Source organism: Pagrus major, chromosome 4 (assembly GCF_040436345.1).
Source record: "Pagrus major chromosome 4, Pma_NU_1.0".
Classification (NCBI taxonomy): domain Eukaryota; kingdom Metazoa; phylum Chordata; class Actinopteri; order Spariformes; family Sparidae; genus Pagrus; species Pagrus major.
In genome coordinates, this window is record NC_133218.1 from 4,358,422 (window position 1) to 4,502,600 (window position 144,179).

The 144,179-nt window shown below is 39.3% G+C and overlaps 2 protein-coding genes across 4 annotated transcripts in view; both read right to left on the reverse strand.

Moving 5' to 3' along the window:
• Nucleotides 1-5,063: 5,063 nt before the first annotated feature.
• Nucleotides 5,064-93,732, reverse strand: znf609b (zinc finger protein 609b). Of its 3 annotated transcripts, XM_073464545.1 has the most exons (10): nucleotides 93,346-93,732; nucleotides 82,990-83,073; nucleotides 65,163-66,050; nucleotides 33,076-33,301; nucleotides 15,781-15,868; nucleotides 11,204-13,502; nucleotides 10,718-11,084; nucleotides 8,751-9,131; nucleotides 8,441-8,519; nucleotides 6,380-6,443 (listed from the first exon to the last, which is right to left on the reverse strand). In XM_073464545.1, exons 3-9 carry the CDS (start codon nucleotides 65,919-65,921, stop codon nucleotides 8,446-8,448), a joined length of 4,194 nt encoding a protein of 1,397 aa, XP_073320646.1. In that variant the 5' UTR covers nucleotides 65,922-66,050; nucleotides 82,990-83,073; nucleotides 93,346-93,732; the 3' UTR covers nucleotides 6,380-6,443; nucleotides 8,441-8,445. The 3 variants fall into 3 exon arrangements, with proteins under 3 accessions (XP_073320648.1, XP_073320646.1, XP_073320647.1); XM_073464547.1 differs by lacking the exon at nucleotides 8,441-8,519 and having other exon boundaries at nucleotides 5,064-6,443; XM_073464546.1 differs by lacking the exon at nucleotides 82,990-83,073.
• Nucleotides 93,733-106,671: 12,939 nt separating this feature from the next.
• Nucleotides 106,672-144,179, reverse strand: part of trip4 (thyroid hormone receptor interactor 4) — a 90,819-nt gene continuing 53,311 nt past the window's right edge. The window contains exon 13 of the mRNA XM_073464447.1: nucleotides 106,672-107,021. Coding sequence (XP_073320548.1) covers nucleotides 106,957-107,021 — 65 coding nt within the window. The 3' untranslated portion in view covers nucleotides 106,672-106,956. The remainder of the gene's footprint in view (nucleotides 107,022-144,179) is intronic.

The following is a 144,179-nucleotide window of genomic DNA, read 5'->3' on the forward strand; positions in this document are numbered from 1 at the left end:
GCACGGCTTGTTTATATGGAAATATATCAAATAACTATTTCTAAAACTACATAGTTCACTATTAATGATTAATCATCAATCAGTTAATAGCAGAATAGTCAGAATTTAATTGTTTAAAAATGTATTAACCGATCATCACAGATGGGCACAAATTACAGATACTTGCTTATCAAATATCAATAAATTTATAGTTTAAAAAATACAATAAGACAGTCTATATACACTTTTACCTTTTAGCCATTTAATAGCTTCAATATGGATAGGATTATGTTCATGTTTATGGAATGGCGACAGACGGGAGCTCTGCAGTTAAAAATGAAGTCATTCATTTGTGTTTGTGTAGTAACTTGGTGTTAACTTTGTCTGTAGTTTTCACTTTTGATCATGTCAGTGGAAAAACGTCCAACAAATTTCATATATTACTAAAGATTCATCGATAATTGATTTTTAAGGCTGCAGACTATCAGTTAAAGAAATTGCTAAAAATTGCATCTCTACAGTAGTTGCACTTAATGATCATTTTATTTTTCAATCTATTACAGTCACTGTTTAGTTTATCAATTAGTAAAAGAAGGTAAACCACAACTTTCTGAGCCTGAGGTGACCTTGAAATAGCTTGATTTGTTTGATCAACAGTCCAAAACTCAAAGATATTCAATGTTAAATTAAATAGAGCTGAAAAAAGCAGCAAAGCCTGACATTTAAGAAACTGCTGCCTGCAAATGTCTGGCACTTATGTAAGAATATTGACTTAAAAAACCCTCAGACATGACTGAAATATTTTTGGTTTGAATAATAATTTGTCTGGTGGGGTTTTTGCAGACATGCAGACAAAAAATAAATAAATCATAAACTACTTCAAAATTAGATGTACTCCTTCACCCTGATTTTAAAAAATCCCAAATCTATGAATAAGGACTGGTACACACATTAATCTCAGCATTAAAGGTTCCCTATGGAGTTTTTGATCTTGAGTAGTGCTGTGGAGCCGTTTGTGTAAGATAATGGATTTATACTGGTGGCAGGAGGGCATGATATGCTGCAATGCAGCAGCAAAGGTGGGATAGAAGACTGCAAGAAGGTAAGCACGGATGTAAACAGTGCTGAATTTAAAATGATTCAGAAAGAATTGCACTTAACATGTTTGTTTGACTTCAAAGATACAAGGAATGTAATTATAACCTTTGTTTTGAAGGAAAACTCCACAGGGCCGCACAGCTTCAGCAGATGAGCATGTACAGTCTGTGTTCTAATATGTATTTCTAGCATCATCCATTCAACTTCTCTAGGAAAGGAATACTAATTAAAAAGCAATGTTGGACACAGACTAGAAACAATAAATCAGTTAAATGTTCACGACCCACTCGGGCCTCATCTGTTCAAACTTAGAAATGTTCCACGATGACTTAAGGTCTTTACACAATGACAGATTTTTTTATGTTTTCACACAGAAAGTGAATATTATGCGGTGAAAAAGCGACATAATTGTATTTTGGAATAAGGTCTCATTACCAGTTATCTTGTGGGAAACAGATGCGACGTCACAACTCATGAGAATGGCAGACCTATTGTTTGTTTGTCATCATCCTGTTTTATATGACAGAATTAGAAAGACAATGTGACAGCGGTGACTTGAGATGAGTAACCTTAATTGCTCCCTGCACAGACAGACTATATGTGGGATTTATGATGGGGAACTGGAGCTGTTAAATACATCTGTGCTGTCCTCAAATCCACCAGACTACTTTGATACAGTCATTTTACTTTGCAAAACATAGCAGTTGCTAGTTGACCGCTGCTACGATCAAGTAATTTGTTTGCGAGTGTGGTGTTTTAATGTTTCCGGACCAGACTGAAGCCCTGGAGCAGGCAGCTGAGATGAAACTAAATGCAACCTCTCTCTGCCAGTCAGCGACCTGGTCGGAGCTCTGGTGAGTATTTTGCATAATTCTTACATTTATTCATCAAATCCCTGGTGTGAAAAGACCTTTAGACTTTCTTTTCTTGACTGTCTAGGTTGACATATATTTCTTTGCAGATGACAACTGCACAGCATACTGGAATATTTAAAGTTCCCATTTGTAAAGTGATTTGCATGTTGTTTTTTTATTATAAAACAGGCCTAGGTGCTATAAATATATATAGTGTGAAAGTTTTAAAACCCACAGCCTGCATTTAAAAACTGTGCCTTCAAATGAGCAATCAGAACATCACTGCCCTCACACAGAGCCGATGTGGAAACACTGTGGGTGGTGCCTGCTCAGGCCTGTGACAGTTGACCAATCAGAGCAGACTGGGCTTTTCAGGAGGGAGTCCTTAAAGAGACAGGAGCTAAAACAGAGCGTTCTGGCAGAGGGTGAATAGAGGTGCTGCAGCTAAAGATGGTATGAGAAAATTTGTTTTAAATTATATTATTAAGCTAACAAACATTTTCTTGTAGACGCCCTAAACAAAAAATGCAGTTGATAAAAGGCATAATATGGGAGCTTCAGTGGTATCTGAAAAAAGGATCATTATGAGTTTATTATCTGTACAGAGCAGAAGCCATTGAGCAGTTCCCAGGACAGATTGTCTCATAAAAAGATTTATTTTTTCCAGCCCAAATTTACAAAGGCAAGTTACAGAGTATTGTATAAAAAAGAACCATGGTAATGTACACTTTACACAAACTCCTGAAGGGCGGGAGAAAGGAGAGGGCGAAGAGTTCTGAATTTTCTCACACAGAAAGAAAATGAAGACATTGTAAACATCCTTGCAAGCACCAGAACTGGTACTTCTTTTAGGGGAGGTGAGGGGAGGGGAGGTTTGTGTGACAGTAGGTGGGTCAGGAAAAGACAAACGAGCAAGTGTCTCCGTGTTTTCAACTAGGCACCAATTGAGACAACTGCTGGCCAATAAATATACTCTTCACCATGAAACAAATACAGTCCTGCAAAATACAAGAGCCAAGCACTTTCCAATATGTTGATAGCAAACATTACTTTTCTGGCTTTTTATACACTTTAGTATATATGATTTTCACTGGGCTTTGCTTACTACTGAGATAACATTACTACTCTCAAGAGAGAGAAGAACAAATGCACTTGTCACAACCATTGTCTGATAAAACTATATGTACTGTATGCAGTCTGCTGGTACTAAAACCCACTGACTTTAATGACAACATCACAGCTGCCTAGATTACCCTTACAGATTAAGTACAAGTCAAACACCACCACATTCAGCTTATTCATGTCAGCCATTCTTCTTTAAAATGCGCAAAAAGTCAAAAGATAAACCATTCTGTGAGCGGGACGAGAAACTGGCAACTTATTTACTGGGAATGTCCGAGAACCTCAAAATGAAGAGCTGCAGTTTCGTAATCGTGAGTCTCAACAAAACATCCGACTTCAGAGGGTGTCAGACGTGAGATTAACTGGTGGCTTATGGACTCGAACACATACAGAGTTCAATGGGAGAAGAACTACAACAATGGGAACATTAAAAGTGATTGTAGAACCAAAATCAAGAAAGTTAATGACATCATGGTCAATATTCTATGAACATAAAGACGGTATGGCATAAAACCTTTAATAACTCCCTCTCCTGAGCCAGTTTGTCCTTTCTGAATGAACCACTGCAGCTCAGAGCAGAAAATGTGCTTTTTCACACCCAGAAACAGAAGAAATCTGAAATCAATGCAAACAGCATCTGGATAGAATTTCACTTACAACCCCTGAGGTATGGGAGGACTGTAATTTAAAGCCAAGAGGGTCCCTCTGCTACAACGTTTTGTGTCGATTTTAAGTTAACCAGACTTGTTTGAATTTGCAGTTTGACATCTAGAGAAAAGCCTCGAGCAAAGTGCTTCTTTTTAGGCCAACTTTACTCATGTGTGCATGAACAGGGTCCAGTTTCACTCCATGTTAGCTCATTGTCTGCATCTGATTGGCTCATCTATAACTGTAACAGCTGAAAGATGTTTCGGGTCGTTTCAGTAGTTGAGCTCACAGCACCGGCAGCAACTGAACAAAGCAAACTGGTGTCTGAGGTATCAGACTTACTGGTCCAGTTTGATCCAAAGCTTGCAGCTGGTAAGAAGACCATGCCAACAACTGTGCAGGTGAAAGTGTTTTATGGTGAAGCCACAGGAGCAAGCGCAGCACCAAGAGATGTTCTCACCTAAAAATCAGACTGATTCACTTTTTTGTTTTCGGTTAGTCTGACTGATTAGTCAGCTTGAGTTACTGTTGAATCGCTGACAAAGATCTGGGATGTGGACAGTGATCCAGAGGTCTGGAACCAATCTTACAGTTCATCCAAAAACGGAGATTCAGTCATTATCTACTCACCCTCATGCTGATGGAAAAGTAAGTATATAAGGTTTCTTAGTCCGCAAAAACATTTCTAGAGCTTCACAGCAAAACAGCATTGCAACATTCTCCTACACAACTGGAGTAGATGGAGACTTGTTTTTAAACGTTACATAAACAGCTGAAAGTAAACATAAAATGGCTCCATACAGCTTGTCCGGTGTTATCCAAGTCTCCGAAAGCCCTGAGATCCCAAATTGATTTAAAAAGATGTTGTTTACACTCATGATGCATGTTTGAGCTCTTGCTCCCGCTTCAGATGGGGTTCATTCTAATGCTTTTAGCTTAGCAGCTACAGAGTAAATTGCAGCTTTATAAAGGATGTAAATAAAATCTTTCAAATAAATTTGGGATGTCAGGGCTTTCGGAAACCTGGTTTACACTGGATGAGCTGCTGTGAAGCTCAAGAAATTTTTTTTTGGGACAACGAAAACTCCACCCAACTTTAGATAGGTAGATAATGACTGAATTTTCATTTTTATCCTTTAAGGGGAGACAGTAAAGGTGAAAACTGACTTAGGACTTTGGCCCATTTTGCTTCCATAACATATCTTCTTTCAGACAAGCAGAAAAAAACCTCCAAAATACACATTTAACTGTTTATTTCAGGTTAGATTTCTGTTTTTCAAAATTTCATTAGATAATGCAATGTTTGCATATTTAAACATAAAATTTTAGAAAACTTGTAATACAAAAAATAATCTTCTAACTTGGGAAATTTCAGTATGTTATAATGTCTGACCCTATTCACCTGTAGTGTCTCCCCTTGCACACTGCATGTCAGGATGAATGGAAATGTGAACCATGTTTGTGATGTGTTGTCAAAGTCATGGTCAAGTGAATAAAATAAAAACAATCAGCAAGACAACCAAGGCTGGGGCAGAGAAGAAGCACAGTGAGATGTTGAGGGACTCTGCAGCATTAACGATCTGAGCACACGATGTTCCAACGCTGTGAAGGCTGAAAGCTATTTAACAGTTTTCGAACAGTTGCGTGCTGGGATAAATATAAACATTTATGCACATAAAAGTTGGCTAAAAAGTCTATATTACAGCAGAAAAATACATGAGTTGAGTGAGATTTCACATTGTTTACAGAATCAAACTTGACAAGCTGAATGAAGCACAATCTTACAGTAAAACACCAAAAACCCTCACAAGTGGTGATGACAATGCCCTGTGAACTCATCGCTTGCTAATGTGGCTTCACCGTTTTAAAATGAGTGTTTCATTGTGAGAAAAACAGGACTAATACCAGCGTCAGACACATTCAAGGATGAACACAATGATATTGAGATTTACTGAGAAAAGAAAACATGAATAGTGTTTATTCTCCATTGAGGTGTGTGCGGTCCCTTCGCAAAACATGACGACATCATCCCTGAAACAAGAACTGAGAGAGGAGGGGGATGGGAATCAACAATGACGATGGAAAATGAAAAAAACAAACAAAAAAAACTTCAGTCTCAGGCTCTTAAGTCTCTGAAGAAAGCAGCTGTTGCCATATTCCCTCTCCCCACGAAATATAGCCAAACATTTTCTCAAGTTAAGGATATACTGTTGTTTCACGGCATACGATAAGCCAAAGACGTAAATCATCTCAATGTGATTTTTTTTCAGTCTTTAATTTAGTTTGACTCCCCCTTTCCCATCAGCCACCCAACATCCCCCTGCCAATTTCTTTCTGCGTGTGACAAAAAAACAATGCAGTCAAAAAGAAACACAACGAGAAAAAAGCTGTTCTGGCAGTCCAATAGTCTCTTTTTGCATTGTATTTGTTGACAGTGCAAAGACTAGATAATCAGCGGGTTGGTGTTTCCTCTGCGTGATGAGGCAGAGTGATGGCTTTGAACCTGGGTTATTATCAGTCCTGTTACAGTCCAAGGTCTGGAAATTTTGGGGTCAATTACGAGGGGAGGAGGAAGAAAAAAAACAAGAAGACAATCTGCCTCGCCTCGGGGCAGAAGAACTAAAAATATAGATAGAAACACCATTCAACTGATGTCTAAAAGGTAACACCCGGGAGATTCGCTTCTCATGTGAGCCAGTCACATGAATCTTTGCAGGGTTGAGGTGTGACGGTCAGGTTTCCCTGTGAGAGATACAAAGAAAGACTCTATTATTACCAGATCAGAACAAGGTTCATGTTTAACAAATGCTTTAGACACTTTTGTATCTCTTCTTTGTGTAGAATATGAGTACAATTCTGAGGTATTTGTATGCAGTGGTGGATGATGTATTCAGAGCCTTTACTTCAGTTAAAGTAAATATACTCAAACTACAAGTAAAAGTTTTATCACCAAACTATAAGTAACAAAAGTAAAAGTACTAATTGTGCAGTAAAATGTTCCCTGTCAGTGTTTTACAACTACATCTGATGGGTTTGGATTAATATTAGTGTTGTATTTTACTGCTGTGGATGTTTTTAAGGATGAGCTCATTTAATTACTTTATATACTGCTGGGTAGTTTAATCTACAGCAATGCATCATACAGAACGATATACACATGAAGGAATAATTAATCCTTCAGTTTATCTGAACAAAAAAACAACAACAAATAAAACAAAAACAAATTCACCAAATTTGAAGATACATGGTTTTCACTGAACAGGAATAATAATAATAATAACAACAACTACTATATTTTTATTGCACCTATAATGCTAAAAATGCACAAGAAAAAAACAATACTTCTGTACTTTTACTTAAACACTTAAGTCGAGGACTTTTACTTGTAATGTAGTGTATTTTATGGTATTCATAATTAAATAATTTGAATACTCCTTCCACCACAGGAGGTATGTTATTAAATGTGGTCTGTTGGACCTGCAGCTTACAACTTAAACCTACCTAAACTAATACAGTCTAATACAGGGCTGTCCAAAGTGGGACCATAAGTTTCAATTTGGCCCACCAGATGTTTTTAGTGAGAAAAACTAAAAAATCTAAATCAGAAAAAAAATTATATATATAATACAAATTGGTTTATGCCCTTCATTTTTTGTGAGGTAAAATTGCTCATTAAAAATGTAACAATACAACACAATACACCATGATACAATAGGTGTTTACTTTTGGCCTGTGGTTTGCCATCAAATTTTAGTTTTGGCCCTCCAAAGGAAGAAGTTAGGGCCCCTCTGGTCTAATACAACAGTCCTGTAATAAATCCTCCCTTCATGAAGGTTGTAACGTTCAGCTTGTGTTGAAGCAGCTTTACAGAAAACTCAATGGTCATTTTGAAGGATGTAGTTTGTGGTGCTGTTGAACTGGAATGCATTAAACACATGGGTGTTTCTATTATTTAACCTGCCCTCACTGATATAAATGGGATGAACAAAATAATATACACAACTATCAGTGTAGTGCAATTCAACAGCACCACAAACTACATCCTCCAAAATCCAAGACCTCTCTAAGACAGTTTCATACAACAACTGATTAAAAGCCTCATGAAGGTGGGATTTATTGCTGTTTTTTTTATTAGACTACATTAGTTTTTGCTTTGTGTGCCTAATAAAATGGCTACAGCTCATAACAAATCACTCAGCTGTAATTTAAAGAGCTGCCACTAGATGTCAGTGCAGGCCACTCTGGCTTGCTGTCTTGGCGGGCTCATTCCACATCTCTATTATCAACACTGTGATCCACTTGTCCTCAGAGGACCTACTTAGGATGGATGAGCTGAGGGGCTAAAAGCTGCACTGCATATTGTACGAGACTGCAGCAGAGCGGTGAGGGCTTTGTTTGGCTAAGATTTGTTTTCTTTCCAGGTTACTGCCTCGGAGTCTTCAACATAAGTGTTGTAAGGAAAGAGTACAGCAGGGTGTTCTTGTCACTTCAAATCAAATAAACCAGGGACAAAGAAACATTCAGTTTTATTTTTACAAGACAATCTACGTGTGTGCCTGTACTCATAACCTGTGTATTTTTAACTGGAGCCATGTGTATTGTTGATATGAAACACAATGTCTTCCACCTGCATACGTCAGGTTTGTAAACACTGCTCAGTCTATCAAGGTGTCTCATTAGGCTTGTATTTTGTTTCACTGTCAGTTGTTTGCGTGTCTCTCCAGCTAAGGGCGTCTTACCGTTCTCACCTCCGAGGTGGTGGGTAGAGGGAGGGGGTTGCTGCTTGTTGGCTGGCAACAATAGCAGATGAGGAGAGACCTATGGCGAGTTGGAAAATATCCGGCTATCAGTGATTTTTCCTATTTAGGTTCTGAACTAAGATCGCTGATCTGCCATAATTTAACACTCTGCATCTACTTACAGAAAATATTCTGGGTTGTGGGCTGTTTTTAAATTTAAGTAACTGGCATTAATCTACTTTGCATGTATATTACCTTATTAAATATGTAAGAATGAATAACATTAAGTGAGACTGGAGGACCAACTGACCTGTGGCGTAGGACAGGTCGTACTGTCCTGAGAGCAGGGGGTATCCCAGGTGGTGGTGAGATGGCATGATGCGCTGGGAGGGCGAGGATCGTGGTCGGTCCACGTCTCGTTCTCTTTCCCTCTCGCGCTCCCTTTCCCGATCTCTGTCTCCACCAGCTCCTCTATCCTGCTCGCGCTCCCTGTCGTGGGGTGGTTTGTCACCGACTGTCGGGGATTTACTCTTGTATTGGCTGGCGTGCTGATGCAGGATATCCAGGGCTTTGGAGTCCGTTGCAGTTTTGGTGACAGTCGGGCTAGCGCGAGATTTGTCACTGCCTTCCTCACCTCCGGCTACTTTACCGCCGTATGGAGAAAACGGGTAGCCTGCAGGCAGATACGAACCTAGAAGTGATAAAGAAAATTGATTGTTTAAATTTAGGCTTTGAATACAAATGTGACAACTGGTGATTGATTACTTTTATTAACGCTCACATCAATCAAGCTGAATAGTCAACACAATTGATTTTAGGTCACCAACTTCTGGACAAAATGTCACATCGTCTATTTAATAGGGCTATATCCAGATATGGCAACTTTAGAGGTGCAAAAAGCAATTCTGGAGAAAGATAGTTGACGGCCTTGGAATGAGACTCAACAATAGAACACTGACACTTTGGATTGGAAAGGTGGGTCAACCACCATTCAAATATCTTACAATATCTTCAGCACTTTTAATTATCTAGTACCAGTATATATTTTTTTCCTACTTGGGATCATTTTGATCTTCAGAAGTTGCAAACACACACAACTGTCTAACTTGCAAAATACATTTATTTGGAATGGTATTAGATCTTCATCAGGCTCTTCCCTCTCCTACGCACCTATCTCATGAACTAGATTATGGAGTATTTTTCTTTTTCGATTTTTAAAATGAAAACACTGTAAATATTGCAATGTAGCTGACCATATTGGGCCCAACTGCAAAATATGGCATTTTGATTAAATTTAAAATTGAAAGCTGTTAAAGACAAGCATTTTTCTCTACTGTGGCCACATTAATGTTGTATGTATGCTTTCAACAGTACGTATAGTTGCCCTGTCTGGTGGTGAATCATCAGCCATGTCAGTGGGATAAAAACTATAACATTTATTTTACATGAATATTACAATCCTCCATGAATTTGTTGGTAAACACAACCACTCCCAGTAGTAACGCCTTCAATACTTCAGCAAAAATCTTGGATGGGAAGGATGTCTGCAATTTCTCCTCCTTCGTGCTGTTCTCCTCATTTAATAACCCTATTTAGAACGACTGTTGGATAGGTCAAGTCAATGATGGATTGATTTTGTTTGACATGTTCCTAACTTACTTCCAGATTACTCCCATGCCGTGTTTTGCCCCCAATAAGCTCAACCATGTCATCATTTCATGCTGCTTTACCATTTTCATATATATCTGCAATTCCAAGCGAAATAACACAAAATTGCTGTAAAGTTACATGCAAGTTTTTATGCAGAAAATGTCAATTCTGAATAAAAAAACAACGGTGAGATCCTGCTGAGACTTCTATCAACTGAATCACTGTGATCACGCGAACAACAGTCACTTTTGATAGAAAACTGGCAGTTTATTTGGAGATATCTACATTTTTGCAAACTTGCTCATTTCTGTTGTCATGTTGAGCTGTAACTGTAATGTTTAAAGATATATAGTAAAACACGATGGTCAGACCTATCTGACTTTTTTAGCTGTGCTTATTTCAGATTCTGTGCTGCCTTGCTTGAGTCTGTCTGTGTCTTAAGTCTGTGACCCAACAGGTAAATCAGATCTGCAACCTAAACGTTATATTAAAGCAACAACATGCGTTTCAGATGAATGACATGTATACACTTAACAAATATTGTGATTCATTCTTGATGACAATCTTAAGTGCCACAAACAAAATCCTTAGAGCCATTGTGTTTTCAAAAAAGCAATGCATGCTTACCTGGGTAATTCTGCATCATGACTGAAGGCATGCCCCTGTATCCAGGGTGGTTGGGGTCATAGCCTTGTCCATAGGGGTAACCATGCATGTAGGGCATGTAGCCTTGGTGCTGTGCTAGTGGTGATGAGAACTGCATGTGAGGATTAGATCGAGAGTCTTTGCTCATGGCCCGGTGGTCCTCAGAAGTGATTCTGGGATCACTACCCTCCTTGACGTCCTCCTTGGGCCCACTTTGACTGTCCTTGGGCCTAGGCCTCTCTTCCTTTAATTTACGATCACGTTCCCTCTCCCTGTCCCTTTCATCTTTCCATCGAGGTTGTTGTTGCTGGTGTTCATCTTCTGCTTGGGGCTTCTGGCTCTCAGGGTACTGTTGTAGGCGAGAAAGAAGGTCCAAGTCAGCACAAATCAGCATCTACGTATTGAAATTATTCTAAAACATACTCACAAGCATATATTCTGACATTGTTAGACTATATTGATGGTTACCTGTCTGTACCACATGGCCTGCTCCATCCCTGCCTGACCTCGGGACTCCAGTGCTTGCTTGGATTCTTCCTTTCCATGGTGGCCCCCCTCAGTCAGCTTCATCTTCAGCCCCTCAGCTTGCTGGGACTTTGGATCCTCCACCTTTATGCTTCCCAGGGATTTTGAGGAGGGCTCAGAGGGCGAGTCCCTGGATTTGCCTGGGGGCTGCGGCGTCTTTCCAAGGTCTGACTGACTTGGGGCTTTGGAGAGGCTTGGTGGCATTGGGCTCTTTTGTTTCCACTCCTCCTTCATGGAGGCCTCTCTTTCTTTTATGGCTACGTCTGACTTCTTCTCAGCAGCACGATGCTGTTCAGCCATCTGTCGCTGCCGCTCCTCATACTGTTGCCGGTAGGCTTGGTTGGTGTTCATCAAGTGGTTATGGTAGGCTTGATCGGGATGGTATGCGTATGGTGGGACATAAGCATACTGGTTGTAATAAAGAGGTTGCATGTACATGTTGGATCGCTGTTGGATGACAGAGGGTTGCTGTTGTTGCTGCTGGCCAGGAGCACCACTGTCAGGTTTGCGGTCTTCATGAATCTCAACCTTGTTTTTATCCTCACCTTGGTCCTGGTCATCATCCTTTTTGACCTTTACCTGACCTTCAGCCCCTGGCGTGCCTGGAGTGGGCCCACTAGGACTGGGGTTGACGTAATTGGGTGAGTAATAACTCTCATAGCCATGATAGTATGGGGACTCTTTACTGGGTGTCTGGTTTGGAAAGAGTGCTTTTTTGACACTTTCCCTGATGGCTTGGTCCTCTGTCCTGACTTTGCCTTCTAGTTTCCCTTCACCATCCTCACCAGCATCTGAAATGTCTGAATATGCTGGGCTATTGGTTTTAACTGAAGAGTTGTCAGCACCATTCTGGTTCGCCACGTGAAGTGGCGTGAGAGGCTGTGGCATTCCAGTGCCATCTATCCGACTGGCTACACCAATAGATGGGCTAGGGGCATTGTCAGAAAAGCTGTAAATTTTGTCAGCCTCAGCCTTGATACTGGCCAAGCGACTCTGATGAGGATCTGAGGAACCATTGAGAAGTCCTTCCCCCTTATTTCCTTGATCAGGGGGTTCAGGGTATGGAAGCTTCCCTTCCTCCAGTTTACCTCCCTTTCCCGGAGGCTTGGGGCTGTCAGCATCCTTCCCGCCATCTTTTTTCTTCTTGTCTTTCTTCTTCTTGTCCTTGGAGCTACTTGAGGCAGGATCTCCAATTGCAGGTGGCTTAGGTTGTGTACCTTTCATTTGGGGACTCTTGGGGATTCCTTGTATCATTGGGGTAAGCCCTGGGGAAGAATTCGGGTTTCCAGGAGGAAAAGAGTACATCTGCTGGGATGCTGTAGAGGCAGGACCAATCGGCCGGGGTGACTTCATGTTTTTCTGGGCCATTTTATCAGCCTTTGAGCTACCCTTTTTGGACTTGTCTGCTCCTCTCTTATCATCAATACCATCGTTACTGGCCTCATCAGTGAGGCAAAGCCCATCTTCACACCCATCCATCGGTGTACCTCCCGTTTCTGGTTCTGCCTCAGCAACTTTCTTTTTACTCTGCTTTGAGCCAAACTTGCCAGGCGATGGGGAAGGACTCTGAGCATCAAAGTTCCTGCCTTTTGGAGTAACTGAACGTGCTGGAGACAAGCATCCTTTCTGAGAGATAGAGGCTCCATTACAGTTCCCTGGTTCGGGGTGGAGAGTTGAGTCCTCTCCATACTCACTGTCTCCATCTAATTCCAACTTAATGTCATCATCATTGTGGGCGCGGGCTTGGTGGTACTTGAGACCATTGATGTGCTTGTACTTCTTGTTGCAGTTAGGATGTGGGCAGTCAATGAGAACTGGAGAGGGGCAGGTGCGATCGAGGGGAGGTGGAAGTGGCTCTGTCTTAATGGAAGGGATAGGGAGACCCGTTCCCACCCCTCCACTGTTGGAGTTTGTCCGCATACGTTTGTTGCCTTTGGTGTCCTCTGAGCTGGAATTGGGTTCCATGTCTGAGGCTGGTTTGGTCTTGCGTTTTCCAGCTGAGGAGGGACTGGCCTTGATGTCTTCTGTGTTGCTGTTGGGTGGGGTGCGGCGCTCTGATGGAGTCTGGCTGCCCCTCCGGCCCTTGCTGTTAGAGGCAGCGCGCGTTTTGTTGTTGGCGGTGCCCTTGCTGTCCGATGAGTTGCTGTTCTCGTTGATCGGGGTGTTGCTATTTGGTCTCATTCGCTTACCTCGACCACGGCCATTCCTCATCTCCAGATCACTTGTAGGGGATTCACAAAACCTGCAGTAGTGGCAAAAATCATGTATAAGAATTAGTGATGTCCCGGTATCAATGGTTGATGTCAATACAAGTCAGTGTTTTAGTTTAGATTCTGAAATGTTAGAATATTTTCTCAATTTTTGGACTTTTTAAAAATGTTTTGTATTGTATTGTATTTTACAATATCCAATAACTATGATTATTGGCTTTTTCCACAATGATCAACTGTCCTTCACAAAAAATGATAACACATATCTACTAATTTATAGGTATTAAACCCCATTACTATTACACATGTAAATCCTTCAAAACACATAATAATATTATGTTAAATTTACTTTTATCTGGAAGGTTCAGATTTGTTTCAATACTACTGTTCAAACCCCAGTTACCCTTATTATCCGCTAGGTAACCACAGAGAACCAAAACATTTAATTGTCAAAGTATATGTAAGAAAATGGTCAGTTCTTTGGCAATTGCAATGTTCTCTAAATGCCTATACGGTTTTAAAGACATCATCATTTACCTCTATTCCAGATAAACGTACAAAATTCTGGGCTACTCCTGTGTTTGGTCATACACTTTCTAAAGTTTATGTGTTTATACTTTCTGTGGGAATCTCATATTCACTACACAGTTACTCACTTTATTGGTATTCCAAATAACATACCACAATTACACCAATCTCAAAGAAAATTCAGAAAAAAATTCAGAAAAGTCATAACAGTAACACCAATGATGACAACTCTAGGGGATTTAAATTCTTTTGAGCCCTGAAACCATTATAAACAAAGACAGTGATATCCAAATATGTACACTATTGTTCTGTCCCTGTCCTCTCATAACATAACAACAACATAACATTGTGCACTTCTAACAAAGCCACATGACATTCCAAATGAAGGACATGTAAAGATCATTTGAAAAGACAGCAGTGAACATTCTGGCTGCTTTGTAATCAAAACATACAGTCATTCAAATACTTAAAATAGCAGTTTGGCCTTATCTCTCCATAACAGTAATGTAATTATCTTTCAGCGCAGCAGTGAAGGTTAGCAATCTGTGACAAAGAGAGACACTGGGCTGGTATGACTCACAGCTTCCTCTGCAAGTCTCTCCAAACAATTTCAGCCCCAGCAGGGGATGTGAATACATCCGTAGTCTGACAGCGGTGGAGGAATTTAGACTCATTACAGGCGCAAGTTTATATTCAGTCCGTTGAAAGCTTTTTGAATTATTCATGGTGTGTCTCTAATGTAGTCGTGCTGCAAACTGTAAGACTATCTCGTTGCAAATACAGCCCAGCAAACCTCACTTAGTGTGCAAACCTCACTTACTGAACATTATTGTTATCTAGGACTGTGATACATTAGTGTGATACAGCCTCTCCTTGTTTTCCATTAGCTCTGCTTTAATCTTGATTTTTTTCCTATTGCACTAAACCATGCATTTCAAATATAGATTTATATTTACATTTAGATACGGTGCAGGTGTTCTAAATCAAAGCAAGTGCTTGGAGATGTATTTTACAAAACCTGTGTATTTTGCATAACAAAAGCAAGTATATAGAAACTACAAACACCTGAAGCTACCGCCCACATAACACTGATCTAAGAAATTGCAGCCTTTGTGATGTTATACAGTGTTGAGGAAAAGCTATTAGTACAATAATTGGATTCTGCAATCTGGCTTGTTAGAGGAGCTTTCTATTTCCACAACTACCTCCTGGGACATCAGCCGTTTGCCAATGAATCCTTTTCCCCTGACTGGAGACAGACACTAACATGGACTTGGAAGATCCAGCTACACTCAGATTGGTGCATAGGTCCACATATCCTTGAGCTGATGCTACCACAGCAGATTCATATCACACAGAATATGAAAAGGTTTAGAGACCAAGTGGAGCCTGGATACAGATATTGCATCAATGATTCATGGCAATCTTGATTTTTTTCCTTTTCTTCTTTACCTTGAACTAAACTACCATGTGTGACAGTAAAGTGCAGATACTTTCAATACCACCAAACAAGACACATTCCATTAACAGAGCAATTGTAGCTTAAATGATACATAATGTTGCCTTTATAATGCAACTTTTTTTTCTTCCTGAAAATAACAGCTTCAAAATCATTTTGAAGGTACAGTGTCTTGTAACAGGCTGAATGGTGTCTCTGCCACAGCCACTCAACACTGTGTGGCGGGCCAAATCACACAAAATGCCAATTTCTACATAATGTTGCTTTAAATACCATTATGATGGTTTCTCCAGGTGAAATGAGAACAGGGCAGTGGTCCTTACCTGGGGGGAGCCCAGTCATGCCGTGTACAGTCCAACAGGGTGCCCACATATGTCTTGTTTCTCCAAGTAACATTGACCACCAGCATGCCTAGAAGAAAAGAAATCAAAAAGGTCATTTATTTTGTGTTAACTATGATAATAATGCAAATTACAACAAATTAGAGCCCAACTGATATCGACCGATCACCAATTTATTTTTATTTATCTTTATTGTTACCCGATATGTACGTTTTTTTTTTTAGATCATATGGTAGAAAATTATTAAATTGTAAGTTTCAGTGCACTGATGACAACACATTTTACTATTTAACTATAAAATATCCTTCCTCCATTAGATATTTTCATTGCAAAATTACATTGCAAAAAATTTGCGTAAATCTGCTGATGTATCAAAATTGGAGTAAATACACAGCCGAAATATCGAGCATCATCCAATTCTACAAAAAGTAATAAAATAAGATGAAATACAAACTAGGGCTGAGCGATATGACCTTAAAATAATATCACAATATTTTTAGGCCATTTCATGACACACGATATGCAACTCAATACTTTGAAATCTGCTCAAAAACAGAAAAACCTTATTTATTGCTAGGATGGGGCAACAAAACTGAACATAACAATATTTTCACCAAATAGGCCCTAATTGCAAAAATATTGTAGCTGTGACTGTTGGTACTTTCACAAAATATTCACACGATGAGATTTTTGATAAATAATAATCAGTAACGTGGATATAATGACTAATTAAGTAAAGACAGGTATTAGAAAAGTGGAACAGTCTGGTAAGTTCAGAAAATTACATTTTTTTACTAATACAGCCTTTAAAACTATTGACAGTATTGACGATATCCAAAATCTAAGATGATATATGGTCCTAAGACAAACACAACAGAGAATATCTGACTGTGATTTTCAGATATAGCTGCCTGCACAATGTGAGCAAAACGTCCATCTTTGCTGCTCCATCAATGCATTGATCTTTGCTAAAGGGTGTCACGTGCAAGACAATTATATATGTCAAAGATCCTTTTTTAATCTTCTTCACTCAGTAAAGCCCAAGGGTCAACACTGACTGATATCTTCTAAATGACTTGGAACAGACTCAGCTGCACTCAGTATTGTAGAACCTGTAAAAGATACTAGCAGAAGGTCTCACTGAGAATGATCACACTGAGGTTACTGGGGAATACTCACTGAACACCCCTTCCATTTAAATAAGCCATCTCACAGTACAGGCAATTTCCCTGAAGGAGAACTATTTGTAGGCAAACACTTTTTTTGGCATCCTCTATCTCACTTTGCAGCCCAGAAATTTACTACCTTAGGGAGGATATGGATCTACGGCTACAGCTTTAAAAAAACAAGTAACAAGCTTGTGGATTAAACCAATTCAACGTGAACGGTTCAGTTTGACAGACTGCAACTGAGTATGCAAGAGAAGCTCCTTGACTTCACTGGTATTGCTGCAATCTGTCACACTTAGAAGCTTCTGTGTTGCCATTTGGCAAGTGTGAATTTGGTAGCACTCGGTGTGAGCTACACAATCTGACCTGTGCTGGCTGTGATACCTGACCTCACATTTGAAATCTAAAATTAGTTCCAGAAGATCACACCCCTCTCTGTGTATGTTCACCCTAAGAAACCAAATACTGTTCATCTGACAGCAGCTTGCATGTCATCAAATAGCCCACTTACACCCACTAACATTGGGGTTTTGTCTTCAGTGGGAAAGAGTACAATCAGCATTCATTCCCGGGTCAAATGACTCTGTTGTAGTCAATGGTATTTTTCGGCTCCACCTCCATGACATCTGGGTGGACATGCTAATTTTTTGACCCTTTTCCACCACAATACTGTGACGTGTGTTGAAGCTGAAATTTTTGGCGCGTAAAAAAGTTTTACGTTAGTCACTGTTCAAGCAGTGCATGAACATCATTCAGTCAGGGCTGAGTGTGAAAGACAGACTGAAGTAAAAGATTTACAAAAGTAAACACCAGAATATTGTCACTGGCCTCCATATTGCTTTCTACTGATCCCTGTTTTCCTGCGTGTTTGTGACATTGATTCTGACACACCAGGAAGAAAAAAGAAAAAAAAAGAAAGGCAAACTTGTCTACTGGCATTGTCAAAGAAGTTAATTGCCTATTTTTTAGGCAGGTATGCCCGCGTTTAAAATAGATGAACCTATTACTTGTCAACTATTATATTAATTGCTAACTATTTTGATGAACAGTTGAAGGTGCGATATGTAGCAATTGACCACTTGTCAAATTCAAAACAAATAGGGGGCAGCGTATCGCTAAACCAACTGCTAACTGTAGCTGCCATTAGCTAGTTAGCTCAGTTAGCCGTGCAGCTAGCAGTCTGGACTAGTAGTTCAGAGAACTGAGGGAGTGCTGGTGTTGGGGCTAGCTGGTTAGCACGCTAACTTAAGCAGTTATCTCTGCAATACAGTACATGGACTTCATAATGTCATAACTGTTTTTCACATTCAGTTGATAATTTAAGTAATTTTTTTTACATTTCGAACTAAAATACTTAAATCCTTATGTATTGCACCTTTAATCAGTTTGAGTAATCTTTTAAGAAGAAAAGTCACAAATCTGATTCCAGCTTCTGAAATGTGAATATTTTTTTGTTTCTTTACTCCTTCATGACGGTAAACTGAATGTGTCCATTTTTGTCTCAGCGTTTGTCTGGTGTAATAATGGTAAAAATGTTATAATTAAGAATGCAGATTTGTACAAAATAGCTTGCCCTAAACCCTGCACCATTTTGCCCATTTAACTGCAGTAAACAATTTTAGTTAATGTAAAAAACAGGTCTGAGTAGCTGCTATAGAAGGTCATTTGAAATGAGGCAGATGAATTATAATTTGCAGCTTTTGCCTGTAAATTCAAAAGTAAATCATCAACCAAACAGCTTCAGAGGATTAAGAGCAACCACCGTGCACAAAAAACATTCTGAATTTATTGCCCCCACCATCCCCCCTCGCTCCCCGGTGGTGACCTCAGCTTGCTACTTCAGCACTGCAGAGAAACTGGAGGCTGCAGTGAGCTAACTTATCTAATGGCACAGGAATGCTGGCTGGCAGCTTCCGTCCCTCTGAGCATTTTATTAGCTTAGGAAACCTCTCTTGCTCACCCCATTTTCCCTCTCTCCTTCACCCTCACCCTCATTTCCTCTTTTCAATGGTATAACCATCCCCAACAATCTTTCTCCCTCCCACACACACAAGTCACAGTTCAGAACTCATTTTTCTCTCGCTGCCTCTGGCTTAAGCGGCGGGTGTATAAGGCATTTATATATGTTTACAGGAGCCTGCTGACACTTGCCCACAAGTCTCTTCCTTCACCCTTTGGCCTGAAAACACGAGTGCTTGGTCAAGGCTGGATCCGACTGCAAATGTCGTTTGTGTGTGCTCAGGGTAGTGGAGAGGTTCTTGAGTTCAGATTTCTGTCACATTAAAAGAACACAGACCTTTTCTAAAACGCCTTCAACAGTCCGCCCCCCTAAGCTCTCCAAACACTCCAACACAAAATGGCTCTGGCAGCTGGTTGTGGCAGGATGTAAATCAAGGCAGGGCAAATGAATGAGTAGCCTTTCATGATGTGCAGGATATAGTCTTCCCTGCTTTCTCCAGCGAGGGGTCTAGAAATTATACTATGAGTTGTTAGAAGTCTTTAATCATTTTTAATTTGCGCTCGGTCTTTATGTTTGGCTGTCTCCTCGCTTCAGTAGCTGTGACAATAGATGGGCATGGATGGAGTATTACTGCTACTGTTGCCAGAAATAATCAACAATTTCTTAAAGAAATTTACTTATTTGCCAAGAGTTATATGATAATTTTAAACCATGCTCACATTTGTTTTAGTTTTGTTTCTAGTCTTTATGCTAAGCTAAGATAAGCAGTTGCTGGGAGTAGCTTCATAATTAACAGAGACACAAGAGTGGTTTTGATCTTTTCATTTAAGAAAACAATTAACATATTCCCCAAAATGTGTAACACTTCCTGTAAGGATCCTAATTTTCATACTCATTAGTAACATGTAGTTAATGCATTTCACAATGTGTAGATTACCAAATAAAGCACACATTAAAAGGAGCTGTATGTAAGAATTTGTAGTTTAAAATTAAAGCAAACAAACACAAACACTGTGTAGTTTGTGGGAAAGACATTTTGAACAGAAGAGAAAGATCTTCATTTACTGATTTTTTAATTTTTTTTTTTATGTCTAAACAAACTCTCTTTGGTTTCAGGACTGAATAAACAAATTGACCTTAACGGACAACACAGTTTCATACTGTTTTACTTTGTTTATATGTGACAGACCCTGCCACCTTCCTGGCTTCAAACAGGGTTCTGGGGACCTTATTTTCCTCCAAGAACAGCTTGTTTATTCAGTCATGGAAAATGGAAAATAAATATTTCTGAGTTTGTTTTATTACCTCATTAATATTGTTAATATTACAATTGTTTTTATATTACAATACAGTTTGAATTTAATCTCCACAACTACCTACATAGTGCCCCTTTTACTAAAATTACTAACAGTTTGAAGATATAACAGTTTTGACCTCATGTCATATATGCCTACATATTGTGTTGCAAAAATATCTACTAAAGATAGCATGCTAAGCAGCTAGTCACTGTCTGTACCGCTATATACCACTTTAGAAGCAAAACAATAGTTAGCCTAACGTTGGCGCTTTCACTGCTTGAGACAGCTCTTGGCCAGTCAAGTTACATATAGCACCTTTAAGAATACTGAATTACTTTTAATGTACATTGCATTTTATTCAAAGAGTTTTATACAATAAGCCAAACGCCAAAGTGAAACTGCAATATGCTGGAAAAACAGACATCTAATTTAGCATTTCAACCCAAGTCGATACTGATGTAGCTTTGGGTCGTCTTCACAATAAAACTGTTAACTTAGCACATCAAGATTTTGGGATTTCCTGTAATTCTTCGCACGGATTTACTCAGCCTCAGTCAGGCTGAACAAGGAGTATCTCAAAAACCATCTTCAAGCTCCTGCAAAGGTTTCCTTGAAATACGACTCAAGTTTGACCTTTGGCTCAGTTATCAAGGACTTCCACAATCTTGTCCTGAAGAAATTCCACGGTGTATTTGACTCCGTGATACGGATCACTGTCCTGTTGCCACACCGATCTGGATTTCCCTCAGCTACAACTCTCAGGTTTCTGCTGGTGAGAGGCTGCCCATCGAGTACAGTTGAATACACACTTTGCTTCAAAAATTCATGAATCTTATTCATGAATATTGAGCATTTACACTCTGAGTACATCACTAATTGATTGGCCAAAAATACTTGATGTGCTACCAGGGGCTGAAGGTGAGCATAACTCAATCATTAAGCATCCTATAGATACTGCAAATGCTCTACAGCATGGAGAAGGCAGCTTAAGGAAAAATGTGTATAACTCCTGCTCCTGCTCATGGACACACATCATCCACTATCACTAATAAATATGCTGCAGAAAACCCTGTAAAAAAAAATTACATTACAGGCCAATATCTCAATTTTCACTACATCAATTTCTTTGCTTCAAGCTCAGAATCTTGGCATGCCTTTTCATAGACTCTCTACTCGCTGTTTTGTGTTTTTTCCAAAGAGTGCCATCCTTCTGGCCTCCCTCCCCTATTGAAGCCAAGGAACTCTGTAATCCTGATTGGTCCTTGGCTTGTGGGTCACCTCAGATCTCTCTGCCGCTGCAATACTTTCTGTGAATGCTAATAAAGTAGTTCCCTGAACGTTATGTGGGACATCTCAAGGACATTCAAAGAAATCTGGATGCAGCTCAACTCAAAAGGGAATGAGGCTAAAAAAACAAGACACGGTTACTAACTCGAAATGTTGCAGTTCATGTTTAATTAATTTGTTTTAAAGAAGGCGAGTAGAATTTATACTGTAAAAGGCTTTCAGGGTGTCAATGCTGGACAGAAACTAAAAAAAGGACAGAACAAGTTTATCAGATCATATTTCTCATGGTGAAAAGTAGAGCTGTAACTTTGTAAAGATTATTTGATTAGTTGGTTAATAAGAAAATCCATCTCCTAACTGTGAACAAGTGTTTTCTGTTTATGAATCACAAACGCAGGAACAGTTGCTCTCCTAGCAAACTCGTCAATCTCTTATGTCTCTAATCTGATCCCTAGCACACAGCCGATAGGTATGTTGTTTGTTTACACGAGGTAACAGAATGCATATTTAACAGATTCAGTGTGGATATGTAGCGTCCAACGACACGTCGTATGCAGACTTGTATGCAGAGTCGCATAGTTTATCTCTTAAAAAAAAGTCTGAGGTAAACACAGACTGGATTATTCATCATTAATTCGTACAGATTAATCTTTCTAGGCAAGGTGAGGTGAAGTATTACCAATAATTACAACCTTACTGCATACAAAAGTAGATTTATTTTCTTTGCAAAAATATACCTTATTCAGATGACAGTTTCTCTTCATTAAGCCACTTATTAGTTGGTGTTCATACCGACTTGATTGATATGCTGATGAGACTGGTGGTTAAAAATGACAGGATGAGTTCCGCGGAGGAGGCCAGGAACCGCTTTAAATAATTATTAATGACAGTTCTAGTTTACTGAAGACTGATTTTCAGATGTTTCCATGCAGAATTTACTCTTTTGACATAATTTACAAGACACTGTTTTGACTGGACTACTTATAAAAAAAAATCTCTTGACGAGGGGATATGAATTCATAAAATTTCCTGGCATTATCATAAAAATATGCTCTAAGGTATGCAAAAAGATTAAGATGAGGTTTCCATGCTGAAAGCTGAAAGCTATTTGAATTTATCTGTTCATCCTTGGAATAATTTTCAAGCTGTTGGGACAAGGACGTCAACGCCAAGTCTGTCTAAACACGGAAAGCCCTTGACAAAACAACCCGAACAAATTTCCCTGTGGCAGAAAACAAATTACACAAGAAACTGAGATGACTTTCCATGCATGATGATTTGTTTACACACGGGGAGTTACATGTCAGGGTTAGTGCGAGCCATGATCTCTGTCTTTACGGACTAGATTTGTTTCTGGGGAAGAAACAGACTGATCTGGAGCAAACCCACTTCCCAGCCCCTCCCCCTGTGTCAGCCTTATTAGGGTCACTCATGACAGCTGAGTGAAGCCCACATTACTGAGAGGAATTGGCCTGCAATTTCCTCTCAATGCTGTCGAACAACAAATGGCCGCACCAAACTTCACCATGCACTTATAGAGGATTACGTGAAAAAGAGGGTAATGTAAGGGGACAAATTAAGTGGGGAGTAAGTTGTCTGGTGGATGGGTGACTGCCCCCTCCGGCCCTAAAACTCCCCTCCTCCCTCCTTAACACATTTCATTAGGTTGCAGTGGGGCCCAAAAAAAAAAATCAGGTCCTGTGCTGCTGGTGAGGGCCGTGGGTTCACTAGCTGACCTATGCTCTGCTTCAACTCAACAAGAATTCAGTGGGGTTAATGGCATTTTCACTGACTGACCTTGTCAAAAAGCCTTTGTTATCTTTGAAAATGGAAGATCACTTCTGTGTAGCGATTGGGCGTGACATTATGAAACTGTTCTCACAAGTATCAAATTAAAGGTTTGGATTTGTCTTTAAAGAGCTTTCTGATTAAGAAGAAAAAATACTACTATGTGAACGATTATCAGCTCTTGCGATCATCACCTTCTGTACACAGTCAGGTACTAAAGTAATTGTTGACAGATTTTACAGCCGTCTTTGCTAGAGAACAACTCCTTTCTCATCTCCATTCTCTCTGCACTAAAAAGCACCACTGATCAAGGTTGCATGTAGACAAGAAAGTGAGAACAATGAGAAAAATAGTGTCAGTATTCATTACGGGGAGAAGATAAAAGATAGCCGGGTGCTGCCATGAGCAATAACTGTAACGTTGATAAATGAGGCGTTTGAGCATTCAAGTGTCTGAGCATGTTTCCAACAGTCCATTTTAAGAGTGTTTCTGCACTCGCGGTGCATAAAATGAAGCCGAGCTTGTCCGATTATGTCAGTGTCAGAATACAAAGTCCTAAGACTGACCTTTTCTTAAATCCTGGGCAGGCAGGGATTTAGGACAAATGCTATGAGTCAGTTACAGCACTGGAGAAGCTGGTTATATAGTCATATGTAGTACTTTGAATTGTTATGTTAATCTGAAAAAAATGCTGAACGTTACATAGTAGAGCTGACATGACTGGTCCATTAACAGATTAGTTGATTGACATAAGAGTGACAGCATCTATTTTGATTTAATAATAGTTTGAGTCATTTTTAATCTAAAAAAGTCCAACAATCTGCGTTTTATATGCAGCCTCTCAAATTATACAATAGGATTTGTGGTTTTGTCTCTGAATCTCTTTGCATTTTTTAGACTGTTGGTTGGACAAAACAAACAATCGGGTATTCTGCCATCAGCACATTCTGTTCAGTTTCAGTTTAACTGATGTCGTTATGTCCACCATTTTATCAGACCAGTGAGCAGCAAATGCTGACAGGATTCCTTTGTTTTCCCCTCATATGCTCTTGTTGGAGCATTATCTGTAAGTACCCTCTACTACTATAGTTAATATGCATTTGTTTGTTTAGTATATCAAGGATCAGTGTACTGCTAATCAAGCTGGCTAGTATACTAGCAGTCTATTGCTAATATGCTGCTATTTCAACATTCAAAGTAGCTGTCAATTACCATTACGCATTTTTCTCTTACTGTTGTGAACTCTATATTTATGCTTATTAGAACAATTACTGTGTTTTTCTCCCTATGGAGTTTTAATCAACATTATGTAACTATTATCACATTAAAATACCTCCTCAGTGCCTCAGTCTTTCCCACTCTGCGCCCCGAACGCCTGTTCTAACACTATGTAACGACACTAGTGTTGTAACTGCAGATTTGAAATGGTTTCAATACTTATTTTCCGAAGTATTGATGCACAGCTATCAGCTGCAACTCCTCACTCTCTCTTCTCTCTGACAGCAAATTGACACACACATTATTTTTGAAAGCCTGATCTATAGAGTAAAAACTAATTTTTCTACAAAAGTGAGAAATGCAATGTTTACTCCGCTGTTCTCTGCTACTAGCCAAGAATAATTGTATCTTGTTGTCATGTTGTAGACATAGTATCAAATATTAATATTTTTCGAGGTATTGTATCCAAGTTAGAAATTGTAGTATCCTGACAACCCCCCCAAAAAAGCCTTTTTTTGGTAGTAAAAAAAATACTGTTAGCTGCAGCCCTGCTACACTGTACAGAACTTTTACAACAACAAAAAAAGCCAGAAAATAAAACTGACGAACATACTATATAAAATTCCACATCTAAATCATAATGTAAAGGTTTTCCAGTGACCAGCAAATGATACAAGGGTGTAGTTGATGATTTTATTTTGAATTTTACAGCTTTCAAATGAGCTGTGTCTGAAAAGTTCAAGCTACATTCCGGTTCATAAGAGGTAAAAGTGCAAAGTCACTCTCACTGACAAGAATAACAGCCTGTGAGAAGGTCAATTCTCTCATACCACTGAGAGGCAAAGGAAGGGAGCATTAGTATGCCGTCCACATCGTCGCAGCATTATCAGCCGCATGCAGCAGCTTCTCCCCAAAAAAAAATCATTACATGTTTACTCCTACAGCGGGAGTAGATCACAAAACATGCGGAACAAATGTAACAGCCAAAAAATAAATATCTGCCATCTCTACCAACTTTGCATGCAATTATTACTGTAAATAATTTGTAGTGAGACGAGGACCAGTTTCCTTAAATGTCATGTTAGTAAATCTGAAATCCCTCTGTTAAAACAACCCCTCTGGTGTTTTTCCTTAAAGGAGATGGTGCTCAGATTAAGAGACAGGTCTGCCAAAGGCGCATTACTCAAGCTCTCGCTGACGGGTATATAGCAAATGTGATATCTTATGACAACCACTGGCAAAGCCTCCAATTCCTCCAGGCGTATGATTTACGTTGCAAGACCATTTAAGTGCTTGAAGAAATGCAGTTGTCGGCCAATATGAATAGGAACCAAGTCCCTCTTAAGAGATTTGGGTTCACTAAGGCGCCATCTTGGTAACACCACCCGGGGACTAAATTAGTGACTAACAAGACAAGCCACCTCCCTCAAAGCACGGTGAGTCATCTATATCTTAATTTCCTTTCAGGGTCTTCTTTCCACCACATATTTAGGATGAGGGGTGAATTCTTTGCATGGGAGGGTTAATTTTCTGGAAATTGGTCACTTCCACTCTTGCACAGTGAGCAGGAATGAGGGTAAAGATTGGCTGGGTAGATTGGAAAGTAAACATAGCGAAGGAACTGAAAAATGGAGACCTACAGAGAGCAAGCTGGAGAAAGAAGGATGCGTATTAGGGCTGGATGATATGGCCTTCAAATAATATCCTAATCCAACATTTAGAAATTTCCTCAAAAGCACTTTATAAATGCTATGACTGAAGAACAACACCCAATATCACAATATTTGTATTTACTTGTTCTTCATATTGACAATATCATAGGGATTGACTATCCACAAATATTTTATTATATAATAAATCAAGACAATGAGATTTTTGATAAAATTGCAATCGTGACATCCCTAGATGATTGGTAAGGGGGCTTGGGGACAGCTCACTGACGTTTTGCATATGCTGACTGGATATCTAGTAGGCTACATATCTGGCTGAGTTGAAGACGGCTCTCTGACCCCTGACTTATCATGCATCTATGTGTCTAGAGCAGGCACAATAATAGAACACATACACACAAGCTGTTCAGTATTTGTAACAATACGAGCCGGCAGTTTCACGTTTTCAGTGCAAAAAACAATCCCTGCTGCCCTTCATCCTAATCCATCCTCACACATCTTTTTTTCTCCCTTGTTTTTTTTCGCAGCAAACCAGCGCACAAACAACCTGGATGCTTGGACTGTGTCATGTCTCGTGTGTGTGATCTTGTAGTGTGTGACCTTCCTGTCGCTGATCAGTCATGTAGTGTGAGAAGCATAACAACTGCACTACTCCCGATTACAAGACATAAAGTTGTGCTGTTGTAGTGTGAAGAACACAGTGATCTGGTGAGGTGTAAGTTGGTAAAGACAAGTATTAGAACAAGTAGAACAGTCTGGTAAGTTCAGAAAATTACACCACTTTACTGTAATGCAGCTTTTAAAACCAGGAAAAGACAACATGATATAACCATATCCAAAATCTACGCTGATACATAGTCTATTGACATATTGCCCAGCCCTAATGCGTATCACTTGTTCTTTTCCTTTTGATACATCCTCTCCTGTTAACAGAAGACAGCCTTTCATGATTGATTTCTCACTCCATCATTTTGCTCATTGGCCTGGCAGAAGGCTACAAGCCTCCTGAGAATGCTCACTCTTATTTCAAGGACAGTTTCTATAGCGAGCTCACCTACAGCAGCCACGGCTTGCCTTTGTGAAAACATTTCATTGAGGCCACTGACAGGTGGTCTTCAAAAGAGCAAGGAAGCATAGCTGACAAGTGAGCTACAGAGCCAAGTGCTTCTTTCATACAATATTCCCCTTCTCAACTCTCTGACAGGGCTGGAGGAAGAGAGCAAAAAAGACATCCTTTAAATGTTTATACAGGACTAAATGTTTCACACTGACCTCTCTATTCAGAAGCTTTCAAGTCTTGTGCTAAGGCCAATGCTACAACGATGTAATGCGTGTTGCATAAATAATCCACGAGACAAACATTTTATCACAAACCGCCTGTATTATTTATCTATTAGGGAGCTTAAGAAGCTGTGGGACCTGTTTTGGGAATAGCCTGCTGTGTACTGGAGGGTCGGTGTGTGTGTGTGTGTGAGGGGGGTGCACTGGCATGGAGCTGCAGTGTTTGGCCAAAGGGGCCCCCTCTGTGTTCCCTCTACCCTGGAGCAGGAGCCAAGGCGTTCTGGGCTGCAATTCAAGAGCAATAAACTTCTCCAGCATTTTAGAGATGACATTTGGAGGTATCAGCATGCTAAGCCTGGGAGGGGTTGGCCCTTCGCTCTACCGACACGACCCTGGGAGCTGCCACTGCCTCGTCTGCGCCGAGGGGATTTGTGTCAGTGCCGGGCCTTAAAATACCACAGCTCTGCCCCCAACCCCCACCCTCCTTCCTCCTGTCTACGCTTCACTCGCCCCCAGACTGACTCAATGACACGGACTCACTTTCCCTTGCCTCCTATTATCCATCAAATTGTGTATTTTACTTAAATTCTATGGGCTATTTTGTTCATCCAGGTTGCCATTATCCAGATTTGGCTGCTACATCAGTGCTCAAATTACACAGGATGAAAAATTCATTCGGCCTCATCAGACCAGATTCTTGTCAGCTCTGACCAAAGGTGCAGCTCCTGTGATCGAGTTTTGCTCGGTGTCGCTTGCTTCCTCCTCATCTGTTTCTTTCTCTGGCACTTGGTGAGTCGTGTGAGGCGCAGACAATTACTGAGAGCCTGTTGTTCATTTACTCCCACAAGGCCAAAAGGCGGAGGTGATGAAGCAGCTGTTGGTTGGCATGCTAAATGAAACGCGCACTCACACGGTGCATGCCTAAACAGCTCTGTATGAGACTTGTCACGCAGAGAACTGTTCAACTTCACTGCTAATCAGGATGCCTCTGCTCTGTCTTTGGGGCCTCGGTTTGTTGCTCCTTTGCCTGGATTTGCTTGATTTCCTCATTTGGTTCTCATTTGCTCAGTTGCCCCACCATGAGAGAAGTCTGCTTTCATAGGTCTCTTAGGGAAAACCAGCAGAATGGCAGCACAGTTTGAAGAAAGCAGCATCTGGGTATCTTTCATTTTAAAACGAGCTGGTGGGTTGTTAGCCACTCGTACCATTAAAATGATGTAAAAGGAATCCACATCTTTGTGTTGTTTAACGTAGTGTGCAAACTGTAATACAATGGGGCTATTGAGAAATGCCTCCTTAGAAGCTCAGTAGAGATCCAATCTTATATTTAAAGATATGATATGTAACATTTCTTGCATGAAAATTACTGTAGAGTAGAGATGCATGATATGGATTTTTTTTTTCAGCTGATAAGGATGAACGATTAATTACCTGCTTTATAACCTGTAGTTTATGCACACCTGAGGGTAAGAAAAGCTCAGATGTAGTGAGCAAAGATGGATGATTTAATATTCCATTGCTCTAATAAGATTTGTTGTGTTAAAACAAGTATACCTTTTTCCTGTTCTCTCTTGAAGAACGTGAATTGCAAATTATCATTGTTTTCTTCCTCAGACTCTAAAAGAAAGCCAACATGTACAACAATGTTTGACTCTGGAGTCTACGCTGCGTGGCTCTACCTCGAAGCAGTAGTTTGACGTTATGAGCGTGGCATGCACATGTTCCTCTTCTTTGTATTTATTGGTGGATCTCAAACCAGATTTAAAGGTGCATACCACCACCTACTGTTTTGGAGTGTATACATCCTGCACTTGCTAAGTCAATAAAAACAATCTGGCATCATATTATCAGGTCCATTTATCGGTTATAATTTAGCTAATAATATAAATGTTTTAATACTAGAACTAATAATGTATCAAGCAGATATATATCTTGCAACCCAGGGGCTGGGTATTGTTAAAAAAAAAAAAAAAAAAAAAAAAAAAAAAAATCGATACTGATATCAATACCGATTCCTTGACTTCGATAATGGTTCCTGAATGAGACCTCTCTCGGCGTAACGGCCAATCACCATCACTTTTAGATCTTGGCACAACAAGTAGACTGCTTCCTTTATTGGCTTATTGAAGCTGATGACATTAACCTTCCTTAGGTATTTAAATTTGACTGTTTATTCAACAAAACTTTTAAATATTACCTTGTCTGTGAATATTTCTGTCATCTCAGATAGATTTTCATTGGCAATGGTGTTTTTTTTTTCAACAATGAAGACAACAACTCCCATCATCCCACGCTACTTCACAAAGTCGTCAAACTACATCTTCTGCTTTCATTGTTGTATTGAGAGAACCCTAGCAGCAGAAATTACAGACTGGGTAATTTAAGTCCACGACTAATCTGATGGTCAGTTACAACAACTAAAACTGGTTAGGACTCAGGAGTAGCACAGGTTTTGTCAGCAATGAACAAACAGCGGTCTCAGACAACTGAGGGCCACTTCACAGTTGCAGTTATCAAATACATCTCTCCAGCCTTTATCACGCGATTTTCAACCCCCACTGTCTACCTGATAGAGGTTTTGTCTGAGATAAAAAGAGGCTTCAAAGAGAGCGAGATGTGCTGGTTTCTGGAAACCCTACTGGCCTCGCAGCTCCGATGGCCATAACAACCTGTGTGCTACACCTGCAGAGTTCCCTCTCCCGCCTCCTCTCTCCTCTATACCACTTTTAAAACCACTCCAAAGCTCCCACCAGCCCCCTCCCCACTGAGCCACAGAGTTGAATCAGGAAAAAGACACAGCCCCATCAGGCCAAACCACCACCTTTGGAGCCAAAATAGCAGCTTTGAGAGAGTGAGTGCAGGCGAAGGACAGACTTGGACGGGGAAAGGGAAGGGGGCAGGGCGAGGGGGAGGGTCAATCACTCTGTGGGAGGCAGAGAATGAGGGAGCACAAACATCGTACTGGTGTTGGCTCAGAGCCATGTTTGTGTCACTAACAGAAGTAGCCTTGTCTGTCCTCCCCACCCCCCACCCCCTGCCTTGCACTCGCTCTCTCCCAGTTTGCTTGGAAACAGAGTCAAGGGGTGACTGGCTGAATGCTTGGTAACAGAGAGGAGTTTCAATAGAAAGGAGAACAGGGGTGAATCAGACACAGCTCAGGGCTGGAGCAAAAATCAAAAAAAAGGGAGAGGGGGGAGAAAAGCCACTCAATAGCAGGGACTGTGCTTTGGGAATGTTGATGAGGCAGGGACCTTTTTCTGTTCGCTTCCTCCAAGTCAACCAACAGGCAGCACTGTGGATGTGTGGGCGATTTGTACTCAGCATGCCCGCAGAGCAACTGAGCGCGAGCTGCTTTGAAGATTAGGTGTTTGCGTTATTTCACATGCACGACAGAAAAAGAGGGCAGTTTTTCAGACCAAGCAGAACCTGATAGTGCGAGTGATACATCTCAAAATTAAATAAGCTGAATGCGGTCTCGATCAAAGGGAGGAAAACTGAGAGAGTCTAAGATTTCACTCGGACTGTACTGCAGGAGAGGAGCCAACTCTATTCCCAAATGGCACGCTTGCAAAAAAGTGCTTTGTGTTATGAGGCATGTTGTTGTGGAGAGCAGATATCTCTGTGCAACAAACTCCCGCCTGCATACTCCCGGGCAAAAAAAACTAATCAAGGCCACCTAAGAACTGCCTGCCAACTGCTATTCTTGTTGGCAATATTATGCAGGATGTGTGCTGTTAAAGCACACATTAGTACCAACTCCGGTTCCTGCGGCAGTCGGGGCAGATCCAATTACATTTTAGCAGGCAAAGTATGTATGGTAATGACTGCAAGATGATCATTTTTTAAAAGACAGAAGCTTCACTAAAGTTTTGACAAACTCATACCACTTTGATGTGTTAATACACAGACTATGTAAGTAAAAAGCACTAAACAGCTTATTTTCTTTCATGTCAAAAATTCAGGAACTCATTGTTCCACAAGAAAGAGATTCATAAAACAGTAATGATGGAGAAAATAAGATTCAAGCTAGAGTTGTGAGTCTCATCCTCTCTCATTCTGAATTGATTCAGATTCCAAACTCGATTCTTAAATGTATTATGCTGCGATGGAGGAGAAGAACTTGATCCAACCAGCCCGTCTTCAACGAAGGAAATCGTCTAGGCTCATTTTGCATTTCTCACAGAGGAGAAGAAGGTTCACATGACTCGAACAATGTGTTAGACAAAGATTAAGTATTTTAAGAATAATTCAAACTGAGGGCTACATTTTTAAGGCTTCATCCAGAAGCTAACATTAATGCAGCAGAGCACCAGACTAGCCAACACACACTGCACCACCTCTACATAACTGCTACCCACCTCTGATCAGGTGGAGAAAATAATACAGCCCATAGTCGGTTTAATTTAAAAACATCTGCCTCCCTTATTTTGTTTGAAAAAGAAAATAAATCTGTTTCTGCAGTGACAGCTGTAAGAACCTAGAACCAGTTCACTTTAGTCATCAGTTCAAAAGGTATTGTATTGTACATGTCTTGTATTTGTATGAAGTGTCAAAACATTTTGAAATTAAAAAGTGGTGTGATTTCACCATCCACACACACTTGTCTCTCCTTTATTTTGTCAGATATGGATCATCAAGACTCGATAGCTTCATGTTTCATGTTTCATATGTAATTCAGTGGAACTAAAAACACAAGTGAATGGTTTTATACAGAATGCACTGGAGTCAGATCCTGAAGTTCTACTCTGAGAGTTATCATATTGTGATTACTTTGAGAGATATAAAGATGCCATTATGATTCAAAGGGAATTAGAAAGATAATTAATAAGATAATTAAATTAAAGATAACTGAGTGGTGATTCTAGAGTCTATTGGGGCCCAATGCAAAAATTCAGGGGGCCCCTCCAACCAGCGTTTACCATTATATTATAAACAATCTGACACCAACATAAAATGTACGAAATCCAAACTTTTTTTAAATGACCAATGTTTACATTAGTAGTATTTCTGAATATAAATAGTATTAAAAACCAGAACAATTAAAACTTAAATTTATAGCTAAACAACTTCAAAATTGTTGGATTATTTATTATAAGGTCATAGTTCATCAACAAAAGAGCATTGATTGTGAGGCAAGAGGGTTTATAGCTAGCTAACACTATTGGTGGTCATCGAAGGCCACTTTTCCCAAATTTCTTGGGGGCCCCTAAACATATGCCTGGTTTGCTTCTTCTGATAGTGCACCTCTGTTTTTGCAACAGCCCAATCTATATGTTGGTCTTTCACAGATATATCAATATCAGCCTACGTGTTGTCCGATACGTGCAGATTTGGGGGTCTGTACCAAACACGCTTCCCAAAAGCAGGAGAACACGATTGCGCTACAGCACTTCATTATAATGCTGTTTTGTCACACATTTCACTTTCAGCAAAAATGTTCAGCTTCTGAGACTTTGAGACCAAATTGTGATTTTGATAATATTCGATTAATTGTGCAGCCTTAATCTAAATTGAATCATGAAACCAAGAACCAGAACTAAATCAAATCATGAGATTGCTAAAGACTCCCACTCCTCCTCATCAACACATTAAACTTCTCCACTTACCGTCTTCAGTTTCCTGCCACACGATGCCTTCCAGATTGACACTGGTACCAGGCTCACAGGGCCCCAAGCACTCAGGTTCAGTAGCCAGGGCCACATCGGATGTGTTCACAGCCACTGAGCGTGTGCGCACCATTATCTGCTCACATGGCGAGGAAATCTCACTGTTGCCTACTGTGGCCAGGAGGTGGAGGGGAGGAGGTGCTGGCGTTGAGACAGGAGATTCCATCTGTGAAGAAAGAAGAAAAAAGTGGGGGTTGAGAGAGAGAAACACATGAGACACTTCAGAAGCACTGTATAAACACATACAGAGCAGATGTTAAGATACAGCCAACGGATGCCACAGAGAGGGGAAGTTCACAAAGTGCTGAGACCGTGAAAGTCATCTCGGCACAGCACTTAGTGTTGAAATATAGTACTTTGTCTTTCCTCAACCTTAGAGGTGATTAGCAGGCAGAGAAGGCAGGGAGGGACATGTGAACTGCCTCTGTGGAAGGACAGAATTAGTTATGCAGGATTGGTCAAACAATCCCTCCCCCAGCTTTCCTCCCTCGCACACAGCCGAGCAAGATCCGTGACACCAAATCATCTCACAGGCTGATCACTCATTAATTCCCTCAATTAAAAAGCTAGTTGTGGAAGGGGAGCGGGCTGCTGAGGGTCAGTAATTGATTCCACCTGTTCTGACACACTGTGACAGCAATGAAGAGACAGTTGGCCTACATGGAAAATGAAAAGAACAGGGAAGGAGGGAGCTGACGAGGGCAACTGAGGAGAAGAAGAGAGAACTGGAGGTAGAAATGTGTGTAGGCGGAAAAAGAGACAGAGAGAGGAAGACTGATGGTGATTTAAAGGCCACAGTGACACCAGGCTTAGTCCTCTTCATTCAAAGCAGTCGACATTAAAGCTCTCCAAATCATTAGCAATGAACTGCAGGAGGAATGCTCTGCTGCAGCCAACAACACACATTTATTAATTGGGCATAAACCACTCAGTGCTCGCAAATATGCTGCCAATGCTGGATCCAATTAGACCGAGAAGACAAAATACCAACTGACACATTGGATTATAAGCCTGTACACCCTTTAAATAATTGTTTTAATCTACTTACTGTTCCAAACTGAGTATGATGAGGAGAACTAAAAGTACTTATCACTGCATAAATTGAAGATGCTGCTTCATTTTGATCCATCTAGAGATGGAAGCATTGGCTGGCACTTTGGTCCACACTGAAATATCTTCAAATTCATGATCCTCAGAGGATGAATCCTAATGTCTTCACTGATCCCCTGAGTTTTCCTCTAGCGCCACCAGTACCTCAAATTTTTTAATAATCTTGAGAAATATCTCAGCCTCTACTTGGATAAGCTAGCACAAATTCACATCCATGGTTCCCTGACAATGATTCATACTTTCGATTTGTCCAGTACTTTGACCAAATACTTGGGCTGGGTATCCTTAAAAATGTTAGATACCGATACAGACACCTTGACTTTGATACCGATTCCTGAACAATACTTTTTACAATACCAATTTCATGAGATCCCTTTTAACACAAGTGTGTTAGTGTTTGTCCTGTATGCCTCGAGACAGCCAATCACCAGCACTGTTAGACCTTGGCACAACAATCATGCCACATGCTTATTGACTCACTGACACTGATGAGATTAACTCCTTAGGTATTGCAATTTGGTATCGAATGACAAGACATTTTTCAATACTCGATAGCATCGAGGCAATTCGGTCGGTGCCATTAAAGTATCAAAGTTTGATACCCAGCCCTACCAAATATGTGCAAAGGTTTAACAATAATAATAATGACATTCCCATCAGCCTCAGCTATACTTCATATAGAGCTGTATTTAGTGCTAATAAGAAAATGTGACCATGCTATCATGCTGAACTAAGGTGGTGAACGTGAAGAAAAATTAGCATTTTAATTCTTCATACTTTTGTGTACCGTGTCCACTTACAATCTACTTTTAGAAAATGCAATTCCATGCTATTCCAATTACATTTCGCTCAAGGTGAATTAATTTAATTGCTGTGATTGATCATCATTTATAAAACAAATTATTTGGGAGCATTATGCAATGAATTATACTGTGAGACATTTCAGATCCATCTCAGAATAAGAAATCTGAATTTGTGATGAACTCAGTGCTTTGAAAACCAAACATAAGTCCCTGATGAAATTTAATATTAGCTCAGGACTTGTCGTCGCAGAAGCTTCATATTTCATGGTTTACCGAAATGAGCGTGGAGAGCACATTTCTCCCGGTGCTCAGAGGAAGAACAAATTAATGTGTGCAGAGAGCGACGGAGAGTCAGGCCTAACGACATCGTAATCACTGCGTGTCAGTTTCTGATGCATGATAGGGCCAAGCTGCAGGCCGGCTGAGTGAATGAGACAGGACAGGTAATCACCCGAGCTGTCACCACACACTGTTCCTGGGCCGTATGGAGACACAGAGCCGCAGACACGACCACACATCAAACTCTCCTTCAGAGTGACAGTGAACGGTGAAAGGTGCAAACAGGTTCATGCAGAGCCTCCTCTAAATTGACTCAACTCCTCAAACTCAAACTGTGTCGACATTTCGGGAATTGGCATTTTTGCCATTTTGTGACCAAGGTGAGGTGACATATCGATAGCCTGGAAATAACCTCTTTTTTAAAGAAATAGATTGTAGTAGGCTCATGTCAATACAAATTGATAGTATGCAATTTCCCTTTTTCTTTTGGCTAGCTGTCAGTGGGCGATGCTTATTAATAAACACAGAAACCCAGGTGCAACTGTTCATGTCTAGGTCTATAAAATGTCCAGAAATCAATCAACCGATGATTTAACATTCCATTACTACAAGATTTGTTATTGTAAAACTCGTAGAATTATTCTCTCCTCTCTGAACCCTTGTGGAACATTTATCGTAACAGGTTTCCGATGATTTATCAGCCCAATAAATATCACGTATCCCTAATTTTCTGTCAATCAACAATTTGATTCAACCCAGACACTTTTATAGACCTAAAGGACAGTGATTCTCAAACAAAATTAGGGGTCACGATTCTCCAAATCCATGATTCGATTCAACTTTAGATTTTAAGGTCATGATTCAGTTTAATAGATTTTTTCAGCACTGATGGCTATGCTGTTGTTAGACTCACATCTGGATTTGTAAAGACCAAAAGAACATTGGTTTTATGCCCTGACAACTAACATTTACATTTTCAAAGTCTTCTAAAAGCTTGTTTCAACCAAATTTAGATTTAGAATCAAATTTCATCTAAAGATGATGTATAAGCAGACAGGAGAATTATTTTGCTTTGAATGTCACAAATAAAAGTGACAAGCCAGTCTAAGGCGACTACGCAATAAAAGAAACATTCACTATGTAATGGTACAAAATAATTACAACAGAATCACAAAGGAAATGGCACCAGTGCACAATGTGCATGAACAGTGGCGCTCTATTTCCAAGTTCTGTCAATGGATGAGTGAACAAAAGGACTTTCACAGTGGGGCTGCAGAATGTAAACCCACACAGTGAAATGCCTGACGTCTTGTCCAGGGTTCTGAAAAAACCACAGGCGACTGAACTGCACAACTTGTCAGATTACCCGAGGCTCTGCCCGATGCTCAGCCGATGCCAAATTCCATGATGTCTTCCCTCTTTGCAAGACTTTACAAACGGATTTGAAAAATCTCCCCCGAAACCACAATGCCTGAGTGTCACGCAAACCTTCTCTTAACTGACACCCCATGCCAACTCCCTGGAAAGCCACACCGGCAAGAATAATATTTAACTGACTGACAAAAATCCAATGAATCTTGGACTGCAGTTGAGCGTACCTCACAGTGCTGACAGAGGGGAGAACTGTGCACAAACACTCGCCCGTGGCAGACAGACGCATGCTGCACTTTTTACTGGACACATTAACTTCAGCTTTAACTTGTTTATTAGAGTTGGGATTAAGAAATTGAGCACTGAGCTTGGGCGAGGATTACGAAAGGATTACACTGCAGTGTCATACTGAGACACCTGTCTTGGCTGTACTCAAGTGAGCGGTGTGGAGCTTGAATATAGCTGACCGAATAATACCTCCAATCTGTCATTGTACATAATATTTGAGTTTAAGGCTGCGACTAATGATTATTTTCATTTATTTATTCTAACCCTAACCCTCCGCAGATTATTGTCAAGATATTTGATTAAACGCCATGTCTATTAACTGTCTTAATGTTTTAAAAATGCTCATCGCAGTTTCCCACAGCCCAATGTAACGTCTTCATATTGCTTCTTTTGTAAAAATATCAATAAAATGACTTTTATTTAATCTTAATAATGAGTGTAATATGTACGAATATATTTGGTAAGAATCTGTGCATTTGGTTTCACTCATACAGGTTATAGATGAGTATATCATTGTAACTTTACTGGAATACAGTTTCCTTTTGTTGTATCCTGATTACGTAATCCTGTTACATTTATTGTGTTACTTCCCAAGCATGTATATTATCTTATGCCTACTTCCTTATTATTATTTTCTTTTTAGTGTGTTTAAGTGTGTTGTAAAATAGAAAAATGTTAAAAAGAAAATACATAATAAGAAAATTGGCATTACATTTTCTTTTGACTAAAAAAATCGATTTGACTAATTGTCGTAGCTGTAGTTATGTCAGCAATACAAATGCATTAATTTGACTCTGACAACCACTGACATGGGTGACTAGCTTTTACAAACATGGAGTAGTGACAAACAATGACAACAAAGAAAACCTAGGTTGTTGTTATCATGTGTCATTAGACGATAAAAAAAAACCCATAGTGAAGTTTCACACTGGTCATGTTAAACCAGATATTGTGACAGATATTATTGTGTCTAAAATGGTTATTGGTAGAAAGACAACATTCATTTCTATCAATGCCTCAAACTAAACTCACTTTCACACACACAACCCTCATGTTGGACACAGGATAATGGATGGCTGCATGTTCCACTCGTGGTTTCATAAGAGACTGCTGTTACAGGTCACAGAGAATCATGTCTGCTGCAGCAGTTCAATACACATCGCTGCTAAACCATAGAATTGCTTTTCCCTCCGGTGCTTTTTCTGCATTACTAGGTACCAGCAATAAGCGCCACAAGCACTTTCTCACATGCTGATTTATTGTGCACACTCATGCTTTCTTTCTCTTTTTGCTCTTTATGTAAGACCAGTTTGGTAGTCGGTTACAATGCTGTTTAAATGCCAGCATCATCAGGAGAGGCACTCATGCCTGATAGGATCCAGCTCATACCAAAGTCGAGACCTGCATTTAACCCTCTTTGGAAGGTAACACACACTAGGGTCATTTAGATTGACCGCAGATCTTGGTCTGTGATTTTAACACAATACTCTCTTTATCTTAAAAAGGTGCTTTATGGGTCAATTTGTTTCCTTTTTTTAATGAAGACTGTGTACTTTACAGAAGTGCAGCTGCAGTATTCAATATCAGAGAAAGATTAATCCAACAAGACTGTGTGAAATGTAAATACTACAACAATAACAACATACTCAATATGTAACTTTAAGATGATGCTTTGTGGGCAATGTCTCAAGTGGTTAACTCAACCTGACTTTTAGCATACTTATGTTGTGTTAAGAGGTGAGAAGGTATGAAGATTCATCACTTTGAGTCCCTCTGTTTAGCATTTACAAGCGGTATATAAACATTTATGAAGACTGTTTTACTATATAGTCATTCATTAGCTGTTTATACACCAGCCACCACTTACAGGTGCCCACAGGAGTAGTTAAATTTAATGGCAGATACATTAATAAACACTTATATCTGCTTACATCTACATTATAGTATGTCATAAACCATATGTTAAATGTTTTTGCTGCATATTCATGCTACATAAATGGACTTGGTTAAGTGTGGCACATTCATTTGACTTTTTCATGATTAATATGAGTTATTAGGCTATTATAAATGTTCTCAAACAGAAACAAAGTCTAGAAATTAAAAGTTGTTTTATTTCATTTTGCTTTGGATTTTTAATTGTTTTATATTAAGATGTAATTTCTTCTTGTGTGGATCCAAAGACAAATAGCTTCTACCTCAGCTGTGGCTAATGGGGCTCCAAATAAATAAATACCATGCCTTATACACATTATTCGAATCTACTGTATTATTGTTATTACAAAGATATAGGACATATTATTTTGTGAAATGAATTGTGTTCAGCGTAGAAAAACCCTTCCGTTTTCATTCCTTTAAGGTCAAGTAACTGATAATAAAAACTAGAATGGCACTCAGTAGAGTGCATACCTTGGCCAAGGCACAACAGTCCCCTTTAATTCAATCAAGCATAATCCAATATCAATCAGACATGTTTAAATCTGATAGATCCATATTTTTATTTGGATCTGCCTCAACTGTGCTCATAGATACTAGCCACTTGAATACGACCAATTATTTTTCATCAAGATCCATACAATATTCCCTGAGAAGTTAACAAAAATGTCAAAAAACATTTCTATCATAGTTCCTGGATCTGCACCAAAAATGAATGGGGTCTATTCTGGACCAGGACCATCCTCCATTTAGGTTTTTGGTGGAAATGACTTCAGTAGTTTTTGTGTAATCCTGCTGACAAACAAACCGACATACATAAAAACCAGACATGCGAGAAAACGTAACGTCCTTGGCGGGAATGATAATATTACCGTGGATCTGTGATACTTTCTGAGATGTTTATCGTACTGTGAAAATCTCATACTGTTGCAACCATAATCAAGATCCACTGAGAAATGTTTTTCAGTCGAATTAAATCTAAACTTGATCTGAACTGGCCTGTCTTGATTGTGGAACCATCAGGTTTTCCAGCCTGATAAAGCCCGGGAGATTCACCACCATTTTCAACATCAAAAGAAAAACAACATCTGTCTTGAAAAGGGAAAAAGTAATTCTTCTTGACACAAGGGGCCATTATGAAGTGAAAAGGAATCCTCGCTGAAGTGCTATTAGTTGGCTGAGTTCAGTGTTTCGCTTCAATTATGTAATTCTCTCTGACACCGGGGGCAAACCTTGTGAACATCTTTGGTGAGTTAGTGAGGTCGAAGGCCACTGGAGATTACACTTCTTGCTGGCTCTGGTCGGTGCCTCTTTCAGCACCACTGACACTCAGTTACGAAAGATTAGAAGAAGGAGCCCGAGCCTCTTTTATCTGGCTGTCATACAAACAATGTGGGCACTTGTAATCTGTACTACATTGTCGAATCCACATAATGAATTTAAATTCTAACCAATCCAGACAATTGCAAAGCAGAGTCTGATTATCAGCATGCAATCACATCATTGGGTAGCTTTTATAGTGAGCTACATCACTGAGGGCACTGAAGTAACATGGTTATTAGCATTAAGCTACAATTGAAAACAAATGCACAAGCCTCATCTTATTTGATTATTAAAATGTTCATTTCAGCCTGAGGACAGAAAAGAGAGGCATTAAAATAACTGGATTCTCTTTCAAGTTGTGAAAGCCACCTGATTGTTTTCAAACACTGCACATGGGACTAATTCCTGCACTAAAACCACATTGTCATTCTCTTTGAAGCTCAGAGTAAATCACAGAAACTGAGAGAGAGAACACAAACAGGAACACCTGACGTCTATTGTAGACCACCAGCTGGCAAAAGGCACTCCAGTTTCCAGGCAACTCTTTTCAGTTTTAGCAGCTAATTGTGCTTTCAGGAAAGCATAACCACACATAAATAATACAGAGAGGAAACTAAGCTGTGATGAAGTCAGTCACCCACGACCTACAATCTCTTTGGAGCCATAATGAGTTAGCAAGGATCTCACTTGAAACAGTTATTGTCTAACAAAGAAGCCATTTGCCATATGACTCTTTAACATTACAGGCCTGTGCTACGCATATAAATGACTCATTTTTCATATATCAGACCGGGGGAGTTAGGATAATGTTTGACGTTTCTGTAAATGTTTGTGTTATGTATTTTACCTAAGAAACTCAACATTTACAGGACATTTCATGCATTTCATTTTAAATGTCTCCAGGAAATACAGATTAGTGTCAGCCCACATTTTTACACTTAACATTACAGCTCATTTTATGATGCAACACAACCTCCAAGTTCAGAAACAGAAGAGCGCAAGACGAAGCTATAAACATGAAAAATGTCTGTAAAAGCTTCACACGCAGTGCAGAGTAAACTTTAATCTCCCAGCGTTTAACAACAGCTGTGAATCACAGCTTAACTGTTACAAAGATGAGTAATGCTTTTACATTTGCTGTAAATTTCAGCAGTAATCAAATTTAACATCTTCTCAGTGTGACACACTCAGAGCTACTATTTTACCAAGGCCTTCCATTATATACTGGAGGAAAAAGTACACACAGCTTTGTCAAAGAGAAACCTCTTCAGAGAGCAGGAAAAGCTTTACCTGTGGTGACATATGCACTTGCTGATGAAAGGACAACATACATTAGTCAAAAGACTGCTCCTACAGCTACCGGCAGCATGATGGGAAGTAAAAGTGATATAAAAAGACAGAAGGCACCGGGGACCGCAGGGGAGAGGGCTGAGCCAAGATAAGTGGAGCTTACCAATTTGCTCACTTATGAAGCAGTGGCCTAATTTGCCCCGTAAAGCAAAGTCGCACAGAGGAAAAACTCCTCTGCTTTTACTGCTTCTACTATCAAACTGCAAAAATCAAACCAGACCATTATTTGGTAAAACTGAAGCTTTGTTTACAACCTTTATGACTGTTTGAATGCTTGTATTCCTGGTGCCGTTGGCAAAGTTGATGCGTCCCCCACATTTCAGCAATTAACTTTGAGAGTAAAATATGAAAACTATTCAAATAAAACCCAACAATATTTACTTTTAATGCTTTTTCAGTGATTTATAAACATTCTTGAGTATTCAAGAGCAAATTAACACCCTGTTTTAGCTTCAAATATTCAGACAGGACTCATATTAGCTGCACTGTGAAGCTGTACTTAAGCAGTGGACGGAGCTAAATGCTAATGTCCGTTTATGTTGTGCTGGAGAGAGAAAGATGTCTACCATTCTTTATAACCATCTCTCACTAGATAAAAAAACTACTAGCACCAACTAACATTTGTTATTAAGACTTTTTTAAAACAAGTTTGATTTTGTGTTTTCCGGCAAATTTGTGAAGTCTAACGTGACTTGGCAGTAAAAAACAACAGAAAGGCAAACTAGTCTCCTAGGAACAGAGTCAATTGTCTGTTTTAGCGAGTTTACCCACATTTTAAAAACCTTATAAGTATTTATTAGTGCTACTTTTGGTGTAAATGGGACTAGTTGAGTATGTTAGCATGCTAACATTTGCAAACTAGCACTAAACATTATAGAGCTGAGATTCTATCATATTAGTGTTATAAAAACATATATATTTAAAGTTTATGTCAAATCTTATGTCTTCCAGGACATCACATTTTGTGAAATATAATAAATCATTCCTTTAGGGGGTTAGTAACTAGTATCTATCAATAATTGTGTACTGCTGTATAGCAGGAAACTGATATTTTCCATGTCCCTGTTTCACAGCAATCCATTCTGTAGATGTCAACAGATTTTGTTCAAAATCACAAATGTAAACCTCATGGTAGCGATAAAAAAAAATATTAGGGTGCATCCTCTGGGGACCATAAATAATAGTTTATAACCAACTACCTGACAGACCAACATTACCATCCTTAGAGCCCCAGACATATCTTTTCTATAGAAGAAGACAAATAACAGCTAATGGACTTAGTGTCTAGGTAGCCTTCAGTGTTGCCTCTTGATGTTATTCTGTGCAGTCACAAGCTCAACTTATTTAGCATTTTGCTTGTCTTATGTAGCAGGTGATGGGCTAAATATAGGAAAGTTACCTCCACATTATATCATGTAGGCTTAACTCAACCATTCCTCACCTCATTATTACCTCAAGCTATGCTCTATCACAATAAGACTAACAAACAGATGGGAAGACACAACTAAATGATCCCTTGAGGGAGGCAGCACTGTCTCTATGCTACATGGCAATTGTCAAAACAAATGAGAATTGGAAAGATTACCTACTTTCCTCTTTTCGAAAAGTTCACATTTTTTGTACCTGCTCAGCTCAGAGATCTGGCAGGGAGGCTGGATGTCTGGTTGGTTGGCTGGCTCACACACAGCAGGTGGTTCAGTACACTTTTCTCTTGTCTTGGTTCAGCTTGACCTTGTCAACCTAATTCCTTCCTTTCCTCTCTCGGGCTCAGCCAGCTCCCTTGAGTCTACGCCTGCTATTGTTTGTTAGATGACAGGGTGGGGGTTGGGTGAGGAGTGCACTGGGGTGGGCTGTAGGGTATCATAAGGACTAAATGCTCTCCATGTAGAAGCAGGGCAACCTGAACATCTCTTTGTGTTTACTGCTGATAAAACATGTTGAAGGTCTAAAAGAGGAACTGCCTGCACGGACTGTATCTGTACTCCATTAACAGGAACAACACTATTGTTTCTGTCTCATTGATTTATAACATCTGTGGTTTCACAGTTAGTAGTTAGTGAAATACACACATGTATAATAATGCAATTTATTGTTGTGCAACATTGAATAATAAAGTTGGGCTGAAACTATCGATAATTATTAGTATCCACTGATCTGACGGCAACTGATCAATTCATCCTTTTGTCAGAAAATAGTTTAAAATACACAATGCAATTTCCTAAGGCAGAGGAAGACGTCTTCAAATTAGGGCTGCATCTCAATTATTTTATCATTGAGTACTCTACCAATTATTCTGGTGATTAATTGAGTAATCAGTTAAGAAATACTGCACGCTCTGCAATTTTTTTTCTGTGGGTTATAATTTTCTTCAGCAAAGTGTTAAGTTACTCGAGGACTCATTTCAGCCCTACTTCAAATGTCTTATTTTGTGCGACCAATGTTACCACTAATTAATTACAGGGATGCAACATAACATTATTTTCACTTTCAATTACTTCCTTGATTAATAGATTAGTTGTCAGGTCCATAAAACAACAGGAAATGGTGGAAAACGGTGAAAAACACACTTTCCTTAAGCTCAAGGTGAGGTAATAAAATGTCCTGTTTTATCCACAACCAGAAGATTGTGCCTGTGTTAACTGTTTTGTTGTATTGTTATTTTTGGTTTTTGGTGACATTGTTGTATGTTATTTTATACCTCTACTAATATAACTAGCGCAATTATTGTGTAAACGCTGATACATCGAAAATCCAATTTAAAAAAAGCTATTACAAAAGACTCGAAAAGATTAATTGACAATCAAAATAGTTGGTGATAGTTGACATCTAATTGAGTCGATTCTGTGGTTTCATTGCGGCTTGTGTCTGGATGCTCTCAGCAACATGACATTGCAGCTCGAGTTAGCTGCAGAGCAACATTGAACACTATTAATTCATTCTGACACTGTAAATATGTCAAATGCTTCCATTGTCATCAGCTGGAACTCTGCTAGGTTCTGTTAGGGATTCTGTCCCTTTCTCCCATTTCTCATCCTCCCACTCTGACCACAGGTCAGTCGACAACAACAGTATCTATTACAACAATAAGCCACATTCCTGCCAAGGTCACCCACTTGAGTCCAACAGGGATAGAGGCTGTGCTGGAAGCAGAAATCCAGATAAACTTAGATGAGCCTATGAGGATTTCTCTCTCGTCTCCCTTCTCGATAGTCATAAATCTTATCTCACTGCAAAGGGAAACCTGACAGCAAACTGAGAGGCTGTCATCAACAGCTCAGCCACCTGGATTCCCACCCAAATACCAATGATTCACTTGTTGTCGTCTAACAAGTCTGAGGCTTTGACCAAGACTTTGAGATCGGGCTGGGGAGAAATCTAGCTCCCTGTGCAGTGTACTTAATGTTTACAGTTCACCATGATGTTGACAGCCGCAACCAAAACTTTCCCCTGAGCAGTCGAGCAAAAATAAACGCTCCTAGACACACTATCCAGAAACTTTATCAGCTAAGCAACAAAAGACATTTTTACTAGTCACACATATTATACAAGGAAAACAAGTTGTTATTCAGGCTGTGAGATTTCCCCAGAGTCCCTAACCTCAAACTATTTATAGATGTTCTGTTAGTCTGTTTCCCTTGTGTTGACGCTCTTCTGTGGGTGGTGCCTTCTCCAAACATTAGAAAGACAATCCTACGCTAAACATCAAGGAACACAAAACATTATAATAATAATAAAAATAAAAAACAGAACAGAATTACGCCAAATTACTTTCTATTGTTTTGTGTTACTGGGACTGCCCCAAACAAGCACAAACAATGAGTATTCTGCTTAGCACAACACAGACTTATTACTTTCACTGCTGGTGCCAGATTTTGGGAGCTTCAGTAAAATTACAGTATTGGATGATGTATTAACTTGAATTTGGCACTCAGGCAAAATATAAATCATTAAGCCCTAATAAAATGCTAAACATACCTACATTACAGTCAGTAGATAAGCAGGACTCCCTTGATTGGCTTCCAGAATCTATTCTCGGTTTGTCAACTTGTAAGAAATGCAGTCGAGGTTTCAGCTGCTCAGATGATAAAGGTGCCGAGGTTAAGGCCATGGCTGTGTTTGTACATGTGGAGGAGTGCACTGAGCTCTGCTCTGCAGATAGCGCTCGAGCTGCACTCACTGCAGCGTCCGTCATGCTGCTACTTTAACTAGGGCTTGCTACTCTGATTGACCTCTACTGCTGGCTGTCTCACAGAGCTCCTATTGAACCATGTCTATCTTAATGGACGGTGATGTGCACTATTACTGAGTGCCAGGAGTTCCTGCACTACAGCTTCAAAGCCCTATAGACTTTTACACCTTAAAACACCTTGGGGCAATGAACGCTAGAGCGTGTACCACATGGCATTTCAACACTTACTGGTGAGAAGGAAAAATAGCTGTAAAGGCAAGTCAGGGTAACTTACACCACAGTTTATTTTCTGATCCACACGGCACGTCTCTGACTTGTTTCGATAATTATAGTCCGGAGCTGACTTGAGAATAATCCAGGGAGTTACGTGAGAAGTCTTTTCTGGAGTGAAAAACATGCCAAAACAGGCTGACCTGGAAATAAATCCACTTTAGCATGTATCAAATCAATCTAAAAGCTGTTTGGAACGACTCAGTGGATGCACTTTGGCATAACAAAAGGAGATTGAGCCCTCAAATGTTCCTAAGACACTTGCCTAATCAAAGGACATGAGGCAGGACGTGTCAGCACAACACAGTAAGCCATCACACTGCCGCCGCTGGTAGAGACTCTGAACAAATTACATCTCTGTGCCCTTCACATCATTAAAAGCACTAATAAGTGAGGCTGCGGTGATGTCGAGGGAGCAGGAGTAAAGTGAAACCCACTATAACTATAACGCACCAAATCTCCCCTCTATCTGCCAGCTGCTTAGCAGAGGTCTGCTGCTCTCAGCCATTGGAGTTTGATGACCTTGTTAGTTTGAGTGCCTAATCTGCTAATGCCCTGATAAAAATAAACAGTCAGTGCAGTCATTGTAGTCCCCCTCCTCCTCCCTGTCTGCAGCTGCTCTCCATAAACACAGATGATACCTCCATCTTTATTTATCCTGGGAATCTTAAGAGCCAGGGGGTCAGAGTTATGTATTGTTAGTGAAAGATAAATGCCTTTTAACATAGCGTTACTTCTGACATTTTAAATGTCTACATGTAGATATAACTTTAAAGATGTTATTAAGATTGACTTAACATTTGATAAAAAACACAAAACTGAGCATGCTCCTTATTTTCAATATTAGCTAGCCACCAGCAGGCAAAGATTATTTTTCACACTATATTTGACTTTTATTTTAAGGTTACTCAAGTACATTCATTCCCAACACTCTGCCTCTTTGGAGGTTATTAATTCATACCCAATACTAGATTTTAGATGAGCTTGAGATAAATAATTTAACGAAGTATTTTTTTTAGAAATTCTTAAAAAAACCAAAACGTAGCAGACAAGCCAAAGATGTTATATCCAAGCTTACTTTTGACTTCCACTTGGAACTAGAGTTGTACCAATACTATTTTTTCCTTTCCAATGCAAATTCTGATATCTGAAATCTGATACTAGTGCATTAAAAAACATGTATGTATTCTAGGAGCGTCTCTATTTTCCAAAATCACAATTCGATTTGACTTTTGATTCAAAGGTCACAATTTGAATACAAAATCAATATAGTATCTCTGGCAATGTTATCAGTTCAGTTTAGTACAGTTCTTTCTCCATAAAAAAAAAAAACCTTCTCAAAGAAATCAATAACGTATCTCTGAAACATCGCTGACACTTTCAGAGACACCTTCGTACCAGACAATTGTGTTGTGTTATTTTATGGATGTGCTTTAAGTTTACCGAATATTGAGATATTTGCTCGAATGTTACAGCATCTTCAGGCTTTTATTTTGAAATAAATTTGCACGTGGCACCATCATGGCAGCAGCGACAACTGACTTCGATATTTGACAAAGTGGGGAACCAGTGACAGACTAGCTAGTCTGATAATATCATCTATCACTATATTTGGGAGGGACAATTATTGTAATATAAATATTTGATACTGTCCAAGCCTAATGGATACTGGCTAATTGTGCAGTAAAAAATTTGTTAAGCTACATACAGGTGTACAGGTCACTGCTGGGAAATACGTTGCTAAATAAGTTTGTGTGATATCAGATCGGTGCATTGATTCAGGTACCCGCCGACATAGATAGGACATGGTAGTATCAGAGGCATGTCAGAAACAACCCTACTAGGAACAATCAACCCTGGGGCTAACAACAGCAAATCTAATACAATGTACAGTCTGTGAATATGGTCTGCAAAAATCAAGTAGCTACATTGACGTAATAGGTTTGACATTCATCTTAACTCGATCAAGACAAAAGCCCAGATCATAATAGAGGAGAAGTATAGTCTGAAGGTCGTGCAGCACAGAAACAAAGAATTCTTGCATTATATTCTTTAAGTATATTAAATGTCCCATTATTCAGCAATAACCACATTGCTGGGACCTTTAGAGTAATAACCCCAGCTATATTATTAACAATAAAAAAACTCCATAATAAGTGTGACATATGACTTAAGTGAATGGATTTAACAGCAAATGTCTCACTCTTCAAGGGATACATAAACCTAATGGATATGATTAAATATAATTTAGTTTTCCAGATGGACAGAGAGGCCCCACTTACGAAACATAATTGAATGTGCGAGCTCAGCTCATCGCCAAGGACTAAACAACTCCCAAGCCTCCACTACAGAGAGGAGCTCATTTCCATATTAACTTCACCTTTATTGATCCGCTCACACATCCTCTCCTCTTGCTGCTGCACAAACACCCCAAAGACCTTTTGGGTATTTTGAAATAGTATGGTGGAGGGGAAGAAATGAACTCAGGACTATTTAACGATCATCAGAAAAACAGTGCATACTTGGGTAATTGTACATTCTTTGGGCGGGGGATGAAAAGCCATCTCAGCAAAACAACAACTACATGGACCACTAATTCAGGAAGCTTGCCCTGCATATCGAGCTGAGGGGAAATAATATTCATTCTTAACATGCCAGGCCAACAACCCCTCAGCCCATCGGTGCACCAGTGAGGACAAAAACAGTAACTCAGCTAAAGGCGAGCCCATCTATTTGATTTATTTACATTTCAAAATGATTTCACAGTTGCAACAAGGAGAACCGAAGGTGCAGATACACTCCGTTTCTGCCGCACAGTTCTTCTTATGCTACACTTTGTGTCTGCAGACGTGTTCAAACATGTTAGTCAGTGTGTACATGTGCTTGAATACTTTTTGGGCTGGGCACAAACACAGGCAGGGGGTATAATGTATGTTACATGGACCTTCACAACCACACAGATGCGGTAAGTTTAAATTGGCATTAAAAGAGGAGATATTATTACATACTCAGGTATTGTATTTCTGTCAAAGGTAGCTGGGCACCTATGAGTGGAGCTCGACCAATATATCGGTCGAGATACAGGTATATTAGTATCATCTTATATGCTCTCTGATATATCTTTTTTAAAGAGCTTAATGCAGAAAAAGATACTTTTAGTAAATTATAATTAAATAAATTCCCAGTTAAGTTTATTTTTTTGTGCACTGATGTCATTTTCGGACAATCAATTACATAATTTAACTAAACATTTTAGTGTTAATTTTGCAATATTACACGAGAGAATGTGGTTTACCATCATTATTGGCACAGTTATGCGATCAAGACCGAGGTACGAGTAATAAAAATGCTTCAAAAACATCCCATTAGATTTTTTTCACAAATCGCATCCTGTGTATAACTTGTAAACATTATTACATTTTCCTGAGCAGCTTGCTGGGAATTTAAATTGTTGGTTTTTGCTCCAGCTATGGCTGCTACAATGTTGCCATGGAAACAGTGGAGTAATATTTTTAGTGATGAGCTCGGCGTGCTGTCTCCCTGATGTTCCAAATGTCTAGCTGGCCTAACTACATGACCGCATTTGAGGAATCACTGCAAAGAAAGGTAAATATCTACATCAAGCAATGGTCAGGCTAAGGCTACATGGATACCAGCAATGTACACTCTTTCTCAATCCTTATATTTATGTTTATCTAGAGTTTGTAATGAGCACTGTAAAACACTGTAGATACACAGTGATCACTTATTGGATGTCAACAATACACAAAAGGTTAATGATAACGTGAAGCAGGATTTTACAACTCTGGAAACTTTTCACGCAACAATCGCTTTGTCCTGCAACTCAACGATTGACATTTAAACAGTAAAACATTACAAAGTAATCAACAAGGAATGGGTACATATCCCATATTTAATGGGCTAACACAATGTGTTGCCAATGAAATCACATTGTGTTTTGACAAAAGCTGTCCCAGGTTCCATTTTTTTTGCCAGGCAACCATGCATTTGTTTTGCCAGAGCCCTCTCTTGTACTGCATCGACCAACTGGTCCCTGTAATGAGTAAGGGCTGAAAGTGTCGTGGATAGTTCAGGACACTTTCAATGTCAACATTGCATGTTCTCCCCGTGTTTGCATGTGTTTCTTATTCTTGTTCTGGTTGTCTCACAGTCCAAAAGACATTCATTTTGAGTGTATTGGAGAAAACAAAAATGCCTTTTAGTGTGAATATGAGTGTTAATACCCGGAAGAATAATCATTTCTAAGGTGTCGACCAACAGGGATTCTGATAAAGAGTAAATCCACCTGCATTCATTTTTCTTTGCACGATTATAGTCACCTAATTATTTCCAGCAGTACTACACACATCACACCTTTACCCGCAACTGCAATAAATAAAAACCACCTGACAAGATTGCTGACCAAATGGGTCTGGAAAAACAGCAAATAGGATGCACACTGTTCTGACAGAGGACTTGTTCTCTGCCTACAACAGATAATGCAACGCTTCGGTATTCAAGGACACTGATGCAGTCTCCATCCATTGAGCGTATCAGCATTCATGAGAGGACCGCTGTGGCAGGGGTGACTTTGATGCATGTGGTACTCTTGTTTAAGGAAAAGAAACAGCATGAGAAAATCAAACCCTCGCACACTGGAGACTATAAAAGTCATTGGCAAACAACCAATTTTTGAGGAGAGGTATACGTAGAGGACAACCTACATTTATCACTCATGACATTAAAGGCTTTTCATCTAGTAAATCACGCAAATACAGATAATCTATAGGACTTAGGGATCAAAAGTCTGGAATGCAGTATTGAGAAGACTGGATTTGCTGGACAAAGAGGACGAATAAAAGGGTAAAAGTGCAGAAAATGTATCAGGAACAAGATGTCAACTCCAATTTTTTCATCATTTAAACCTTAAATATCTCAGAAAATGGTACAAGAACAAGCTAGGCTCCGTCTATTATGACTCTTGTTTGGCATTAAATATTTCCCAAACATGCAGTTTGAAGTTCATGTTTGGTGGAGTCAGAGTCAGTAGAGCTGGTTTATATAGTCGTTCTGATGATTATAACTTCATAATAACTCTTTATGTATTGTTATTTTAATGTGCTCACCGCCCCTTCATGGGCCAAGTCTGGCCCTGGTCAAAGAGCCTCTGCCAGATGCATTAATTTAAAATGTCGTGTAAACAGTGACTGACTCCTTGATGCCAAAGTTAAATAGTTCCATGTCATCAAGTTTGAAAGGACTTGGCAGCAAAGCTAAACTTCAGTTAAGGTAGCAGAATGGTTCAATCAAACAGTGTTTGTCCACTTCATGCATATATAGTTTATTTATCCATTTATTTCTCTTGAAGAGCATTAGATTGGGGGGAGGATTTAAGGGATTCAATGGTGATGAAGCATTAAGTTGTTGGACAGAGGCCCAGGTCAGTGAGCCACTCGATGCTTTACCTCATTCTCAAAACACTCTCTTTCCCCAAACATGTTTACCATGAAGGGCTTTAGTGAAATACTCTCTTGAGAGTCATGCTTTACCGAATAAATAAATCTAAGGCAAATACTGCTTTGAATAAAGCACTTTGCCTGTATTCCCCCCCCCCCCCCCCCCCCTCAAATTAATGAAGTATTGGTAATCTCCTGCTGACATTCTCATTTAAGATAATTAAGAATATTTTTTTAATTGACTGGAACATAATTACTGCCTATAATTGTCAACCTTAATGATATCCTTAGTGGACGTCAATAAAGCTAGTCACTTTTAGTATTACAATGAAATTTCTTTATTAAAAATTTAAGTAACACTTCCATTATTCATAAATATTTAATTTACAGTTATTTAAAATTCAGTGAAGTTATTTCACTGTTAACAATCAAATGCTCTATAAACCATTTATCAAGCAATTCTTTATTGTAAAGTGGAAACTGATGTTCATGATAGTTTGTAAATGTTGCTAAATACTGTGTAGTTCATCTATTATTTGGATACCATAGAGAGGCGAAGTCAAGTCCTTTCCGGTGGACCACAATGTTTGAGGAAAATGGTAGTGAATGGAGAGAGACAAATTATTTTTTGATCCTGTTTGAGTTGTACCATGAATTAAACATGATTTTGATGAATTTAAAATATAATTTTTCAACTAGAGAAAGTTGCAGTCTCTCATTAAAGTCATGAAACATAACACTGAAAATATTTATCTGGAAAAACTACACACCCAATAGTTGCGTTTAGTGACGTCGTCTCGTTGAATGCTCACCAAAACCCACAACCGAAGCCTTGTAAAGTTGTGCTGTATATTAGCAGCTTACAAAACTGACTAACTCTCCTTTCACATAACTGCAGTTGTCAATATGGCCAGATTTATTGTGATTTTCACATTTGTTAGTAGTTTCTTATTTTTGTGCAGCAATGGCGGCCATGTTGGTGACGCATATTGAGTGGGATGATGAAGTTAACAGAGCAGTTTCACACAAAACAAAATGGTATTATACTTTCTTTACAAACACTTTGAATTTCCTGACTTGCAAATAATCTTTTAAATTGACATCATATGTTCATTGCACGATTCATATGAGATAAAAAATATTTGTCTCTACACTTTTTCTCTGGGGGGGGGGCGCCTTGTTAACCATCCAATCACATGTAGGCACATGCTCTGTGTCCTGCTCCTGCTTGTCATGGATCAGCAAATCTTTGGGAATTTTTTTAAATGACAACTAGCAAACATTTACATTAATAACCTCTCAAAAATACCATTAATAAACCATTCAACCATCAGAGGCATAGTGTTGGATACCAGCCCTGCAAAATGCAAACCAGTTCCAAATTCAGCCCTATATTGTGCAAGCATCCATCGACTCATGAATGTTTGACATTGGTCCCAAAGGACGGACGTGTTCTCCCTTTAATTTCTATCAGCGGTATAATCCCCTTTTGAAACCCTTTTTAGGGTGAATTAGAAAGGCCCTGCATTCAAAGAGATGAGTGGAGAGAAGGGGGCGGGAATAATCACAAGGGCCTAGCTGTCTGTGTGGATTAGAATGGGAAAGAAAATCCTTTCATCTCAGATCTGTACTTCCAAGCTTGGAAGCATGCATGCACAGACACAAACGCACCAAACCTCAAATGCACACTTCTCACAAAACACAGCTACATTTGTTTAATTTATTTTAATATACAAGAGGAAGTTATTTATATTTAAACAGATGATATTCAATTATGCTCAAAATGGGCACGGTAGTCACTGGATTAGAGAAAAGCTCGTATAAAAGCTTTGCTCTCGAGGCTGACCTCTCAGTTTGGCTCTTAGGCAAGACGGAGCGCATGATCTAACTCGCTTCTCCAATTTCTCATGCTGAAATGTGGACTGCTGCTCTATTTCTGGCAGACAGCCTTTTGACATACAGCAAAATGTAACAAGAGGGATGAGCCGAGAGAACCTCCTCAGCCAGCAAACAACCGACAAACAGCCCCAAACAACACTATCTGACAGATAAGGAAATGGATTAGCCATTATGTGTGTTTGCTCAGTTGTCTACCTCTGTGAGGGTTTAACTGAGAGCAAAATGACAAGAAGGCTAGCTGTGCATGACAGGAGTTGACACTAAAAAGACTGACTGTAAGAACATAAATATCTCATATACCTAGAGGATAAACCTTTCAACATGGTTTTATTACACCACAGTAGGAGGAAACTTCTGCTTATTTAAATTGAAATTAAACAGTGAGGGGGTTTTAAAACTATAGAAAACCCTTTTATTATTCATACGTTTTCCATTCACTAATATATCCTCTTAAAGTCCTCTCCTCTCTTTATTCAGAAACACAGGCAACACTTCACTTTCACTTGAGTTCCTCCTGTCCAATATCCCAGAGGAGGAACTCGACTAAAACTACATTCCTAGTATCCAAAACTGAAACCAAACAAGCCACAGACAATTGTGTTGTTGTCCCAAAAGACTATACAACCGGTTGAGTGGTATTTTTTTAGGCCAATTATAGATAATCACACCGTGGGACCTGGTGCGCAGACCTGAGTTAAGAATCTGACTAGGCCTTGCAGCAAGCTTCAGCATGCTGTATTGTTAAGAACGCCTCCCAAATCTCTCGTAGTATCCATAAAAAAAAAACACTATTGCTAGATGACATGTATTACAGCAGCTGGCTGTTAGCTAAAGACAATCTCATTCTTTAGTTCCCATCCTGCCCAACAGAAGTGAGCATATGTCCTTTTGTTATTTAGCTTAAACTACTGTAGAGTTGATATTTTAATTTAGAGTGGCAGCTTCTGCTTGAATCCTGATTAGTCAATAGAAAGGTAATTAATCTGCAACAATTCTGATGATCAGAATTTTTAAATGACCTGTAAAATAAATAGCCTCAGAATCTTCCCATTTGCATGGTTAAAACACAAGATAGTTCTTTTTTGGCATAAACTCCTCATCCACCATGCAGCTAGCTATAAGTCTTGCTGCATTCTTTACGTCTCCTAAGGAAGAACCACGTGAGGTAATTTGTCCAATCAGCAAAGCCATCTAGTTGGCTACATGACTCTGTTGGTTTGTTTACGTAGTGTGGATCTGCTAGTGAGTGAGGTTAACTGAAGTTTGGAAACGGAAGTAAAAAAGGACACTAAATACCGTGATCTCTTCAGTTTGCCTAAAAGGTAGATTGTGGACGCCTTCAAGATCAATCATAATCTAAAATCATCAGATCATTGCCAACATTTAAAAGGTAGGGAAGGCGATTCTGTAGTAAGACAGTTGATTGTTGAGTCTCAGATCTTCAAATACTGACGCATTGGGTTAGAATTTTTGACTGAATGCCAACCCACAGCGTCAGTATTCGATGACCTGGGAATGAGACTCAACAATCAACTATCTTTCTCCAGAATTGCCTTTCCTACCTTTAAGTCAGTTTTCAACATTTGATTGTTCCAGGTTCGCAAATATGAGAATTTGCTGCTTTTGTTGGTCTTACATATTCAATTCAAAATAATTGCCAGATCAATCAGTAGCTGCAGTCATGATGTTATTAAAACTACAGCCCAAAAAGAAAGATGAAAGATGATGCGGGACAACCAAAGAACATAAAGAGGTGAACAAAGTATTTTCAGATTAGAGAAATGCTCTTTGATAACAGAAAATGTAACCACGAAATAAGAAACATTAGTGATTTTCTGATCATGTTCCATTTAACAACAAACTGGCTGCAAACAATCCCCTTAGAAAAGTATTGGGGGGGGGCAGGGCAAGACACGTAATCCTCTCTATAATCACTGCTTGCTCAAACACTGCCTTGCTGTTAACTTCCTCTTTGTTAAACTAAAAACCTCTCACAAGCAGTTAAGCTCTCAGACTACAAATGTTTCCTCATCAAGCGTTTCATGGTCAAACTTGTTTCGATATATATTAATTATTTGAACGTGTGCACCAGAAGACAAATTCAAAAAGAATTAGCAAAGAAGAGGAGCAAATTCTTTTCACGTGGCACAAACAATAGAAATCATGCAAAAACAAACTGAGAAATCCCCACATATAGTCTGCAAACTCTTTTACAACCATAGCAAGTCAGTACAAACTTTGAGCCACCTCTTCCCTCGCTGGTAGAAAATTCCAGTTGGGGAGGGGGGGGGGGGCACGTCTGCTCCTCCCCACTGTGTGGGTTTTGTTCTGCTAATCAGACCACATGCCTCAAGGATTCAGGAATCCAAGAGCTCTCAGCCAGCTCCTCTCATTCCACATACAGCCGCAGCAGCCTGTGACAAACTATTCAGTGTGCTGGGGGGTTAAAGACTCTATCCATTCATAACACTGTTCGACGCTCTCTCCCCTCCTCTCCTAATCTCAGGCGGTTCTTTACCCCCCTCCTCCTCTTACCCCTCATTTGCCCTCTCTCACCACAGCAGTCTTTTTTATCTATCTGCATACTGCACACGGGTCTGAATAGGCTCAGGGTTTATTATTAGACCATGGTCCAACCACACACCCACTTCAGTTTTAAATAGAAGAAACACAACTAAGCCTACATCGTTTTAGTGCAATGAAAGTCTTGATATTTGGCTTTCTCGTTCCCTCGTCTGTTTTTTTCCTTCTTATTCTGGTTTGTTTCCTCTGTACTCTCTGCTACTCACGCATTGAGAGGCGAAATGAGGCACACTGGAAATTTGCAGGCTGACAATGGAAGACAGCTGCTCTTGCTGCATAAGTCTTTCATGAGCTGAATTAGTCGTACAAGCCTTTGCTCCCTTCCCCCCACACATGCCTCCCTCATAGCAAGCTGATCCAGACACAGCAACACACCTCGCGTAAAGCTTAGGAGGGAGAGAGAGACAAAGCATGACAGGGGCTTTGTTTGACAGATCTGTGACTGCTTTTTGGAAAAGTGGCCCAACATATTTTGTGTCTCTGTAGAAAATCATCACATCGACTCTTAATTTATGAGGTTGTTTTTGCTTAAAACAGAAGGTAAAATTAAGTTTATAAAATGATACTGATGTTAAAATAAACTATTACCAAGTTTAAGGGGCTGAATGCTTTTAAAGACTGCAAATGTGACCCACGAAGTTCACATTTTTTCATTCATTGGAAAGAAATGCAGTCAAAACCATTTATGTACCAGGAGCCTCTGATCTTCACAAACTAAATTACAACAATAATGTCTAAACTGATAAAACAGAATCATCAAGAGTCACTTTTCAGAGATCAAAATCTATCAAAACGCAACACACATCAATACAATTACACTGATTAAAGAAATCCAACATATTTTATGATACAAAATACAAAAGAGCAAGTTTTCAAATTATGACTATGAAACCTAATGAAAGAAAAATACTTGAAAGTCTTAGGGTGCTATTACTCATAGAATCACCAAGCTTTTGTGATAAAGAAGCAACGATATGGCATCGATTATATGCACCTTGATCAGCTTTGGGGAAATTGTCGAATATGATTTAAAACATTGTTCTGTTGATTAAGACTGCCGATTATCAAAAACACTTGTGATAAGAAATATTTTTTGGAGGATCCATGACAGGGTCCCATTGTTTGGCAATTACCAGATTTTTTTACCGACAAAATATGTTCAAGTCCAACATATTTAAATGTAAGTAGGTGATGGGCTATAGTCCGATATGTTATATATTTTCAATATTTTTAAAACTACCTCAAAAGCACTTCATAAACTTTAGGTCTGAGCAACAAAATCAAATATCACTATTTTTTTAACCAATACTTCCATTAATAAAATTGTGACAGTATTGTAGGGATGACTATTGGTGTTTCCACAAAACATTAACACAATGAGATTTTTGATTAATAGTAATGTGGATAAAAGACTAAGACTAAGTGGGTAAATGCAAGTATCAGAACAAGTAGAACAGTCTGGTAAGTTCAGAAAATGACATCATTTTACTGTAATGCAGCCTTTAAAACCAGGAAAAGACGGCACTTATGATATATGACGTTATGATATCCAAAATCTAAGATGATATATATATATATATATATATATATATATATATATAACGATAACGAGCCCTAACAGAAACCCTTATCCACAAACTCACTACATGAATGTAATACATACCCTCAGGTCTGTATGACAGCAACAGTAAGTGATAACACAACTGACAGGGAAACTGCCTGTTGGTGAGAATTCAAGGAGAATAAACGGAAAATCATCAAAAGGTCTGATGAAAAACTTCCAATAAGGCTCTCAGCACTGAATTTGATCCTTTCACTACTCAGACCAGTTGCACTCACTCCAACCACAACTCTCCAGTCTCCACTGCACTTGCGGTAAAAGCAAGCTTACTTTATACTTAATATCAAAAGTGACAACAAATCCCCAAAGCCTTCTGGAAGCGGTGAGATGGAACACAAATCAAGCTAAACATTCACTAAGGTCAAGGTGAGTACAGGCAGCGTTTATTACTGGAAAGACCTGGTTACTGTATTAAATATTTCCAAACAAAAAGCCTGCGGTGCCTCTCGACAAGGATTTCCTGAACAACAAGACCATAAACTTTGTGGGCCACAGCATTCTTCTTCTAATTCAATATCTGATGTGTGGTCTGCAGTGTGGGCTGAGTAATCTGGTTTAATGGTGGCTTATGCTGTAACAATTCTCTGATATGGATTTCCAGAGTTAAGGTTGATGACTCGTCTATACAGCTATGTGAGTCGAACAAAAATTTACAACAAAGACGAGGTGATGGATATAAGCTACTGAAATTACTACAAGGAGGATAAAAGTTTAAATTATGTGCATATTTTTGCCTGATAAAAACACTCAAGTTGATCGGGGTCAATTTTACATTACCAGGATAAATGTGAGTATCATCACATGAGTTACCTGAAGAATTTGTCTAGCTTTAAAAATGGTCCTATAATGATTATATATCATACTGAATGCTTTTTAATTGCAACAAGGGGAAGCCTGCATCTTCCTGCCAATCCAAAATCCTAAACCCATCACCAAGGCTGAAGGCTCGGCTTGTCCACTGAATCCCCCACAAAAAAATGGATCAACAATAAAAAACAGCCCAGTTGCCAGGATACACTGTAAGCAGTTAACATTTCTGCAAACCACAGATAGGTCCAGGGTTGACATTTGTACCAAACGTGGCATATGACGCTCAATTTGTATGCTTATTAGCCACCAAACAAAGCTGCCAAAACACCTATCACAGTGGGATATTTTCCGCAGGATGTCAGACCATCTCCATCCATGACATCTGTATTTTAAGCCCAAACCATGATGCTTTCCTAACCCTAACCAAATGGTTTTAGTGTGTAAACCTAACCAGTGCATAAGCACAGCAAGAGAGAAATAGGAAAGTCCAACCTAAACAAATGTAAAGTTCCTACATAAAGGAAAGTTTGGTTTTAACATATCTCCGGTTTTGCAGAAACGTATTCAGCTAACAATTATTCTGGTGATTGGATTGAGGAAAAACTAAAAAAAGGATGTTCCACTGTGATGTGAGGATGTGCCATTTTAAGAGTTTTAAGCATATTTATATGATTACTGGCATAATATCTTTGTTATTTTTGCCAGGATAATTGTGACATTAAATCTTTCTTTCGTTCCATGCCTGAATGGAAAGATGGTATACTAGGATCTTGAAAAGTAAGCAATGTTCCAACTGTTTCAATTTCATTATTGTCACTGGCTGGTCTACCTCCAAACAAAAGGAAATAAGACTTTGATTTAGCAGTGTTTTGGGTTTGTACCAAATGACAAGTGAGCCAACGAATCTTGGAAGCTGTGTGTAAGTGAGATGGAAGCATTTAAATCTTATTCCCATCTCAGAATCGATCTCCTTTTAACTGCCATGAGGTTGTGTTCATCAGATAAGCCCCCATCCATCTACATAATCATTAATATGCATGTTTGAGAACATACAAGAGATGTGGTGTATGGCAATTATGTTGTTATGTTGGAGGATATTTTATAATGATTGAGTTTCTAACACTGAATATCTCTGAAAGGTTTGAAGGTTAAACTATTGGATGCCAAGCAACCCTAAGAAAGTGTTTTTTCACCCTACAATCCAAAAGCACTTAATCGCTGTATGCAACCGCCATTAAGATGTGACATTTGAAAATACCAGCTATGTGCTGTTTTTTATTTGTTCCCCATCTTGTGATTACACAAGCCATTTTGATTTCTGTTGATTCTACTCACTGTTTTGATTTGCAATGGCATGTCAGTGAGGGATAAGACAGTGTAAACCTTGAAAATCTGTGGTATGCACGGTATGTGTCTTGGTCTGCTGCAAAAAGGAGTAACCCTGGGACATGGACATTCACATGAAAAAATAAACAAAGACCCAACCAATGTTAATATTGCAACAATCACATTTGTATATCCATTCCAACAGCTGCTCAGTGATTAAAAAGAACTCAATGGTCTATTATTACCTCACTTGATTTTGTTTTATTTTGAAGCTTTATGCAGTCTCGTGTTTTGTTTTGCCTACAAGCTCAAACCAGTTGACATTATTTGGAAGGCAGCAGCTAATGGCAGCTGTGGAAAACAATTAGTGTCAAATGTTTTCTCCTGTAGTAGTGAGGGACTCCCTGAGGGCGAACGCTTCAAACAGGCAGAGGCAACAACGCAGAATTCACAACAGAACTGAAATAAGGCTGGGAGATAATTGATCAACTTTGTGTGGAATTAAATACTGAGAATATGAAAATGTTATATGTGTGTTTAAAACTGTTTTCCAAATTTGATTCCATGAAGGCTGTGATTAAAAACTCAGTTATTCAGTGAATATCGCATTGAACATAATTTGAATTGCAAGGGCCTGGTTATACTTGACGAGGACTAGTTTGGAAAATTTGTCATCTGACTGAGACGAAGAAATTTAAAGTGTTGCGTTGGGTTGTTCACAAAAAAAAAAAATATATATATACTTCTTCAAACCCTGGCTCCCCTCTCACCTCTGCACAGTTGACCATTAAAACCTTGAAGTGGGTGTAAATGTCCGTTTGTCAGTTTTGGAAAACAAGCAATTATGATGGAGTATAGTTAGGGCTGGGTTTCATTTTAAAAAAACGTTTAATACTGGTACCGATACCTCTGTACCAATGTATAAATTAGTATTCGAAGGAAGGAAATGCGCCGCAACAGCTGCACCAAAAAAAGAGGCAAAAAGACTAAACAAAGCCTGCACATATGTATAAAATATGAATGTTGGCAATTATATTGATATCCAAAGTTTTTTAGTCCCTTACATCTGTATCGGCATCAGCTCCAAAAATCCGGTATCTGTTGGACTCAGCACTCGCTCCCTCCAACCCCATCTCTAATTAAACTCATAATTACAATAACAACAAGGTAATGTTGGTTAGTAACGATGGCAATTTTGATAGCTTGTGTTGCCCTCCCAACCCCCTGATGATGAAGTTATGGGCAATTCGCACTGAAGCTTCGAAGCCCCTAAAATGGTATTCGGGACAGCCCTAGTGTAAATATATGGCAGCTCTAAATACATGTTTGTCTAAAGTCTTATGGAGATCTCACATATCTGAACAATGATACGAGCCTCCAGTACACTTTTAAAAAAAAAGGATTAGAGTGAGTTCCTGCTGTCTAATCATTTCTGTTAACAAAGCAACAACTCTGCTTATCTCAACAGAATTAGCTTTACCGAGGGCTTCGACAGGTAAGCTAACAGGCTCTCTTTGATGTAATTTACTCCCCTTCTTAAAATAACTTGCAGTCTGTCTTCTGTTCCAGCGCCTTTAAAATGGCACTACTTAAAAGGAACGAGCTGTAACACAATAGCAGCCGTCTGTCAGGCACAGGCAGAGAGAAAGAACTCCAGCTAGTCGAGCCGGACATCAGCAGCATAGCAGAGCGGTGGCTGAGCTCTTTCATTCAAGTTCAGCCCTTCCTTTCTGTCCCCCCTTTTCAAAGTAACATTGCCAATGTAATTTTCCATGAGAGCTGCTCCATTTATCAAGGCCAGTGGCACATTGAGGCAGCTGACGAATGCCTTGCTCCTCTAGATTTGTATAATGAGAGGTGGGAGTGTGAGACACACTCAGAGGTGGTTAGCACTTGTAAGAAGGAAGTAGAGATGATTTATTCAGCATCCGAGAGCCAGTGCTTTGGGGAGCTTTAACTTAGGACACAGACAATGTAGCCACGCTATTACACCTCTACCATGTAGACTGCTGGTGAGACACACACTGATTAATGCTTGAATTATACTGGACATGGGACAGACAGATCGCTTAAATCAACAGTCAGGTTATAATGAGGCTGACAAATTTCTAAGTGTGCATCCCAATGGTAAGTCTTTTCTTGAATAATGCTGTTTTGTTGCATTATTTAAAACTTATAATATACACAATTTCTAATAAATAAAAAATGTATGGGAACGTTGTATTACATTATTATATATAATAATCCTGTCACATCAATAAGAAAGCAATGTGCAGGTCAGATTATTTTCTGAATTTACATTTTACAAGCCACAAGGACAAACAAATCTAGAGTGTATTCAACCTCAAACCCCAAACGGCACTGACGGGAAGTTGTGAATCAGGTCAGTCATTATTTTCAGCCATTTCTTTTCATCAGATTGAGTCTCAAGTTTTGTGCAGGCTGCCAGAAATTCTAGCCTGTGGACAGCCAACGCTTGCTATTATGGCTAGTGAATGATGAAGAAATGGGATTCTACTGTCATATCTGTGACAAACAACAGTCATGTGAAATGCTCCATCTAAGCATGGGGATTATGTTTCTGGCTGATGTTATGGTGGAGTTCAGGATGAGAGTCTGTATGAGACTGAGTTGTGTTGCGGTTCTGTCAGTCCAGTGGGGGTGAAACTTTTGAATGTTGCCAGTGGGAATATCTGTTACAGAGCCACCACAGTTTCAGTTCAAAGGGCACTTGGAACACATTAAATATGGTGGCTAACTGTAACTACTGATTTTTAGAAGTGTTAACTAATGCTTGACACTAATGCTGAGGTCTCCCAACCCAGAGGAACAGCACTGGGCAAGCATTTTTGCATAGTGGTCACAGGGTCAGGGTTATTTTTTCTCATACACAATCATTGCAAAAGAAGAGACTAAAAATAACAACTACATATTTCTGAGTGTAAGAAAAACTTTCAAAATAATTTGATTGTAAACTGGAGACAAAACCAGTTGCTTGCTAACTGCCAATAGACCTCGAAGAAGAAGAAGAAGCAGAAGCAGAAGCAGAAGAAGAAGAAGAAACTGAACAAGTCACCTTCACCATCTTTGAGACAAAATTAAAGAGAGGAATTCGACTTGTTTAAACAGCCTCTTCAGAATCAGTCATGTGAGATAAATGTTTGCTATGTCAAAACCTGTTCGGAAGAGATGTTTCCATCTCCCATTATGTACATTAACTCTCTTTTCAGAAAAACAAAAACCACCTCAAGTGGAAGGAAAAAATTTGTTTGCAAAATTGAAGAAGCTTTTTTCACGTCCATAAACCTTTTTTAACATGATCCTTAAAGATGCACAAAAAAAATACAACGCTGGAAAAGTGGTGGTGTCAACATTAGATTTGGATCCATCCGTACTATTGCTGGGCTTTGCCTTGTTCTGCCCATCTTACGTGATGAAACAGTCCAGTTTCTCCATGTTGGTGTAAGCATGGCAAACTGACTCACAACCTCCAAATGACACCGAATGTTTTTCAGTAATTTTGCTTGGTTAGGGGGAAAAAGGCTCTTCTTGATGCATTTTTACGACATCCATTAACTGGGTTTGCCAACCTAAAAACTGTTGATTTTCTGCTGCACTATAATCACATCCTTTTTTCCATCAAGCTTTCAAGGATACCTCTCACCAGCTCGCTGTTTGAAAGCAGTTGTGACCTCTCTCCTTTATTCAGTGCCTTCAACCAATTCATGTGGCTCCCCCTCAAAAGCCTTTTCATTTTAAATACATTATGATTACAAAGACTTTCCAGAAAATTTCTTTTCAGAGCAGTCAGCCCAAGGAGCCTCTACAGCTTGTGTTCATGACTGGGTGTCCTGGATTTAAGGAATCAAACAGGCTTCCTCACAGCCCATCCCCCATGCCACTTTCAGAGCAGCAGGAAAAACGACGAAGGCGTGCTTTGCACCAGCTCCCTCCCCCACACTCTGCTCCACCAGGCATTGCTGGGGCTTGTGGGATTAAGAATGGAACACGATGACAGACAAAAACAGTCCTCAGCACCTCCCTGCTCTGCTGTCTTTTATACTGCCAGAGCATGAAAAGGCTGCTATGAGGCATACAATAGGCACAGTGATAGATCAACTCTATGAGTGAAGAAGATAAGTGTGGGTGAACAGATACAAGAATCTGTATATTGTTCTTGTAAGATAACGTCAGCGTTGAAATTGTGTGAAGAAAATAAAGTGGAACACGATGTGACATTTACTTCACAGTCATGATGTGATGTGATGTATATGGCTGACAATTACATTCATGTATGACATTTGTAATTGGCTTTACTGACTCACGTACAGTACATAACACTTCCATGGTTATTTGCAGCTCATATTAATTTTGAACAAGGAATAAGAAATGTTTAAAATATGAAAGCCCTTGTGCATCCTTTTAAAATAAATCAAGCCTGTGTGGGCTATTTCCTGTAGCTGGCCTCTGCATCATGTTCGTCAAGGGTACCCTTATTCACTGTGTGGTACTAAAAGAGAGAACAGCAGTAGGTCTTTTTATGCATCACATGTCAGGCTGCAGCTTCAGGGAACAGAGTGCATCGCCAAGCCTGCTGTAAGCGACAGGCGATCACAAAGCACAACTTCAAGAACTCTTCAGTTCTAATGTATGAATTCATCATTGTCTCAAACCAAGACACATTTAAATGACAGTTCTTTCAAACAAGATGTTTAGGGTACCAGCAGGGCTGCAACTAATGATTACTTTCATTAAGGATTAATCTGTCGGTTATTTTCTTGATTAGTCAATAACTTATTTGGTCTATAAAACATCACAAAATCATAGTCATAGGAGTAAAGAAACCAGAAGATATTCTTTTTTAAGCAGGAATCAGAGAATTTAGACTTTTTTCCCTTTAAAAATGTATTCAAACTGATTAATTCATTATCAAAATAGTTGAGTTAATATAATAGTTGACAACTAAATGATTAACTGATTTATCGTTGCACCTCTAGGCACAAGTAAACTTTTATAGCACTCACTCGAAATCCTCCAAAACACACTAGCAGGCTAGCTAGCATAACTTGATTTAAGGTTCAATTTTAAAAACAAGACTAAGTTTTCAAGTTGTATTTTTGTCATAAGAAACTAATTTTGAAATTAGCTAACTTTATTGATATAAATGTATTTAAAGCTGCATTTTACTTTTGTCAACTTTATACAAAATATTGGTTGTCAACAGCAACATTACAAATAGTAGGATCATGTTGCAACACAAGCCTGCCAGTTGTCAACTGCACATGTCCCCATTAAAACTAGGACTTAATAATTGCCTTTAACAAAGACAAATAAAACACAGGACTAGTCAGAGATATAATGTAAAACAACACCAAACAATTCCATGCAGCATCAAGAGAGTCAAAAGAAAAACGTACCTTTTCATTTTTCACCTTCTTTAGTGTCTTGCATTCACTATTCCCATTTTCCACCTCCTCTGGTTCAGTTTTTGCGGTCAATGCTGGTACTATCCCAACAGGTTCAAGTGCAATATTCCCCATTTGATTGGCTTCTGCCAAGTCTGTTGATTGTGTGTTCTCAAAGGACGCATTACGACTATTCCCCAAAGCAACTTGGGCTTGAGACACAACATCCTTCTCCGCAGCAGCTATTGCCACGACTGGGGCTCCATCTGTTTTGTCCTTCTTACTTTTCCCACTAGCCCCTTCTTTCTCTTTTTTACCACTCATAACACCTCTGGAGGCTTTGCCCCCTTTTTCCATGTTCTTCCCAGAGGTGGAATTGTTGCCAGCAGCTCCTGCACTGGCTGCTGTGCCTGTTGGCTCCCCTTGAGTCCGCCCTGTAGTTTCTTTTTTACCCCCATCTCCTGCTGAAGCTTTGCTACTATTGTCTTTAGAGTTCTTGCTGCGCTTGTATTTGGATTTGCTTTCCTTGCCTTGAGAGCCAGACACTGGACTAACAAACCTGATGTTGTCAGGTAATGCTGCCACTGCACTGGGTGGTGCCGCCATGCCGTCCTTGGTGCCAGACATCTCAAGTTTGTCCTTCTCTAAGTCAGCGTCAAGGTCAATAATCAGATTTCCAACACCGATATCCCACTCATCCCCGCTGTCGTAAGTGTCCACCGCATTAGAGTCCACACCTTTCCCGCCTGCAGTGCCACCACTTAGGGACATTTTAGTGCCAACGGCCCAGGTTTGCCTCAGTGAGGTCCGACACCCTCTCAGACGGTTGGGACTCAGGGGCAAGGGTTAGAGAATCCTCACGTTCTACTCGTTCCTGTCCCATTTATCCACATTTTTGTCCTAGAAAGAAGAAGAGAGGAACATTAGTCTTATAATTCTGACATATAAATAGTAGTACTACAGCTCTGCCATCACAGAACAGCATTTCATTGGGTACAAAACACAAAAATCTTTTGATCATGAGCCAGTAATTCTCTGGTGATCACTGCGCAAACCACTATGGTAATACCCACTGGTGTGACAGCACTGCTCCGAAACCCTCTCTTCATAATCACTTCCCACAGTTGTCATGGCAACCATGGGAAATGTAGCTTAAATCCTGCTTTGACAGCCAAGGTGGCCCCACTGTTCTGAATGACTGGCTCTCTTTTCACAAGGCACTGCTGATAGTGTCACTGATGATAAATAAGGAGTAGCTGGCCTCACACACCCCCGCGCGGTTTATGGAGCCGTGCCTTTTCAACTCGAGAGCACAATGGTAATCTTGCATTAACAGAGCAGCTTAAAAACATGAATGAAGCAGTGTGTGCCTCAGGAGAACATCCGTTTGGTGTATTTTCTTATACAATATGGCCAAAAAGGTCACAATGTGTCATGTCTTTCTGAAAATAAAAGACAAATCTCACAAATACTGAAGATCAACACTGATATAAAAGACCTTGTTACGGGTGTGTTGAAAAGAGCCTTTAGACAGGAAGGTTTACAGATACAGATACAGATTACTCAGATAAGCATTCATTTAAAAGGTCCTTTAAATCTGTTTGTAAAGCTTTCTTTGTACAATACTGATTGCTTGCAGCAAGTAACAGGAAAAACCTGAAACATAAGCATGTTTGTTTCTGTGTTCGTCGTGAGTGAGTTGCTGTCAAGGGGTTTCTTTAGCAACTTTACTGTGTTTTTTGTTTATCCACTACATTCAAATCTTGTCGTGGAATTTACATGTAAAGGACATAGAGTTTCCCTTGTGAATAACACATGGTATGCAAATACAGTTTGCCCTGGCAGCTACATCAGTGTGACTGTTGCTCTTTAATACTCGCCTTCAGCACCCACCAATTAGTTTTCCAATTTAAAAAAACACAACTAATGGTGTGTGGATTAGTAGAAATCTTCTGTGAGGACAAATGTTGAATATTCTTAAAATGTATTCTTGGATGATGAAAATAATGACTGTTATTACCATGCATGTACAAACAAACATAACGGAGTCTTGTAACCGTTCAATTTCATTGTGTACTAGTTCTAACAGCATATCAGCCAATCCAATACAAAAAGTATCATTGCACCTTTTAGTACCCTACCCTAATTCTTAAGTCAAAAACTTGCAGTACTTTCAGACCAGTGGCTCAATTTAACCCCCCAGAAGCTGCAGCCTCAATAAACTGGTGTTGAACATGAGGATGAATCCGTACCATAAAGAGTAAACTTTCTGACATTTCTTATTCCTTTCTTTTCAGTCCCCTGAGAGCTCACTACATGTTGTCAGTAAATTATTAATACATCTGTAGTTTTCATCTCCCGTTGTGATAAAGAGCGTGACGGATAAGAAAGCCTGAGCACAAAAGATCCTGGAGTGGTGGGAAGGGTGATGAGATCAATATCGCCTCAAACAGGCATGAATTCTGAAGATTTTCTTTGTGCTGCAGAGACCCAACCAGTGCACAGTGTAGTCCTCGATAGACATTATTATGAAATTATGTATATTGATTATTAATTCTGATTTGCAGCTATTGTGTGTTTGTTTGCAGATTAAGTAATGAATTCTGAATTTCCTGGTGGATATTTGACATCTTCTCTCATGAGACTTGCAGAGCTGTGCTAACAAACAAATCTTTGCGTCTTTAATTAGAATCCACAACACGGTTAAGCTAAGATAAATTACTAAAACTCCCCCTTGGACTACTATGGTAATTAATTGATAAAACGTGAATTGCTCTGAGATTTATCTTTCAAATTTTTTTTACAAAATACAGAAATTCCCTACATTTTAAAAATAATTAATAGAGATCCATAGGAATGAATCCTAAAACCTGGAAATAAGTTTGCATTTTTGTATCTCCTTTTTTGAACAGGTTTTCGGTTAGATGTTCGAAATAAAGTGGTTTACGCAAGTTTCTAAGATTTTCACATTTTCGTCTACATCATAAAATGTGTCACTAAATTGTGAATTATACAGATTTTATGTGTCTTAATAAAGGCGGTGGCTAACAAGTGGCTAAATGTGACTACAGCGTTTGTTGAAGACATTAAACGTCATTAAACTCATCTACTCACTATTCCCTCTTTACAGGTGAACTGCAATTACAAACTATTCTAACTCTAACTTTCGTACTTGTAGATTGATCAATTTGTAGTATAAGTGTGTATTGTTTAGTGTAATTGGAAACTTGTGTGATGATGAAGTCATGCAAGTGCAATGTAGCTGGTTTATCACCCAAAGCTAGCTTTTTACATCTGGCGATTTTCCTTAGGCTTCAAAAGGTGGTGTTGATTTGTGAAGATTATCTTGCTGAACAAAGTGTGTTAGTATCATAAACTTGTGTTCGCCACAGAGCTTATTTTCTGCAAAAATCCACAATCCAATTGAAAAATCCCATAGATTTTTTGTCGAGGGAAACGGGACGATGCTAACTTTTGGCTAAGCCTACAAAAATACGGCATCCCTGCCGCTCTTTATTAAATAACTGAACCACAGAATGGATGAGATTTTTTTAAGATATTGAGATATCAAGCTTTAATTGTGGAAAGTGTTGAATATTTAGGTTCTACCCCTTTGATAGAATTGTAAATTGCAAACCAGCCATTTAACCACAAACTCTGAAATTATTACAAATTCACTTCACACTCCCAGATTAATAGCCTTGTGTAAATATGGCTCATCCTGATGAGCTTATCAAATCAAATCCTGAAGCTTCTTCAATAACTATGACAGCATCCAAAGAGATTGTACGGGGATATCAGCACATTTTCTGCTTCATTACTATTAGCAGTACAATTAAATATCTCTATAATGGAAGAGCTCAAAGAAATATTCTATAAACCCTTTAGTCCAGTTGTGATATCACACACCAGACTGTTCAGAAGCCCATTTTTATCTTCCTCAAGAAAGCGATACAAAATTCAAAAACTGCATCTGTTGCAGTACACATGTGAGTTATCCGGTCTTTAAAGCTTAATTGTTCCCATCGACTAACAGAAAAGTAGTCATTTTGCACCATCTACCATTACTCAGCCCTCATTAGTGCAGTGCAAAATGGCAGCTGGATCACATAATGCACAGAGCTCATGTTGATTCAGTTAAGTGGCCATTCGTATCACCCCCAGCAGTGACAGAGGTAAAACTGTTGAACAATCATTTGATCACCGGGCCTGCTTATTCCTCACAGATGGCTCCCCAAAGGAACAACAGTCAGTGGCAGGTTTTGGAGGGTGGAGAGATGCAGCTGTCCCTGTTTGACTGGGTAAACAGTTGTGAGGTCTAATTTGTCCAACACCTCCACAAAGGAGAGGTTGTAACTCTATCGGCAGTTGACCTACTGTACTGCCCTTAGCTGGAACTGCAGCGCAAGCCCTTTTGAAAAAGCCCCACTGAGGAAATGTCCCAGCGAGTGCCCCGTTGAGCGAAAGGCATGCAGGCTGTGCAACTCCCAGAGTGCTTGTCCTTTTTTTCACAGATCCAGTTTCAGTCAGCAATCTATCACAGAGGCCACATAAGTTGCAATGAAAGTGCAGAAAAGGATAGGGGGAGGCCATTTCTGGTCAATTTGCTGTGAAATACAACCAAATCAGACCTGGCATAATGTCGTTTTCTGCATGTGACTGTTAACACCATCTGTGCATGAAATGTTTGTCTATGTTCGTGCACCAACTCTGTTCAGTCAAACAGCACAACACAGGACTTGCTTAGCTATTTGTACTGACTGTTCATATGTGACAGACTAAGCTATAATTTTCATTGTCATTTAATCTGTCAATAAGTGTCTTGATTAACTGATTAGATGTTTGATCTATAAAATGTCAGTAAAAATGGTGAAAAATGCCACATACAGCCCGAGATAACGTCCTCAGAAGTTCTTGTTTTGATCACAACCCAAAAATATTCAGTTTACTGTCAAAAAGGTAGTAAGTACTAAAGAAACCAGAAAATATTAGGGCTGGGCAATATATCACAATATATAATATGCCATTCTTGTGATACGAGACTATATATTCTATTGATTTCAGATGTCATCGTAATGTGATATCATGTGTTTTCTTTTACTGGTTTTAAAGGCTGCATTACAGTAAGGTGATGTCATTTTCTGAATCATGACATTATTTTAAAAGCAAATCTTTCAGTCCTCACTGCAACTAATGATTATATTCTTTGTAGATTAATCTGTCAGTCATTTTCTCCATAAATTGATAAGTTGTTTGGGCTATAAAATGCCATAACAAGGTTAAAAAAAAGTTTTTAATTTGTTTATCAATGTTACCCAAAGTCTAAAATGACTTACTCAAATGTCTTGTTTTGTCCACAACCCATTAAAAAAGAAAATATTCATGTTTAAGAAGCTGCTACAAAGGAATTTGGACTTTTTTCCATGAAAAATGCTATCATCATAGTGGCCTTTTTAGCAACACAACAGCAGACATCTCTCCAAAAAACATGGAGTTCACCAAGTATACATCTGCTTTTTTTTTTCAAAACCAACAGAATCTGATGGATAACACATGTTTCAAGTCCTGGATGTCACAGAGCAGAACAGATAATTACAGTTTGAATTGCACCGATAAAAAAACAGCTCAGCTCAGGCATAAATGAGATATGCCCTCAAATTAGGCATGTGTCGACAGGAACATTTCACAGTGTGATTATCTAGGCCAGAACAATCTCAGTACATGATATTATCACAATAATTACTGAAGCAAGATGAATATCTTCAAACAGTATTAAAACGTATCTACTTTAATGACAGACATCATTGTTTCACTCAGTTTTAAAACACGGATTTAAAGAAATACCTTCATTAATAATAATAAATGCCATGAGTGTTGCTTTCGCCTTGATAAATCTGTATATTTATCGGTGTGCCGCTGGGCCCAGGCCTTTGTTCACTGTTGTTACTGCTATAATTACAATCATAAAAACTTGCATTATGCTATGCTGTTTTTATTCCTTATTGAGGTACGTGTGTGGTCATAATGGTTATTGTCTTATCTCTGCTCCCAATACACCAAAGCTCATTAATGGCTGAAAAATGCTTCTCCAAAGTTAGTTTAAATTGCCTTGCAGAGATGCAGAGAGGAGTCTGGTGTGTTGTAGCTCACAGAGGAGATTTTAACACCTCAAAAATCTCGACTACATGCCCTGCATAGCTGTAGCTCTGTGTATCAAACAAGCACCGACTGGTTGAACAGTGAGGGATATCCAGGAGCACTGAGGTTGAGCCAACAACCCATACACAAGTAAAACAATAAACCAAACAAATGGCAAAAGCAAATAGATGGTTTGTTTGTTTTCTGTCAATATCATATCCTTTTAAAATGAAAACGTTTGGGTTTGTTGACTTTGGTCAGAAAAGATAAGCACTTTTAAAGACATATTGTTGAACTCTAACTTGTGTGTGACATTTATTTTTTTCTATCCCAATTTCCAAGTTTTAGCTATTTTTTGGGCTTTATATGCCATCATAGGAGGGGGGGGGATGTAACATTGAAAAACATCCGAAAATGCGGTATTGTCATGAACCAATGAGGACAAAACAATGTGAGGGTAGCGAGTTAGCTTGTTAGCTACCGAGAGATCAGCAAACTGGTCGCAACAGTTTCATTCTTGTTAGTAAAAAAAGGACCGTAATACATTGAAACAAGAGTTCTTATATAGCCCTAACACTTCGTCCTACCCCTCAATCCCAGCAAGCATCTGGAACTCCTACCCCTAGACATAAACACACAAAATTGGCGTATTGGGTTTGGGCCTGAATGATTGATTATCAAAAATACAATCAATAGATTATTCTTTACTTAAAATATTGAACTGCCCTTTATCAGTTGACTGAAAATATGTATAGGAACAAGACCTACACATATTCGCCAACATAAATCATTTATAGGTAAGTGTTTGCAAAGTCCATCTGAAATGCCTTCTATACACAAGTCACTTAGACAGAATGCATGAGTTGTTAGCAGATGAAAAAGCATCTGAAGCACCAACATAGGCAGGAAGAAAACAAACATGAATTGAATGCAGAGTCTGGCAATGTGCATCCTTTTCTCCGCAGGTCATTTAAAAGGCAGCTTCCCATCCAGAGAGCGCCACAGTAACCTCCATGTAATTGGATTGTGTGCTTGAGCTGATTACCAAAATAGAAATGCACCCAGCCAATCCAGGTGATGGGAATCAGGAGTCTGCGGGTCAGCCAGTATCTTTATCAGTAAATATGTCAACGACAGAAACGCAGAGATCCCCAGCAGAGTGTTGCCTCACTGGAGCTCGTACCAGTGCCATACATAAGTATGTTTTACAAAGAGCATTTTATCTTTCAATCAAATCAATACCTTCTCTTCAATCTAAATTAGAAACCAAGAGAAAATTAAATTGGCTGATACTCCTTAAACACATCAAAGGCTTTCTTTGTAATGTTCCCATTGTTGCCAACAGGCATTTTTCTCCCTGACTGCAGCACTTTTCTGCATCTCTTGGACTGGCAGCTGTATGACTCAAATGGACAGTAACCAAAGAAGTGTGAAATATGCAGATTACTCTATGGCTGATTACGCTGTCCTGTCCTCATGTCCAGGCTCTGGTGTGATGCAGTGAAAAACAAAGCTCTCACACCACACTACCATCAGTCCCTATAGGAGTCCTCCAATAAAAAGGGTTAGGTGGAGAAACAGAAATCTGTCTCTTCTTCTTTTGATAAAAACATGACTGATCCTCAGCAATTATCAGTATCTTGCATGTTCTGTTCACTCTCACATCATCATTACATGCACACTGAGGTGAATAAATAAGTGATTTTTGTTCAAACAACCTGTCCGCACTAGTGTTCGTAAATGCTACCTGTTAACCGAGCACAGAGAAATTCGTCTGCCGCTTAAAAGAAAGACATTCAAACAAAGATATCACAGATTAAGTTAGAGGCATCAGAAAACTGGCTTCTTGATATTACTTCCACAGAGCTCCTTGTTGTGTCTGAGCAGGAATAATGCATAATTTACAGCATTTTTAGATTCATGAAAACTAGTTTTTTTCCCTTTCTGATGTGGGGAAAATACTCACTGTGAATTAAAGGTCAAAACAGAGAAAAAAAGATACTAATATTTCAAATTCAGCAGCGTGAAAATGGACTGTTAAAATTCCTGTAGACCATAAGTCCTAAGAGCCTGAGTGCAGTTATTAAACTAAACTGGATAACTGAAAGGTAAATAACTTGTACGTGCATTGTTAAAAGAAGTACTACAGGCGGCCGCAGACACAGCTTTTGTTTAAGTTAACTTTTGCAAAGTAGCTATTTAATGGAGTTCAGCCACCATCACCAACACACTTCAAGAGACAGCTCCACAGATACTTGTACAGAGTGCTAATGTATGTGGATGTATGGGTGTTTTCAATGTATAATATTATTTTATATTAAATGTTTTTAGGGATAAAGGCTGGAATTAGTTCCATGGTAGAATTGCTTCAATCAACAACAGTGTAAACTCTAGAATCTAGTCGGCCATGGAGATTTAAGAGACAAATTAAAAACTAATCTTATTAGAGCTATTTGTTTTTCAATGCCTACAGACATCTGCATTGATGAGGAAAATGTGAGGGATGAAGCTTGTTGACATCTTGAAGTGGCATGTCAAATATTGGGGAAATGAAGATAACTGCCAACAAATCAACTGAAGGCTATACATATAAATAAAGAGCTACTTGCCGAGTACTTGTAAACAGCACTGTAATTATGTTGTATTCTTAATCAAACATTTTTTTTAAAAAGATGATCACTCAGCACCAGAAAAGCCACCAGTCTGAAATATGAGCATGTTTTGGGGCAATTACATATTAGTTGACTAACTACTGATTAACTTAATCTTTTTGGTTAGGTAAACCACTTTAAAACCAACATTAGTCTTTAATCACTCAGCAAACTCAGGGATATTAGCAGATTTGATGAAAGAACAAAGACTTGCTCTTAAGGTTAAGTGGCTGACAGATGAAGTGTGAATTGTTGTAATCACAGTTGAATAATTAGAAGTAAACAAACATTAAAATGAATCAAAGCTTAATGAAGTGCATTTTCTGTCATTTCATAGTGGAATTCTCATTTATGCAAACTCTGTGAAATACTATTAAGAATAACTTCCTTTTCAGCACACTCTCAGCATCATTCCCCAATATTCGTAGAAAGGAAAACTAAATAAATGACTAAGAACATCATAATTTGTCAAGCCTAAATAGTGGTGACCAGTCTGTAGTGGATATTCGACTCACTCATGAGTACAAATAATTAATAAAATTGTGGCTCATCTGTGGCAACAGCGATGCAGAGGATGAAAGGAACACTCACACGTTGGCCAGAGTGTAAGGAAACCCAGATCTTAAAACATTGACAAGGTGCCAGATTGATTTTTTTCTGTGCTCAAAGAGGAGAAACAAGAGCAGCTCCATTAACATGCTCAGCCATTCCACTCTGCCATTATTTCTGAATCACAAAAGCCAGTCGCTACGATTCTCAAAACACTTCTCATTATCTCCGCTCACTTCATTCTATAATGGAGACACTCTATCGCAATGCAAGTCGATAACAGCAGCATCTACTGTGGCACAATTGTTCAGGTTTGTGGGCAATTTTAAAATAGTTTGACTGAGTGCATGCTTAATCTTTCGGTGGAAAGATTTTACATTGAAATCTGTAATTAATTTATATTGATATAGGATTATTAAATATGTCTATATGGTGGAGTGTGGTTTAACACTGACACCTTGACATATTTACTGTTGGAGATGCTTTTAATTCTGTGCTCTTGAGAAACGTTCATCTTGTTTGTAGTCTTTCAGTACCATCTAGGAGTGTCAGGATATACCAGTATTGACGAGAACCGTAAAATTAAATGAAATATTAGTATCATGTGAATACACATATGATAATATTGTGTAGAGCCCAACCGATACTAAATTTTGGAGCTGATGCCAACACCGATATTAGGGAGAAAAATGATGCATGTATGAATGATGTAATGGATGCAGGATAATTTACAGTTTAACAAAAAAAATGTATCACCGAAAATATCATCAGTGCACTGACACAGTAATTTCACCAGGTATTCAATAATTATAAATTAACCCAAGTATCTTTGTCTGCATTACCATCTCATATCGGCAATGGGCAACATATGCGCAGATACCGATTTATCTGTGATACGATAAAATCGGCCAACCAGAATAATGGTCGGGCTCTAATATTGAGTGAATGATCCAGGGAAGATGTTCGGCCTCGTAGATCTTTTGTTTATCACTTTATCTGCTTGCCTTTTGACCACTCATTAAGTATAACTGCTCTTTTTGTGCACCTTTGAACAGTTATGATTCTCCCTGGCTCCATCCACTCATATTTTGAGTGTTATTACATCTGTGAAGGTCCTGATACTAGAAAATGACACTAAACTTTGAAGGAAAAAAAGAAAAACAATCCAAGGCCTTGATTATCAGCTATTTAGACTGCGGCGACAGGGTCAAGGGGGGCCTGTAGAGGATTTTAATATAACAGGAAAGACTGCCATTGTTTTAAGTGAGATACCCTAAGTTGCCATGTTTTATTTAGACCCTCTTTGATTTGTTGATAGAAGATTTCAGGACATCAAACTGATAATGAAGTTCTTCACGTATACACTGAAGTCATCTGCATAATGATGCTGCAGCATTTAGCCTTTGGAATGAATAGATTTTAGTAGTATAGACAAGTAGTGACCTATAATGCCAGATATTATAAATGATCATTGTTATGAAAAGATAAAATAAATAAATAAATAAATTACAAGATAAGCAAGACAAAAAGTAAAGTGCAATATGAGGAATGGGTGGCAGATTTGCTGAAATTACAAACTTGGATGAAAATGTTTTCAAGGTTTATGGATTGAAAGTCTGCTGTAGTGCTAAAAAACTAAGTGAACTTTGCCATTAACCAAGAAACTGAATTATTCAAAAGCAGGGAAGCTGCCAGTGGAGATGAGGGAACACCTGAAGTGCTTCATGTTGACTTTACTTTTGGCAATTACAACCCCTCCTCAGCCACATATTCTGAGTTCTTATGAATAAAAAGTCAGGGTGGTTTCCCACTAGGCATTGCTGTAAAGGTGTTTTGACCTTACTGACTGGTGTTGATTATTAATCTTACTTCACAAGGGTCTTCATATGAGCCAAACAGGTTCACACAATGAAGACCAACTGGCAAGTTTGATATTTTGTCACAAAAGATCTCAAGACAACTACGCTGCCCTCCTTTAGAAGGGTAGTTTGGGGTATCTCTGCACTGATATCTTTGCTTGTATGTCTTCGACTGCAATACGAAAATTTCAAGGTATATACAACCAAATAGAGAAAGACTTTGAAAGCTGTTCGAATCTCCCAAATTCACTCCAAGCCCATAAATCAATAGTTTAAATGGATGTACTCCCTCCTGTTAACTTTTCCTCTTCTATGATCCCTCTTGCTCCTCGTACTGGCTACTGGGAAAAGCTTCCTTTATTCATCTCCAAATTCATATGGAAAGAAAAGAGGCCTGTTTTAAAACTCACAACTCTCAAGTGATACAAAACCCAGGGAAGGTTGGCCCTGCCAAATTTTAGGATGTACTTTCGGTCCTGTGTGCTACATCCTCTCTCTGCTTGGTTCATTTCTAGTTCTTCCATCTCTTGCAGACCAATTGAGGAGAATCGTTTGCAGGACCTAGTGTATTTCAAAATACAGTTGAAAAAATCTTCAACAATTTTTCACTTCTCACTGGAAATATACCTGTCCCATTTCCACATTGGGTGGAGCAGCGTGAGTAAATGTTTTAAAAGCCAGTAGTGAAAGTGGTTTACAAGCATTTAATGATTTACACATTGAATATGATTTACCAGGATCATTTTCTTTCTACTAGCTGCAGTCGAGATCAGCCATTTGGGCATACGGTGTCCCATTGAGATCAGAACACCCTCTTCATAAAATATTATATAATTATATATAATTATTAGTCTCTGAAGGAACAAAGAGGGTGGTGGTTTCTAAGCTATACAAATTAATTTCTCAATCTTTAAATGATGAAGAGATGTCAGCACACAGTGGCAAAAAATGTGGTACAACTAAAACTTTTATAAATTCACACAGAGGATGTATCTCATCCCGAGAAAGCCTCATTACGTGAAGTCATTATATCTCCCAATTGTGACCTGTGTCCACTTAAGCACATGTACAGGGAATGCCCTGATGTGGTTTGATCCTGGAAGCTCCTTAACTTGCTCTCTGGACGACTATTCTTTAGATTTGTCTTTGGACCAGAGACGCATTCTTTGGGCTGGTCTCACTGCAGCCAAGAAAATGTTGGCCTTGAGATGGCAACCACCACATTCCGTGGCTGTGCAATAGTGGGTCAACTCTCTGCTCAAACTTGTCTTAATAGAGTGGATGTTGGGGAGTGAAAAAAGAGGGAAATGTTAAATGTTTGTTTTCTGTGCCTCATTTCAATAAAAACTTGATAACAAAAAAGATCTTGTGACAACATGAAATGAGGGTTCAAAAGTGCAAGTCGGACATGCAAAGCAATGGCAGTAGTGAACAAACATGAAGTGGCAGCAACTTCCTGTTTAATGTCTGCTGTAATGTACTGTAATCACTAAAAGGTTATTGTTACTGTCCTCTGTTTCATTATTCTTTAACTGAACATGGCTTTAGTGAAATTTTATAGATGAGTAATTTCCTGAGCTAATTCACAGGACTGGGGCTGATCCAGACTCTTTTTCTGGCTATTGGTGTCAACTACATACAGTCCAACACATTTTTGATATGCCGTTTGTTTAATCTGGTTACAGCAGCTGTCAGGAACAACATGTTTTATATGCAAATTAACAGCAACTTAGCTTAAGGAAGGTTAGTAAAGACAATTAACTTATACCTCACCACTCCAGAAACTCAACACTGGAAACACTACTGTTGAAACATTACAGTGATTTATGAACAGGGATGTTGGGCCAAATACAAGTACAATTTGAATAATTCTTTTACACTACCACTTGAAAGTAGAAATATCCTTTTTTATAAACAGTAGCACATTTTATTCAATTAAAATAACATTTAATAACACACTTACTCTCTCATTTTCAATGTACTCAAGCACTCTATGATGATATGATCACTTCTGTTTAACAGGCATTTCCTCTTCAGCACCTCATTGGATTTTTCCCTGAGATGGTCTCAAACTTTAGTCACTGAAATGTTCAAAGTAAACAACCCAGACTTCGGCTCAGCTTATAATGTTAAGGACATTTGATTTCTATCAGACACAGGAATCAGCTGTGATGTTGGGGGTTGGGTTGGTCAGTGAAGTCGGCAGGCTCAAGCTCTTTTTCATTAGAGGATAATCAGCGTGACCGTTGCGCCTGACTGCCTCCAGTTAGCTCAACTGAAATGCGGCTTCAAGTCAAGATTATTAACTAATGTAAAGACTCCACTTAACTACACCAACAATGCATGTTTCCTTTATCACTCTATATGACAGAGTTTGTTAAAGAGTTCATTTTAATATCAAATAAGGTGCTTAAAAGCTAGTTTGTAGACGGGAGCTCACAAAAATCAAAGTATCAGATACTACCACACAAACTTATATTAAGGTTTTCAAATGAACAGATGGACGATAGATGTTGTGCCACATTTTCTTCCTAAGACGCAAAATCCAGGTCTACATGAAATAAAGAGAAAATCAACAGGGCAATTCAAGCTGTATAACCCATTGCCACAACAAGCAATTTACAGTGTAGCACTTGTGCAACCATGTGCCAAGACCCCACTTTAAAGATTTTTTAAAAGCTACTGTATGTCCTATTGGCTGAACACAATTTACACCTTAAAGCCAGAACAGTACTGCCATTTAAAGGAAGTTACAGACACAGGTTAGCATATTACAAAACATTAGGGGTGTCACGATTCTTCAAATCCTCGATTCAATTCAATTTTCGATTCTAAGGTCACAGTTCGATTCGATTCTCGATTTTTAAATTTTTTTTTTAAAGCACAGGTTGCTATACCATTTTTAGACTAGACTTTTATACAATATAATATCTGACCTTTGTTAGCAATGTACCACACTACATTGTCAAATTTAAAACATTTATTAACAACATAATGTAACAATAACTTATATCTTCAGTCAACTGGAAACTTAAACAAAATAACCTGCCATCTAGTTTCTCTTTTGTAACTGCAGTCTTCTTCACAGAAGATGACATTCAAGTTCACAACAAAACAAACAAAAAAATAAAACAGCCATGTCCATAGTCTTCTCTGAACAATTAAGCGGAGGAAGGAGAAGCGAAAGGAGTAGCAGTAGTAGCGACAGCAATAAAGTGTACAATATAGGCTGCAGTTTGGCTGTGAATAAAGGCGACGGCTCCTGAAGATACAGCAAAGCTCCCTGGTTTTATTTCCCGACCAGCTTAACACGTGAAAGGGGGTTCACCCCGAAGGTAAACATAAACTTCGGCCCAGGAGGAAATCATCTCCCCTGTGCTTCCCGACCACGGTCCGGGAGCCGAACATGAATGGTGTAACACCATGCTATCGTTTGACTGGCTGTAGCTAACAGCTACTGGCTTAGCTAGTAGCTAAGTTAGAGGAGGTTGACTCGCAGCACTTCAACACGTGTGTTTTTCCCCTTGGCAAGCCGACCGGATGTGACATGGGGATGTGACATTCTATTTTTTAATTCGAAGTTCAAGATTATGAATTAATTTCGATCGATTTAAAATCGAAATCGTGACACCCTTACAAAACATAGCTTGTTTGTGAGTATAGTCTTGTTAAGAAATGATTTTTGATTTTTCTTTCACTATTTCTCATTGAAACTGGGGCTGGGAACTTAGTTTAAAGTGAGAGAAAATAGTGCAAAAGACAGAAAATGTGCTAGCAAGAAGGCAAAACACAGCCAAACACTGGTGACACTGCTAAAAAACTGTCCCAACTGTGAATTGTTATAATCTTGAATGTCCAAGAGGAATATTTACCCCTTTAATCAATGTTATATAAAAAGTTTTTCTCCTGAATCCAGAATGTAAACAGAGAGAGAGATAAATAAATAAATATGTTGGCTAAAGTCAGCTTGTTTTTCTTCTTAAATACTGACTGACAAACGAGAGAGAAGGAAGAGTTGTGAAAGGACAAGGCCTGAGGCTAAAGAGCAGACAGTCCCTTGTCTATCACTGCTGGGTGTGCGTGTCACTGTCTGTTTCTTCACGGATCTGTCTGTGTCTGTGTAATAGAATAAAATATAGACAGTATTTTTCATTTCTGTCTTTTGAGTATTGTTTATTACATGCATTCCTGCATGGGCAGCCTGCCGGGCAGGATTCCAACAAATTCCTACTGAAATCTGAAATGCCCATCTGCACATGATACGTTCAGTGTAGTTAATAATATCTACACATAACTTCCGTGGGCATTTCAAACTTTCAAACTAGTTTAATAAAGCTTCCACTAACCTACTATAGTGCAGATGACCTGCTGAAACTGTAATGCAGGAACAAAAGACCATCAGTCTAACTGCTCTTGTGGAGGGTCAGGAGTCTAGCTATGGGAGGACAACAGCCGCTGCTGAGCGACTAATAACCTGCACTACTGTTTGTTCCTTGGACAGTTGAGGTGTTGCCATGTGAATGTCTAACTAGAGAGAGGGCATGGACAACCATTAACCTCAAATAACTGCCTGCCTCTCCTCCAGCAGCTGCTTAACAGAGGCCGAGTCAACAAGCAGGGCTTCAAATAACGTTGTCACTCTCACATGGTAGCCTTCCAGAATCAATGCAACAGTGGTCTGTTCCTGAGAGGCACAAGTGTCACATTCAGACACTGATGGCTGTCAGGAGTATGGCACCAGTTCACATCAGAAAACTGCAAGTTTCGACAGTGCAGAATCAATTAATGACAAATTATTTCTACCTCGGCCTTTTTCCTTTCACCACATGTAGCTTCATCTTGTCACTAGTCTTACTTATCATTCGCCGGATGCAGACACTTTTTCAAGGCGTTTTTAAAGCCATAGCACCTGTAGCGGTGAGTCTCTGTAATTGGGGCCTAACAGGCTGTACGTCCTGCGTGGCGGCTGCATTACTGAGCTGCTGCAGCTCGCTCGTGTGTTTGTGTTGCTGCTGCTGCAGCGTGGCTCCTGCCTGCCCTATCTGTTTACATGGAGTTTGACTTTGGTAATTATCAATAAATAGAAAGCCGGAGGGGAACGAGAGGGAGCGAGGGAGAGAAAGTGAAAGAGAAAGAAAGAGTGGAGAAGAAAGAAACTGCCCCTCACTTGCTGTGTGTATTCTATTCATGCCTGTGACATATTCTACACATTCAGACATTAAAACTGTAGTAAAATGCTTGTATGATGTCCATATGAGTGTTGGTTTTTGCCGAGAACCGCACGCGTGTTGTGGGAGAAATAGGCGAGACTACGAATCTCTATGATGCTGCGCAGCAGCTACGCTTGAAACGTGTGTGAGAAGCGCGTCCTAGGCATCCAGTGTGAACAATCTAACCTGTTAACATGGACGCCGAGAAAAAGAGAAAATTGAGAGGTAACGGCATGCAGCAGCATCCAGTGTGCCAGCCTGTTAGCGTGTAGGTTGCTAGCTCGTAGGCTGTTACTGTTGTCATTTCCTGTAGAGACAGGAATTCTGATATTGCTAACACTCAGATAGTAGAAGAGAAGAAGAATGCCAACTGAAATAGTTGGTCAATGGCTGGCATGATATAAAGGCCAGAGATATATTTCAAAAGTAACAACACGTTTGTGTACACATGAACGCTACTTTGCATATCCTGCATCTGTGCGCTTTTGCACGTCCCCAGAGATAAAATACGCAGATTAGTGGTAAGGGCAGTGTAAGGCCGGTTTGGGGATGTGTCAGGGTCTAAGGTCAGCAGCAGCAGGGACAACAAATGCAGAAAGTTTAGAAGACAAGCTAGAATGTGCCATAATATCCTCCACTAACACACGCAGTATATGGGCAAGTATGTAAACAACTACATTCAAGGCGTAGCCGGTTGTCTACAAGAACGTGTGGTTAAAAAGCAAGTATATCTCCGGCATTATACCCACAGTCTATATCCAGTATGTCAGGCTGTCTTGCAAGTGAAGTCTATGCCCTAAAATTGCTAAAGTTGGCAGTAACATCTGACAGTATGACACTTTCATACGCAATCACTGCCAGTGTTTGAAATGGAAAATGTATGCAAGGCAGGGGAGGAGTAGCATGCTACATTTCACAGATAGTAAAATACCCTCATTCAGTTACACCCAGTGTAATGTGATAAAACTAGACTTGTGTATTACGATGCTTTTAAATTTTCCTACTCTACTACAGTATGCTTGCTTGTTGGCGCTGAATGTTTGCTTAACCTTTTCACCAAGGCTCACTCCCACTTTAAAATTCATGTTAGTCCTCATCCACATTATTTCGACACAAACTGAGCTCTCTATTATGTTATACATGGTCTTTAACTAAACAACCATGTTTCCATGTTGCACCACAGCAGGATGTAGGTCTATTGTTAGTTTAAATGTGTTCGCCTCATTCAGACGTCTCACAGCCTTGTTTACATATTTGCTGCCACTGTCACCGTTTGGTCATCCATTAAAGGAAACGACAGAAGTGCATCCACCTGCAAAAATGCAAGTCAACTGGGTCAGCGCTCAAATGCTCTGTCACCCTGAAACTAAAAGTAAAGGAGCACAGGTTTGTATGCATTTTCCTCAGGTTGTAAATAATGTTAACTACCTACCTTCAGTTATCCATCTACATCTGCTCTGCTACATGCCTGTGTGCTTTCCTTTTGCCTGACATCGTCAATCTTCTTTTATAGTGCCTGCCAAATTAAAATGCAAAGCAAACAGGTAGACTGTCAGGCATCATGTTCTCCCTTTTATGTCAGCATTTAATCCATTTTCTCTGTGATATTACAGTATGGCTAGAGTAAAATCTAAGGCAACGACTCACTATATACATAGACCACGGCACAAGTGATATTTTTCAGCCGTGCTATATTCCATATTCATATTTAGTCTGATATATTCAAAACCTGGAGGACCACCGTATTTCACTTTACTACTAATAACACTGAAGCTGAATTTATGATTCTCTGTTGAGTTGTTTCACTGCTCCTGCTCCAGATGCCTACAGTGTGGCAACTGATTTATAACCTGGCGTAGGATTTAACCAGTTGACTGTCATGGCAAAGCTACCTCATGAGATGGATGTGTTGTACATTATCAGGCCATGTTATGCATTTATTATACACCTAAAGTAATTGGGCTTACCTTTGTTTATTCTCTTTCTTATAGACAGAGCTGATTGTGTTCAGGAGAAGGCTTTTAGTGGAAATGGTTTTGCGAAATCACCAAATACGCATTTGTCTGAAAAGGAGGATTATCAAGCATTTTTGCAGCTTGCTCCATGTTTTCTTCCCTATCAACAAACCACCAGCAATGGAAAAATGTAGGAGCAAACACAAAGCAGGCCAAGCTATTCCATTACAATTCTTGTGGTCTCCATGTAGCCTTTATTGCATCCGTTGCCCCGCACATAGATACCACAACATCTCAACACAGACACATAAATCTGGCTTAAGCTGTCGAGTGAAACGTTACCCACCCATATGTTTCCAAACCAGTCAGGACAGTCCAATCCACTTAAGTTAAAGCCACAAGATTGCTTCTGTGACTGTTTGGACAAATGTCCACACAGCAAGCGTTTTTATCACATGCAGTAAGCAACATCACAATGGCACTGAAGCCAGGAGACTGGCTGCCTGCAGTGACACAGTGTGAGCAGTCCCTTTTTATTTTTGTGTCTGTGATGGGTGAAAACTGTCATTTTCGCAATGTAGGTAACTGTTGACAGCCTGATTTCCTGCTTGAACATTTCTAACTTCATTGCCCACACTGTATGTTCTGTAGTATTTTCTAGCTGATGCTAGTTGGCCTCTCCCGTTAATTCAACCTCCGACATGGTGCTCAGTCTTTTTCCGAGGTTTATAGCAGACTGCACATATTTGGCTGTTAGTTTGGGAGTTCTTGATCAAGAGGACATTTTACATTTTTAAATTAAAAAAATATGCAGTTTCTCATCATTTTAGGCAATTATGTTATCCATTTATAAGATTATCATTTTTCTGTAAAATGTCAGAACATTTTAGGAAAAAAGCATCTTGCAATTTCCCACAACCCATGGTGATATATTCAAATTGCTTGCTATATCAACCAACAACCCCAAACCCCAAAATATTGACTTAACTGTCACATATGACACAGAGAAGAAGAAAAACCTCACATTTCAGAAGCTCCAAACTGAATTTTTGCAAAAATGACTCAAAGTATTGATTATCATAATAGCTGCCAATTAATTTCCTGTCAACTGACTAATTTATCAACAAACACAGCTTAAGTGTCTATGTCTCTTTTGTTTGAGTTTAACTCTCATAGTAACAGTGTCAATAGGGTTTGTTGATGATGTGGTTCTTTATTTGACATGAACTTAAAACATAGTTTGCCATTTCTAACAACACACGACAGCAAGATTTCATTCCAAGGTTAAGAAGAATTAATGCGTTTGTTATCAAAAACAGCAACTAGATTACAGAAAATAGTTGAAAGTGGTCCAACTATCACTGTCAAACCTGAAGGGCCCAAATACATTTGCCTCTAACTACCATCCAAATGTGACTATTTTGTTCTAAATTGGCAGATTTAATGGGGATTTCTTGCAACTGATAACGTGTGATCCAGTTCAGAAGTCACCCTATAACATGTAAAGTAAAAAAAGAAAAAAAGACAGAGCTAGTTTCTTTAGTAGTGTTTTCTGCATTGAACAGCTGAAGATACATTTTATATTACATATACTCTAATAAACCAGCACTGTGATATTTATATATCCTACAATTTCAGAGTTAATTTTTTCTCCATGCTCTGTAAAATGAACTTTACATGATCGCTGTAAGCCCGGATGACAACACCTCAGTGGTCTATAAACTGAAGCTGCTTTGATGTGAAGATGTTTTAAACTGAAAACGGATGGAACATTTTTATACATCTGTTACCATATGTGCTGAGGCAGCGAGGCGAAACAGGATAGCAGAACACTGTTAGCATTAACACGGTTGTGGACGGAAAAATAATTTTCCCAAAGTATTGACATTTGTATTGAAGTTCCACTTGATCATGTGTTTCCACTTTAGACGGCAGCAACTGTGTCATTTGCGGATGTTCTCTCATTTACTTGTCAATATCACAAGTGAGGCGCATTCCATCCGAGAGAGACAACGGTTTCTCTTTGATTCGACAGATGACAGTGGATTCTGCAGTATGATTAGGGCAATGGGGACAGAACCACCCACTCACAGCCACCTCGCTCAAGTATTGATGTGCTCTGAGGATTTCCCACACATCACATCTTCACAGACCTTTCATGCTCTTCACTAAGCTCGACTCAAAGATGTATCTTTATAAAAGACCGTGGCATTTGTACAGCTAGACTTTGTTCTTAGAATTTGTTTTCTGTCAACAAATTAGGTTATCGATTTGTAGAAAAGCTTTAAAATCACAACTTCATACGTCTTTCTTTACACTGGTATGTTGTTCACCCATTTGTAGATGGTTAATTGTCATGTGTGAATTGCAGTGAAAAGATCACCAGTGTCTGGAACAAGTGAAGCGAGAGTGATAAACGAGGTCATGTTGCTTATGAGTGGATGAATGAAGACAGTACTGAAAGCAATAGCGTGTTAAACATACTAATGCAATTTGACAGGACTTTGTTACGACAACGCAAGAAATCACCTTTAGAAAAAACAGCTTGAATTAACTCATAATTTCTGTGGCTTTTCTTTCTGAGAGCACAGTCGACGATACTTCAAACCAAAGGCAAATGAGACAGCATTTCTGCAGCACCCAGGACTGTGCTGCGCCACAAGAGCTGACAATATCTTTATTGCTCGAGTGGGGGAGAGTTGAGTGTAACCTGGGCTCGCATCCCAGGAAAAGATGGATCACCAGGCTCTGGCAAAGAAGCAACTGAGCATCAAGAATTCAGAGTGTGCTCTTTTCTGCTGTAATTGGCAATTCACTAGTGAGAAATCCAATCAGGGCAATAAAAACTAAAGTAGAGTTGCATATTCTTTGATCCATGATACGACTTTACAGTTCAAATGACCACTGTCACATCTCTGGGTTGCTAACCTAACTCGTTGGCACCACATATACTAGTCAGTTAAACGTATTATTTTATTAACATACACGTTTATATTCTTTGTTGACATACTGAAATGTCATGTTGTCCTCCTCCCACTGAAAATGCCACAGTAATAGTCAGCAGGGATCCAGACTCAAAATGTTTAGTTGTGCATTTGCAAGCAAAATAGTTGCACCCTGGAGCCCTGATCAGGCATGATTCCTAAAGATTTCTTGTTACATTTAATATTGTTTCAAAAAATATGGTTTGTTAACATTCATTTAGTGAATTGTTCTCATATTTTGTAGAATAATGTGCAATGTGCTAAGTGCCACATACTTCAGGGGCATTTAACATACGATTTGGTTATTGAATAATGTAGTTCAAATAAAAAATAACAGTTTCAAATGGCTCTTATAACATACGCATTTTTTTTCGGCCGATGTTTAACGTTGTAGATTAAATTGTTCTTAATTGTGACAGGTTTTGGAGTGTTTTCTGACTTTTAGACTAGTCGACTAGTCTAAATTTAAACTGTTTAAACGTTAGGAACAACCCCAGTTCTCACACAAAAGAACAACTTACATGCATAAAAACAGATTAATTTGCCTCGCCTAGAAGTGTCCCACACTGGTCCACAGGAGGGACGAACAGGTGGGATCAATATTGAACAAAGAAACGCAGATCCTTTTCAGATCCTTTGTGTACTCTAACCCGCTGCATTTCAAGTAAACCACAAGCTGTCATAAAAACACCTCACTGTTGCTTGTGAACATAAAACAGCAACACGCAGTTTTAATTAGTGATATTTAGAGAAGCAGTGTAAGTCGATGAGTGAAGTAAGCTGTTTGGATTTACATTAAAATGCGTTGCATTAAAATGTGTCTGCAATATTGAATATTTCTCGGGTGCACCATGTAACTCAAGCACTGCTGTTGGCTGAAAACTATGTTTGGACCTCAGCAATTTGTTCTTGTGGGTGGGAGGTTTGGTCTGTACTTGAAACGTCTCTTCATCTCCAACAACAGCTCCAGATGACACTTCTCTCTCCCTCTCTCAACGGGTAACACTACAGAACTCAATACAAAAAACACTTAACAGAATAAAGAAAGCTTCAATACATGCTTTCTATTAAACTGTTGAAATGTGCATCTACACTAATTAACACAGCCTACTTAAGGGCAGGTGGGTAATATACAGCTGTAGGAATATTGCATTGGAAGCTGCATTGAGGCCAGAAATTATGATTATTGTCAAAATCCATTATCTGCAGGTTATTTTTTCATTTAATCATTTGGCCTATATATCTTCAGATAACAGTCAAAATGTTCATCACAATTTCTAAAAGGCCTGAGGTGATGCAATCAAGCGACTAACAATCAAAATCCAAAATATTTAATCTGCTATAATGTTACGACACAGACAAGCAGCACATTTCTACATTTGAAAAGCTTGAACAAGAGAAGAACAAGAGAGTTTATTGAGAATGTTTTTTTTTTACCTGAAAACTGATTTCGACAATTAATAGATTAACAATAGCTGCACATTAATCTTCTTTTGAACAACAAATTGACTAATCGTTCTACTTTGTATCTCGAGGGCTGAGATCAGAAAAAATTACAAAAACTTGACTTTGAAATCCTCTTATCCATTGATCTTCCTTTTAAATGTCTCCCTGTTAAATGCAGCTGACTTGCAGATTAGTAAGTAAAAAGCATTTTATTGGAATTTACAATTACCGACTATCAAATATAATTAAAGGCCTTGTTTGTTAAGCTGTTTTTCTGCACTCTTTAAGATATTGGGGCTTCACACCAGTGCTTTAACAAGCCCAACCCCCATCACTTAGTGAGGACCACTTCAAATAAATCTCAATCTGGGGGAAACACTGCATGATGTTTTAAACTACAAAGGTGCTCCATCTCATCTCAACCTGTCCAATGGCATTAACTACATTATGAGGCTTATTATGGACTCCCCACTGCACAAAGGGAATTAAGGAATGCATACGCTTCTCATTTCGCATGTGATCTATTTCTTTGCCAAAGTAACGCCCATGAAAATGTATACATTCCCCCAAAGTAAACAGCTTCATTCAAGGGATTTTAAGGTACCTGAAAGCCTTCAAATTAGCAGCCAGCTACCTTTAAGGATATGGATTAAATCCTTTCTTACTTTGCCATCAGCTGGTGTGCGGCCATGAGATGACGGGAGCCTTACAAAGCCAACATAATCCCCTTGTCCTGGACTAATCTGATGGCCTGGCCCTCTAAACAAACACTGTTAAATTCTCTTCTTCCACACGGTTACTTTGATACCCAACCTGATCAGGAACAGATTTTCTAGAAAAGCTGGTCAAAGTTAACACATAACACAATACTATCACTATTTCTTGCTGATCCTTAAGACTTCACTTTCCCTTCAAGTCAACAGAAACACATTTGACTGAAAGCCACATTGTCATCATATACATTAACAATCACTTAAACCATCAGTTGTTTCCACACTACCTCATTGACAAGGGTCACATCCCACAACAACATCACAGCAGCTTAGTTATCACAAAAATCAAACTGGAGGAAATGGGGAATTGCTCTCATGTTCACCTCAGGCTCTCGTTCAGGCGTTATGTGAATTTACAACTATAAAATGTCATGCTATTATGCGGAGCTTAAGAGTCTTAAATTTCACTTCCACTTTACAATTGATGGCTCTGTCAGATTGTATAAAATGTGTCTGCCGTGCTACAACAAGGCTTCTAACACCCTTACAATGAGTAGAACAAATTACTGCAAAAAAAAGGTAATCAGATGGAGAGGAACTGCCTTTGAAAAGGTAGTCGGCTGGAAAGGAAGCAGTGCAAGCTCTCTGCCTCACAGTGAGCCGGTGCTGAGTTTTCCTTGTTAGAAAAGCACAAAGACTACAAAAAAGTACTTCAAGGAACACTGGTGTTACAACAATTATTATGTGAGCTACATTATTTTAATTTTGGGAAAGAAATCCTTGGTAATTATTACTATCTCTGGTGGAGCCTGACTGATATATTGGTTGGCAGATATTATAAGCTGATATTACAAAATTATCTGTATCAGTGTGTATGATATGCACAGATATGAAAACTGTGTGTTTTTAGTGATTATAATGTAAAAATGTTTGACATCATTATTATTAAATTACCAGTGAAGTGTACCATTTCACACTGATGTCATTTTAGACACTAAAGGTTATGGTAAAAACTGTAAAATATCCTGCCTCCATTACATATTTTTGTCACAAGCATTGTTGAACCACATTTGAGGGATCATTGCAAAAAATGGGAATATTGGCCGATATTTTGGATATGTGATGTTTTTTTTTAGTAATAATAGTTCAATATAAACACCATGAAAACCCTAAAAATCAATACATAAGGGAGTAATAAATCAATACTGACTTAACACTCTTAGAGCCTAAGTGAAAGGCTTGAATCATTTATAAGCACAGCTGAGAAATTACAGTAGCTCTAGTAGAGTTGACCTTCTCACTGCTCCCTGGACTAAAACAGCCTTTTGTGGCTGTTATAGTATTGTCAAAAACATCTAAGTATTGATACATACCGATTCTGAACATTTTCTGCAGTATCGATATACAGGTACCTGCTGCACTTTTGCGTTCTCTTTCCTATCTGACAGTGAGTTGACACAATATTTTTAAAGGCTTAATCTGAAAAGAAACATCTAATATCATGACAACACTGTAGTGAAATGTCCCAAATACTGAGGTTCATATTCACAACGCACACAATTAATATAGTGCTCTGGAGTGCTGTGTGATCCTTTTTTTCTGCTGTGTTAAGTTCCTGTATGACACCTTAAATCATTACCAGCTAACTACCAAGTCTAGCTACAGCGCAGCAAGAGTACACTTCAAGCAAACCAACTGCTGCTTCCTACTGACCTCTGTGACAAAGAGTTAAGCTCTACAAAACCACAAGTCTGCTGCTAGCTAATGGAAGCTGCACTCAGAACTTCCGACCTCCTAAGCACAGGATGACTACATGGTGCAAATCAGCCATGTTTATTGCATGACACACTGGAACAAAGTGGATTAACAGCACAGGGAAGTGTTGCTACAGTTGTGTGTAGGAGGATTCCACTTAATATTTTACGGCCGAGTTTATGTTAAGATTTTCCTTTATCAGAGTCACCAGCTCAGAGTTATTGCCACACCCGGACAATGGAGCTGCCAAACTGATCTTTCAAATTAACTGCAGCATTAGGCAGGAACGCTTAAGGCTCTTTAGGAACGAGTAAATGTTTCCCTGCCAAAGTTTCCTTCACTCTCTCTTGGTGATTGGTGCATTTATATGAACAAATAGCATTGACAGTCGGTGATTAAGCATTTCAGCAACCAACTCTAATGAACAAACAAAACCACCCTTTCATACTGAATCGCTTACTTTAAGAACATGTCTTATGGCAGCTCTCATCTCTAGTTATGGACAAAATAAGCCAGTTTTTGAGTGGGTAGTACACTCTATAGCCTGACCAATACTGGATTTTTGAGGCCAACACTGATAACAGTATTTGGGGGTTTAAAAAAATCCAACAAGGATAGTAATTGTAAAAAAATGTACATAATCAAATAACGGGTATGGATCCCAGAGATATGTCTTTTTCCAATAATTCTGACCATAATACATACCAAGCAACACATATTCAGTGTAAATATAAACTTGTCAAGAGGACGAGTTCGTAGTAGACAAATTATGTAAAAGGTGACACTGACCGATACTGATTTTTGGGGCTGCTGCCAAAACCAATACTGGGAGAAAAAGATTCCAATAGATATATAAGAGGACATCCACACTATTGTTTGCAATTATCCTTCAAATGTACTTCTCAAACACTTGTGACAAAGATAGGTATTCGAGGCAGGAATTTACAGGAACGCAACCAACTTTATTATCCAAAAATAAGTACGAAAAGCCACTTTTTCTGCGCTAAATTCTCCAAAAAGAAAATTTTCAGCTTGGTGCATATCGAACAACAAACGCACCGATCCCAATAAATCTGTGATACACCAATATCAAAGTGATTTATCGGTAGGGCTCTGAATCACAGATAGTTCGGCATTTCTGTAATGTAGTTTCTTATTGCTTAGTGGCCAACACAGACACCGGAACAATATACTTGCAATTAGGGCTGTCGCAATTTACCGATACTGACAATAATCGTGATATTTTAAAATTAAACACTGATTTGTGTTAATAATACACATATGGTAAGATCATCTAAATAATAAATCGCTCCTTAAATCATTTCTGTTTCTCTCTGTTCCCGCTTTGTCATAGTAGGTGTTGTACGTTAATTTGAATTCTTTACGCCGTGTTGCGAAAATCTGATATCGTGCCAGCCCTACTTGCAATAGACTACTAACAGACGTATCCACCAACACTGAATTTGCCGCTGTCACAGATACAGTTCTCCCTCTCTCAAATATGTCCCTATGAGGTAATGCTGAACACTCCCTGAGACTATGTGTCCATTCATTCAGTCACACCAGATGGAGGATCTTAAGAGTTGCATTGTAAGCACTTATCAGTTGCACTAATAAATACAGAAATACGCAACACAAGTAGCATGAACAACCAATTGCATATGATTAAGTGCTGAAAGTGGTGCACTGGGAACAATGCACAAGGCTGTGCAAAACCTTCAACAACTTTATCTTGCACACGTAAATGCACAACGGCTATTAAAACCTATTTTTTGTACTTTTGTCGCCACAAACCCGTCACTTTGCCTATGCAAATATGGCAGACTCAGCTTTAGACAAACACTTCTTCTAGATTTGCAGTTAACAAATATAGAAATGAAGACGTTCTGGATGTAGTTTATCAAATGCTGGATACTTGGGCCTGACTTTAATGTGGTACAGTCATTCTCTATGGAGCAGCACAGACCACAGGGTAGAGCTCGGGGCTAGCCCATAGTGGTCTTGTAAAAAATGTTTTGTGCTTTAATTGAATGACTCATTTCACTGAGATGGGACAGCCCCTGACAACATGAGCCAACAAAAAGAATCTGGAGAGAAGGGTCCCACATTTCATTCAGGTCAGAAAGCTCTCAAGTAGAGAGTTATTAGACCACAAACCACCATTTTATTTAAGATCTAGTCTCCTGAAGTTCCACTGGAGGAGACTTTTGTTGCAGTGGAGCCAGGAGCAGGAGTGAAACGCTGGGTTCAAATTGTCAAGGTCACACATTCTCACTTTCTATTAAAACCTAGAAAGTGAGACGTGAGTGGGGGAGAAAAAGTTTCAATTTCGGTTTATTTGAGGAAATAAGAAACTCTCACGGACGCCATGGGGTCCCCGGTACCCAGCTTGGGAAACTACCCTCCACTGGAGGAATCTGCAGCTTTAACTCTGTCAAACTCATAACATTTAGTTGCTAACATTTCACTTAACATGAAAATTATAAGTGCAGGTGGGCAAGTGTTTGTTTTTACTGTGTAACACATATACACTGAATCTCCTCGAGGTGAAAGCTGTCCGTTACTAGCCGTTTACTCAACTTAAATTGTAGTTAGCTTTAGCATCTTGGTGCTTTAACGTTACTCGGGTTAAGTTACCAGTTTCCCATGTTTACACGTTGAAGTTCAGGAAGCTAGCAGGGCTAACTTAGCTTGTTGTAATGAGCTAATCTGACTAGTACGCTAGCTGGCAGAGTGAAACAATGAGCTCAGAGTGCAGTCAGGCTTGGCTAGCTTGCTTGCTTGCTGCTGCTGCTGCTGCTGCTGCATGCTGTGTTGGCTATATGGTGTAACGCTAGCCAGCTCGCCTTGCACGCAATGCTAACGTTAAATGGCTAACGAGTCGTAGCACTATCAACAATGAGAGAAAAAGACAGAGAAATGTGTTCCAACTTACCGACTTAGCTAGCCACTCCTATTCCAAACCCATCTCTGTCCATGGTGGTGTGCACTCCATAAAAAGAAATCAAAACAATTCGGAGTAATTGGCTTTGAATTACAGTAAAAACCTCTTTAAATGTGAAGCAGCAGAAAGCAGTGGCAGCGCACTCCCTAAGACATCCAACACAAGAGAGGAGGGGAGGCCAGCGATTCACTGGACTTCTGCCATCACACTTCGAGATACCGTCCACACCGAGAGCAGCCGAGTCCGGAGGGCATTTTATCGGTGCCGTCTCAAGCCCGACACAAGTCCAGTCCACTCCCGCGACCTTATGGCAATTAATCCCCCAGTGAATATCTCTCCATCCAGATTAATTCCTCCGTATTCACCGTTCGTGGATGAGCGCCGTGGTGCTTCTCCGTGTGGGAACTGATACAATGTAGCCGACCAGCAGCAGCGGGAGCGGGGAGGAAATCCAGGAGGAGGTGTTCCAGTCGGATTGAACTGTCACACAGTCCACAGCGCCCGGGCTAAAGACCCGGAACTGGATAACCGCACTGAATGGACTGTGATTTAATTTGTTTGCCGTCAATGAGGGATATCCAGCAGCGTGTCGAGTTACAGAGCCAGGTAGCTGGTGGTCAGGAACAGGGCCGGAGCCAGGTTTTATAAACACTGGGGCCACCAGCCCAAGTCCCATCCAGCCCGTAACAGATTTTGACCAACACCAAAAGTAAAATTAGTTAAAATGTTAATTAATTAAAGCAACTTACAACCATTATACATACTTCAAAAGAGAGCGATCAGACATAGTACATTATGTGGGGTATAGGGAACACACAAACACACTGTTTATAAGGTCACATTCACTGAAATGTATAAATCTGGTCAGATTTAAAACTGCAATAATCATGTTTAAAGCAAGATATAATTTACTTCCAGGCAACATTCAAAAAAAGTTCTGCTTATAAAACATCAAGTGTTATGAACATTTCTAGTAAACAAAAAGCCAAATAATTTAATTGTCAGTAGTATATTCCCCCCAGGCTGCTAAAAAACAAACAAATAAATACAAACAAATACAAGGGAAACTGTGACTATGGCTTAAACTGATAATTACTTTAAAAGGTGCAATATGTATGAAGTGGCTACCCATTGAATTCATACAAACAAATAGGGGACAGCATATCAGCAGAGTAACTGTTAACTGCTGCTGTCTGTAGCTGCTGTTGCCTAGCTTGTTCAGTTAGCCATGCAGCTAGCTGTCCTATTAGCTGACTCTGCCTGGACACAGTGGTATTAAGAGACAGGATGGGGTACAACTAGCGGGTTAGTATGCTAACTTCAGCAGACATCTGTGCATCACAATACATAGACCTCTTTAACATAATGCCAATACTGTTATATTTTAACACATTTTTTTGATAATTTTAGTTATTTTTTAATGTTATAAACTAACATTAACTTTTTCTTACATATTGCACCTTTAATGTTCAATTAATTAGACCATTTTCAATTAACTGATTATTTTTTTGTGTACAAATATATCAGAAAACAGTGTAAAATAGCCCACCATTATATAAAGCACAATTAAACTTACTTAAGTGAAAGAATCTGCAAATCATTAGTTTTGATCAAATAATAACACAAACTACAACTGTCAACCAATTATTAGTCAGTAATAAACATTTTAGTCACTTAATTTACAGTTGATTCAATAAATACACATCAATCAACTATTCATTTTAGTTCAAACTGTGACATATGGCATTATAAAACTGACAAAATTCTATTTTCAGATAAAGTACCCGATCAGTCAGTTAGTTAGTTAGTTAGTTAGTTATCAGGCCACACTGCTGAAGCATTTAGCCCACAATTTAATGTCTTTATTTAAGGCTTAGACCACAAATAAAAGGTTTATAAGTTGCAGCCACAGCTCTATTACTGGTTGATAAGCATTAACTTGCTTTATATGTCAGTCATAGGCTGATTAAGAATCAATTGTCTGTGTATGAAAAACCCCTTTGGTTGGTGTATATTTGGTAATAACGAAGTCATAAATGCTGATGATCTATTACTTAACACTCTGCAGTTTTCACACCTTGGAATACGACACCTCCAAAAGGAAAGTGGTTGAACCATCCATTGGAGCGGTCACAACTTGGCAACCCAAATGTTCAAAAATAATGTCTTATAATTGATCATACACAGCCTTAGAAGAGGATTTAGAAACATGAATAAAGCTGCTTAGATCTTAGAAACCCTATATAAGTGGTGTATTATTAGGAAATGAAGCATAATCTGTTACATGCTGTAATCACATGTGGTTTAGAGAGGGAAAGTAATCATGAACAGACTAAAGGAAATGTTATCTGTAAGGGATGCATTGATATCATCTGTAAATAATTGCTGGCTCTCTTTCTTCCAACCGTGTCAAATGTGCGTCAGGTTGAATGTCAACAATTTTAAATCTTTTAAGACTCTGATTAAATAAAAGAAAAGAATGCTGAGGTCAAAACTTGATCTTCTCGCTTCGACGCAAATTGGACATGTTACCTTTGTGACTACGTATGCTGCGTTCCAATTTAACGATTAACAAACAACCAAGAGGGAATTTCTCAGTGAGCTGAAAGGAGAAAGAAAAAACAGATTCCAACAATAAGACCCTTTCAGATATGTTAGGATTCCAACTCTCACAGCTCCACGGATAACCTTTCATGTTTACCAGCTTCAAACACCCATGAAAGCTTTAAGTCGTTGTCTCTCTCAGTGCTGGTTTCCCAGGCAACAAGGATATGATAATGTTGCCTTTGACATGACAGAAGGAATCATCTCGCTAACAAACAGAGACAACAGGCACAGGGAGGGCTTGGGGAGAGGAAGGGGAGGGGGCTGAATTAATGGACTCATTTTCACACAGAGGGAAAAGCAGCAGCAGCTACTCACCATCCTCCATCCATCCTCCATCTTCCTCTATTGCCTCCAATGCATTCCTGCTGGCAGGCACACTCATAGCTTCCCATGGGAGCAGCCAGCCCCCATTGGAAAGCTAAATAACAGTCAGGGGCAAGTGGGGAACTGGAGGGGACAGATTTCTGATGATGACTGCCCTTAAAGGCTGAGGCTCCAAAACAAGTGCTCTGCTCGCTGCTGAGCGTCAAACCAACAAAAAAAACCTTCGAATGAACAAGCTGTGTGGACGCCATGTGTTTTCCATCAGTGAGAAAAGGCTAATCAGCCAGCCATGTGGAATCACACCGGGGCTGGCTTGATTCGTGTGATCATCTTTCCATTACTCTATAAAAGAAACCGTAAAGCCTTAAAACCCGTCTGAAGGAGACTTGTTCTTTAGCATTTTTAAAAGAAGGATCTGTGTCGACTGACAGCAATGGAGCACATTCATAAATGGCAGTAACAGAGATACAGTAGTGATAGTAAATTGCTTATACAAGCAACAAACAACATTATAGGATACAGTATCATAGCATTGTTTTTACCATGACCCAATTAATTTCCTTTCTCCTGACTGACACAGCACAAAGCTGACTGAATTATTGCAGACGTAGAAGTTAGATTATTGCTTTTGCATTAAAACAATTATTTTCGAGTGTTTTCCCATTTTTAAGCACACTAGCAGCATGTCTCTAAGGACAGCAATCTGTCATTCAAACCACCCCTTTCAGCCAGACTGAAATATATCACTATTGGATAGATTGCCATAAAATTTTGTACAGACTCCCCAGAGGATGAATTTTTAGTGACTGGTGATACACTGATTGGTCCTATGGCACCACCATGAATTTGACATACTTTGCTATTAAATGAAATGTCTCAAAAATGATTTAATGGATTGTCATGCAATTTTTCTACAGATGTTCATGGTCCCCAAAGGATCGAGCTTAATGATTTAGGTGATCGCCCTGCTTCTCCTCTAGTGCCACCATGTAGGTTGACATTTTTGGGTTTCAGTGAAATATCTTTAAAAAAAATAAATTTAAAAATAAATAAATAAATGGATTGCCATGAAATATAATACAGACATTCATGATCCCCAGAAGATGATTCTTTGTGACTTGTGATACACCGATGTATACTGCGGTACCCCCAGTGAAGTTGACACTTTTGGGTTTGAGTGACACATTTCAAAACATTATCAAATGGATTGCCATGAAATTTTGCACAGTCACTAATGGTCCCCAAAGGACGAATCCTAATGACTTCAATGATCCCCTGCTTTTCCTCAAGCACCAGTTGTCAAAAAGCCAACTTTTTTTTAATTTTTTTTTTATGGCAACAGATATTATAAACAGATATTTATGGTCCCCAAAGGATAAAACTTAATTATCTTAGTGACCCTCTGACTTTCCTAATTTTATTTCTGGTGCCACCCTGGGGCTGACATTCTTGGTTTTAAATGAAATGAAACAGTTATTGAATGATTGCCATTAAATTTCATACAGACATTCATGGTCCCCAGAGGATGTATCTTTATGACTTTAGTGATCCCCTGTTTTTCCCACAAGCACCACCATGAAGGTAACATTTTTGGTTTTGAGCAAAGATTGCTATGAAATTACATTCAGACATTCATGGTCCCCAGTGAATAACTTTTAATGATGTAGGTGATCCCTTGACTTAACCTCTAGTGCTGCAATACAGTTGACATTTTTGGTTTTGTCTGAAATATCTCAAAAAATATTTAACAGCTTGCCATTAAATTTTGTACAGACAATTTTAGTGACTGGTGTTACACTGATTTCTCCTCTCCATCCATCATGGAGCTCCACTATGAGATTGACATTTTAGGTTTGAGTTAAATAAAACTAATTAAATGGATTGCACAGAATTTTGACACTAATGGTCCCCAGTGGATGAACCTTATGACTGTAGTGATCCCCTGACTTTCCCTCTAGCGCCATTATGCTAGAGGGAAAGTCAGGGCTATGTTCATAGTACAGTCCAATGGCAATAGAATAATGAGAGTATTGATGTTTAAATTGGTTTCTTATAAATTTCGCTTTCACCAGGCAAGAAATCTCACGGGAAAATATAGGTCGTCTGTTGATTCAGTCAGTCAGTCCAGGGTGTCTATTTCTACTTTATCTTCAACATGCTAGTGTTGTCTTTTTGAGCATGTTAGCATACCAACGTTAGCATTCAGCTCAAAGCCTCACAGAGCTGCCAGCTTTGTCCAAAAAAGGTTATTATCCATGACATCATAAAAACCCCATATTGCAATGCTCCAGTGAATGAGGGAGTGATTTTGGACACAGCCATAGTTTTGTTATAGGATATTCAGATGGAATTTTGTCTGCACGTCAAAGCATCCTTGGACAAGATACTGAAACCAAATTGTTCCACTTATTTCCTTATTTCAGTCCTTATTTTCCTGTTCGGTGTGTGAATGGCTGAGCATAGAAATATCAGGGGCGCTTTGAATAGCGCTTCCTTTGAATAGGAAGCGCTGTATCGCTCCTGATGAGCAGTCTGTTAAATGGTTGAATGTGAAGAATGCTATATAAAGGCAAGTCCATTTACTATCCATTTACAGAGAGAGGAGTTGTATACTTTTGTATTTACTGTGTGGTTTGATTGCCTAGTTTTAGCCATGCAAACATAATTTAGTGCTTAATCAATGAGAGTCATGCGGACAACAACATCCATTAAGCTCCAGAGAAATCATTTTTCTAGAACATGAAATCGGCAAAGAGCCAAGAATTAAGCCACAATGAACAGTGGCGTCAATAAACAGACAGATCTGGCTCCTAGATGACTCTCAGGCCAAACATGTGACTTGGACATTGCATGTAAAGGCAAAATCGAGAGGAAGTGGAAACAGCTGGGGATTCACAGATCGTTAAATGTATTCATTTGTCCTTTTAACACATGATCCATGTCCCTCCTCCACAAAAATTAGATCACGAATGAAAGTAATGACTTGCTCTAAATTTGTATGAAACATTTTATTTGGGACAAACGGAGGTTTTGACCCAATTAGTCAAACAGAAATCATACCACAGTCATGAGGTATTTGCAAAACATATCTATGATTGAACAAGTCTAAAAAGAAGGATTAATTGTCAGTATTGTAATTGTAAAGTATTTTTTTCTGTCAATTTTCTTTTGTTGTCTCCAGATGTCAAGTGTTGTCAAATATATAACCACCTGTCATATCATTACATTTTTACAGTCACAAGAATAAGAACATGTTTTGAAAGCCTGTGGCTAAACAGAGGCTTGCATTTATTGTCTATCATATAGCAATATGCTAATAGTTAATCCAGAGTAATCATGTTATGTATCTGTTACAGTGCCCGCTCCGAAGAAAACACAAGCCTGGAAGGGACTATTTTACATATTCAAGCAACTAAAGCTTGACAAATCACTATGTTCGGAGATTTACCCCTCATGACAGCAGAAGCCTTGAAGACACGCGATCGTCTGAACTGTTTTCTGTGTGGCATCATTTGTGTTAAAAAACTCCAGAGATGCTGTGAAGATGCCCTGTTGGGGGCTTTTCTGTGGACAGTCATTATAACACGAACACAGAGGAGTCTCTATCAGTTGGAGTTTCTATTTCACTGTTTTTCTATGGTGTTCTCTTTAGAAAATTGATGTGGCCATGATTGTAAACATCACTACATTTGTTTTGTCACAGGTACAATCTCAATCAGTGAGGTCAGGGGTCATGGACTAAATTGATTGCTTATCAGTGGATCTTGAGAAATGGCAGCGAGGGAAAGCCATTTGTGATGGGAAATCCATTTTTAATTGAATTTATGCATCTGCTCTCCTTTTCAAAATCATTTCTTTGTCAAGCCAGACACTTTCTGTAAAGCCAGTTTCGTCTTGTTACCGTGCAGATTTACCGTTCGCTGCACCACACAGAATTCCTCGGGTCGTTTGCGGAAAAGATTATTTATAGGACAGATATTAACATTTACCGTTGCCCACCTCTCAAGGGCAAACAGGTCGTAGCTCTTCTCAAAGAGAGAACACATAGCGGCATCCACCTCTTAGATCTCTCTCTGTGTTTTACTCACTTGCCTTGAGGGATGAAAGTTCATGTGCCGTCCCTCCTCAGATGGGGCCCACCTCGTACCTCTGGACTAACCAAAGCCGACGAGCCATGACACACTGGAGACAGCACAAAGGCAGGCAGGGAGGGAATTCTGCTCTACTTAGCAACTCTATAAAGCCTTGATCTTACATTAAGGGATCCTGTCAGGCAGTCGGAGCTACAGTATGATCAGGAAATGTGTTTTATGCGACAGAACTTTAAGCACTCTTAGCTATGAAAGGAATTGTTCAACATTTTGGGAAATACTCTTATTTGCCTTCTAACCATGAGTTAGATGAGAAGATCAATAGTACTTGCATGTGGGTAAGCTAAATATGAAGCTACAGCCAGCAGTGGGTTAGTGTCGCTGGTGACCACTATCCTCACTCTGTCCAAAGTAGTGTTGTACTACTTGTGATCATTTTGTGATGGTGTTGGTCTCGTCTTGGACTCAACTGCCTTTTACTTGATATCATCTCAGTCTCAGACAAAGAGGACTCTGCAGATCACAACTGCATGGATATCACTGTATTGACTTTTGGTTTGCAGTGAAAGACAAGAGTCACGGGACTCGTACTGGTCTTGGTCTTGACTTGGTCTCAACCCCTCAAATTCTTGGTCCTTTCTTGGTTTCAGTACACGCTGGTCTTGGTAATGACTTTTTTCAGTTTTCCATTACATCTGCCAGCCTGGCTCTACTCGGTTTGACTCGATGCGGCAGGGATTTACATTTCCACCACAACTGGTCTACCTGCTTGAAGGTGTGTCTTAAACTCGTGACCCGCTTGTCCTCATCCCTGCAGTACTATCGTAGAAAATCCACGCTAACAGAGTGGCTCCGATAATTCAGTTGCAAACATGTTTCATTTACTATAACTTCTTCAAAACACCCCCCCCCCAGCAGTAACTAAACATGACTCCAGAAACAACAAAGTGAACACAACGAAACAGTAAAACACGGCAGATGTTTGCAAGTACAAACAGGAGGAGAGAAACTAAAGAGATTCAGTTAGAAGCTACAAAATTACTGAGAGCTGAACACATTGACTTTTAAAAACATCTTTCTCTCAAGCTTCCTGCACAGACATGAGTTGAGTATCGATTTTAGGGGGAGATGGGTGCTTGTTATGGCTTGGCTGCAGTCGCGTGATGCCACCGGCTCTGCTTGGCCCTACTCCAGAGCAGGTCCATTGCGTGCGTGGCTCAGTGCAAAAGTGCTGGCGGAAAAGTGATATTTGTCTCCTTTAAGGGTGTCCTGACTACAACACTGGTCCAAAAGTCATTAAATCTTCCTACATCCAAATTCAAAGTGCACTAATTAACACTTTTCATTGTTAGTTTGACCCGTACACAAAAACCAGAGTGTAAAACGGCAGGACCTAGAAAGCTGTTTCCCCATTTCCAAGCTAAGTTTGGCAAAGCTAACTGGCAGCTGGAACCTGTTGCACCAAAATCAGCACATAAAAATTGTTGTTTTTCTTGCAGATAATGCAGATAAACGCGGTCAAAAATAAGTGACTGACTTCTTTCCCATTACCAATAAATGAGTTTGCCTTTCTGTTATTTTTTCCTGGTGTTTCTCATCTGACGTCACAGACAGGAAAAAACAAGAAACAGTAGAAACCAACATGGCGACCAGCGACGATGTTATGATTTTTAATTTTCAATATCTTTTACTTCAGTCTTTCTTTAAAAAACAACACCGACTGATTGATGTTTGAGCGCTGCTTCAATGGACAAGGATAGAAAGCTATTTATGTGCCAACTTCCATAACTTCAACGCCCATCATAGCATTTTGCTGGAAATAGGGCCGCAAATTAGTGTGTCCTCCCCGTTACTACTGCAGTCATTTGACCTGGGAATGATTGCCAGTTGTATCCTTTCTCCTTGAAGACAAAGCCAAATTTTACAGGGTATTAAGAAGGTTTTTTTGTCCAGTGTGAAAGAGGTTTTACAGATATGTGAGTAGTATCAATCTTCTCATCTAACTCTTGGTAAGAAAGTGAATTCCAGTTCCACAATGTGCTCTCTCTTGGCTTGGTGAAAACCTTGGAGGTACTGTATGTGTGAAGTCCCAATGAGGGACTGTTGTGATGATTTCAAGGCATCGAGTTCTGCCGTCAAATTGTCTTCAATGAGCCAATACTGACAATATCCCCCTCTAAATATCTCCTTTGTACATCCACCCTGGCTCGACAGGCAGTGTTCTGACACATTATGAGATGGATGAGCCACAAGCTGTTCAGCCAGGTTGTATTGTTCCCCAGCCTGCCGCCACCTCTTCTAAAGTGCTCCAAAGCCTAATTCCTCTTCCAGGCCTGTGGGGATGGGGGGATGGGACCCTGCGCCCTCAGTCCAATCAGTCTCCCAGCAAGCACACAAAGGTCCTGCTGCTTCTACAACTAGAAACTTGGCTTAATGGCGACGAGGGCATACTGCTGGACTTGAGTCAATTGCATTTAATTTCAATCAGGAAATTCAACTGGGCATATTTTCAGCCCAAATCATGAATAAATACATTACCTTTTTATGTCTAATTTAATTTAATACCATCGCTGACTGGATGAAAGTTGGATTGTGACAGGAATTTTAGCTGGAGCACTTACTGGTGCTCAAAACTGGATGACGTCCCGCTTGTTAAATTTGCTTTATTAACTCTGATTTGTCCGCCTCCCCCGACCTCCAGCATCAATAACAGCAGGGTTAATGTTTGTGATGCTGCAGAAGAAGCCTCAGGCACTCTGGGCAAGAATAGAAACAGCAGTGGTAGTAAGCTGCAGCGATTTAAAGCAGAAGCACATCATTTTTGGGAAAGAGGCTTATTTGTTATTTGTTGAGAGTTAGATGAGAGGACTGATACCACTTTGATATCTGTTAACATAAGGCTGGGACCAGCAGTCAGTTAGCTTAGCTTAACACAAAATACTCAAACAAAATACTAGCGGTTATGAAGTTTGCCTCCTTCCGTCAAATGGTAACAAAATCTGCCTACAAGCCAGTGATGGAATGTAACTAAGTAACAGTACATTAACTCAAGTACTGTACTTAAGTGCAATTGTGGAAAAGTGTCAGTAGTTGACGAGCGGAGAATGAGACTCAAAAATCTAATTTCTTACAAATTGGACCTTTAAACAAATGAGATATAATGTATTAGTTAGTGAGCTTCAGAGGTTCTTGTCGGAGGATTTTGTTACTGTTTGTCAGAGGCAGGCTAGCTTTTTCCAGTCTTAGCTGGCCTCTGTCTGTAGCTTTGAATCAGACATCCAGAAAGAAATAAGAAACAAAAATAAGCATACTGTTATTCTGAAAGTGTCGAACTATTCCCTTAAAAACAGACGGATTCGCTGTTTTTCATCTGCTGCAGCTCACTGTAGCTCAGACCGTATGGCATGCTTCAATATTTAAATGGATCACCTCGAGCTTTCCTTCCATACAAGTACATCACATCTCTTGTGCATGAAAAACCAACAGCACATGATCTTATGGTTTTATCTAAAGAGGCTTAGTGAAAACTGCATGTGCTTAATTGTTCAGCATTACAGCACAGAGGCCTTGTTTATGTGAACTTGGATGTCTGTTCTCATCCGGAGAAATGCCCCTGATCTGGAAGACAGAAGAAAAGGCCACCCACAGGGCAAGTAGCTGTCACTGTTGATTCACTGGGGGCTGAATTTAGTAAATTCTTAAGCAGCCTCTCTGTAAAAAAAAAACCCACCTTCTATGGAGAAACTTTACAAAAGGAGAGCTCTTACGTTCTCTGGGTGGGAGATTACTGGGAGGGCTGGTGCAATTATGCATTCTCATGCTGAATGGAGTGGAGCAGAGAGTTGTAGCTAATCTGCAACTCAAACAAGAGTAAATCTAAGCTAATCAACAGCGAATTACAATGCCAGGCACAGGCAAAAACATAACAACTCGGGATGGGTGTGTGCTGGTGATTCATGCTATGCTTTTCAGACCATGGTAAAATACGCCCTCAGGCAAGAAACAGCTTAGTCAAAGAGCATTTGGAAGGAAATAAACACACAGCAATGCGAGACCAGGTAGTATAAGAGACATGAAATGACATCGCACTGGCAAAATATCGATCAGAGCCTGTCACAACAGCACATCATGATAAAGGTGTCAAAACACTAGTGTTTATTTGAATTTACACAGCAGACCTTTGAGAAGTATAAACAGCCGATTGCAGAGGTAGCCGTCTGTGCATGTTGGGCTCCTGAAGAGATTTGGCATCTTTGTTTTGTTTTTAAAGGAAGTGAAGACGCTGGAAAATGATAACCCCTTTTAAAAAGCAGGCTTAACCCATGTCTTCTGAGTCATATCAATCTATTGTTCATGAGCAAACACCCGGTCACGGCATTTCATACAAGACTTCGGTTTGTGAGTGTAGCTCTGTGGAAGCCCGATTGTTCGATTTTCAAAAGCACTAAAAAAGTGATTCAACACAGTCAACAGAGCGAAAAATCTGAAGTAATCCTGCAGGATTTCTTATCTTAATACGGTAACTTAAGTTAATACAACACTTACGATGTACAATCACGTTGAAGCATCTTTGTGATTAAGAAGAGTGGAATTAATAGCTGAGGGGGCAGAAAGTTGCCACGAATAATATCTGTGGAGAAATGAAGACTTTGTGTAGTGATAACACGGAACACAAGTGAGGTTCTTTTATCAAATTGCACTTAAAATGATAATCCTTAACCTTTTCATCTCATCAAACCCAATTTTAAAACTGTTTTTACACTCATTAACCGCCTCTCTACAGAATAGTTTGTATTGTCAGTGGTGAAGTCCTCCATTCCTGCTCTAGATTGAAATGACATGCAGAGATTCAAAAGGAAAGAACCATAGACTTTATAAAACGGTATGTCTGTCGCCATCTTTGCAGTGACTGACTGTAATCCGGGAAAGAGTGGGACATGGGTAGAGCTGAGGCGGGCTGAATGAAGCCTGCGCTGAAGCCCCGCGGACAAGAGCCCAACTTTGAAGCCAATTTTACCAAGTGGCCAAACCTTGTAACTACAGTGTCACAGGATGCACTTGGGCCCAAAATGACATTTTCCCGTAAGCTTACATTTGGAAAGAAGCGGCTGTAAAACGAAGGATGGACGGCTCGTTTCACCATCATAGTTTTATCCATTCGGTACAATAACATTTGGAAAGTATTTTGAAAATAATTTTAGCCTGTTTGGCTGGTGGATGTTTTTGGCTACATGCGCCACCGAGCAGCTTTAGTAGGAATGAACATCTGATGCTGTATCATGTTCTGATTATGCATCCATGTTTCTAACAGCTAGCTAGGAAGCTAGTGGCTAGCTGTCACATAAAGCATCATAGTGTCATTTTTTTTACCTTAAAACAACGGACTCAAAATCATGTTGATGGTACAGTCTCTTGCAATAGGGTGAATGGTGTCTCTGTCTCAGCCACTCCGCCACCCTAACACTTGTTTCTGCACTATGTAACTTCAGTGAGAGGGTAGGATCACAGCGTTACATACATGTTTAATTTAATTTCTACATAATGTTGCTTTAAGCCTTAATATCATTCAAACTACTGATTTTTGTGTTCGTATAAGAATAGCTACAGCAATTTATATATAAAAGATCCACTCAAAGACCTGTTTAAAACTCTTGTGATGGGGAGCCTGGAGCAATGACACAGGTCAGATAACTAACATCCAAAAAGCCCAAAAGGTTTTGTGAGCATGATGCTACAGGTACAGCAGAGTAGATGAAGTACCATCCAATAAAACCAGGTCAAATAGTACATCCACAAGTCTGAGGGTGGTTTACACTCATCTGAGGCAGGATTTTACAACTCTGAAAAGTTTTCATGGCTCCAATAATTCCCTCCTCCCACTCAGAGTTTATGAGGAATAAGCACAAAGCTAAAGTTTAGACACTACAAGGTATGGTGCTGTGTGCTGCACTTATTTGATTACCCTAAACACTGTGTTGCTGGGTGACGTTGGATTACACTGACGAGCCAGGGTCAACTCTTTCGCATTTTTTTTTAACTGAAGTCGTCTGTGTCGACCACCCTGCTGTGCTAATGCAATGTTCTCATTGAAATTAATGAGAAGGAGGCTGTGGTTTTTTAACACAGCTCTATTGTTGGTCTAAATGGGGTCTGAGGTGTGAGAAGAGTGAGGACAGGCCTGCCTCTGATAAAACCTGGGGTGTAAATTTAAACAATGGTGGTCATCAAAATCACAACATCTTTTAAAAGATGGCGTCGTTTTCTCAGCTCATTATGAAAAATCAGAGAGAAGCACTTAATGAAACCTTTTATTTCTGCAATCAATCGAATACAGACAAAGCAGAATGTAGAAATTTGTCAAAATGATTATATATCTATGCACTGCATCATTTAAAGCATTAATCTTGATGTAAATTGCAAATGCCACACAGACAGAGCTGAAACTGTTAATATGTCAGCAACTCCTCGTGAAAGGTTGGGAGAACAACCAAGCGGAGAATGTGGCCATTTTTTTGAAAAAATAATCTTCCATCTTCCCGTAAGATCGGACTGTTTTTCCTCCTCAGCTTCTCCTATCACATCACTCTGCAGCTGATGGGACCAGCCCCTTCTTGGCACCCTGGTGGTAGTGACTCTCCAGCTTCCCTGTGGGAGAAAGGGGGTGAAAGGGAAGTGTGGGAGGGGAGAGAAGAGGAAGGGATGAATCAAAACACCATCAAAGGGACAGGCTGACCTTACTGAGAGCTCAAGGCCCGCTGATTAGAGGCGGCTTCGGATAGACAGTGGAGAGAGAGAGAGAGAGAGACGGAGAGCTGATGAGGTAAAAGGCCAATGAGACCTTTTATTCCACAGCAAAGAGCGATTAGACCACAGCCTTTGTTGGCAGCAAAATAAGGTCTTTCAATTCAGTTATGTTCACTATATCCAATGGTAACAAAGACCACACATACAAAAGATGATAAGACATGTTAGTTAAAAAGAATAAAGAATAACACTGAAGCCCACCTTTTCATGTTTTCAAGTCTTATAGAAACGAAATACATACAAAACTACAATAAGACATCTCACTCACACACATTACTCAATACAATCATTGAGTAATTAATTGAATGGCACTGTGGTGAATGACATCCATTGGTTAAAGGGGCTCAATGAAACAATTTGTAGTAATTTACACGTATTCGTGCAAATAACAGTTCTGACGTCTATGTGTTGTGTTGCAATGATATATACTGAAGTTAGCATGCTAAACAGCTAGCCCTGGCCGGTCCTAGTCCAAAGCTCCTGTGAAAGTGGTGGAAACACAAAACACTCCCCCAGTGCTCCAAGCTCCCGGTCCAGACTGCTAGCTGCACAGCTAACTGAGCTTAATAGCTAATGATAGCTACAGTTAGCAGCAGTTGCCGGTTACTCTGGTGATATACTGTTGCCTTCGTTTGTTTTGAGTGTGAATTAAGCAGGTGGTCAACTTTTACAGTATTGTTCAATATTGCAGCAGAATACAAGATATTAGCATCATCCAGTGTAGATGGTACCATGGATTGTATGATATTGTTTTGTGGAGAAAAAAACTTTCAATTTGAATTTTAAGGTTTTGAGCAAGGAGTTCAATGTGAGGTTGTGAGGGACATCTTGCGATCTAATCAAGTTCTTATAATGCTGTTCTGTAGCAGTAGATTACGGAATGAAGTCGGAACATGAAACCTCTGTGATCTTGTGAAATACAAACACTCATTCTTTTGGACTTAAGAGACGTAGATGGGACATGGAGACGTAATGTTGAGCACTGAGCAGCAACATACTTCTTTTCATTTCCTCTCCGCACATATCACAAACAACAACAACTCTTGCCCTACGGCAACTCTGAGGGGACACGCCACTTAACTGTGCTCTGGTGGGGAGCCTTTTAAAATCACGATGTTACGATGGTCAGGGATTAGTAGTCAATGGCTGTCAGCCACCGGCAATGGACAATGGCATCGTATATCGGCGCAACCCCAAGCAGAACCATCAAAAGCAAAGGAAAGCACCACATTTGAAAGCACTATCAGTAGTATCTAATAAACACTACACTGTACAATCGTTTCTCAGTGCACTCCCCATTGATGTATCCAAGGAATGTTAATCTGTGCGTGTTATTCTCTGCCAAGAATGTAACAGTCAAGGATTCTTTCATTAATACTTTTGGATTTTGCAGCTGAGCCAGCTCTCTGGCTCCTGCAGCCACTTGCATGAACTTGCAGATTAGCAGACAACCATTTCCAAGCCATAAAACAGTGGCCTCTATTGTGCGGAGAATTTCCACGGTTATAATTTGTTGCACACTAATTCATAAGAACCTCAGATGAGAACTTTTACAAAGATGAAAACAGCTGAGAATCTCAAAGAGGGATTTTATCAAGTTGCTATTTATATAAATGCTTGTAGCTATGGTGTGTAAACAAAACCCCAGCAGCCACTGACCAGAAATGACCTCCTAATCTACTGCAACTGACACTCATCTCTCTCAATGCAGCAACATCTACCACAAATTCCTCAATTACAGCTCTTTTTCACAAAATATAGTCTGCTGCTGCTTTGTCCTTCTGTGCAGAACAACCTCTGCTGAGTTTTGATAACCTGTGTTGACCCCGTCCTTAACTGCAAGGCAAATAATAACCCTGTCTCTCTGCCTAACACACGTCTCCTGCTTGTCAAACCACCACATTAGCTGGCTGTTTTCCCCCTGGCTGAGGCAGGGGAAAAAATGATACAAGTGTGACAGGCAGGGGAGGTGGTTGTCACTTGTGCTTTCTTTTCATGTTGTCACGTTATGGCTGAACTCTGTGGGTAGTAGCAGCATAAACAAGGTGTTTAGGAGAAGTGCTGTTTGCTCACCATTTCCAACTCTGTCTGAATGGCTGTCAGTGTCTGTCTGTTCTGCCAGCAACAAGTGCTGCTTGGGTGCGGAAAAGACGCCTGGAATCTTTTGGGGGCGAACGCTGCCAAAAGTTTATCCAAGATTACTTAAATGATAAATCCACCGTAACAGAGATGCATCATTCTGTTTTTTTTTTTGGGTGTTGTCGAGAGAGAGAGCTGGAGTCAGTATTGTGAAAAACTGGATCTGGCAGTTTTCCTTCTCGTGACACACTGACATTTCTATGTGTTTTTGCATGCATGCATGGAAACAAACTGATTATATAAGTGGAAACAAGTACTCAGTGAGCGTTTAGCAGTCGCACTGTGTCGGTTACTCATTCAGCCAATGTCAAGTCAGTTAACAAGTGTTTTTCCTGCATAGAGATATTTTGGCTGACCCCCAAAGAGGTATGAGGCAATTCCAAAGGTAAATCACAAGCGCCAAAAAGACTTGATAATAAAAATAACAATTAAAATCCTCTCTGACCATGTTAAACCAAACAACTATCAAACAAGCAGAACATCGTGCTTTTTGCTGTGCTTAGTCACCCCCCCAAAATGCCCATTCAGAGCCAGGAAAAACCCTGCTCGCTGCATTTGCATCCAAGCATAATGATAAGTTCTTCAACTTTAAGGAAGACTAAGGATGCTGAAATGAAAATACAATGTGTCAAAAGTTTAAATCCTTTCTATAAAATAGAATTCTGCCTTGGGTATGAGACATATTGAAGTGATAGGTCAGATTTCTTGACATAATAAACAAATCTTATTTTATGGATCTCCCAGCAAGCAGGAGCAAAGACATTTTAAACCACAGTACAACATAAAAACATGTTTTAAACACTCAAAACAAAAAGTGAAATATTTAATGTGTCTGTAATGCCTGATTTGGCTCTATAGCCTCACTCACACCAAGAGTCGCAATACCATACACTGATATCAGTAGGGATGATGTTAAAAAAATAAAATCTGCAGTAGAAATTAAGATCAACTCGCATGACATTTTACCACACAATATGTCACTCTCAATCAAAACAAAACAAATGACATTTGCAGAATGGTGTGTGGGGGGGCATAGCAGGGGACATGGCTGTCACTTGGCTGGACAGACCCTCCAGCTCTGGAGGAAGGACTCAGGAACAGAACCAGACCTTCTGGAGGAATAAACACCCAGAGTCACATCGGATTCTGCTCTGATCTGGAGTTGTTTACCAACGGTATGAGAGCTCAGAGATTACTACTTCAACATTTGAGATCAAAAACTGGATTCATCTTCACTCCTGTTTATCAACCTGACTGCAGCAGTGATTTCCGGAGGCTAATGTAATGTAAACCAATATGCCTTGCCTTACACCCCTTACAACCCCAACTGCTGATGAAAATCTATCTGATCTGATTCAGGCACAAATGTTCATGGACGAGGTAATGTTTTAAAGTTTTACTCACGTTACATTTAGTCTCGTTCACCAACTTCCATATCCCAATAGTATAGACAGCCGACAAAATGAGACGTACCATTACATAGAGTAACTTGTAACTTTGACGTTGTAGGAAACATTTTGGATAATGTAAGAACGCAATTCAACAAAATATATAAGAAAGGTCTAGTCATTTTTAAATATTTTAATGCGGAATTCTTATGTGTTATATCTTCTCAAGAAATTAACTCAAGTGCTCTACTTGGGAAGGATGCACAAATTCATCTTTTTGCCACCTGGGAGCACAGCGACAAGCATTATCACCTAACAAAGTTGTTAAACAGTTGCCTATTTACACTTCCAGCAGCCATGAGGCAACATTAGCATTTATTCAAAGTCATGGCCACCTGGCAAATGTAGGTTCAATATTCAGTCTGTTTTCTTCCCCAACTCCTGATGGAAATATTTCTCTCTCTCGCTCTTTCACACCTAAATGCTTCATTATGTTCACCAGCTAGACGCCAAACTGTGTCTGACTGCCATAAAGTGTTCGGCAGGTGGTTCACAATCGTTTCTCAGAGCCTTTTCACCGACAACAGCTGAACGATGGGGCTGAAACTGCACCATAACAGTGCTGAGAGTGAACTAAAACAGCTGGGGCCGGAAAACCAACTCAGCAAAGCTATGTTAATGCAAAAATATCTATTAAAAATCTTATTTTTGTTGATTTTATGTCATCACTTAATTACTGTGTAGTACTCTGATGGTTCCTCAGTGTGAGTATAGCCTCAGTAAGAGTTAACTGTCATTCCAGCTCTGCCACCATAGCAACATTAGAGTATTTACGCTGCTTAAAGGACTGAATGTTGGAAGCCACTTAGTATTCTTTCTCATGCAGGGAAACCGTTTGAGAAGTGCCCTTTAGGCAATTTCCTTCACTTATTAAAATACATCCATAAGTGAAACAAGGAGCAATAATGAGGTTTTGTGCAACCGGCCACAAACAACCAAGGACAACAGCCACAACAACATAGTAAGTGGGCCTCGTTGTCAGAACTGTCAGAGGGAGTGCTCTCCAGTTGTATGAACAAGTGAGATTCATTATATTCCCCAGGAAAGTCAATCCAGCATTGTTACATATTCCACGGGTGAAGGCGACTTTTTGTTAATGGCTCTGGAGCTGCTGAGCTGTCGCATTTCAGAGTGGGTAGCTGCGGAGCCGAGAGAGCTGGAGGGAACGCAAGTAAAAGTGGGGGAGGGGGGCGAGTGAAGGAGTGGGTGGAAAAAACAGAGAGACAGCAAAAATGAGACAGAAGGGACGAGGAGAGGGAGGGAAGGAGGGCTGCTGGGAGAAAGGATACAGATAGGACAGCAGGAGAGGTAGAGAGAGGGGAGAAATAGAAAGGCTGGCCCATCGATTGGCCGAGATAATTTCCCATTGATTGCTGCACTGTTTGGAGATTGCTGGAGAAAGGTTTATTGCCCACATGCTGCAGCTGGGGAGGATGCCATAAAATAAGCACAGGTTGTCTGCAGAGGGCTAGCTCTCCATCATCAAGACCGTAAAACACACTCGTGAACACACACTCAGCCACACAGATCCTTAAAACAAACACTACACTTGGATGGTCTCCTTAAATATTCACAAGTATGACTGCATGCATACTATTCCCGTTACACATAATGGGAGAATATAGCTCATTGCTGATGGAAAGAGCACTCACATAATCCCTTGAATATCCAGGGGCAGCAGTGCAAAGAGTATTTATTAGACTGAAATAGAGGTCCATTGACATCCTCCCTGACATCAATAACACGCTGGCCCATCCACTTCCTTGCAATAATAATCGCAAGAATAATTGGCTGGTTGCTGTTTCTCTTTCTGTGAGAGTAACTGCCTACGCACTGAAGAATAACAGGGCAGATTTTTGTATTCTCTCTTTTATTACACACCGGTCCCAAAGCACCAGAATAATAAACCTAGAACAGCTATGCATATACACTTTAACCACATGTTGATGCAGCTTCTGATGACACACTTTGACACGCGGAAATTATTTCATGCCTACAAATGATGACACAGAAAGGAAAGTGAAAAGTGGAGCACCACCGGCTCTGTGATTGAATGGAACACCTTCAACAGTATCTGTTACATTGATTCCCACTGGGCTCGCACAATATCCAATTCAGAGTCTATCACAAGTGTACTGCCTGCAGAGTGAAAAGAAGTTCAGAGGGAAGGGGCTTTAACAATCTGAGACTAAATGGCAGGATTTAACGGTTTGAATTCAAACATGGTGTCAAGGAATAGACGGGAAGGCATAAATTCCACCAGTGTATTTGAGACATCTGATAGCTCAGATGAACGGATGAGTCTTCGGTTCACACAATTATTATGAGGGTCTGGTAGATACAGCTGGTGTTACTCTAAACACATTTTATGGATCAAACAAAAGCAGCAATATGTTTGTCTGTACCTTTATATAACAAATATATCCTTAAAAACTGGTCACAACTGTGTACTTTCATTTTTAAACAAGGCTAATAGTCTACATCCATGCTAGCTAAGGTTGCGACGGATATAAGATAATTAGGGTGAAACTTACCATCTCAGAAAATATAATGGTTTCATGGTATCACGGTAAACGCTATTACAAAATTATTACTATCAGTTACAATGACCCTTAAAGGTGTTATTTGTAGAATATGGTCAGAATTCGAAGGTAGATCCAAAAACATAGGGAGCAGTGTGTCATCAGAGTGAACTGCTGCTCTTTGCTAGTTATCCCTGGTTGTAGCTAGCTACGGATAGCTATTTAGTTCATGGCTCAGTCATTGCTCCTTTCATGGAATGAAAACTAAACGGTTTTCTGGTTGAACAAATGCTTATTATAATATAATATAATATAATATAATATAATTTATTTGAAACTATGTGTGGTTTTCTTTCCTTTTTCCCCTGCAACAAATTGGTAATACAGTATTTTGTAATTTGATTTATAAAAAATGAAACAACTATAATTTAAAAAAACACTATGTCCTGACACTAAAACAGTGCAATTCAACTTTCATACCACGGTTTACCTTCAAACTGATATACCGCTGCAACCTACTTGCTGCTCTGTGAGGCTGCCTAGCGCTTTGTGCTAAATGAACACAATGACAATGCTAATATGCTAATGTTTAGGTTTTATGTTTACCATGTTCACCATCTTGCTTGTTAGTATGCTAGCAACTGCTAATTAGCACTTAACACAAAGTGCAGCTTAGGCTGATGGGAATGTGATTAGTTTTGCTGATGCCAGTCATTCTGATTCATCTTCAGGGTAGCGGGGGGTATTTAGGCACCTCGAGATTTGATTCAATTTGATGCAATTCATCTTGATGGATCCAATTCTTTTATTTCTATATGTGATGTTTTTCTCACTCTGTGACTGCTTGCTACTTTTAAAACATAGCTTATTTGTAATGATCCATTGTTAAAATAAACTGATGAACTCACTTCAATAATCTTTGCTAGCTCAGCCATACTCACAAAGACTCAAGTAGTAAGCACAAAGCACATTTTACTTCCGTTAGGTTTCAACATGCAGGTTACAGACAATGATAACATAGAGAATTGGGTTCCAAATTTCTGATAACTGACTTTTCTGCACCCAGACGTAAAGACGGGGCTAAAAAGGTCAAGTTGGGGAAGAAAAGTTTTTAGCAAAGTTACTCAAACTGAATAAATTAGTGCATTTTCTTCTGGATTATTTTCAGCTGTGGGGTCCAATAATGAGTATTTACAGCACCAGGTCAGAGAATGTCATACTGACTCAGAATAAACTGCAGTGACCATGTTCATCGTAATGAATGCAATGTGTTTCTTATTGATGTGCCTTCAATAGTTCAATGGAGCAATATGGCAGAGAGGAATAATCTGTACCAGGCTTTGGCTGCGCAGGTTGTACTCGTTAGTAGGATCACTTTATTGTTCATGTTGGTCTTTTCGTGGGATTTGTCTGCAATAACACAAATATCTCCATCCTTACCACATAAAGAGATGTTAACAAAGCTTGCAGCAGTCTAATACAGCTAAAATATTTCTGAGAAATCACACGCAGCAGCTGTATTTCCCATATTTCAGTAAGCACGACTGGTCCGATGGATTTGAAGATGAAGTGAAAGGGCTTCCAGTTCATGATAAATCAAATACGTTTTTCAAAAAGGCTGCAACACTGCCCTTCTATCTGCTTTTCCTTATCTGGCCTCAGCTTAGTACACCTCCAGCTGAAGTCAATCTGCACGTGAAACCAAGCTGACAGCCTCGAGCACTGCGGGAAAGTGGATGTGTACAAAACCCTCGGTAGCCAGGGGAGAACAGCAAGAAAGGAGGGGAAAAACTGCCTGGATTCCCATCTTGCTGTTAGTCACACCTAATTTACATTCCCTTCCTGTGCTGCCGAGCTGGTGAATTTACAAGTGGATAGAGAAGGTGCTGTTTGAGACTTGTGTTGGCATGCTGTTTGCAAGGGGTTAGGGAGAAGCATTAACCATGCTTCCCACTGCAGAGAAAACAGTCTCTCTCCATCTCTTGGTCCAAACCTCCCTGCCTGAAGCTGTTTTCACAGACACTGAGGGGCTGTAATGGCTGAGTGATTTCTCCAACCAACAGCATGCTGTTGAACCGGTTTAGTCACGCACATGACAGTTCATCACAACTCGCTAGAGAGCTGGTGTCTGACAAGTCGAGGACAGCAAAAGTAGTGCTGGATGGTGGGCGGATGTGGAGCAGTGAGGACATGGTGATAACTGGTTTATATCAGTGCTCCCAAAATACCATGCAAACTAGAACATAGCTTGTACCTACTATCAGTTCATTATACAACACTCTTTTTTTCATGTGGTTTCCCTGGCTCTGCTGGATATAATACACTTCAGAAATCAGTATAATTGTACTGTTAAAGCAGTATGTGGTCCTGAATTAATATGATTTTTGATAATTAATACCAATTTTAAATTCCCTTCAGGAAAAAAGTGTCGGCTACAATTCGTGACACCCCTGCAAGCTCTCTCTTCTCACATGTATTTTATCTGTGATATTCACTAAGTGCTGCATTATAATCTGCACACATCTCTCCATGAGGATCAACTGATTTAACAGATTTGGTTCCACTCAAATCACTAAGATTGACCATTAAATTCATTTGCAACACTTTAATCCCCATATTCAATATTTAACACTATATAAACATTTTAATGTAGTTATAAGCAGATATAATGTGTTTGTCAACAACTATAACTGTCCCTGTGTTCATACACCAAGTGGAGGCTGGTGTATGAACAGACAATGAATGGCAATATAGTTAAAGGTGCATTATGTAGTTTTTTGGGAAGAAATTTTAATCAGAAGAGAAAGATCTTTATTGACTGTTTTATTCTTATGAGTAAACAAACTAAATAATCAAACTCTTAATTTTCATGACTGAATAAACAAACTGACCTTAAAGGACAACACAATTTCATACTGTTTATATGTGGCGGACCCTGCCACCTTTCTAGCTTTAAACAGTGTTCTGGGACCTTATTTTCCTCTGAGAACAGCTTGTTCATTCAGTTATGGAAAAAATAAATATTCTGAGTTTGTATTATTACCTCATTAATATTATAAATATCAAGAGTTTGAATTTCTTCTCCAAAACTACACAGTGCACCTTTAAATACAGTTGTAATTATATACAGTAAATATCATCATAGGGGAAATTATAGTTGTTGACAAATTCTGTACATTAATAAACACTTTAAAGCAGCTACAAGGACTTTAATTTTGGGTTGAGTCTGGCGATCCCTGTGGACAAAAGCGGTATCCGGCTAGCTACTACATTTGTTTTGGAAGACAGTGAAAGAAAGTTGCAACGTATTTTCATCTGTTTTCAGGATGCATGGTGACGAGGTAATGTATCTACTGGTGGCTATAAATAAGAGTAAAAACAATAATATGATTATGGTGAAACAAATCTTTGTTTTATTAACGTTACCGTTCATACACCTAGGTTACATGTAAAACTACAGCTACAATTTATTGAGCTAAAGCCAAAGTTATCAACCTTCCCTAGTAATGTCAGGTCTTCATAGTAATAAGATAACAGGAAGATATAGCTCAGTAGCAAGACCGACATTATATATTACATTATAAGCTAGTTGTTTTGTGGTCGTCTGGTAATATCCGTCAGAAATATCCGGTGCCATAACACCAGACTACAGAGCAGCTTCTTTCTTCTGGCTGAAACAGATTTAAAAATGTCCCTGTATCTTATTACAACTACATTATAGTGTCAGAAAATAGTTGACTAAATGTCTGCTTACAACTGTAGACTGCAGTGTTAACAGTTCATTTTATGACTGGCTGATGCCTTTATAGCAATCTTAGTCATCTACAGACAAACAGCATGAGCAGCATATCAAGGATTTTTCTATGGTAAATAGTCTTTAAACTGTGGTGGCAGCAGCCTCAAGGCGCATACACTGTATACTCATTCAAAACACAGTCAGGAATCTTCGTGTCAGGAAACTAATGTTAACTTTTTTAGACAGCTACTGAATTCAGCTAAAATGTGCTGAGAAGCTGGTTGCTTGTTATTGTAAGGAGACTTATTGGTTCAGACTTCAACAACCAGGATACAGAAAACAACAGGTATTTAGCACCGGCTGTAGAAGTCCATTCAATAAAAGTGGACGTGATGGGACAGTCTCTGTATTCTGGCAGATGTTTTCTGGCTTTTGTTTGGAATTTGATTATCCATCAACACAGGCAGTTGCAAAAAACAGCAAGAAAGAGAAAATACAAAAATTCTGCAAAGTGTTTGGCGCTCTGCCAGTTTTCTCTCCAACACACACCTAGCTGGCCGCTCCAGAGAGCAAGCATGAATGTCAGATTGTCAGCTTCAGAAAGTTACCAAGTGATGAAAACCACCTCTACCCGACAAATTGAAAGTTTTTCACTGTCAGAACAGCAATTGACTGTTTGATGTATATATTGGCCTTACAGGTTGCAGAGTAAAGCTTATATTTGGAGGTTTAGCGGTTCAAACATCCTGACAAGCGGGGAAAATGTGAGCGGGTTGATCCTTAATGTCTTCAGTGTTCAAGGGCTTGGAGGCGAGGTACACTGGCAGCTAACATCAGACTTTTGCTGTTCTGGTCAACTCTTAAATGTTGATCATTGTGCATTTGACGATCAGACAGAGTTTTGCTCTAAATTAATACAACAGAGAGAAGTGCAGCCTGAGCAAAATGTTCAGTGTGTAAATGTTTTGTACATAACGGCCACTAACAATTTGATTATTACAAGTTCCTACATAACAGACTGTGATTACGTTGTGGGAAAAAAGCCTGTTGGCAGTAACCGATCCAATTGTGTGAGCTTGTGTTGAGAGTGAGACAATGGTGTCACACAGTATACATATTGATTACATGCTGGAGGCCATTCTCTGTGTAAAAATAAATACAACAGCGCGCATTAGAGGGGACTGTGGTTCCAAAACCTTCGAGGACTCGGTCGATGATCATTACTCAGGCTACTGTTGACAATTATGGTCACGTTATAGTCACAGGCCACAACACAAACCCAAAGCTGATGTCATGGCTACCGTCCACAGTCTTTCCCTCTCTTCCCACACAAATGTACTGTACATGACAAACAACTTCGCAAAAGTGCTTCATTTCCTGTCGAGCTGAACAACCAGGAAAGCTCAGCTGTGTGAACAGTTAAAAGTCTCTCAGCCAAATAATGTTGGACATGGCTGAACATTTTAGAGTCATTGATGTCAACAGCCAATCAGACATCCTGGCAAGAGCAACCACAAAGTTTACTGCATCTATTCAGTCCTCTGGAAATTAATGTTAAAAAACTGCTCGGAGCTTAGTCTTGTCAGTTAAAATTAAATTAATAATCATCATCATTTTTGCTTTTATGTGCATGGGCTCTTAATATTTCACTGCCGTTTCTGCCCGAAGCTGCGGAAACACAACACTTTAAAATACTTTATTTAAATGTTTAAAGCTCTGTGGCTGCTTGAGACTTCTGCACACTGACAAGAAGAAGCTTCCTGTTTTAGCCATAATAAACAAAGTTGCTCACAGACTGAATGTGGACTGTTTGAAAAACTATGTAAGTTTTGAATGCTAAAACGGTCCTTTCTTTCTGTTGCAAATGAAAAAACTCACTGGATCTTACCTGGTCTGGTAGGACCAGTAGCTTTGGGAAGCTAGTGTTAGGAAGAAGATATTATCGTGTTACTGACATTACCAAGACAGTTTGCTTTTCTGACTTGTGGGCTTACTTCCGGGTTAAAACAGCCATTGAATATGTGCATTAGTGTTTCTCCTTCTTGATTTTCAAATATGTAACCTCAATGGGTCAAAAATTGAGTCACAATTGACCTTGTTTTCAGGTCAAGGTGTCAACCGTCTACAGATGTCTCGGTTATAATGTTGGTCATGGGGAAAATGCTGTATGGAAATAAAAAAAAAAACAAACAAACTTAACTAAGTTAAAGTTGAGTCTGGCATTCAGGTCTTGTGATGACTTAACTTTACCTCATTTGGTGACACAAAACAAGTAACAGTGACAGCAAATGAATCTTGCAGAATCAAATTTAAACACTGGTTATGGGGGCTTAATATTGAAGTTTAATTTGGGTAACTTTTGGCGGTAAGAGATACCCCCAAACTACAAATTGTTATGAACAAATGATGTAGCAGAAGAGAAGATTCTCAGATTTTCTCACATAGCAGTTCCTGTTGAATACAAATGAACGGGCAGATGGATCTTCCTTCTGGAAGCCATGTGTTACATGTCCTGCTCTGTCAGAGCACCATTGATGCCTGACCCTTTTCTGTTGAGGAGCGCTGTTAGTTAAACATCTCCAGTTTAAAAGAAACACCGGTTCTGGCTTTTCAAGCACAATTACTGAGAAACCTGTAACGAGTGATCAAGAATGTCCGTCAGTTTCTAGGAGCTGCCTGTGCTGATGTTTCCTCACAGAGAGAGCAGGTCTCCCCTGCAGCCATGAGGACCAGAGCCTCACAGCTTATCAATCACTTCTCTTCGATGCTTTTAAAATGAGCTGGTGGGGAGCTGCAGGACAGTTTGTTATTGAGAAGACTGGAGCTCAACAGTGGAGCTGCAACGATTAATCGTTTAGTTGTCAAGTGTTGAATAATTGACAACTACTTTGATTAATTGGTTTGAGTCATGTTTTAAGGAAAAGCAGTCAAAATTGTCTGATTCCAGCTTCTAAAATGTGAATATTTTCTGGTTTCTGAACTGAATGTCTTTAGGTTGTGGACAAAACAAGACATTTGAGGATGCAATCTTGGTCTTTGGGAAACACTGATCAACAGTTTTCATCATTTTCTGGCATTTTATAGACAAAAAGAAATTGATTTATTGAGAAAATAACCAACAGATTAATTGGCAGTGAAAATAATTGAGTTACAGCCTTACTCAACATTGTTGATAAAGGATCATAGGAAATAATTTATCATCTTCAGACATTTTGCTAATAAAAATCTGCATTTGACTAAAATAGTTTTGGAACATTTCAGAACAATTTAATTCAGATTTCATCACTTCATTCTGCCTTTTGGAGTGGATCTTATTTATGTTTTTTGTGGTGTAAAAGAGAGCACATGTTTTTATGATTTGTTCCTTTCATTGTCGGGGCCACCGGGTTTGATTTTCATTCCCAAGCGGTGAAAAAACTGAGCAGTCAGCTGGAGACAACATGAGCGCTACAGATGAAAACAAAATCAATTCTGTGCACTGTGCCACATCTTGTTCAAAGCATAAATATACTGTAAGATCACAGGCAGGAGCTCTCTGTGTTTTATGGATCTATTTAGCATTTCCCCACTGAACTGTGTCTGAGCATTAATGCTTTCCTTCATTCCAGAGAATATACAGACATCGGGACGTTGCTTAAAACAAATTGAATTTCTAATTCACTTGCTGGATCCAACTTCAGACTGTTCTCACCATTTACTGTTCTGGCTTTATGCTTCAGTAGAGACAGACACAGCTTGGATTTTATCTAAAACCGTCCTGATTCCGGTTGCTTAATGCTTTCAAGACTTGTCAATCAGCGTAGTACAGATAAAGCTTACAGCACTTTGGAGTCCAATGTATTATAATAGCTTTTGTTAAAAATTAACATCCATCCATATAACTGTTTTTTTTTGCTTATATTTAACTGTAACTATGGATAAACTTTTAATGCTTGAGTTTCACCAAGAATACACCACTGGCTTGGAGAGGTAATCTTTGTAAGTGGTCATGCGTAATAATGAACTCAGAGATGTCCCGAGAAGCGGACTCAGTGAAGATAACAGCACTCTGTTCTGCATTTCCATTTTCCAATTCGTTTTCCATTTTCCCTATATCACTACAGTCCATCATGTATTATCCATGAAGGCTCCAAGTTCATTAGACCACGCAGAATGAATCAGAAGCCATATTGGACTCTCGAAAAGCCAGCTTGAAACCAATTTGAAACATAACAAGAAATCTGACTGGTTGCATAAAAGTTTATAAAAGTTATTTTCAGTTTTTTTCTTAAGAAAAAAGGTGCAGGTAAAGTTCTTTGTTTCGTTGAGACTTCACAATGATCAAAACAGCGTAACTTGGTTGTAAAAATTCACTTTCTCCATTTCTAAACTAACATTAGCTGCTGTTGCTCTCTGTTAGCAGAGTGGAGAGAAGCACAGCAATGAGACACTTAACGACGTGCATAAAGTCACATTCTTTGGACTGCGTAAAAATCCAACCCGAGTCCTTTGCAAAGAAATCCACAGTCCAGCAGCATTAAGCAATTAAAACAAATCATCCACAGGCTCAACTGAGACGGGGAAGGCCTTATTTTCAACATCACGCTATAATCTGCTCACATATGGCCAATAAAAAAAGTGATTAATACATGCATGTTTTTTTCGTTCATTTTTGTAATGTAAGAAGGAAGTACAGCAGGTATTGATTAAAAAGTAGCACATGAAATTCAAAACACATATTTCATATTTAACTAAAAGAATGTGTTCAGGAAATCCAAATCATGCCAAACTCACATTGCTGAGATTATCCATCTCAATTTCATATGAATGCTGATTAAGTGTGGGAATCACAGAGTAACTCACCATGTTCTCCACATTGACCAGTGTTGGGGTAGAGTACTTGTAACTAGTAACGTAATGCATTAGTTTTGCAATTCAAGTAATGTGCCATTTAGTTTTTTTTTTTTTTAAAATAAGTAACCCATTACTGTATGAAATTCACCAATACAATTAAAGGAAGACGTGCATCCTCTAACAATATATGCAGCCACATGCTCAAGGAATTTCAAGATGGTTTGACTTTTGGTAACACGAAAATACCTTCATGAGTGAAGTAGGTCAGTAGGTTAACACTGTAACGTAACATGTTTCTTTTTAATGGCAATAATCTTGTAATGTTACAAGTTACTTTCAAAAATAATACTATCCAAGACTAGTGATAACAAGGGTATAACGATAAAGTGATTCTGTGATGCTTATGGGCATTGGAAGACAAAACATCTATGATACATCACCATGTCTGTGAAACTGAAGAAGAGAAAAATACCCCTAATACGGCAATACTGTATAATTGGGGCCACAACTCATGAAATGATAGAGAAAAATTAGATGGATCTCATCAATTGTTCCAGCAAATGCTGACATTCGACAAATGTTTACATTTAAGCAAAAAAAGGAAATGGCTTTGTTTTCACAAAAGTAATCTGTAACAGTTTTGGAAGGCACTTACAAACGATAGTGGCATCAGATCAGAAAACACTTAAATGTGCCATTCTAGAGGGCAAACAATGTGTTTAGCCGTGTAATTTGTGAGGATTTGTTGAAAGCACACAAGTACAAACAAGTATTCAGTTATGATGTTTGATGATTGCACCTTGAAAACCTGCCAATCCTTTCTCCTCAGTAATTTTCTCAGCTGATAAAATCAACTATTTCAGTCAGTCTGCAGTGAAAATGCTGGTGATGAGAAAATCAAGTATCCCAATCAGACTTCTCACCACCCTCGAGGGAGCATTCACAAGACTGAAAATGAGGGCAGTGATCCACAAGATGGTTTTTTTCCCTTTAACATTAGCTTCTAGCACATTTTCTTGTTAAAACGTGTTGTCACCGAAACCCCAATTCAGGCAGCTACTCCAAACACTCTGAACGCCTGTAACTACATGTTGTTTTAACAGCTGTCACTTCTCTCCAATTAAAAAATGAGCATTTTCATATAACAGAATTATAAAAAGAGCTGCTAATTACACCAAGATAAAAATTTAAATCCAACAGAGTGAGTTTCTACATGGGACTGTCAAGAAATACTATGTCAAAGGCAAATGAATTGACTGTTTAGGTTTTTGAAGTGTAATTCTTTGAGACTTTTCTTTTCTTACAAAGTGCATTAAAGTTGAAGGTGACACAATTAGTCCAATTACTGATTAGTCGACTGACAGAAAATGAATCTATTCTGATCACAGGCCTTAATGGTCCAATTTGTGAAATAGTTGAAGAGTCTTTGGGTTGGTAGGTCGGACTGGCCACCAACCCAAAGCGTTAGTATTTGATGAGTTGGGAATGAGACTAAACAATCAACATCTTATAAAATGAACCTTTAAAGCAAATATAATTTCTGTGCCTGAAATCTTTCCGGGGTTTAGGAAAAAGAATGGAGGTAAAGGGGGTGCAACACAAGCTTTTACAAGCTCACAGTACAGAAACAATTAACCAGGTTCTGCAAGTTTCTGGCACCAAGTGCCATCTGCTTTCTGTCTCCTCCAATTTCGTACATCAAATCTCCATTTACTTTTGACACATCTTTCAACTGTGATTGTGTTTTCAGCAGGTTTAAAAAATGTCGTTTCCATAAACGTTTGTTGTCCACAAACAGAACACAAATGGAAGATACTGGAGAAACCTGGTGGTAAAAACATAGCCCTACGCGCTGTAGGCTACAGGCCAGATGGATGAACACGAATACGGCACAAAGGGGCTACTGTTGTCAAATGACAGCTCATCCTCATCAAAAAAACAACCACATAGATTGACTTTTAAAGCAGCTTATAGAGAAACCATATTTTTGTTTCTCTTTGGTTGACAACCTTTAGCTGCAGTAGTAATTATTACTTCCTTACAGGAAGTCAGGGAAAGTAATATAAAAAGCAAGGGGGTCGGGGGAGGATGGTCGGCCAAACAAGCATTGGACTATCATCCAGGAGACTGCTGTTCATATCCAGTGTGAATACAAAACTCTTACTTTTACTAACGTAGTGAAATTACGTCATGTACATAAAGTAACTGCAGCTAGTATGTAACGTAGGTATGTTTGTAACTGAAGTCACAGAAGTAACATGGTTATTTTAAACGCCAAAACAAAATGTTTTCCTAAACCGGACCAAGTAGTTTTAGTGCCAAACAACAAGTGTACAATGGAGTTTCGGTACGTCTGTCACTGGTACGCTGTGGTAATGTTGTTAAAAGGTGATACATGTCATTTTGGGAGTGCCTGGCAATCGACCTACTCAGCCGTTTAGGTATGAGGATGTGTTGGAAAACAAACAAAACAAATAGCCTATTCACTGCAGTGTTTTTTCAAAACCACATGCCACATGTCAGCAAACAGGACCATCAGTGAAAAGACTGCTATTTTATATAGTTATTATTAATGAAATCACATACAAATACATTACCTCATCACCATCCATCCTGCGATCTCTCTGCCACTCACTTCCAAACAAATGCGCAAAAGCAAAGATCTTTACAACAGCAGGTGCTGGTGCTGTACCACTTTTGTCAAAAGGGGTGCTAGAATCAACAAAAGCTCAAAGTTCCTCGTAGTCACGTTCACTTGGGATTTGAAAAACTGCGATGCCATTTTATTGATCAAACAATCACTCAATGAATCAGACAACCAGACAACAATCAGAAGATTAGAAGCTCTAATTGCAATCAACAAATTATAAGTACCATCATTGTTATGACATAAAATACAAGGTCAATTAAATCTTTATTCAAATAAATGTTGAAAACAATCCTACTAGGACCAAAATTACACGTCCTTTATGCTTAATTGTGGACAAATTGGGTGTACTGTGAGGAGTGTTGCCGTTTTATTCCTGCTTTGACACCATATCTACATTTCTTGCAGTCCCATTTACAATTCATCCTTGAGAGACAAGAAAACCTCTTGTCAGGCTACACACACTCGGGTGCCGAGGGCTTTAAAAGCTGCTTAAATCCTCAGTAGCCACAATGTCAAAGGGACAAAATATAAAATGTAGCCCGCTTTTTTTACAGCCGCAATGGGACTCTGAAAAGGTGAATACAGCCGTGTTATTAAAGAGAGTCCTTATAAAGCGGCCTTGGCCACATCTAATTAGAATGTAAATGTAGTGTGGGCTGGGGATGGATCACAGAGGATAGACATTGGCATTTAGATTATGCTGAGACTAGATTACTGATGACACTGTGTGTTGGTGAGATAGCCTTTTTGAGAGCAGCTTGGCAACTGACTAATTGTGTTTCACCACGAGCAATGTAGGCCGCTGCTGCTCTATCGCTGGTAATTAACAAGAGGGAAGGGAGCGGTACATTGTTGTGTGTGCACAATACAAACAATCCTCGACAACAGCAAGACTAAAACACACACACACACACACATGTTAGAAGAGTATATGTGTTCAAATGCACACATTCAGGCAACCTTGCACCTCTTGCACCTTGTATTAGACTGAAAGAATGGAGCGCTTCTTTGCACTAAGCCTAGACTTGAAGGCTGCTCAGTAGAAATCCTCTCACCTCCATACAATTCCTCAGTGGGGGCATATGCCATGAACAGAGCAGCTAAGACCAAACAGAAAACCAAAGGCAGAGTGGAGACAGCAGAGAGAGAAGAGGGGGGGGGGGGGGGGGGGGGGGGATGCAGGGAAACAGAGAGCAGAGAGGAACAGAGAGGGAGGGTGAGTGCAGAGAGAGGGAGAGAGCAGAATGGAATAAATTGAAGCTGATCTGGTGCTCTGCATTCTGAGGAGGCTGGATTTGCATATCTGTGCAGCGGTGCAGAGGGAGAAATGTGTCGGTGCTGACAGCAAGCTGAATATCTTAAACCTCCGCTGACACCCCTGCAGGCACTCTCTCCTCACATACACTGATACACAGTCGAAGGAACACACTCAAGCACTCACACGAACACACACACACACACACTAGATTTAAGGTCAGGAGATGGGAAGCTTTGTGCATTGCTTTGTTCCTGCACAGTCATGTACAGTAGTGCTTGTTGTTTAGCAGTCAGCTTGAGACTCGTCCTCAGGGGAGAGGACCCCGTGAGGCCAGCCATCTCTGCTGCCACTCAGCAACATAACTATTCATATGTGCACATGTATGGAAAGAAAACTAGACTAACATATATGCACACATTATCCACATTTGTACCGTATAGCTTGATTGATAAATACTGTATAACATTACTTTCGGACTCAACAGCTACACACCTCACACTTCACTGGGCAATGAGCCATATGAGAATCAGATTGTTCTGAATTACTGATTGTTGGGAAGGTAAACCTGATAAAACCAATTTAGACAAGCAATCAGAGTCTGGAGAAAACCAAGAATCTTCTTTAACTCTACTGTGTACATATGATACCTTCAGGGATACACATGCAGCAATATGCAATGGGGGATTTCCCTTATTTAAAACAAACAAACAAATAAAAAACAGGATTATTGGAATTTTGCATAAAGCTACATTTTTGGGGCTCGACACTCTGTTGAAAAGGTAAACAATAAATTAAATCACTGGGAGGAAATATAGAGTCTTGACATTTAGAAATTGTCTCTGTTAAAGGTTAAATAGTTTGACATTTTGGGAAATATGCTTGCTATCTTACCAAGAGTTAGATGATAAGATCAATACTATTCACTTGTCTGTATGGCAGATATATCACCAAAGCATGTTAGCGTAGCTTAGCATAGAACAAAGAATTTTGGGGAAACACTGTTTTGGTGACAGCCTAGCTCTGTCCAAAGGTAACAAACAAGCTCAAGCTCACTAATAAACACGTTATATCTTGCTTATTCTGTACACAAACTGTAAATAGTTGAAAAGTGGTTTTAAGGGACGTTACGTGCCATTTTGTGATACTATTTCATTTACATTTTCATCTTGCTCCTTGAAGAAGTTACTTCCTGGATTCCCTGTGGGTTACCTGTGGCAACATCTCGATGACACAACTCCAGGAAGTCACAGGGCTCAAAGAGAAATAGTTCCAACATGCAACTCAATGTAAAACAGCCTTTTCACATGTTGCTTGTTGGAATCGCTTAGCTTAGCTTAGCTTAGAATAAAAACTGAAAACAGGTGAAGCAGCTAGCCTGGCTCTATCCAGGGGTTAAAAAACCTGCTTGCTAGCACCTCGAAACCCAATATTTAACACATTATATCCTGTTTTTTTGATCTGACCAAAACCAGAGTGTAAAAAGAGCAAGTTGTGGTTTTACTGGGGTTGCATGTACGGGAGCAGTGACTTGTTGTTTTTAAACTTTCTTTTTAAACAGATTAAATAAATGGGATATAAACTGTTAATTAGTGAGCTTTAGAGGTGCTGGAAGGTGGATTTTGTCACCTTTGATTACAGCCAGGCTGGATTCCCCTTGTCAGGCTAAAAAAGCGAGAAAGCAGATTCCTGACAATGTCAAAAACATTCCTCTACAAAAAGCTGCATTCTTGAGCTCTGCCCATTGTGGAAACTATATACTATAATTATTTCACCAGTGGAAACTTGGCATTCAGAGAGTTCCTCTGTTGAAAATGTACAATAATGTTGGATCACTGGGAATCCAACAAAGTGTGGCTTCATTTATGGATCTCCAATTTCTGTCCTGACTGATTGTGATTTATCTGACCAACTGCAGCAGCTGAGAACAACAAAAACAAACAGAGCAGCAACTGAAGAGAGGGAACAACACAATAGATTCTCTGTATCGATTGTGGAGCACTCTCAGAAAAATAACAGACGTTAATGCACCTTGCTAAATAATTTAGTAAACACTGATACAGGAATAGTATTTTTGGAATATGCACAAACGTACTGTACCTAGGCTGTACACATTTGACATTTTTGTGTATTTCAATAGGACTGTTTTTTTTCTGCAGGGCTCTTTCATGGGATTAAATGACATCTACACAAAGCTAGCATGGGGTCTTTGCAGTATGCTTCGAGTCTTTCAAACATTTAAGATCCTCAGTGGGTGAGAAGAACAAAACCTCTGCCTCACATGTCTTCGACAAGACATGTGATGGGGATGAATCCGTCTTTTTGACAGTCAGTTTCAAAGACGCTACACTTTGCCAGACTATCTTCATGCTGTTTATCATAAAAGCCCAGAGGGGGATTTAATTTGGCAAGTTGTGTTCTTGCACTGGAATCAACAAGAATCGGAGGGGAACGCCTTTTATTTGCGTGACATTGTCTAATAGCCACCATCATTTCAGATAAATCTTACACTGCTCAAGGATTTATCCATCTGCGTGCTCCATGTGGTGCAGCACAGCTCAAAAAGGGAGAGAAGAGTACAAACACTGCCAGGGTTAGTGCCTCCACTCCCACTGCACATAATTCTTACTACTTTGGATCAAAGCCTGCGCCAAATGGTGTGTGTGTGTGAGTGTGTTTCTGTGTGGGTGAGAGCTGCAGTTCTGACAAAAATAATAACAGCTGTGGCTTTAAAAGTGACCAACCTTCTGCTACAAACATTTTAGCACCAAGTTTGTTCCCATTTTTCAGGTTCTCGAGTGCCCACAGCTAACACTATGACCAGCAAATATCAGAGGAATCTCTTGGGGCTGGTTAAGTAGCTCATTAAGCTCAAGGTTAAGTTAGCTCAAGGTTATGTTTGGGTCTCTACAGGCTTTGTAGTGAGAGGAAGAAAAATGCTGATGGGCCTGTCAAATGTCAGAATGTAGACCGTCTGCTGATGTGTGAGAAATAGCGAGGGGAAAAATGTGAATCTGTGAGCAAGAGTGTATGTATGACAAAGTGTAAGTGCATGTAGGGAGGGGGTGAGTAGAAGCAAAGGAAGCAGTAACACAGTGGACACGCTCCTTGGCATGCCAGAGGCACGATGACATTGATCCAGCAGAGCTCTCTCCATCAGTCTCCTTGACAGAGGTAACTGGATTGTTCATAAAAATGGAAATTGAGCCGTGTTATTCACATGCGCACAGGCAGACACTCGGCACACAGATGAATTCATCCAAAAATAAATGTACCCGTACATGGGTGTGCACGAATGAGGTGTGCAGCTTGACAAAAAGCTTGTGCACATATATACGATTCATTAAAATCATGGCTATAACGACTTCCAACAGTTCAGGGAAACCTATCGTGTTATTTGAACATAAATGCACGTATACAAACATTTCCTCCACCAGTGGAACTCTCTGTTGTTGAGGCAAAGAAACACTTCAAACAGATGCAGAGCAAATAAACAGAGGCAGCTGGGGGAAGGGGGCGCAGGGTGAAGGAAGTAAAGCCCTTTCCTGATTAACAGTTTGCTGTCACGTGCATCATGATAATACTTGAAGAGGCTAACATTTCAATAGAGCATGGGTGGCTGTGGAGGTGGGTGGGGTTGATAATTACGGCAAATATGCCACAACATGCAATTAGATCTCTTATATGCATCGTTTGTTAGCTTAGCAGTGTTCTGTGTCACACGCTAATTACCCACAGCCACTGTAGGCATGTGACAAATGCTCGCTGCACAGACACCGAGTGTGCCGCAGCCCTTTCATCACTATTTCAAAAGCTGTGGCAGGCATGGGTTACATATTCATGTTTATTTTATCGTAACAGCAGATGATGATGAGAATTTAGTTGCAGAAATCATTGCAAATGCATTCAATGCTTGGCTCCTTTTTTACTGTTTCATCAATGTGCACAAACTTAGAAATCATCCCCTCTAAAAATAGCTTGATACTTAATCAATTTAGCTCACCCGCTGTTTGTCTCCGTCAGCAATGAAGCAGGCTTAGCTGTACAGCAGCAGATGCTATTGATTTTTTTGGAGAGTGGGGGTGGGGCGGCGCAGGGGAGGTACGGCTAATGATGGAGATTTTCAGTATGACTCCATGCTTTTACAGGGAGCAGTGTTAATGGTGGCTCCAGTCTGATGAGTCGAACATGGTGTAACCTTCAGTAAAGAAGAGGCATTGAGACAGGCAGCATCATACAAGCAGGGTTATAATTGGTGCTGGATATTCCAATCTTGTCTCCGTCTATGCTGAGCGTGAGGGGGCACGGATATTTACTTCGCAGTGCTAATAGGATGCACTGTTGTCTGTCTGTGAAAATACTGATGTAGTTTGTGACAGGAGAACAGGGGGGCATGTGGTTTACCAAAAAATAGTTTTTATAGTCATATTTATGATTTTGTTTAATACATGTGAAATAGTACGTGAAAAAAACTCCCAAAAACCCTAGAACTAATAACAATATTACAGAATAGGCAATTTGATATTTTGACACATCTAAAATAATGTCGGGGATAAAAACTTGTGTGAATATATGAATAAAAGGACAAATTATTCCTCCTAGACTCACCATCTTGCCTCAAAGCTCAACAATTAAATGAGATGAAAACATAGCTTCAACAGATGTCAATGCAGGACAATGTGTTGTGAAAGAGGTGTGGCTGCAATCATAAAAATGTCACATTTGTGATTCAGTTGGCTGAATTTTAACGTCTATGTAAATACAATTCAAGTTCATGTCTATCACAATATAATTTCTGCTTGACTGCACTGAGAGTGATTTGATTATATCCAACAATGTCGACTGTCCAAGGAAACATTTCACCCACATTAGCAGTGTGGCTCTAATCCAACACTTGTATGAATTTAACTTTTTGACAACTAATAGACATCTATGGGAATAATTGGCATGAAATTTGGTACAGACACTCATGCTCTTAGGTAAATTCTGTCAGCAGTTTCATTTAAATAGTACCTGTCAAGAAAAGACCTCACAAAATACTTAATACTTACAATAAAAGACGACTTTGGTGATCTCCTGACTTCATTTAGCACCACCAACAGGTCAAAGTTTACACATAAGCATCAGAAACCATCAGTACAGGATACGGAACTGAACAAGTTCCCATCAGCCACACTTATACCCTGATTTGTAATAATATGACTAATAGTGTGAAAAAAAGTTTTTCCTGATTCAAATCCAGGATCAGACAGAAGGTGTTGTATGTTGTACAGATTGTAAAACTCCTTGAGGCAAACTGTGACTTGTGATTCTTGGTTATATAAAAAAAACTGACCTGACTTGACTCTGACAGTGTTAACATGCTAACATGCTAATCTATCAATCATTGCTATTGTTAGCCTCCCAGCCGAGACTAAAAATAACAGAATTTCTCAAAATGTCAAAACATTCCTCGACAAAAAGCTGCATTTCTGAGCTCTGCCAACTGTGGAAACTATATACTATAATAAATTCACCAGTGGAAACTTAGAGAAAGGTTTCCTGACTTCTTTTTTAAGTAAAGCCACCTAATCTATAGTAGTGTTGTGGGGCTCAATGAAAGGAGAGAAAGCAGCCACCAGCAGGGTTTCAGCCTACAGATCTGCATGTAAAGTGGGTCAGCTATGCTCCTGGAGAGCTTAACAAGCTGCTGGAGGAAAAAGTCACCGCACTTGATAATTAGCAAGAGGAGGAAGGCAGTGTTTGAGGGAGAGGGGGTTCATGGAAGAAGTACAGAGTAGAGAATGTGTGGGTGTGGGGCTGGACGAGCACTCAGCTAGAGGTATTTTACTGTATTTCTCTCTGCTAACATGTAGCATTTTCCCTTTGCCTTAATTGTTTCATTGCTATTTTTTGTATTATGTTTGTGGTATATTATCTCATTTTATACTTCCCTGTTCGACTGTATTAATCTTGTTCCTTGCACAAACCTAATCTCCCTTCAGACATCAATAAAGTTTAATTTCCACCTTCTGTGACGGTTCAGTTTTTGGCCATCTATCTAAACTCAAAAAAGCTCAGACTTTTAAATCTCACACTTTCAAGGCTTCTCTGTGGACTCTTACTTCTGTCGGAGTTGCACTGTGTGGTGAATGTGGCATTGTTTCACATTTGTTTTGAAATAATTAGGCCATGAAATGAAGGTGGGAGATTTCACAGAAGCAAAGTGTTTCTGGCTGATTTTGACCTTTTCAGGCAGCACAGCCGTTTGATGTGAGCGCAGTGAGAGCTGCAGAGAAGGAAATGGTTTGAGAGGCAATCTTTTTCATGTTTGCTATGGTAATTCTTCTTTTATTCTCTAAACTGAGGTCTATTCCTTCATCGAAATTGGCTGGTTTTCCCCTCATTTCCGGCTGACAGTGAAAGAACGCCAGTGGTAGAGGACATAGTTTCGGTTTATAAACAAGATCCAAGACTTAAATTAAGAAGAATGATTAGAAATAGAAAACAAACAGTAATATTAAGTCTCATATTAAGTTGTCATGGGAGTTTTAGGCAAACCCTACCAGGCTTTTTCTAACTCATTTAAAGTCAAAATTAAAAATGGGTAACGTTTTATGATAAAGTGCTTGAAATAAATTTTCATTATAAGGTAAATAGAGTGCTGCAGGGATGACTTATTTGGCTAACCCGGAAAGTAGCATCGTGCTGGTTCGGGTTTCTTAGAAGTGCTTATAAATTGAGCGTGTGCTGATTGATTGATTGATCGATCAAAATAAATGTAATTATGTATTTCCTCAACATTTTTAATGGTGTTTTTATCATGCCTCTAACAACTAGCAACTACAGATGACAATTAAATCAATAATCTCACATTAATAATTAATTATTAATTAATAGTAAAAAACTTAATTTCATTTTTCAAATGCTTGAAAAAGGACACATGAAGGTCTAGTTTACAGATTTTTTTCCCAGTTTGAAAATCTCTTGGTGTTTGGCTGTATCCGTTCATAGCCATCAGTGATCAGGCTATTTCCACAGCTGAGGGAGAAAGATGAGGCCCTAACACCACTGTAAGCAGGGGGGCTCAGCTGGAGTTGACGTGTGCGTGTGTCTTTTGTGTCTCTGTGTGTATATATATATGTGTGTGTCCTTTCCTGAAAGCTCAGGTGCTCTCAGGCGAAGATTGAAGAGGGTTATGTGAGGCAGACAGAGAAAGAGTGAGATAAAGACTTAAGAGCTCATACAGTGAATAGCTACAGAGCGAGCTGAACCGAGAGGAGGAAGTCACAGTCACTTCCATCCTCACTGGTGGAGGCTTAAGAGACCGCAGTGCCTCTGTTTCTCCTCTGAGTCAATTCAAGAGTCCCATCTTTCCTTTTCTGACAGGCTTATTTGCCTCCACTATCCCTCAAGCTATAAACAGATTATTGTTTGGCTACTGATACTACAAATCCCAACCAACCATCCAGCACATGTGGATTTAAAAGAGCTGCTACTTTTGGATGATCAATCCAGTTGATTGACAGTAAATTAGTTGGGAAGTATTTTGATAACAAGTATTTGGACTGTTGACTTTTGGGGAGGCCACCTCAGGCTCTTCGTAGGGTTGAGCAAGTACTCGGTTGAAACGAATATCCGATACAGATAATTAACTTTTTACCAGTGTCATCCAACCAACCAACCAACCAACCAACCATCCGACCAACCAACCAAAACCAACACATCACCCAACAAACAATCTGACACAGGTGAAAACATACCCTCCTTGGCAGAGGTAATTACCAACTTCCTGTTAGTTGCACCCATTTTTGGTTGAAGCACCGCTTATTTCAACTACGGATATGGATACAGATCATTTAGTTGGTTGACAGTTACAGATAACGCTGTACTTGCTCATCACTAGCTCTAGGATACTGTCATGGTCATTTTTCAGTGTTTTATAATGTTTTATAGATGACACAAATATAAAGAAATGTATACTTTATTCTTATCATAGTTTTAGCCTATTTATGTTTATCTGGTCTGTAACTTGATATCATTGTAAATGAAGGCAACCTGAATGGTTTTTCCATCCAGTGTTTAAATAAAGATTCAAAATAGAATCCATGGATGAATCAATAGCAAAAATAATTGTTATTTGCAGCACTCATATGTACGATTAATTTTAGGCTAGGCATTTGTTGTTTCTTTGCTTAACTGTATTTATGTGTGCAAGTTTGAGGTCTTTCACCATATTGTTCCAAAGACTGGAATAGAGGGTATTCTGTCTTTTAATTTTCCTATTTCTGTGTCTGTTTGCTAAGCTGGAGCCTTAGCAAACAGACACAGAAATAGGAAAATACCCACTGGGAGAGGAGCAGGCGATCTCATGTGAAAAATCACATGTGAAAAGCATTTTCAAGTGGTGTGCAACTCAAGTCTGTGCTGAAAAGGGTAAAAAAAACGAATACTAAGCGCCATGTGGCTGCTGCTACTGTAGGAGCTGGATAAATGCAGTAAAAACAAACAACCCTATTGTGCTTGAAAAATCAGTTGTGGTTTCGTATATTTCTTTGTTGTTGCTTGGTGTTTTAAAAATAGAGAATATGTTTGACAGCTGGTTAAGTCTCTCCGCCTGCTTAATGAAGCTGACCCGAGGGTCAGACAGATTTTCTGAGTCTGATCAGCTGTTTTGGCCTGGTTATGGTTCATGTCATGCTGAGCCAAACTGCCTTTGACCTTTGAACCGATTGTCTAATGTGCTTTTGACAGTATTTTGAATTTAACTGTGTTGTCATAATACTGGAAGACAACAGGCAGAGCAACATGAATACAGCAACATGAAATGAATGGAATCTTTTTTAACCTGCTTTGAATAAAATGCTCAAATCAACAGACCACATTTTCCTGATGTTTTTGTACATTTTCTTAACCAGTCCTGAAAAACTAAAATGACATCCTAAAATGAGACTGAGAGCCAAATAATAAATATTGGTGAACTGAGTGATCTTTTTAGCTAAATATGCTTGGTAGATAAACAGTTTAAAGTTTGGTTGATTAACCCTCAGAAAACAGTGAAAAATGCCTGTTACAATATCCAAATACCCAATGCAACGTCATCATATAACTTGATTGGTCAAACCAACAGTCCAAAACCAGCAGTTACAATATCAGCAAACCACAGAGACGTCAAGGTTGACATCTGTACCAAACGTGTCATATCACGTTCACGTTACATGCTTGTTAGCTGACTGTCAAATTCACGTTATTACAAGCCAACGTCCAATTTTAACTTATCTGTGGTTTTGCAGAAATGTACGTAGATAACATTTATTCTGGCACTTGGGTTGCAATTTCACATTTGAAAAGATGGAAACATCAAATGCTTAGCTTTTTTTGCTTGATGACGACGACTAATCAATCATCAAAAATAATTGGCAATTTTCTCTCCATCTAATCAATCAATAGACTTATAGTTGCAGCCCATCTTCCTATTGTTTAAAAGGTCTGTTTAATGTATATTTCACAAGAAACATAGCATCCATTTTCTTGTAGTATACCGATACCGATGTCAAAGCAACAAATACTAAATGAATGGCCAAAATGTTTAGTTTCACACTTGTGCCACAACCAACTGTAAAATAGTAAAATAATTTTGTTAGTAAATAAATAAATTCCCTGTTGCACAAAAATTCAACACACTGGATGTCAAGGACAGAAAGTCAGATTACTGGAGTTATTTTCTTTTGAAGTTCTTTGAGTCCCTTTGCAATTTACTGCGTTCTACAATTCTTTAGAGTTTTTTCCATCCCTGATAATATTCTTGAGCATCATCCAAGAAGAGTTATGTCTTTGGCCATGAAAAGGAAACATTCTCAGCGCACAGTGTTGAGCATTCTTTGCCGTTTATCTAGCGACCGCGGATTGTAAAGCTCACTCTCATAATCTACATTTCCCATCTGACAGGTTCGCGTGTTGTTTACTCAGACTGTGTGTGACAGTATATGGCACACAGAGGTAACATCAGCACTTCCAGCCAGCAGCTTTCATGGACACATCATCCCTGGTGCACCATAGTGACAGCTACAGCCACCATATCTTAACTCAACTGTACATTATATCTATCTTTAAGCTCTTAATGTATGTGTGTACCATCAAATCACAGAAACATGTCTTTTCATACTATTATTTGTACATGTTTTAATAATAAATAAACTTAATGGGACGCTCATTCACTCCACAGAAGAGAAATTAAAGATACCCTCTAAAACACCACAGGAGACGAAAACAACAGTCTTTTATAGAACAAAACTGATGTAGATCAAGCAAAAGAGGCTTAAAGTCAAGTATAACCATATGCCGGTTGTATCGCTATGGTTTTATTTTGTTGTTCCTTAACAAAAGGGTAAGCTTAATCCCTCTCATTACACACAATCCACCGACAACCCACTGGCTACCGCTAAAACAAACATATAGACTCTTTACCCTTTCCCCCTCTTTCGCCCCCCTCCTCTCCATAGATGTTTGAATTCATCCAACACAAACAACCCACTCACCCCAACCACTTCATTCCATCTTTCCCATTAAGCCCTGGACTGCAAACAAAGGAAACAGAACTATGTTGGATGAGACAAGTCAGATCAACAGAAATCAGGAGACTCTTCAGTCTGCCAAGAGGGAGCCCCTACAGGGTGCAGTACCGTTCCTCCCCTAATTGATGAATATCAGTTTTTGAAAATCAAAATAGACATTAGAAAGTACAAAAGACAAACTCGAAATTGCTGTGAATAAATTAAAAAATAATAAAACACCAGGGATGGCCGAGCAGCGGGGGATGCAATAAGGTCTTCAGAGATGATTTGATACTGGTTCTCTTCACTTCCTTTAATTGGACACTTGAGAAAAGGTCTCTTTCACTTTAATGGAGAAGGTGATAATTACTGCGTTAACAAAAAAGGGCAATAATTTCATGTCATGTATCGCATATAGAAGACTTGAGTCCTTTATTCTAGACTCTTTAAACGGAGTCCTGAGACCTGATTCATATTGATTTTGTAAAAGGATGCCTATCTATATAATTTCAGTAGTTTCCTTCATATTTAGAAATGATAGGTTGAATGTTAGTTTTGCCAGTTTTGACACTCAGAAAATCGTTTGACTGTGATATGAATATCTGATTTTGGTATTCGAATTAATAGGACTTCCTCAACGCTCCATTAATAACATCAAATGAATATACTCAGCTCCTTCTGCCAGAATTGAAATTATTGAATGCTCTGGATAGACCAGCCAGTCAGATGCTGTTAAACACAAATGCTAATGCAAAATAAGAGAAAATGCAGGGAACTACAATAAATAACACATATCAAAACATGCACTGTATACTGATGATGTACTGTTCTAAGTTTATGAATAAATATCTCCAATATCTGAAAGATAGCCCTCAAAACCTTTTTTTTCTTACATTTTGAAATGGTGGTACTGCTAAATTTGGGGTATCAGAAAAATAAAATGCATAGATATAGTTTTAACTATGTAGAGAATTTTTATGTTATTATTATACTGATGGGATATGTTTGTGTTTGCAGAAACAGAGTGACAATCCAATCCAAGGGAAAAATGGTGCAGTCTATATGTTGATATCAGCCCATTCATCTCCCAGGGGTCAGGGTGCCACAATTTCAATTTTAAATTGAAAATTGATTGAAATGGGCATTCAATTCCTGACGCACCTAAAAGACGGTTGTAAGGCCATATAACAAATAATCAGGGCTCCAGGATGCAACTATTTTAGTCACACATGCACCCAAAAATCTGTCAAGTGCAACAAACAAACATTTTCATTGGTAGCACCAGTGCACCTGAGATTTTGAGGTTCATCTTTTTAAAGCAATTAAGATTATCGCAATTTCTTGTTGCATACAGCTTAAATGAAGAAAAACATGTATTTCCACCTTTTTCCTGTTTATAATCATTTATATAATGGGTTGAGAATCATGACCTTTAAAATCAAAAGATAAATTGAATCGTGGATTTTGAGAATTGTGACACCCTAACCCAGGGCAGATCAAATCTGATGGGTTGTTGAAAGCCATTTCACATGACTACGTGATGGATCGATAAGACCAAGACAACCAAATAAGATTGGGAAATTGAAGAGATTTGTTAGATTTTAATGTGCTTGAAATGCAGCTTACACCAGTCTGCACCTCTCTATGGATGCATTATCAAAATTAGACACCAATCAACTAAACTACAGCAGCTCTTAGAAGATTTTTACAATCAAAGAGAGAGTGGGATGCTCAATTATTCATTAAGTTGGCAACTTTTTCTTGGCAGATCATGATTCTAAGTAGGAACAATGGTTTAAAGAGTATAGTTAAGCCTGTATGTATGCATTTACATTTCAAATAGATGAGATAAAACCAACTGGGAACACAATGATTTGAAATTCCTCCCACTAAAAAAAAAATAGATCTATAAAACTCAAGAATACATCTTGTACTCATCTGAGAGCTGGAGCGTGCAGTACAGTGCTATTAGATTTTTTGTGTCTAGCCAGCGAGCACACAGAGCCAGCTCTGTAGAGTGAGCCACTTACAGTTGCTCAATAATCCATTTACTTGCCTCTGCTATTGGCGTGACTGTAATTTCAATCACATGGACAGTAGGGAGATAAGTGGGGAGCTGCCTACTGAAAGCTGCCTGATGGTGACATGGGCTGAAATCGAGTAATGGTTTCTTGCTTGTTGCCTTAATCAAGAGTCATCTGGTCCACTACAGTGATGGGAAAGGGAGAGGTAGAGGGCAAGCTGATAGTTCTTTTGCAAGGTTTCAGCTTTAGTAATTTCTTTTTTGCTCATTTGACTCACAAGGTCTGGTAATATTTACACAGTGACACCGTGTGTGCAATGATGTAGCCACTCTCCGAGAAAATTGTCCCCATGCCAAAGTGAGCCATATTACCATATCACCATCTTTCCAGGCAGCTTCTTTTCCCCACAAACCATTACTTGCTGCCTCGCCTCATTAGCATTGCAAATAGGACCTAAAGCAAGAACAGTGATGGCAGCAGCAGAGGAAATAGGACAGAATTAACAAATTATGTAAGAAGCGTGGAGAGAACGGAAGGAACAGAGTGTAGCAACAAGGAGGTGGGTGATGAGGAGGAGGTGGCAAGAGCATATTACAAATCTGATTATACCTTAGACTTGACAGTCTTAGACGACATCCACTTCTACTAGTGCCATGCCTCAGAACTTATATACAGTGCCCTCTTTCTGACAAGCAAAGCTCCACTGTTTACAGTCATACAGGAAATATTTTAGTCTTCTATCTGACTGTGTAGGCTTATTTTCAAGAATCAACAACAACTCTCAGGTACTGGAGAATTTAATCTAGCTGCACTCGCTGTTTTCTTCACTGCTGCAGTTTGAAATGCCTCAGCCTTCATGTGTCGGAAAACTTAGATCCTCAACTCATATATAAAAAGCTTGTTTAGCTACAATAAAAAATTTAATAGTAGCTTCCCCTTTGGGCTAAACCATTATTGTAGTTGAGGGAAACAATCCACATAGCAGATCAAAAAATTAAAGGACTTCTGTATTTTCCAAGAACATATAAAACATTTCTATATGATGCATCATTTAGGAGCAGAAGGTCAAACTTTGGTGAGTAACGCTCAGTTCAAAAATCATTTTATTAATTATGAGTGCTCATACCAACCTCAATGTTTCACATGTTTAATGTGTTTTCAAGCTTTTCAGTGGAAAACTGTCATTAAGTTGGGCTATCGTTGCCTCACTTAATGGTTCTAATCTAATGTCTAATGTTGTTCAGCTTCATTACTTAAAGCAATATTTTGCTGAATAGCTAAGTACATTTAACTACTGAAAATGGCTTTACTTTTACTTTATTTACTTTTAAGACTTCTGTGGTTAAACACCACTGAAGTACATGGCATTTAAAAAAAAAACAAAGTTGTTCAAAGAATGGTTCCACGTTTGGTAAAGACACTTTTATGTCCCTTTTTTGCATCTGACTTAGATAAGAAGATCTAGAGTTACGAGTTGATTAGCTTAGCTTAGCATAAAGACTGGAAGCAGTGGGAAATAGCTGGTGTATCTGATATCGCTGTGTTGGTGCTGTTCCTAAAACATTACAGTTAATGTTGTTCTCGGACCATCATTATACCTGATTGATCGCGTTGTGCTGATGTCATAGTTTTCTGACTCGTGTTGGTGTTAAATACCAGGGTAGGTTTAGGGAATACTTGGTTAGGTTTAGGGAACTCAAATACTTGGTTTAGGGATCTAACATACTTGGTTAAGTTTAAGAAAACATATTTGGGTTAAAAAACAGACCCTTTCGCAATGTTAAACACATTTATGAAAGGATCACTTCTCCGTGCATATTTTTCTGGTCTTTCAAAAAAGTCAAACTATGTCATTAAGATTATTCGGTTAAACTGGTGATTTATTAACAACCTGTCATCTCATCATATCATTTTATCTCACTATATCCCAAAATCTAATTTATGAAATTGGCACGTAAATTATTCCCATAGCTGATAAGAACAATGATCAAATCTAAAAAAATCAGACCCTACAAAACACTAATTTCCATTCAGTCTTGTTTTATGTTTTTAAATAGGCTGCCAGTCCGATCAAAGCACTTTGAGCTGCAATCCTGAATGAGCTATACTACAGGGGAACAATGTTGGCAGCACTGGAATGAGACCATGTATCAGTGGGTAATGGACTCTGAGAAATGCCGTGCTGAAACGGTGAAGAGAAAGAGGCCAGAAGGAAGAAAAGGTCAGGCGGTGATGTAGGTGCCACTACTCATCATCCGGTAAAGTCAAGGTCAGGACCTTGTGTAGTCCCCGTGGTATTTCTGTTTAGCTTTTAAAGAAATGGCCCAAGAGTCAGACTGATGCACTGAGTTAGCTAGGCAAGGCTCAAACTGATTGTCCCTTATTCTACTGGCCTTCTTTGGAAAGCTTTGAGTTAAGAGAGCTTAAATGTATTAAAATACAACCACTGTGGCCATGGATGTGTGTATTAATGGAAACCATCCTTTTCTGCTCAGTGACTTGAAATGATTTTGCTGAAGAGTGTGTAAAAACAGCTTCATCAGAGATCAGAATCCAAAAAAAAATAGTGACAATGGCTTTAAATGCCAGAAAATATTGTTCCATTTTCTTGTTACTGAACTTATTATAATTGCCTGTGACATGCAGATCCTCTCTAAATCAGTCTGGCAATTATGTAGTGTGAAAGCTGGTCTGGTTTGTGTGGCGTGTCCGCCTAAATGTGGACGGCCCCCTCACTGCGGGGGGAAGGCTCGACTTGGATGCTTGGGCACTGTGGCTGCAACTCCGCTCGACACTCAGTGGGGGTAACACAAGGAGCCCTATAGTGCGGTAATGCAATATTCATGGTGGGGCGTGAGCAGAGCAGTTAAACACAGCAGAGTTGTGAGAAGACCTTCCAACCCTCTATCAGGGAGCAGCTGCTGCTTGGGCTTGCTCCCCTCTCCAAAGCCTATCCTCTCGCTCGAGCATTGTCTCTTTCTTTGCCTGCCCTCCCCTGTTCCCTCTCTGCTGCCTCTCACTCAACCATTAATTTTTAATCACAACTTAAATGGCTGCCTTGGCTGTGGCTGTGGGGGCAGCAAGTCAAGGGCTCTTGCCTCCGGTTACAAAGTAGGAAATAAATTTGAAGAGATCAAGCTAAACATGGAGGGAGGGAGAGGGCTGACTATGGAGAAAATGTACAGGGAGGAAAAATATCAACTTGCTGCTGCCATTACAGCTTAATTAGAATTTCAACTCTTTCATCTTGGACTTTCCATGGCGACTGCTACAGGAAATTGAGATCAAATTAAGATAAAGAATTGGATTTTTGTTGGGTTTTTGGAAGCCATGAGAAAGTATGAAATGGGGGAATGAGTGGATTTAGATTATGTACACAGACTGACAGCAGAGCTTAAAACAATTAATTGATTAACAAAAAATTAATTACCGAGAATTTTGATCGATTCATTTTGATCCAGTCAAAGAATGATTTTTTCTTCTTGTTCCTAGAGCGGAATATTTGAGCTTCACTGTGAAGAAAGATGTACTGTATGTGCAGAGTGTGACACTAGAAGTCTGTTTTCACACTCATTGCTCAAGTTTTCTCTGTGCTCACTGCAAATGGTTGACAGTTTGCTGCAAATATTAACATTGCCAATGCTGTGTAGTAAAATGTTAACATTGCTAATACTAGTTAACGTTAACGTTGCTAACATTAACGTAGCTAACCCTGGCTAGCTAACATCACGGCAGTACAGTATGCTGGGCTCAGCCATTTTTAAGTTTTTCCTCACAAACTGGCAACTACCAAGACTCTTGATCACTGATTAAACACAGATGGCGACATACTATTGGCTCACAAGCCTTGTTAGAAGCTGGAACCAACCGTCAGAATTCTTACACAGAGATAAACTAAACAATCACCTTGGACCCGACAAACATTTTAAAATGATTAATTCACAATCATAATAATGTTTTTAAGGAAAGGAGAGATTTATTTGGCACCTTTGTACAAGCTCTGTAGATGTATTATTTAAAAAAAAAGATTTATCTACATAAAAATGTTATCAATATGACTGTTAAAAAATTTCACTGGTTCTAGTTTCTAAAACACTATGTGATTTCAACTCAATGAATCACTCTGATTTCACTCAACAACAGGGGGTTTTGCTCAATTTAGCGCGTTTTTTCCTTTTTTTAACCTCCGTCTCTTTGCCAGTGTCATTTGCAACTTTTTTTTATCAGACATACTCTCGATTAGAAGTGGCTATATTAATGACAATAGTATGAAAAAAATGCTGCTTTAACATAACAACGGGTTTGTAAATAAGGTGAAGGTATGGAGAGTTATTTTCTCTTACACACGTGCAGAACGTACAAGCTAGTTGGCCGTTGGCTGTAGGCTTTGTGGTATGTTCAAGTGCAGCTTTTTGGCACTGCAACAGTCAGCCTTTGTCGCCACCAGTTCTTTGATGCCAGTTTGGTGTCTTGGCTCTAACTTGTGAGAATTTGCTGCCTTTCTTCACTGTTGATACTAAATTGTCGATGTTTGTGTTTCATACTGTGAGTCTGACAATACAAGCTGCATTTTTCAATATCATGTGTCATTTTATTGGCCTACTTATTATTCGGTTAATTGAGAAAATAATCAGCAGATTAATTAAAATGATTTTTAAGGTTGGTTGCAGCCCTGACTGACACACACTCAACACCACCAAAACAGTAGGAGTATAAAAATACAGCTTACAGCAGGAGTTTATAAAAGGTTGAACCACTTATTCATGAAGGACAAGGTTGTGTGGATGTTGTCAGTGAGGTGGCAGCACTCAGGTTTTCCCCTGCATTATTTATTTTCCGTATTGGGGTGGTCTGACCCACTCATGTAATGAGAACTAGAGTCACGGTCTGTTTGGAGTCCCGGGGCAATGCCGTGCAACCGTGTCCTAGGATCACTGCTCAACCACACAGGCCTCTACACAGCCACTGTTTGCTCAGACTTCACTTGGACTGTAAAAGTCAAGCCTTGTTGACACATCTGTGCTGTCTCTCCCTGAGGCTAATGGCTATTACATCTGTCTGCTTCTTTTCAGAGGGAGAGGAAAACTACAAGAATCAAAATGCTTTGAAAACAGGCAAAGTGAAAACACTGACAGCTGATGGAAAGCTGACAGCCTCCTGTGAGGGGAATTACCACTGTTGATCTTTCTCACAAGTGCAGCAAGGTGATTACATTGGGTTTGAAAGAAATGTTGATGGCCGTATGGTAGCAGTGTGTCAATGTTTGTATTAATACAACTGTGTCTTTCACAGGTCACTCTTTACAGCATTAGGTAATGTCATATTATTCTGAACTGTGTCAAACATAAACATCACTTTCAACAAAAATACTTTTCACAGCTGCAAAGGGTTGCAGAGCACATTGGATATAAAAGATGTTAGATATGTACTGCATGTGAAATTTTAAACAGTTTTTAGTTATTTAAAGCAGCTACAAGGAACCTTTTATTTTTTGTTAATTCTGGCGGCCCCTGTGGACAAAAGCGGTACCAGCACAACCGCCTTGTCTCGTAAAGGTCTTGATCTGGCTAGCCAACATTTTTGAACAACATTTTTTTTTTTAAGTAAACTTTTAGAGCAAACTTTGTTTTAGTAAAGTAACCATTCAAACACCTTGTGACATGTAATCCTACAGATAAGAGAGTCAGTTGCTCCGTAAAGTTATTAGCATTCCCCTGTAATGTTATGCCACAGCAAGAAATAGCTCGGTAGCAAGGCCAACATGAAATGTTACATTATAAATCCAGTTGTTCCGTTGCCATCTGGCCATACAGAAGTATTCGCTGTACCACCAGATGACAGAGCAGCTCCTTTCCTCTGT

Excerpts from the sequence above, each read along its gene's own strand:
- znf609b (XM_073464546.1), bottom strand. The coding sequence starts at position 65,921 with ATGTCCCTAAGTGGTGGCACTGCAGGCGGGAAAGGTGTGGACTCTAAT. Across the intron at positions 13,503-15,780 it reads CATGACTGGGCTCCCCCCAG|GTTTTGTGAATCCCCTACAA; the intron begins GTAAGGACCACT and ends CCACTACTGCAG. Across the intron at positions 9,132-10,717 it reads CATGATGCAGAATTACCCAG|GTTCGTATCTGCCTGCAGGC; the intron begins GTAAGCATGCAT and ends TATCACTTCTAG.